The 142,018-nt window shown below is 41.9% G+C and overlaps 9 protein-coding genes and 1 long non-coding RNA gene across 13 annotated transcripts; 6 read left to right on the top strand and 4 right to left on the bottom strand.

Moving 5' to 3' along the window:
- Positions 1-11,056: 11,056 nt before the first annotated feature.
- On the bottom strand, positions 11,057-43,316 carry mmp15b (matrix metallopeptidase 15b). Its single transcript, XM_041958079.1, has 10 exons — positions 42,329-43,316; positions 32,154-32,302; positions 31,605-31,727; positions 30,940-31,247; positions 27,347-27,508; positions 26,305-26,501; positions 21,780-21,918; positions 16,540-16,690; positions 15,086-15,204; positions 11,057-14,660 (listed from the first exon to the last, which is right to left on the bottom strand). The coding sequence occupies exons 1-10, from the start codon at positions 42,446-42,448 to the stop codon at positions 14,146-14,148; spliced, it is 1,983 nt and encodes a 660-aa protein (XP_041814013.1). The 5' UTR covers positions 42,449-43,316; the 3' UTR covers positions 11,057-14,145.
- A 4,177-nt stretch (positions 43,317-47,493) lies between these two features.
- On the top strand, positions 47,494-58,205 carry LOC121609941 (adhesion G-protein coupled receptor G5-like). 2 transcript variants are annotated; one of them, XM_041941763.1, is made up of 16 exons: positions 47,494-47,575; positions 47,839-48,011; positions 48,120-48,293; positions 48,381-48,456; positions 48,690-48,831; positions 49,613-49,732; positions 50,657-50,782; positions 50,937-50,982; positions 51,112-51,206; positions 51,795-51,910; positions 52,261-52,529; positions 52,626-52,722; positions 53,099-53,228; positions 54,703-54,859; positions 55,499-57,175; positions 58,070-58,205. In XM_041941763.1, the coding sequence occupies exons 1-15, from the start codon at positions 47,568-47,570 to the stop codon at positions 55,591-55,593; spliced, it is 1,824 nt and encodes a 607-aa protein (XP_041797697.1). In that variant the 5' UTR covers positions 47,494-47,567; the 3' UTR covers positions 55,594-57,175; positions 58,070-58,205. The 2 variants fall into 2 exon arrangements, with proteins under 2 accessions (XP_041797697.1, XP_041797689.1); XM_041941755.1 differs by having other exon boundaries at positions 47,839-48,293.
- Positions 58,206-59,178: 973 nt separating this feature from the next.
- Positions 59,179-65,378, top strand: LOC121609952 (adhesion G-protein coupled receptor G2-like). Its single transcript, XM_041941777.1, has 9 exons — positions 59,179-59,197; positions 59,284-59,741; positions 61,468-61,507; positions 62,022-62,125; positions 62,266-62,381; positions 62,695-62,963; positions 63,499-63,604; positions 64,236-64,549; positions 64,681-65,378. Exons 2-9 carry the CDS (start codon positions 59,643-59,645, stop codon positions 64,836-64,838), a joined length of 1,206 nt encoding a protein of 401 aa, XP_041797711.1. The 5' UTR covers positions 59,179-59,197; positions 59,284-59,642; the 3' UTR covers positions 64,839-65,378.
- A 557-nt stretch (positions 65,379-65,935) lies between these two features.
- Positions 65,936-75,133, top strand: LOC121610405 (adhesion G-protein coupled receptor G1-like). Of its 3 annotated transcripts, none has more exons than XM_041942503.1 (12): positions 65,936-66,078; positions 66,411-66,465; positions 67,744-67,831; positions 68,581-68,709; positions 69,162-69,329; positions 69,454-69,478; positions 69,569-69,660; positions 70,619-70,737; positions 72,017-72,297; positions 73,614-73,716; positions 73,874-74,199; positions 74,291-75,133. In XM_041942503.1, the coding sequence occupies exons 1-12, from the start codon at positions 66,021-66,023 to the stop codon at positions 74,404-74,406; spliced, it is 1,560 nt and encodes a 519-aa protein (XP_041798437.1). In that variant the 5' UTR covers positions 65,936-66,020; the 3' UTR covers positions 74,407-75,133. The 3 variants fall into 3 exon arrangements, with proteins under 3 accessions (XP_041798437.1, XP_041798428.1, XP_041798445.1); XM_041942494.1 differs by having other exon boundaries at positions 69,424-69,478; positions 74,291-75,106; XM_041942511.1 differs by lacking the exon at positions 68,581-68,709 and having other exon boundaries at positions 69,424-69,478; positions 74,291-75,102.
- A 4,314-nt stretch (positions 75,134-79,447) lies between these two features.
- On the top strand, positions 79,448-82,296 carry LOC121609739. Its single transcript, XR_006007009.1, has 4 exons — positions 79,448-79,496; positions 80,187-80,276; positions 80,530-80,744; positions 80,960-82,296. It is a non-coding gene; the product is annotated as an uncharacterized LOC121609739 (long non-coding RNA).
- Positions 82,297-83,092: 796 nt separating this feature from the next.
- On the top strand, positions 83,093-88,680 carry slc7a6os (solute carrier family 7 member 6 opposite strand). The gene is made up of 5 exons (XM_041936053.1): positions 83,093-83,343; positions 84,110-84,439; positions 85,578-85,784; positions 86,369-86,501; positions 87,754-88,680. The coding sequence occupies exons 1-5, from the start codon at positions 83,155-83,157 to the stop codon at positions 87,885-87,887; spliced, it is 993 nt and encodes a 330-aa protein (XP_041791987.1). The 5' UTR covers positions 83,093-83,154; the 3' UTR covers positions 87,888-88,680.
- Positions 88,681-89,585: 905 nt separating this feature from the next.
- slc7a6 (solute carrier family 7 member 6) lies at positions 89,586-99,262 on the bottom strand. The gene is made up of 10 exons (XM_041944949.1): positions 99,181-99,262; positions 94,813-95,399; positions 94,600-94,725; positions 94,119-94,263; positions 93,904-94,027; positions 93,702-93,805; positions 93,498-93,594; positions 93,006-93,155; positions 90,901-91,084; positions 89,586-90,811 (listed from the first exon to the last, which is right to left on the bottom strand). Exons 2-10 carry the CDS (start codon positions 95,303-95,305, stop codon positions 90,744-90,746), a joined length of 1,491 nt encoding a protein of 496 aa, XP_041800883.1. The 5' UTR covers positions 95,306-95,399; positions 99,181-99,262; the 3' UTR covers positions 89,586-90,743.
- A 1,716-nt stretch (positions 99,263-100,978) lies between these two features.
- Positions 100,979-118,407, bottom strand: LOC121611064 (adhesion G-protein coupled receptor G5-like). Its single transcript, XM_041943448.1, has 15 exons — positions 118,016-118,407; positions 110,857-110,929; positions 109,692-109,957; positions 108,969-109,155; positions 108,579-108,624; positions 108,206-108,320; positions 106,824-106,946; positions 106,550-106,666; positions 105,956-105,998; positions 105,717-105,823; positions 105,315-105,430; positions 104,959-105,212; positions 104,762-104,861; positions 104,268-104,542; positions 100,979-102,551 (listed from the first exon to the last, which is right to left on the bottom strand). The coding sequence occupies exons 2-15, from the start codon at positions 110,903-110,905 to the stop codon at positions 102,424-102,426; spliced, it is 1,926 nt and encodes a 641-aa protein (XP_041799382.1). The 5' UTR covers positions 110,906-110,929; positions 118,016-118,407; the 3' UTR covers positions 100,979-102,423.
- Positions 118,408-125,521: 7,114 nt separating this feature from the next.
- On the bottom strand, positions 125,522-130,627 carry LOC121604669 (synapse-associated protein 1-like). The gene is made up of 9 exons (XM_041934250.1): positions 130,322-130,627; positions 129,804-129,922; positions 129,496-129,562; positions 127,875-127,948; positions 127,609-127,748; positions 127,281-127,435; positions 126,657-126,706; positions 126,408-126,564; positions 125,522-126,293 (listed from the first exon to the last, which is right to left on the bottom strand). Exons 1-9 carry the CDS (start codon positions 130,524-130,526, stop codon positions 126,163-126,165), a joined length of 1,098 nt encoding a protein of 365 aa, XP_041790184.1. The 5' UTR covers positions 130,527-130,627; the 3' UTR covers positions 125,522-126,162.
- A 428-nt stretch (positions 130,628-131,055) lies between these two features.
- Positions 131,056-135,877, top strand: phospho2 (phosphatase, orphan 2). The gene is made up of 4 exons (XM_041937693.1): positions 131,056-131,113; positions 131,701-131,778; positions 132,026-132,120; positions 132,254-135,877. Exons 2-4 carry the CDS (start codon positions 131,708-131,710, stop codon positions 132,817-132,819), a joined length of 732 nt encoding a protein of 243 aa, XP_041793627.1. The 5' UTR covers positions 131,056-131,113; positions 131,701-131,707; the 3' UTR covers positions 132,820-135,877.
- Positions 135,878-142,018: the final 6,141 nt, after the last annotated feature.

The following is a 142,018-nucleotide window of genomic DNA, read 5'->3' on the forward strand; positions in this document are numbered from 1 at the left end:
GAATATTATGACATTAACCACCTCAGGTCTTGGTTATTTCCATTTTTTCCTTTTTGATGAAGGCTGAACTCTGGATTGGACTCAGAGGAGCTGGGCAGATGTAAAACCTCAGAGGCTGTGCACAGCTGAGATGGGGCTGGTGACACCCAGCAAGCAGAAATCTGAACTCCACGTAACACCCACTCTTAGCTGGCTATCAACCCCGTCAGCCTGTCATCCAGGCAGACTGCAGATAGACAAGAGCCCACCTACTCAGCCCACTCAGCCAGTCAGGAGAGCATCAAGACAGAAGCCATTGCCCTGGGCTGAGATGAGACGGAGGCTGGAATGCATGTCAGGCCAGCCCGCTCTCGCTCTGCACAAGAATCCTTTATTCAGGCAGACATGAGAGAGAGGCACAGTAGTTATTAGGGGGGAGTGGGGGGAGAAGAGACTGATAACCAGGCAGAAAATGAGTGAAGTTGCAAACATCAGAAAAAGCGAGGGACATCTGTGGAGCGGGGTTTGACTGTGTGCCATTCAATTAAAATTCAGGACATGGAAATTCAAAAAGTGGACCACATTTACAGACTTCTTCTTTGCTTTCCAATCTATAAATACATGACAAAAAGAGAGAAGCCATTTCCATTTCCTTGTAATTTGCAGTTTTAAATCTTAGAATTTAAATCAAGCAAATCGAAAGTGAACTGCCAACAGGGACCTGACACTTCAAGTCTCAGCGCGTCAGACGTTCACTCTCCCAAGCCGACTTACAGCCTTTCCTCCTCTCTCTTTCATGTGTGCCAGTGTGCAGGCATATCTGAACTTTGATGACGCTATCACAGGACTCCTTCTGGCCCCAGGCGGGATCTGAGCTGAAACCTAGACAGAACAGACTCGTCCCGACAGCGCGATGAATGAGCCGCAGCGATGGCGGGAGATGAAGTGAGAGGAGAAGCGGCTCCGCCATGAAAAAGATGAAAATGGGTGAGAATGGGAGCTGAGACGCAGAGGACCGAGCCGAACAGATCTCTTGTCTCCGTCAGCGTGATGGTGAGAGCCGTCAGACGAGTGCACAGACCGAAGGAGAATTCTTCTTGAAGCTCTGATGTTTCATTTGATCAGCATTAAACTTTCCTAACTAATTTTAGGAAAGTGTCATCACCATAAACAAATGAGATAGTTGTCCAAATAATTCCTCTGTCATGGCAGCCAAGTGTTGCTCATGCTAAAGTTTCTCCAAATAAAACCATATTCTCTGAAACCCATTAAGCAGGGCGTCTGTTCTCTGATCTATTTCTGCAGAAAGTGCAGTACGTCTTCATCGCTCGTGCCTTGGAGCTTCCTCGTTCTGCGCCACACAGACACAGTGATCCATAATGTGAAACGACTAGAATGGCATTCTGAGATTCGGTGCACGGATAACTCTCAAAGAAGTCATGAGCCTGTCGCTTCTGTAGTGTGACACTTTTTCCAAGAGATTTGGGGTTTAGTTTTTTAAGAGAGATTTAAATTTGGTTGAATTATTCAAAGTGATGTTTTGGAGCTGTTGGCCTGCAGATCTACAGTTCGTTATAGAGCATGGGGGGAGAAATCAATACGTTTATAGCATAATCACACTTATTCTGAAATGCTTCAGCCAGTTGACATCCAAACACCTCCTGCAGCCTACAAGCTGCGGGCAAAGACTGATCGGTGACTGAAACAGAAGGATTTTTCTATACTCAGAAATGATGATTGTTTTTACATATTTTTGGCATATAACAAGAGAACTGAAGAATTACCACAGGGAGACAATGAATTTCTAATTCTGCTGTGTCTTTATCTGGAATTACATACTTTAAATGTTTCCAGGCGAACAACACCCAGGTCGTCCTGGTTAGCTGCTTCTGGTCTCTATGCCAAGGTTGACTCCCTCCTGGCTTCCTCGTGGATGCTCTTATCTAACTCATAGCAAAAACATCAATAAATGTATTTCTTTTCTTTGTATATAAGGAGCTGTTGTGTGAAGGGAGCGTTTCTCGTTTTAAGCGTTTTTTAACCCAGCTTACTCTGTTGAAGTGCCCTTGATGAAGGTTCCTCACCCTGAATGTCATCAGTAATCACTGCTGTCCCAAGGGCAGAGTTTGGGTGGTGGGAATCCACCTGGTGCATTAAAGTTTCCTCATTTCCTCACACACAGACAAACACATGCACTTGTGTGTCTTTCATTCCACTCTCCATTTGGCATCTGTTTGTTTTTTGCTAGTTAGGCAGTAGCCCGCCTCACCATTCCTGCTCCAGCTGCCTGGAAAACATGACGGCATTCCCAGACCCTCTCCTCGACCAGGGGCTCCCCTCCCGCTGTGTGGCCCACTGAGGCTGCCTGTCGCTGGACTCCGCCAGCTCCAGATGTCCCTGCCTTGATGGAGGCAGAGTTTCTCCAGATGAAGGTATTGTGTAGGTGTGTGTGTGTGTGTGTGTGTGTGTGTGTGTGTGTGTGTGTGTGTGTGTGTGTGTGTGTGTGCAACCATAACAGCTGTCAGACTGCCAGAATTCATGGGTAGAGATTGTTGTTTGACTAATCTTGTATCCAGATGCTCGGTGTATCTGTGTGTGTCTTCTGCAACATCAGCTGAATAACCTGCAATCAACACACTCATCACACATACCCTCACAACAAATGCATGCATGCAAAGTAACAATATAATAATAAAGGAAGAAAATAAAGGAAAATAAGTGTAAAAGAGCATCTCATGTGGATGTAATCTTTTTCGTACCTTGTCCTTTCTCATGTTGGCCATTTGCTTGATGAGGACCCAGCAGGGTTGAAACCTCCTTTTTTAGTCCAATAAAGTTTTAATAAGTTTCAACCCAGTGTGCAGATATTCCCCATTTGGTCTGCAAGACAGTAAACAACCCAACCTACCAAACTGCTGAATTAACAAAGCAGCACTAAGCATCGACACTGCACTCCATTACTCCTCTGTTGCATGTCTCTGACACGAGCAGAGCACATCTTTCTCTGACTGCAGTCACACACACATACGCGGCTACAGATGCACGCGCCATGTGTCCCTTGTGATGTTTTGCTCATTAACTTTATTACATCCCATAATTTTATGAGCTTTCTCGCCAGTTGTTATAATAATAGGTTTAACATCAGCGTGAAGCCAGACTCCACATTCTAATGCATGCGCACAAGAGTGTAAACACATACTCGCACAGACACAGGTTTTATTGTACAGATGGGAGAAGCACATATCTTAATAAAACACTCGGACACAGCGGGTTCATATTAAATCTGGGTTCTCTTTGTAATGCACATCAATGCGCAGTGCCTCACATCAACCGCTGCAAAGAGTTGATGTAGGACGTAATAAAAGTTTAGGGACAGCAACATAAAGAGAGAAGAGCGCTCCGTGGATTTTGATGTGTGAGCTGAATGTAGAGTTTGAGTCCTCGTCTTTGTAGGCTGCAGATGTTGCCCACCGGCTGAGGGGTGTTCTGAATATTTTGATTCATCTAGGATCCAGTGATGTAAGGGTGTAAAATAGTAACGACCTGGGAGAGAGGAAGTAGATTTTCCCCTCACAGTTTCACCAGAACACAACTAATCTGTTTTATGAAAAGAGTCCTTTAAAAAGGCAGAGTTACTGAACTGTAAATTGAGCAACATCTCTTAGTTTTCCTAATGCTGAGCTCAGGAGCTTCACAGTTATGAGAGGGGATTCATCTTGAGAATACGTCACCGTCTATTGTGTCTTCATCATCTGATCTGGATCCGTGGAGGTCAATGCTTCGTGTTGCATGGGGTTGTGGGAAGTGAGGGGTTTGCTTGTCTTTTGGATTCAGCTGCCGTGGTGACGAGGTCAGAACTTTCTCTGAGGGAAAGGAGGACGATTTGTGGAGATGCTTCCTGAGCAACTGGACCAGTCAGCCACACAAATCCGCACAAACACATAAACATGTACATGTGCAGTATCTGTAATGCTCCTTGTTTGCACTTTTTGCAGATTTGTACCTGCATTTTGTGCCTCCTCACATCCTCTGGCTGTTATTTTTGCTGCTGCAAGACGACACTAATCATCATAATTTAGACTAAACATTGTCCTTGTGCAATGTTGGCAGCTCATAAAATGCTTCTGATACTAGAAAGCAAAGCAAATGAGCAGTTAATTATGCAGCAGACCCCATTTAAGTAAGTAAAAATAAATATAACAGATGTTAAAGCAATTTTTGCTGCAGATATTACACCAACGTTGCTCAGATCTTTGCACTTTTATACTTTGGGTTTGTTAATAACGAAAATAAACAAGTATGAGCCTTAAGGGTCTGTTGTCATTCATCACATGATGTGTTCTATCAACACCCACTTGTGCATGTGTGTTGTGTGCATATCTAAGGTAATCGTGCACCTGCATGTGCGCATTTTAACTCAAGCATTCTTTGCATGTTTGTGTGTCCAGATGCAATTTGTGAGCACGTCCAGGTGTTGTTTGTGCTTCCATGGAGTCCAGATGGGCCTCCTTAGCTAGACATCTCCACACAAGGTCAGGCAGGGATTTGATCTATAGTTTTACACAGATACTGCATGCTGAGGAGTGGTCTCAGTTTAGACTTACAAGTTACCTTTTTTCTAAATTATTGTAATTACATTAATGAGTGCCGGTGGGCCTCCTCATCAGGAGAATAACATAGAAACGTGACATTAAGGTGATCACTGTGGTCACTGTCTGACTGATTCCTTAACACATTAATGATCCATCTTGATGCAGGCATATTTATGAGTGTTACGGCCATGAAACTGCAAACAGGGCGTCTGACCTGACCTATACAATAAATTCATCCTAGCGCCTGTAGTTTCATAGCAGCCAACACCCACACTTAATCCCAAAGTTATCCTTCGTAAATTACTTGCTTAATTACACTGTTACCTGTCTTTGTTATGCCCGACCCAACCGGGCATAACAAGTATCACTGTGTCGTAGGCTATGGCCTACACATCTGCCCCGCCAGCATTTAACAAGCACCGGGAGCATCACAGCGCTGACCAAAACACTGGCAATCACACTAGTAAACCTGTGCTGCCCTGCAGCAGCATGTCCACACCCTCGGCTGTGCTGATGTGTGCCAAAGCTAGCACCAAAACACACTGAACCGAGCTCTATTACAGCTCCAGATGTTACCTCAGCATTACCTCACTGTGAAACAATAAAAGTGAAGGAGGGAGGGGGGATGTGACGGAGAACAGAAGAGGAAAAATAGGAAGTGTGTTGTTATGGTGAGGAATTTATACAACATACACACATGCTGATTACAATACCTGTCCAAGGATCTTCAGCACACGGCAAGAGGGATACCACGCTTTTTTTTAATCAAAATTATATTCAGTACATTTCTATTGCCTTCATTAAGTTTCACATGACAGATATTGTCATGTTCCTGCATGTTTATCTTAATTTCTATTCTTCTTTCTACATCCCAGACTATTTTGTTCAATATGGATGTTGCTGGATGCTGAAATGCTTTGACTCAATTGATGGATGCTCGTCTGCTCTATTCTTATCGGTCTTTGCTGTATCCTGTTCGGCTGATCGGCTGCCTCAGACCCCCAGCACTCATTAAAGTTTCATCTAATCGAGTCAGCTCATCCAAATCAGTTATGTCACACCTTTACAGAAAAGCTAAATAAAAGAACATTGGAGTCCTTTGTGTTCATTGCACATTTCCTCGTGTCTACATCTATTTCACATTTCTCCAAAGTGTTTTACAATGCACGCTGTGTGTTATTGCATTTTGCCTTTTTTTACTTTTCAACTTAAATTTTTTCACAAATCAGAAAAATCGGGCTAGGTTTTGCCACATCCACCTGTGAGCACACAAGGTGGGTGGAGAGGAATTTCATTTGTGTGGCTCAAACTGTTTGAACAAGACTAGGAGCCTGCAGTGGTGTTTTGAGCTAAATGCTCAAGTCACCATGACGACATGCTCACAGTGAAAATGCTAAGATGCTGATGTTAGGCAGGTATAATGGACCGGACACAGGATGCCCAACAGGTGCATTAGCCCACTGTGAAAGAATCCTTTAATGGGTGGTTTGACTTCACCACATTAAGACATTTGCAGCTGAGTCATTAATAGCAGCTAGTGATTAACTTCCTGTTTGTGTGTGTGTGTGTTGTGGGGATAAAAGTGAGTTAATTTTCTACCCCGCAGACAGATGACTGCAAGCCGTTATGGAGCTCCACGGGGTGTACCTGCTGATAACTGTAGCAGATAGATGAACAAGCAACGATCCTGGCCAGACCCCGGCTTCACATAAACACACATACACAGCAGGAAAGCATTAAAGGCATGTAAACACAGTGCAAAGCGGGTCAACGCGCTCAAATAATGTGTACGCACAACATGTACCATTTAAGTTGTTTGTTTACAAAGTGCACAGAGGTATGTCCCAGTTGTAACGGTCAAAAGTGCATCTAAAAGTAGGTCATTATGGAAGAAAGCTTACACTGGTTGTGCATCCATCCTCCATCACTATCATAACAGGCCTGACCCCAATAATCTGACACGGGATCAGCATGACACAATTTACAAATCAGTAGTTATGAATTATTGTAAGACTTTACAGAGCAAATAGTACATTTCTCACATAAGCTAAAGTCCGTAGCAGCATGAGAGGACAGATGATGGTCATTAAAGCTGTTCTAAGCAATGTTTCTTAATAACAGTGGTTGAAATGGCATAATATGAAAAAAAGTAAAAAACCCCAGATAACTATCACCTGACTTTTCACGCTGGCAGGTGATGATGGTGAAAAAGCTCAGTACAGTGGAACCGGTCACTTAGTGCACCAGTTAGCAAATGGAGCAGGTGCAGAAGGAGAGGTGGAGCATTTAGCAGCTAAAAAGCTGTGTACAGCTTTGCTAGTCAAAAAAAAAATTCATCAGAGTGGAAGAATAAGGCAAGTGCAATTCAACAGTTTTTTATCCAACGAATCCCATTAAAAGACCAAAACCAGAGCGCCAGGTCTCAACTATCGCTGGTTTGATTCCTCTGCTGCATGTTATACCCCCTGTCTGCCCCTTCACATGTCACTATCAAATAAAAAGGCAAAAAAACACCAAAAAAAAAAGATAAAAAAAAAAGAGATCAAAACCAGCAATTCACTGATTCATGCATTGTCCGTGTCAGCCTGAAGTCATTCCTCTGGGCCATATTGTCCAAAAACTGTTAAAAACACATCAGTGAGCGATACTGCTGCACTGGATGTTCCGTCTCAACTCTAAACATCTTATTTTGAGTCCACATAGCGACGTGTGTTTGACCTGTTTTTTAATACGTCTGTCTTCAGTAGGAACAAATTGGCCCCCAGTCCGACACTACTGGGTAGAGGGCTGTAAAAGTACTGAGAGATGGACTGATGTATGGTTGGTTTTGGTACCTTTGGATCTCTTTAGGATCTCTTTGCATTATGTGTGTCTTATATGGTAGGAGTCATATTCTGTGGACCATTGTCATCTGTACTTTCAACTATCCCTCGAATAGTTGGTGAGGTATTTCACTCTGGACTGATGTGTCAGACAGACACTGTCACCCCTCTGGGATGTCTCTGGCATGTCTTCTTTCTTTCTTCTCATCCCAGTGCTAAATAGTTGGTATTTTTATTTAAAGCCTGCAGCCCTCAGCTAGGCTCCTCCATTAATTGATCACGAGGACTCAGATGAAGACAAAATAACTATCATTTGGTGTCAATTTTGGCCAATTACGCCCACGACAGGGATGTGAGTTGGTGTCACTTCGTTTTCGGACTTGGAAACAACTTAGTTCGAGTCACAAAAACATCTCGTTAAAGCCTGCCATCAATCTCTGCTCTGTAATTTTGGTGTTTGTATAAAATCCATCACAAAAAAAAGCATTGTGGCGCTGTGAACAATGAACTTCCTCTCAGCGTGATGACACCATTGGCTGGTTACACGCTCAACAAGCTGCTTGCTAACTTCCTCCCTGCTCATGTGGCTTCCTGGCAAACAGCCAGACCCCTCTTTCCCCGCCTCCCGTGGCCCATAAAGCCGCTGTGCTGCCTGTCCCGTGTGAGACAGGAAGCAAGGCCCTATGGACAGTGACCTCACCAGGAAGAGAGTCCAGGGTGTGTGTACTGTATGTGTGCATGGGTGTGCAGGATTTCTGTATTCTCTTTAGAAAGCTCAGAAAGCATTGAGCTTCACCAGTCACTGTGGAAAAAAGCTTCAACACACCACTAAGTATTTTCAGAGCAAATTTTAATGTGTACATGTCCAGCATGGCTTGTTAACACACTCAACTAGAGGTGAACACACAACAACACAAATGTATAAAATCTTACATTTTCTACAGAGAAAAACAAAACACTAACAACCAATCAAAAAAACTAATTGGAATGTTATTAACAAAACAGTCATATCAAGTTTGGAGAGAAAAAAAAATGCACATAATCAAAATAAGACAAAATCATCAAGACAAACAACAACCTCATCTGTTCTGATCAACTGCTGCTTTGTTCTTTTTTTTTTTTTTTCCCATCTCATCCCAGCCAGGGATGATGGGAGCGTTTTTTCACAAAGTAACTGAACCATTACTCAAGTAGTGTCGAAGAGAGAAGTTCAAGTGTGAGATGCCAAGTTCCACTATTGATGGTCAGTGACGAACTGACTGAATCCAACAAAATCTACTCTCTACTGCAGCTGCAGTTAGTGGGTGAAAGCAGTTTTCCTCAGGAGGCTCAACAGTCGACGCCTGTCAACGAGAGCTGATCCGCTGCGCTCATCAGAGCCACGACGCAGATGCTGAAAGTCATTTGTCAGCCATCCTTTCTGTTCCATCCCCGCGGTGAGTAGCTGAGTTAGTCGAGTGCTGATTTGAAGTGAGTGGTTTCGGAGTGGATGGGCTCAGCGGGCAAGGTGAGATGCACTCTGGGAAAAGAGCAACTGCACGAACCACAGTCGTCTGCATTCGAGCCACCGCGAGCCACAGAGTTGAGCCAAGTGAAACTCAAGCAGAACACAGTCACGTTGGACAGATTCTTTTGTTTCTCCTTTGATCTGTTCAGTCTGTTTTTTATTGATCTGCTTTTTTCCCGGGACAGTTCGGGCTTTGCACACGGCTGACGCAATGACTTCTTGAAGCAAGCGGCTTTTGAGAAGTGCAGCGATACGCAGAGGCCGCAGGAGGCCGCAGGAGGCCGAAACACAAACAAGTGCACAGAGTGGAGAAGAAAGACACAGCTAGAAGAGTACCTGCCTTCTGAGTGATAATGGAGATTTTAACAGAGATGTTCATTGAACTAAAAGAGCAGAAACAGAGAGGTCTAAAGCCCACGCTCAGAGCCACACCAGCAGGGCTGCACGAGGAACGCTGAACATGCAGTGTTTACAGAAACACATCCTGAGAGAGATGAAAGCTCAGACAAGCTCAGCGATGTCCTAACCTTACGTAAACTATGCTTCAAAACCAACACGGCATTTACATAAAAGACCTTCAGCCTTTGCAACTCGAAATCAGAATGTGACATCCTGTTGCCAAGTCTGCATTCACCGAACTCAGGAGCTGACAGGTACAGAGCTTTTAAAGTGAGTTCTTCGCCGGTGTTAAATGTTGCTGAACAAGGAGGTGGATCTAAAAACAGGCTCTGCTGCGTGAGGCTGGACCTTGGCCTGGACTAGTTTCCTAAGGGGGGAGGGAGAGGCGGGGAAGGAGGGGAGGAAGGTGAGGTTGGGGAAGACAATAATGTGTTTGTGTGTGTGTATTAGGGAGAGAGAAAACAGGGGGAGGAGAAAGAGAGCGAGAGAGAGAAGGCCATTGTTGTTATTATGATCCCCTTGGGCTTCGAGGGCTGGGCTGAGCATGTGGGGGGGAGGGGAGGGGGGAGAGAGAGAGTGTGGGAGATTTACAGTCAGAAAACGGGCCTCGCTTATGGAGAGCAGAGCTGATTAACTGAACACCTCGACACACACGCACAAACACAAAAACATGCATCAATCAGCCTCGACAGATCCCTTTCTGTACTTCTGGTCTGCTCGGCGTCCTGAGACAATTTAATCCCCCCCAGTGTCACCTTCCACACAATCTCTCAAACTGCTGAGTCACCAAGACTGCGAAGCACGCTCAGGTACGCTCGGCTTTTTCAGCTTCTAAGTGGTTACTTTAGCTTTGAAGTGGTTGACTCCCTATGGACTCTCTGTGGAGGCTACGGGGGAGAGAAGAGGAGGGTTGAGGCTGAAGAACTCCAGACACAATGTTGGGTCTGGTGCAATGATTCGGCATTTTCTGAGCCTGTCCAGACGCTGCGCTGTCTAAGCGCTCATTGATGTGCCCGTAGGACCGATGGACGGGCAGGACAGGAGAGGAGAGAGGAGAGGGGGTTGGGATGCTTTTAACGCTGATTAGCCTCGCCCGCCCCACCCCCAACCCTGATGATGAGGAGGTGAGCGATGGACACGGGACACTGTTTCCTGGCAACCGCTATCGACCGGCCACAGATCAATCTCCAGACTTCTGGTGACGACTGACTGTGCTCTTCCTGTTCTTCCTTTCAGTACAGGTGTCCCGTTAACTTCACGTCTGTCTGCGTAGGTGTCTCACCCCACCCTGTCCTCACCTAGCTGGAGGCCTCCCAGAGCAGCGGTGTTATGTGTCTGTGCTGTCTGTCAACATACAGTCTGACTGGCACAAAAGACAGACAGACGAGGAAAACCTTCTACTGCTTGTGGAATTGATATGCTTGCTTTAAAACAAGTCATGAGGTGCTTACACAATTACAAGCAAAGCACTTATAGCAAGCGCGCCTTAAAAAGGCCGTCACCCACTGTAAGTTAAGGTTTCCTCTTTGGCGAGAGCTGCTTTTGAGCAAGCAGGAGAATTTGGGTCAAATGAGCTGTTGCCAGTGGAATAGAGCCATCAAAGTCCTCTCTCTCTCTCTCTCTATTCCCACCCCTCCTTATTCCTGAGATCCAAACTTTGCAAGCTCAGGGAGACAAGGTCAGCCTCCCTCCCCCTCCCCCTCTTTCCTTGTCTCAGCTGCAGGAAATCTCTCCTCACCCTCCCCGTCCACATCTGTGTAACGTGAGCCGGGTGAACCGAGCCCCCTCTGGTCAGACAGGCAGCTTACTTCTTAATGCTACCTCAGATAAGCCCCCCCTCCCATTCAATTTTCAAGTCGCTCTCTGAGGTCGTCCACTCCTACACTCTGTAATTTTAGCCTGGCTCATAGACTCAAAATCTTATTTCTGTGATAAAACTAGTGATGACGAGATCATTTCACGTTCCACTGCTGCTACTCTTCCTGGAGATCTTAAATAGCTCATTCCACAAGTATAATAAGAAATTGTTGAAAATGTATTAAAATGGGTCAAGTGAAAATATCTTTCATGTCTTTGATCATATTGTTACTCTCCTTTAAAGAAAAAAAGGTTATTTTAAAAGACATTGCCACTGGTTTTGCACAATTTAGCGCCTTTACCACTCCAACACTGTAGCAACCACTTTACAAAGCGTGCTGTTATTTTTCAGCTATGTCCATGTTTCCATGACAGCCATTGATTTCCATTCATTTCTGTACAATATCAAAATCAGTAAGCAGACTCAAACAACCTTGCTTGAGCTGTATAATCAATCCAAGTGAACATCAAGCCTGCACGTTTGGTCAAAGTGATGTGAATTCTTGCCTTCACATAGTCTGCTAGGTGATTTTCATATATTCAGAAATGGAAACCCACTAGCGGAACAGTTTGAAAAACACACGCAAAAATGTAAAACTGCATGGCATGCATTTGTAAATGGTTGACAATGATAAAATGGTCAAAAACACTGGTCTGGTTCTCCAATACAGATATACTGAGGATTTAAGATGGAAATGATCTGACATCTCTGTTCTTGCAGGCTGAAAAGGGAATTGTGTGTTTTGGTTCTGAGAGTTCAAAGTTTACTTTAGGGTCACATGGGGTTAGCAGCATCTGCACACACCTGCTGTTTTTTAATGAACAGGATTAGTCTGTGTTCACATGAGCCCGCATGGCCTGAGCCCACCCTGGCGCTTACAGCTCCGCTATATTTACAACAGATAGACCACAGGTCGTTTCTAAGACTGTCCTTTCAAAAAACACCAGCAGTAAAAAGTCCATCATAACCTGCACGGTACATTAGCTGCACCCTGCCACTGCTGTGTTGTATTTGTGGTGTTACATCCTGTTCTGAAGTTAAAGGCTGTGGCTTTGCTTTGTCTCTCCCTTGTTTTATGGCTCACACAGACACACACACACACACACACACACACAAACGCAATGAATGCTTCCTCTCTGCTGTTATTTCACAGTGAGCTGACTCTTTAACTTAACCATTAGTCTGTCTCCTCTGTAGCACAAAGAAAAGGTCTCATTGTTGACAGAAAGGAGGCTCTCTGAGAATGAAAGCTGAGGGAAGAGTTCCCCTTTAAAGTCTGTTTACCCTTTGAGCCAAAGAGGTCTTTAAATGGTTTCCAAATAAGGAAAAGCAAGAAGGCAGAACAACGCGAGCTCAAGATAAAGAAGGAAAACAGAGCAGGAGTAGCTCGGATTTAATTGTAAATTAATAGGGATAATTACTATTTATCACAACTTTGGTCTTATTTTCACAGCCACTACATCTATCTGTTGATGACATTGTACGCATTAAAAGTAATTGCTGATATCGCGTAACATGGCAAAATGGCTCCAGCAAAGCCTGAGAATCAGCCACGTTTTAAAGGAATCATCAACACCATCCTCACGTCCGTACATTTAATAGATTTAGCCAGCATCTGGTTAGCTACCCTGGTTAAACATGCTTAAACAAGTAACGTATTACGTGTCAGTTGATGAAATTCAGTGGTGCTGGTAGAGCCAGGCTAACTGAGCCCCTCTTCTTTCAGTCTTGATGCTAAGATAAGATAATTGCCTGCTGGCTGTAGCTTCATATTTAGTGTTCGGACATGAGATCTTGTCATGTAACTGTTCAAAAAAAGAGTATTTCTCATAATGTCAAATCATTCCTTTAAACAAACCCTCATGTTAAACAGATGTAGCAGAGCTGAAAGCTGTGTGTGCACAGCCTGTATGAGGCAAGTACCGCTGGTCAAAGTCAAACCAGGAATCTGGTTTACAAACTTATTTATGCTTGGCTAATCATTTTTCCAAAGAATTTCGGCCAGTCTGGAGGTTTGATTCAAGCCTGTGTGATCCACATCTTTTTAGCAACACGCCACACTACCAGACCTCAGGAATTATCTTGATGAGTATGGTGCTTTTACTATTACCCTTTAAAACCAAAGCAGAGTCTGTATTACTAATAAACTCAACTCCTATCCAACCTTCAGAGTCACAACCACAGACTCATCACCTTCAGAGGGAGTCAAAGGGAGGATAATACCTGGAATAAACGCAGGCCTCTAAATACCTCTTAATGTAAACTACAGTGAAATGTTTCTCTCCAACTCACCTCCACCCCACGACATACTGCACTGCAGAGAGAAGGGAAGAGATGGAGCAGCATGAAGAAGATGATGATGAGGGGAGGAAGTACTAAACCCTACTTGAAGCATAATGGCCTGTCGACAAATCGCTCTTTCTTTCCTAACCCTTTGCATCTCGTTCTTTCGTGGCAACCGCGATAGCATAAGCAGATGTCGAGTTATCAGCGAGGAAAAAGGCCCTACTGAGATCAGGGGAAGGAGAAGGGCGGTGCAGAGATGGGAGAGAGAATAGAAGGGCCTTCCTGGTTTAGTAACAATAATGACGACAAAAAGTCACACAAAATGAACCAAAACAAAAATAACAAGAAAAAAAAACAATGTGCAAACTTCTCTCATATAAATAGACTACAGTCACTGCATTGTAGAGCACCATGGGAGACAGGAGGAGGTTAGGGTGTGTGTGTGTGTGTGTGTGTGTGTGTGTGTGTGTTGGAGGGTGTGTAAATGTAAGACATAATTTATGTTTGCTTCTAGTGTGTGTGTATGTGTGTGTGTGTATCAGTACAGTATTGAATCTACTACCACATGTACTACGAGTTGTAGGAGTCACTGAGCGCAGAGACTTGAGACCAATGGATCACTGGGAGGAGGGTTGGATAAGAGGAGGGTGGTGTCTAAGGTCCAATTTAAGTTCAGAGTTCAGTGTCCCCTAATGTCAAGGGTCAGACCCAGTCCTGCAGTGAGCGCTTGCAGTGCACCAGCAGCCGCGGCGCACCTTTGCTCTGCAGTGTGTTGATGATGGCATAGATCAGTCCCAGGATGCACAGCACCAGGACCAGTGGGATGGTTACCATCAGGATGTTCATGGTCCGTTCCTCGCTGTCATCCACCTTCAGCACCACGTCCACCTCGTTGGTGTCTTCCTCACGACCCTCGCGGTACTCTTCGTCTTTGTCGTTGTCCGACCCTCTGCCCGCGTCTTTGTCCGTTCCAGTGCGATCCGTTCCATCCCGGTCTTTGCCCTTGTCGCCGTCACGTCCTGCGTCCGGGTTGAACGGTGGGCGGTTCACGTCGGGGTACTTGCGTCCTGTGTCTGTGTCCGTGTCTCTGTCTGGGTCCAGGTCTACGCTGCAGCCCATGAAGTCTCTCAGAATGGACTTGGGGTAGCCGGGTTCGCTCTTCATGCGGTGATTGTCAAACTTCCAGTACTTGGATCCTTTGTAGAAGAAGGTGTATGCTGAAGAAGGAAAAGAGAGCGGAAGATGTCAGAACACAACAATGTCAAGACATACTCAAAAAAACCCTCAAAATAATAATTATTATTAACTTATATTAGAAAAACGTCTCTGTCACTCTTGTATCTCACTCCTTTCTATTTAGACTCGTAGAGACAAAGCAAAGCAAGACGCACTTCATATGTAGGCCCAAATTCACTTTCCAACACACACACACAAACACACACACACACACACACACACACACACACACTGCATCCCCTCTCTTTCCCGATGCTTTCTTGACCACACCCTGACTCTTTGTTTCATACATGAATCTGTCTCAGCCCCTCCTTGCCCCTTTTTCACACATGCATGCTGGCGTGTGCACACACACACACACACACACACACACACACACGCACACTAAAAACCACTCTCAGCTCACCCCCATCATCGCTGAGGAAGGCCCCCTTGGGAGTAGAAGGCACTGACGAACCCCAGACGCTGATTGGTTTCGGGTAGCCTCTGTCAGCCAAGCGTGACTGCTCGTTGAAGCGCCAGTACCTGCAGACGGCAACGGAGAAGATGGTTCTTGCTGTTTATCGAGTGTCCAAACAAGGAAAGAACAGAGTTCTCACAGAGCACAGTACATGGTGGGCCTTCATGGTGTGTATAAAACAGTACGGTTTCCACAGAACATCCAAATCTGCTCTAAATGTAAATTCACTGGTAAACCTGAGGTCAGTTAATCATACTGTGCACACTAAGCAAGGGAGGGCTTATTGGATTTGCAGACCTGTAGTGTAATTATTTTTCTATGAGTATTTTCCTAAGTGTGTTACCCTGGCATACGTTTGTATTATTTCTGTTCTACAGCAGCGTTCAGTATTTTTTATTGTTGGCAGAACTTTCTAACTTTGTTATCAAGGAGCTGTGCGAATACAGCTGCTGTTACAGTATGCTCTCAAATAACTTAACACTTACAGGCCAGTGCTGGACTTTTCTAACATGAATCATTCATGTGAGCTCAGTCTTTTCAGTCCATGTATCAGAAACAAAACCAAAAACTTCCAGGTGGACAGACATATAACCCACATACTGTGTTGACTTCACCATGTCAACTTATTTTCTGCCTCTATTTAATAAAAGACACATTAGAAAAACACAAATGAACATTCTTTGAAGGTAAAATCAGAAATCAATTACTAAATCAATCCAATATGTTAATACTGGAGGAGTTTGAGCAGTGTTTGCACTGAATACAGTTGCACCTTTGGTTGCCATCCCATAAACCATACCAAGAAAGAGGCTGTATTTGAAACTGTGATGCTCACAGACCCTGCTTACCTCACAGTCACACAGACCACTAGAGCCAACACAGCAGACTGCAGCAACAATGGCAGGCCCACAACTTAAACAGATTTGTAACCTTTGTAACGCTGTTATCCTGCCATTACATTACATTTTTGATGTATCACGCGGCTATTGCCAGGAGGGAAACGTTTACGATATGACTAAACCAGCATGAGCATTAACACGAACAATAATACCAGCAATCAACGAGTTTTATGAAAAGGCTCCCAGTTTGATTGAGGCAGGATAACAAGGATAACGTTGCCTTTTCAAAGCAACAGAAACACCAGGAGGACGAGCTCCAACATGTGTTACATTTGCGGTGAAGTAATGAGATAAAACGCTGGTGAATCTGGTTCCTACTAATCAGATTTTGCTGGTATTATTAAAAAAAGAGCATGTATCTCAGCATGTATCATTTCTTTTCATGGAATGATAACGACTGATTGAGAACTTTCATAACGAATTAAAATTTTGACACAGTAATATACAATATACTAATATAATGGGAATACTGGGATGCTGACAGGTTATAGGATACGTTACCAGTCTCCTTGAAAGATGTAAGTGTAGCCGGATGGCTCCCACCAGATAGCCGTGTCTATTCTGTCATAAGGAATATCTCGACCATAATCAACCAGCTCCAGTGGATAGCCTGGTTCCAGGTTTGCCTCCCTGAAAAGCCAAAATCTGTTTCCTGAGGAGAGGAGGGGAGAGGAGAGGAGAGGAGAGGAGAGGATAAGAGAGGAGAGGAGAGGAGAGGAGGGGAGGGGAGATGAGAGGAGGGGAGGGGAGAGCAGAGGAGATGAGATGAGAGTAAAGGAGAGGAGAGGAGAGAGAAAACTTGCTTAATGATCCTCTCTGGTGCATACATCTGTACATTCCCTATTCACTCCCACTCGTAACCCTTATGAATTCTGGAAAATGTTAACAACTCACACGCAATCATACACACTTGGTTACACACATGTCCACATACAAGAACAGATGTACCCATACACACTCTGCTCTGCTCTGCTTTAATTTGCTGGCACAGAAAACGCTGAATAACTGAAACTGAATGAGGTATAAAAAGAGAATAATCAGAGAAAACAAACCAGCATTTACACACACTTGTAAATTATGTGAATGTAATAATGATTTGTTGGCAAGCCATCAAAAAACAGAGTACAGCACCAGCGACTAAGGAGTTTGGGTTTTGCTTGTAATTATCCATTAGGAGCAGCTTGTCTTGTGTCAGGCTGAACTAGATTTCACTGAAGGGAAGGTTTTATTATTTTGACTGTGGAAGACAGGGGGACTCCGTTCCTCCTGGCGCTGTTACATATCTCCTCTTGGCTTCAATCTGCTTTTCCCTGCCTCTTTCACCCAGTCCCACCCATCCACCCACCCACCTCCGGCCCCTTGCTCCTCATTTAAAATGAAAGTTCTACACTCAGCATCTGGAGAGAACAAGTGGTTGACGCAATGCTTCCCAGGGTGCCTGCGGTGCACAGCTCTGATGCAAAATCCCATGACTTATTCCATGACTTTCCACTACTGCAGAAGAGCGCTTCAGTGACCTAGAGATTTGATTCCTTCCTGCTGCGTAACTGTTGGTTTTCTAAAGGGATAAATGCTGTGGTTTTTACAGTTCGGCTTGTTTGGGCTAAAAACAGCTGTTAAACCTCTGGGTAATACAACAGCTGTGGAAGAGAAGTGGATGAACACATTTTTGCTTGTTACTGTACTGAGAATTTGTTAAAGTCTCTGATGTTCCCATACTTTCCAAGTCTGGATTACACCATTCAAAATCCAAATATTCCAGATATCTAATGTCCAATACGTTGAAAATCCATCCATCCATTTATCCTCATTAAATATTTTTTCCTTACTCCTCTCTCAGCACAAAGTCAGTTCTAACCCACTTACTTGGTGGTTGGTAAGTTGAACTCAGGAGTCCCAAGAGTGCAACAACACAGTACACTCAATTTACAAGAGGAACAAGAGTTTTCTTGTCGACTTCACCAGCTCAGTTAGAACTCAGCTCACGACAACCGTGCCTGTTATCCTCACTCTTATATACTGTATATTCACAACAAAATGAAATCTGCTCTCATAACGCTGTGCTGCCTCTGTTTTCATTTATATACAGTTCTTGTTGAAAATGTTATTGCTTTTGTTTGAACAGTGCAATCATGGTAGTCAAGAAGACAGACTCCCATCATCCTTTGTGTGCAAGCCAAGCACTGCTAATGAGATATAAACCCAACGAGAAATTTGCGAATGAAGGATAACGAGATGCTCCGTCGACTTTTAGAGCTGATATGTGGCAACTCTTCGGTTTTTCTGTTTGAAGAAGTGACAATGGCGAAAAGGAAACTGACAAAGGCAGAACAACTCGCAAATACTGCTGAACAACAATCAATTATGCTACAGGAAACACATCAAACACGAGAAGCCATTTGGCACATCGCCACCCAGAAATGCTCAAATCACAACAACAACAGAGCCAAGAGGAGGCTGAAACAAGCATCTGGAGCCCCGCTTCCCTGTAACAGTCCCAGATCTGAGGAAATAACAAGATGCATCTGTGGTCGACAGCGATGGATTTCAGAGGTTAGTAAACACGCTGGAGCCAAAGTGTACAATTCCACCAAGGCCACACTTTAGCCACACAGTGACAGCATCTCTGTACCAAGAGACAAAAGCTACAGTGACACAGAGCCTCAAAGAGCTGACGTTATAATGCAGTCACAGCTCATGTTATGACCAACCAATGGGAAAGGAAAAGATTTTCCAATCACACACTGGACTCAACATGGCTGAGGTTGTTGAAATGTGCTGTGTGTGAGCTCAACATGAAGAATAACAACAATCATCACGTCTTTACATACAATGCACGATATGTGGATGTAGCTGTGAGGAAGGCCGGACTGTCCCCACACATAAAGTGTTTTGCACACACTTTAAACCTCGCATCACAAGCGGGTTTGAACGTAAGCTGCACCGGCCGTCTGCTTGGTCGAGTGAGGTGTGAGGCAGCGATTTTTGACCGTAGTTCAATTATCACAGCTGAGCTGAGCACCAAACACAGGCTGTTAAACCTGCCAGGACATGAACCGATCACATGGATGTGGTCACCCGATCACAGTCCATAAGAACACAAGTGCACACAAAATCAGATTCAGGAAGGACTGCCATCTTCAGGCTGAAAGGAGGTCAGATTGATGTTGTTGTTGACTGATCTGATTGGTCTATTGGACATTCAGACACTCAGGGTTGCCAGTCTTTCCTAACCTGACATGCAGATGGTTTGTTACACAGAACCATCTGTGAAAGTGTTCTTGGAAACCTTTTGGAAAAGGGCGGGCACTTTCAAAAAATACCTGGCAGGTGACTGGATGAACCATCTGTCTGATCTATCACAGGCTAACTTCAACCAATCAGATCGACAAGCCAAATGATGTTGTAGTTGGACTCCTGCCAAAACCAAACAAGAGAAGCGCAAAAACATCTTTTCTACAGAGAAAATCCTTCAGTTATGTTCTTTGCTTTTCAATGAAGAAACACTCTCGAGATCTGATATTACTGATACTACAGCAGCATCGACGCCAGGGGTGGGGAGCCTCCACAAGACCGTTTGATCCAGCCCACAAGGCAATTATAAATACAAAAAAGCAAAATAACACAAAACAGTAGACTAATACCTTCTTCCAAGTAGTCCCTGAATTCAACATAGACAGAGCGACTGATCTTCATGGTGGACCAAGAACCTCTCAGAGCTGAACCTCAGGCTCCAGCCAGCTTCTCAGCTCTCTGCTTCAACTCATTTGAAGCCAGATTGAACTGAATCCATTCAAGGATCTTATAAAAAGTGAAATCACCCTCAATATGAAAACGGCTCCCCACACCTGATCTATGTTAACTCTTCAGGAGGCGCAACTGTTCACTACTCTCACTGTCTTCAAACCACTCCTGTAGCTGCCAGTGGTTCCTCATAGGACGCTGATTGTTCCAACACCACTGTGTGTTTGAGATGGACTCACGGCTTGCATCTGGTGTGATCTCGCAAATCAAGCTGCCTCGCAAAGTTAAGTCTTTCCTTCCTTCCTTTTTTTCTTTCCCTTCTCTTTTTGTGTCTTTGCTAATGGCTTGCACCCAAATGTCACACTGAGAGGCTTGCTGATGACATCATCCTCCTCATCATCATCACCAACAGCTGCCCCAAAGCCCGTAAGTCCCAGCGTCAAGCTTCTTTTTCATTCAGCAACTTTAAAGCTCCCCTCAGTGACTCACAGTATAAATAATGACCTGTGCTAACAGAGATTTATACCCTGCATGTAGAATACATTATGTACCGCTGCTTTCTTAAAGAGGTTGGAGTATGTACAGTATATCTTCAACATTATCTGCAGAAGATGAAAAAAGCTCCAGAATCAGTTTTACTGTTAAAATATGTAGGCATTAAGACATGAAGCACTTTAACTGTATTCAGGCTGTAAAGAAGAAACCAGATGGTGGACGGTTTTCTATGCAGGAGTTACAGGATAGAGTTGAGTTCCATATGCTCCTGCAAATTGCACTTATATCCATCTTTGGATATCTTTATCTGCAAAGAACAAAATAATATTTTTACCTTAAAGAGCAGACACGTTGCCACATATGAAACCTGGACCGTGTGTTGTACCACAGCATCCAGTGAATCCAGCTATGATTGTATACTGGCCTGGCAGAGCGAACAGCACTGCTTCACTGGAAACTGAATCCAAACACTAGCATTGTTTATCATTGTTGCCACTGAAATACAGCAGTGTTGTGACACAAAGTTTGTATGTTTCCTCCATGCTGTAAGGCAGTGTGTACCCCAATTTCAAAACTGAGTATATCCCCAAAGGCTTTTTTTTTTGCTACTGGAAGTCTGTCATGCTCTGAGTGACAGCTAATAATACCAGAAGAAGCTTATTTAGAACAGGGTCAGGCCTGTTTTTACAGCAACAACAGCCAGAAATGCAGATGGTATGCTAATTCCACAAAGGAGAGCGACAACAGAAAAGGAGTTTGAATGAAGAAGTGAATGTGTGTCAATGTGTGTCTGATGATCTGAAAAGTCTCCTCCTGTTCACCCTTCATATTGCCTAAAATACTGCAAAAAAACCCCCAAAACTGTGAGCTTGTGTAACTTACGAGCTCAGAGTTGAGAAATGCAAGATTTTGGTTCAATATGTGTTTTATATCACTCACAAATATGATAATTGCAGGTATCTTTTCATGTTAAAAGCAGTACTTCTTGTCTAACCTAGAGGAAGAAAGGTAACAAGTACATGTACTGACCACTTATTCTCTGCTCTAGGTCTTTACAGTAATCAGTAATAAATGATACACAAGCAATCAAAGCATTTCACCACCAGCTTTGGGCTGCAATGTATAAGGTAGTTGGTACAGATAATGGACTTTTATCCAAGTCACCAGGAGTTGTTTCACGTTGTTGTCACAATTACCTAATCTAGCCGACTTGGAGAGCAGACAGACAGCATGTACACTGGAAGCGTGTGTCCCAAACATAAAACTGGCCACTTCAGAACAATGCAGAGCTTCTCCCAATATCAGTGATTTCTAACTTTGAGCATGTACACAGTGAGGTGTAGACCAGTGTGAGCTTTAATGCAAGCAAATCCAAACCGAAGCACACCACTCTTTATTCAGCTACCTTCTCTTGGTCGGAGTAGTAGCCAAAAACATTTAGGGAATAAAACATGGTATACTGGAGAAGAGTTGAGAGTGTGTTGTGTGTGTTTGCAGCTTACCTTTAAAGAAGACGAACCTGCCGTCGTGTCTCTCGTAGGCAGCATCTATGTCTCCAGGCAGACCCCTCCAGAAGTGACTGATGGGCATGGGGTAATTATCCAGAACCCTGTTCTTACGCACCCGCCAGAACCAACGGCCCTGAGGGGGACAAAATTAAGAAGTGTGTGTTCTTATTGTCAGTTAAACACAGCTTCAAAAACTCAATACTTTCTCTATTCCTCTGTCTTTCAAAATTCCTGGCTGAGACTAAAAGCCTACAAATCCAAAGTAAAGCAATGCCCAAATAAGTTCAAAACATATGTCTTCATGTCTCATTTTAACTCTATCCCTTTGCCTTTTCAAAACATTCCTGTGCACGATAAGTGCACATACAGGATAGGAAGGATGTACAGCTTCTGCAAGAACAAAATTCACTTTTCATTAGTCAACTGAGTTTCACTATTTGCCCCATTGAGGTCAGACAGCACTGTCATAATGCTTGATGGTCATTATGTCAAGCAAACTGAGCTCTGCCGGATAACTAGACCAGAACGTACAATAAACTAACAACAGCGGAACACTAGCAGGCTAATAATAGCCAGTCTCCGCTCCGGTGGCTTTATCACGTTCCCTTACTGCACTCTCCTTGTCGACCACAGCCTGCTGCAAGATAACTTTTGTAAAGAACTGTTTGATCTCACTGTCAAGTCAGCAGGACAAAACAATGGAATTCACTAGTAACACATTTAAATCCAAGTTCAGAAAGACACATAGTTTGTGAACATTTGTTTCTACTGTATATGCTGTGCACACAACACAGCAGGCAGATTTACACCGGGAGCCCTGAGACTCATTCATAAGAGGTGAGTCAGTGCCCTGCTTGTCCTGGATAATGTAACGGTAAAATGCTCAGTGCTGCTTCTTTCTGGCAAGCACACCTCGCTTCGTCCTTCACACGGGACACACTGGTAGACAGGGTGGCGCGGCACGGTCCGGAATGGAACGGAATGGAGACGGGTCGGCCTGAGCTGAGAGAAAGGGAACAGGGCCAGACTGCACGCTCTTCGATTTGTGTGGTCTGACAGCTCCTTGCATTGACCAGATTAAGACTGAGCAGACCATATTAGTCCTCAGAAGAACAGACAAGATCTCAGTGTGGGAGTTTTAATATTGAAATGTGCTCTGCTGGTTGTCTTTTTGCCCAGCCCTCTGCTGTGAGGAAATACTACAACTAAATCAAAGAAAGGAGACATTTCCTTCCAGAATGACAGCCACTTTCTACTTTTAATGGACAAGGCTCTGAGTGGTACTGATGTGTTGCAGATTACTCCCACTCATTAACTACATAAACTCGGTAGCTCTGCCTATGCAGAGTAACAGCAGGGGAGAATAATGTCTACCATTAATAACTACAATTTCTCAAGAGTGGAGGCGTCGCATGAGGACAATTTGAATATGATCAGCATATTTAGTTTGAAATCAATTCCAAGCCAAGTACTAAATGAGAATTAACAGTCAGTACTAGCTGAAAACATTTTGAGACAGTAATATCTGGACGGATGTCATGTCACTTGTTAATCTTTGTCCTTTTTGACACACTTTGTCCATGCGACCATCAAGAAATGCAGTATTTCCAGCCCTTGTCTTGTTTTTCTCCTGTATCCATGGTGCCCACGATTAGAAGTTTACATGTGCTGATACAAAGCAAGCAGTCTACAGCCACACTAGCACCTCTGTGAGCTGTGCTCATGCAACTGGTACAACCATCTTGGTTTAGCGTGTTAGCATGCTTACGCTTGCTACTTAGCACTAAGCACAAAGTAAAGCTGAGGCTGATGGGAATGTCTTTAGTTTTGCAGATATTTGGTCACAAACAAAGGTATTGGAGAAATGTGACCCAATAATGGCTGATGAAATGCCACCAAAGTCATTACAATTCATCCCGAGGGCGGCACAAGTGTCTGAAGAAAATCTTATGGAAATCCATCTCATGAGATATTTTAGTGGCGGTCTGAAGGACAGACCAACATTGCCATCCATAGAGCCATACCACTAGCATGGCTAAAAATGAAGAAATAAAGCAGAGAATGTTTAAACACTGTGGAAGTAAGTTCTGGGGTCAGCTGCAAGGGGCAGGTCATAAAACATGTAAAAAAAAAGGTAACTACAAACCTTTGATTTAACCATGAATGATGGTAGGTGGTTGTTTCAGTTTTTCACACAGTAAATTATAGTGGAATTATATTCACAAAATTAAATTTGTTCACTAAAAGCTCACTAATCACTTCAGGTCAATCATATTACTTTAAGAAGCACCGGTAGGCCAGGAAAATGCTAATTTTGGACACTGGTTAACACTTGCTATCCAGAAATGAAACCCAAGAACATAGACATTACTGACTGAGATGAAACCCAAGAACACAGATATAACTGTTTGACCATGTGCAGCAGATGTCCAGGCAGCTGCAAACCAAGCTTTGAAACTACTGGTCAGTGTCAGACATTTACTGTCCTACATAGGACATATTCATGGACTGAGCTTTATGTCTTTGGAGAAGGGCTGTCGACAAATATTCTAAATTTGAATATATAATAAAACTGTAAAAAAAATCCAGACATTCAATTATGAAAATGAATATTCTATGCTGGAAAAACAGCAGCACCGCCATACTGGCTTCACTGAATGCACTGCATTACAGGCAGAAACCAGAGTCTCCTTTATCTGGTCTGAGCATGGTTTTTACCTGAAAAGTCTGTTGAAGTCTGACATATCTGAAAACCGTGAAAGATGAACTAAGACGGTTGTGGTGAGTTTTATGATGAGAAAATTACTGTTTCTGTGAGTGGAGTCTGGCAGCTTTGGGGACAGAGCTATCGCAGCTCTTTAACAAAAGGTCTATCTCCGCAGGGATCATAATGTTGTGAGACAGAATAACAACGTGAGTCTGTCAGTGGCAAAAACAAACACTTCTAGTGGACGTACATTGATGGCCTACAAACATCTGGAGAGATTACACTGCAGCATGTGCTACGACTGCCGGCAATACTGAACCAATTTCAAAAGTTATTGTCTCCATTAGTCACTTAGACACAAAACCATGTTGGAAATACGGGAAAATAGGGTCCATGATCGCAGATGATATTTGACTGGAATTCCTCCGCAACACAAAGTCACTTTGATTGAGTGAAAATGTAATGTAGGTTTGGCTGAAACGAGTTAATGATGGACGTTAATTCACCTGTTTATTTTGTAATGTGTAGGTATAATATACAACTATACTACTAATAATATACAACTACTATAATATAGTCGTATGTCTCTCATTGTACTGATTTGCCCTCTTGAACAAAAATTGATGTTCCAATGGCTTAGAGGGAATAATGAAACTTCATCTTTGGCCAATTTTGACATGATAGTAATATAATAATAAGCAAGCAAACTTAAAGTCCACAGTCACAACATTTGTCATAATAAACATCAGTGACAGTTCCATGTTTCAGCTCAAAATAGTTTTATATTTCACCCTTGATGCAGTCTAAAGGTTTACTGGGATCCAGTTAAAGATGTGCTTGATACTGTTGGATATCTTCAGCTGTTTGAATCCCTACTGCTGCAGTTGACTGTTTCAATTTCAGACAGCATGACGACATCTCTGTAAGCGAAGCTGAGGCTCCTTTACAGTAATTCCTGGGTGTCCTCTGTCCGGCTCCGTCTAATATCTGCAAACCTCTTCAGTGTACGACGTTGCCAACACTGGACACCTCCTCTGACCTCTCCCACTCAAACACATCATTACTTATCTTTGTAGAGCTGCACTATGCATAGAGTGTCAGGGAGAAATGGATGGAATTTCAGTTAATTCCACTTTGAGAATGACAACATCAGTTTCTTTCATCATCGACGCTGACAAGGAACCATCACCTCCACGATCGGTGAAAAGACTACCCAGACGTATAACAACAAATGACCACAGGGCTGAGTTGCATAATATCAATATCAAGACCTTAAACATTAAATGAATAATAAAACCCAGCTGACAGCAACTACAGCCAACAGCAAAATGACCAGTACTGGCAGACAGTTTTCTTCAACAGATCTCTTAAAAATAAAATCCCAGCTAATAGTTCACTGCTGCTTCAGCCCTTGTGAATGTTTTCTGTGGGTCCAGAGGCTCTTTAAGGCAAACACCTGACCACAACACACCCTTTTAACAGTGGTCCGTCTCATAAAAAACACTAGCCCTGTTGGTTTACAATTCACAAGGACCTGAGTGAAAACAGACCCCTTGTTGGCCGTGCGCACGCCATTTGTCTCAAACTGAGCCTCCAGAAAGGAATAACTAATTTATTGACAGAGTTAACTTGTCAGGACAGTTCCTCCGCTGGAAGCTGAACTTCCAAGCAAGGACATATAATAAAACACTGTGAAGGGAAGCAAGGGCGGAACAATCTCTTCTTATGTTTTATGCTCATAACCTAAATCAAGCTAGCAGGCTGTGGCTCAAGTTAAAAATGGCCCTATTCCCTGATCGTCAGACCATTTACCTTGAAAACAAACATCTCTCCTCGGAGCATAGCAACCGTGTCAAAGTTCCCTTCACAGATATTGGGTCCATAGTGATCTGGTCTCTCCGTGGTCCTGGGGCGGTCTGGATGCCGTGGAGGTGTTTGAGGTGGCCTGGGCTCGGGGCGACGGGGAGTCACGGTGGGCAGGGCCTGGGTGGGGCTGCTGTCTGGTTGACCTTCAGACAGAAAGAAACGGGGTGGTTAAATCTGTTCTACCACATTATGCATGATGACAAGATATATAACCCCAACTCCAAAAAAGTTGGGACACTGTGTAAAACGTAAAGAAAAAAAGAATGCATTTGCAAACGAGCTGTGTTTACTGACAACAGCTTTACTGTGTGCCTGAGCACATGTAGTAACATCTTTTAGACAATCATGTGTTCAAAGTGTGACGACTGAGCCTTTCCAGGATGCTCCTTTTATACCCAATCATGATGCTATCACCTGTTACCAATTAACCTGTTTACCTGTGGAATGATCCAAACAGGTGTTTTTGGAGCGTTTCACAACTTTCCCAGTCTTTAGTTGCTCCTGTCTCAACTTGTTTGAAACATGTTGCTGCATCAAATTCAGAATAAGCAGATATTTACAAAAATCAATGAAGTTGATGAGGTCAAACTTTAAATATATTGTCTTTGTAGCGTTTCGAATTGAGTATATGTCAAAAAGGATTAGCAAGTTATCATGTTCATGTTTCATTTCATGTTTTATTTATGTTTTGCACACCATCAAAACTTCTCTAGAATTGGGGCTGTAGGACAGCTGACTGGAGAAAGATAGAAGACCACAGTAAAGTGTAAAGTGTGAAACTGCCTAATTCAAATGTAGTAAAGCAACCTATTGGAATAGAGTTTTCAGAAAAAAATGAAAAGAAGTTTGTCTTCTCTGGTTATCTGTTGTTTTGTTATTTGTAACAGTTTTCAAGTTTACACAAAGTGCAAATCACCATGTCCTCATAATTTAACCCAGTATAAGGATTATGCACATCAGACACCACGAGCGCCAAAAAACATCCTACCATAGATCTGTTGAATGCCCCGCCGGTCATCCTCTGGCAACTGGAACTCGTCAGTCTCCATCCATTGGTAAAAGGGAGCCATGATGGCCAGGGGGTTGTTGGAGTGCTCTAAACCCAGGGCGTGGCCCAGCTCATGGACTGCCACCAGGAAGAGGTCATTACCTGAATGGATACGATGAAGCAAAGAGGCAACGTAGGAGAGGGAGGAAGGTTAGACAATATCCACTTCATTGTTTACACATAATCTCTAGAAAGGGATTGTTTGAGTTTGTACAGGAGGAAAAACAGATAATAGATGTGTCCCGCTGCATTCATACATGTGTGCCTTATGACAAACACACAAGGACTGCATAAGCTGCAAGCCACAGAGACCAGAGAGTCCAAATACATCCATGCAGTCAGTGTGTAAGAATGGCTGCTCATTGTTCTCTCAGGGTTGATGTCAGTAAGAATCTCCATAGATGTGACAGATAAATCACACACTGGCAGGCTAATGACTGCTGATATGAATCGCCATACATTTCTAACTAATCAAGGGATGCTGTTGTCCACTGCCACTGCGACAGTTACATACTGACAAGGTCACAACGAGGCTGTGACACACTGACCGCTGCATCAACTTCCTCTCCACACAAAAGACTTCTTACACATTTTTTCAGGGAAGTAAAACCAAAGAAAATCTGGTTTAGAATTGACCAACTTATCTCTATAAATTCATCTCTGAAGTGAAGCCAGGACACATTTGGGCACTTCCCCTATGTCAATACCTCTTTGTTGGCTGGCCATGCTCTCAGTGCACTTTGAACTCATTTGGTCTGGGCCCATGGCCCATGCTGACTGATCAGATTTGAGCCAGTGACATCATGCTGTTGGGGGACTGAGACTTGGTGATGTCACTGCTGTGCATGAGAAGGGGAACTGCGGTGGATTCTTGTCCATGTGCATCTCCTCACTGCCTCTTTGCAAATCACACACACACACACACACTCACAATCTAGAATTTCAGAGTCACATGAATGTCCTCATGGCGAATTAAGCTGCAGCTGACACTCAAGGAGAGAAAACAGCAGAGGGCAAGACGAGTGTGGAAAAGATAGCTGAGGATGAAAAGAGAGAGAGAGAGCACTGAGAGCAGATAAAGAGGCTTTTGTGAGGTAACTGTGACAACCATTCAGCTCAACAGAGAAAAGAAAGAGTAAACTTCACAAAGTCAGAAGTTCAGCCAATGCATCTATTGCTAATTCTGACTAACCGCTACACACACACACACACACATCTTGTCATTCAAGTCCGATTTCATCTCTCTGTAGCTGTGTTCACTTGTTTACCGCGTCTCACACCTCGTTCATCAGCTGCGAGGGGGGACTCCCAGTGAAAAGAAGGCAAACTAAAGCAGCACCCCGGCAACCAAAATGCACTCTCAAAGTTTGCTCTGCCTGTTGCCAGTGCCTTACTCACATTAGTCTCATCTGACCACAAAGAACCACAAAAGCTTCTGACCTTTTCCTGCAACCGGCCTGCGTGTTTGAGTGTTTAAGTGATTTGGATGTTGCGTCAAATCTGTTTTTGTTAGAGCATCTGCGCCAGAAAGGCTGATTAATCACATTGTGCGTCACAAGGTTTACACCAAAATGTTTAGCTCCGCAGGACTGCTACTTACTGACACATGAAACCGAGGTCACGGCAGGTGAGAGAAAACATCATAACCACAAAGAATGGAAGAAATAGATTTGTGCTTTTACTGTCGTTGGCCATGATATTAATTTTTGATGTATAACCACTGATTCCTTAACGTAAGTGTGTTTTTGTTTGACCCCATCCAAAAGGAGGTCAGAGGTCAGAGCTGATTCTGTCTCAGGACACGTCAGCAGGGCAGATGTTACCTGAGGCTTCAACATGGCTCTTTAAATCTCACTTCTTCCTTTGTACAATTCTGCTGCTTCGTGTGAGACTAAGGTACAGTCTCCTTTACTTTTGTAGCACGAGAACAGTGGCAGCTCTGCAGGAATATCCCCATTCTTCATCAGTCCCCAAAAAACACATTATTTAAAGGTCAGCAACTAAAGCATTGGTTAAACCACTTATTTTTCAGATTCATTGATCAGTTGTACAGCCTATATAATGTCAGAGAACACTAAAAAAAGTATTTTGTAGAGCTCCACATGATATTTTCAAATAGTTTGTTTTGTTATAAGACATTTAACATATTTAATTTCCAATTGAACAAGAAAGTGAAAAGCAGCAGATCTTTCTATTTGAGAGGCTAGAGCCAAAGGATGTTTGCTTGATAACTGACTTAAATCGACTTAATTAACTGAATTAAGCTAAATTGTTGTTGTGTCAGCTGTCACTCCAACAGCAAATTGATGGATCAACCTGCATGAGTTTTGCCACCTCGAAGAATTAGAAAATTAAAATTTCACAATGGGCAGGGGCTACGTTTCAGCACTGGTGCAATAGGAAGGCCGTTAAAATGCCAGAGTTAAATGAAGACTACATCTGTGAAAAGTTCAACTACAACTGTAATTGGACATGCATCCAGCTAAAGTCAGACAGGATTGTAATTTGTTTGTACTTTGCTTTTAAGCTGTGCAAGTAGCGTGGTGCAACAAAGGGCCCAGTCTACAGATCTCCCCGAGTGGAACACACTCCCACTTACTGTGGCATTCCACCATCCCTGTGATCTGTCCTGCAACACATCCCACACACAGCTGATCACACAGATAGAGACGCACACGCACACGGTCAGACATGCACACACACAAAGTGTAGCTGTCTGTGCCTGCTGTGTTTTTGTAGATAACAGGGCAGGGAAGTCCATTGTCGCAAAAAAAATCCCTCTCTAGTCAGCAGGGTTAATGGGTGCGCAGCAATGAGAAGAGCTCTGAAGACTTCTTAAAGAGTCTTGAAAATGAAGATATTTTCATGGATCACAGAGTTCATGGATTAGCGTATGTCAGGACAAGTTCTTTGCAATATAATTGGGGTTAAACTCAAGAATTATAAGTTTGCACAGTTATGGCAAAGACCGCGTGTCACCTTTGAACTTTTACGGCAGTAAATGGAGCAGTGGAGCCTGACAAATCAGAGATGGTGTAAATGGCTGAGCCATGCCGACTCTTGTTAGGTGTGGAGGAAAGTGATGGGGACAGCTGTTTGCAATCTATTATAACTGTAGATCCATTACGACCTATATAACGTGACATGACTACAGCGCTGCAAACTGCTCACCAGCTGAACACTCACAGAAATGATCGACAGCCTGATAGCCCCTCAATCTTCCATTTCCACCTGAAAGTTGAGCAATCACTCCCTTGCATCATCCAAGCCTTCAAAAAAAGGGGGCACAACACAGCAGGCTGCGACATACTACACACCAACTCAACTCAGCATCCTCCCTCCTGAAGCTGCACAAGACTGTGTTTCTTTTTCAAGTTCAAAAACCTTTCCTAGATTGTTGTTCATTGGAGTTTAGTATGCTTGGTACATTATTTTCCTCTATAGCGTTAAGTTGTTGCTAAGGAGAATTGCCACTTTTCCTAAAATCCACAATAGAACAGGCATTGCAAATAATACTGACAGTAAGCACTTACCTTGTACATTCTGGTTTCCTATGGTCCATGGTTCATCAGAGTCAAAGTGTGTGTCCCCACCCATTCCAGGTCCAGGGAAGTAGGCATGAGCTAAGAAGCCTCCCTCCCCATCAAAAGGCGAGCTGTCTCCATGAAAGCCCGAAGCAAAGAAGATCATGATGTCGGGCTCCTTGCGGCGTCCATATTTGATCTCCTGGTAGGGGATTTCATCAAAGGTCAACGGGGTCACTCCCTCCCAGACTTTAAAGGCCCGCCGGATGGCTTCATATGAGTTATACTCTCCAATCTTGGGAGTGTAGTTCTGGATACTATGGGAACAACAAAGGGAAGAGGAAGAAATTCTTACAAAGGCCTCTGTCTCATATGAGTTTCAAGTCAATCTTATCCCTTTGTTGATTCATGAGCAATAAAAGAAATGAAAAACATAAAAGCTGAACTAATTCAAATCCCAACCTGAGTACATAATGTTTTACAGCAGCCAACTGTTGGACCAAGTTAAAAAAAATTACCTCAATCAGTTATCGCAAATGAATGTTTTTTCACATCATTTCAAAGAAACAGTTTTAATCAATCTTTATTAGAAAACACTTGATTCATATGCGTGTTCACAGCAAAGCACGACTTTGTGCATGCACTGTGCATTTGTGGCACATCTTTTTTGTTACCTGTAAGTGAGGTGGTTCTTGTTCCATTTATGTCCGGTGAGGGCATAGCGTTTTCGCCGCACGTTGGTTTTGATCTGGCCTCCAAACTTGTCAGGAACACCACAGCGGGGTCTCTTCATGGCACTGAAGGAGTTGAAAGAAGTCAGGAGCAGGCAAGAGGTATGTGTGTGTGTGTGTTGAAAAGAAGGAGCACCCAAGAGAAGAGATGAAGGGGAGAATGACGTTAAAACCCCTACGTACATTCTCCTCTGGATGTCTGTGTACTTTTTTGTTGTTTAATTTAAAGTATACCTGCGAGCTGCCGACTGCACCCAGGCAACTGAGCAGTTCTCAACTCAAGCAACTGAGGAGAAGGTGCTCAACAGCAAATACTGAGAAAAGTAAACCATGCTCCATTTTTAGGGAGCATAGGACCAGCAAATCCTGTCTGCATTTCCAAATTCTGTATCAAACCATCCTTCCAATCATTTGGAACCCCAAATGGCTTTAGGAACAGTGTTTTGTGTGCTGGTGTAAGTGCACAAAAAACATGAAAAACTCTGTGCTGACCTGATGGTTTGAGGGTCCATCTGTCCAGTGACCTCTAGGCCGTAGAATCGCTGCATGTCGCTGACGGCGTTGGACAGGATTTGAGCTGATCTCATGGTTGACATCTGTCTGCTGGCCTGGGGCAGGTAACCGTACATCCTCAGCCATGACTGGAGACGCACACAGAAAGAAGTAGCATATATTCATATAATGCTGTGCTGACTCACTTGCAACTGACAGCAACAACAAAATAAAGATTTACCCTAAAACACATAAAACATTTATCCCAAAACACACACTAATGTTCACATTTAGCCTTGAATCCTCGACACTTTACTCGACACAGACATGATCAAATCTCAGCCAAAGCAAGACATTCAAAAGATGAATTATGACAAGAGAAAGGAAATGTAAATAATGGAAACAGCAGCAGCTGCTTCATGAGCATATGGACGACTGTCTCTTCAGCTTCAGACATGACAGTTTGCACTGGTACCCAGGCGTTGTGAGAAAAATTACTCATATTTGTTATTTGATCTTGAACAAAAAGATATTACAATGCAAAATTGTTGTTTTGACGTGCATTCAACTGTGCACTGGGCTGCATTTAATGCTTTGCATTTGAAAGGGAGAAGGCAGGGCAGGCCTGAATGAGAACACTGTGAGGCCGTCTGTATCTGACTGTATTGTAGGAGTATGTAGCTGGGAGGGCTGGGGGGTGGGGGTTAATGACAGACTTGAGGGAGAAAACGTGATACTTGACCCAATCACGGATGACGCAAAGTCTGTCCCACCTGTTATGTAGAAACCTAATATCACACGCACGCACACACTCACACACTCACATACAAGCAAGCAGCGGCATATTGGGTTGTCTGAGATATAGATTCAGTTGCACATGGACGCACTCACCATGGTGGGGTGGGGAATGTGGAAGGGTGTGTGTCTGATCGCGTAGCTGTGTGAGCATGTGTGTGTGTGTGTGAGATTGCAGGTCTTAAGTTTCTGCTCATCTTTCACAATGTTTTAATATGACTTGGTAATCTGTATTTACTTACCCACTCCTTTACAGCCATAAAAACAAACGTCCCCTTATCAGCCTGTCTCCACACCACACACACAAATACAGCACACACAGAAATGCTGCATATAATAAGTGCTCTGGTCACATGCATGTACTTTCCATCAGATGGTTAGTGAAGGTGGTAAACACCCACCCAGAAAAGGGTTTATTATTACTGTACATGCGTCCTTTGCAAACAAAATGTCCCCTCAGTCTAACAAAAACTAATTAAAAATTTTCTCCCAGACCTTTACTGAGTTACTCTGTTAACCCTCTGCCTCAGTGCCCTGCACCATCCGCACAGCTGCAATTTGACTGGATGTAACTGAAAGGTGTGTGTACCCGTGCTCCTCTTTGGAATCACCCTCTGATGAGAGGAACTGTTATTATCAAAGCAGACGTACTGATGTTAAAAATACCAGCCCAGCTGGTGATATCAAACTTCAACATAAAAAACAACAAGAAGAATGATACTGTTCCATCCTCTACCATTAAACCAATCCTTACAATGCTAATGTGATAATTACCAGCAAGTGAATGCATGTTGCTTGATGCGTCCGTCACTGTCAACTGAGCTGAGGCTGACAGATCCTGAGGGCATTTCATCCTTTGTGATCAGTTAAGGTAGTAGATCACTACAGTTGCCATTAAAGAAAAATAAACAATTATCAACTGTTAAATATAAAAGCAAATGATCCGTATAAGTGAATTCATCTATATGAGTGAACTGGTTGTCTCAGTGAAAGATGCAATCGGTTTACTGCCCTCCAGCTGAACAAGCCACTGGTCTTGTTTGGCTTGTTCTGGCTCTCTTCTCTTCAAAAACATATTCATAAAAAATATATCTTGAAACATTTCTTCAAATTCAAACATCTACAGTGAGTCACTCAGAGTAACTCAAAAATACAGTGACTGCAGTGAGATAAAATTCTTCGTAACTCTGCTCCTGAGACCTCACGTCTTTACAGTCCATCCACTGGACATCGCGAGGTCACAGGCGAACGCAGCGAGCATTTGAGCCCTCAGGCTCTGGAGCGCCTGGCCTGAGGAGCTCAGACCTTCAAAACCATCTTTCATCTGTATTTCACGTCCCCAAACACATCTGTGGTCAGTTTTCACCATTTTCACTCACTGTGGGTTTTAACCGATGCCTGTTCAATGTTTATGATCTAATCACTTGTATCTCTGAACTGATGAGGGTTGGACTGAGGCATCATACGTTATGCATACAGTCATTTGGGGACTTCAGACGATTCAATCATGTCTCCTTTTAACTATCCTGACATACCTCAATCATAATATTTACTGTGCTACAAGAGAGAATAAAATCCTACACCTCTTCTATGGAAACATGACAGAGGCAAACAGCTCCTCTGTCCGTCCCCCATTAGGTGGATCAGACCACAACCTGCATTAATAGTAGCTGTTGTGAAGCAACAGATGGCCACAACATGAACTGTAAAGGTTTGTTATATCGTGCTGTATTATAGCACTCCATTTTGTCACCTGCATGTTGGGGGTCAGTCTTGCACACAAACCTCATTATTGCACATTAAGAATACTTATGTGCACTACTATACTGTATATAGATTTTTATTTCAGTTGTTGTACAGCTTGCTCTCAACTAACTGCATTTTATCTCCGCAAGTCAGGCATAAGCCTGGAGGAGATCATGCGTTTGGTTGTGTGTGTGTGTGTGTGTGTGTGTGTGTGTGTGTGTGTGTGTTAAGGTGCCTATGTGTGTGTGCATGCGTGTGTGTGTATATCTGTCTGCAGCTAATCTCATACTATTGGACTCTTCAGCCTAATATTTTTTCTGCAAATTTATGACTGTATGCTCCTGGGGGTTTGGTGATGGCTACTTTACTGACCTCTCTTTTTTTTAACGTTCCAGCAGTATTTGCTGTTTTCTGATGTGTTAAGACATAGCGCAAGGCATTCCCTGCAATCAGCTAGGCTAAAACCTAGACGCACCCTGTCTGTTGCAGGTTACATTTTGGCCTTTGATGCGGGTCCAAAACTGACATCCGTGGAAAAGTCTGCCTCATGCTGACCTAAAGCATCTGCAGAATACTTCCACACCTGCATGTTATGACCGACTAGTTAGGCACAATACGAGATGAATAAATCCATTTTTGTTATATTTGCCGTCAACTTGGAGGGATAACTGTGTTAGATTCAACTCTTCTTTCTTTAAGAATGTACTCTTCTAGTTCGTATCTGTATAGATATTTAATTTAATTTCCATTTATAGGTAGTTTTCATCATTTTTATTATTCTTAATTACGATGCTTTCTCTACCCCTTTGTACCAAATGCATGTGGCCTCTTTCTTCTTGGGATGCTTTAACACCTAATTTCTCCCCCAGGGATCAATAAAGTGTTGAGACCTTAATTGCCTGTTATTTTCACCTCTATTATTTTCTTTTGTAGGTGTACGGCCGTAAAAAGAACTCAGAGTACGATTTTACCGTTACTCCCTCTCTGTTTCTCATCTTTATCCGCTTATTTCGGGCAGTGGATGTACTGTCAGTATCAGCTCTGTGAGTGTGTGTGCGTGTGTGTGCGTGCGTGTGTGTGTGCGTGTGTGTGTGGGACCAGGAAGAGATGTGGACGGGGCAGAACTGAATGTGACCCTGACCCACCTCTGCCTTTAGATAAGAAAGCTTCAAACACACACACACACTTCCTGAAACACTGTGTAAATACTCTCTCTCCCTCTCTGTCTCACTCCCTCTCAAACAGTCACGGCGAGGAAAACAGGTGGCAGAGTTCACAGTACGCTCATTTCATCTCAAATAACTTCAGCATACATGTTTCCACTGTTACACGATAACTAAAACACCACAAACAACATCAGTATATCAGGTGAACAATAACTCAACACAAGCCACTGATCTCAAAGTAAGTAAAAAGACAGCACCTGCCAAACTCTGCAGATGCAGAGTATTTCTCTTCAATGCTCAGCCACACATATGCCTATTTGACATGCAGAAGGAATCCAAAGCTTGACAGGCCTGCCAATTGCTAAGATATGATTGGACAATCCCTGTTTGGGGAAAGGTTTTAGTAAATGGCCAACTGGTCAGTATCAGATACTAAGAGAGCACCTTGGCGAAGAGTTTGATTTCATCACAACAGCTGTATGTGTAATCAGATGTCAAACAAAAAGTTTTTTAAGCAAATGCCATTTCCACTCACTTAGATTCTACTAGATGGATTGAAGAAAATAAATGAATCTCATAAATGACAAAAAACATGGCCACAAAAGACAGAAAGTCTTTCAAGAGCTGATTAGAAACGAGCAGTATTGATTGTCGTTTCATGTATGCTGTTCATAAAACAACCCACTTGCTGTAATGTACCCACTAACGGGTGTCTAACCACAACAGGCACTGTGGGAGAAACAGTGGAGTAAAAGTGCAACTCCCATCAGAAATCCAATAAAAGTAAGGCAAAGAAAAACCCAAGTCTTGTATACTTCCTCCCTGCTCCTCTTTGATCAGCATCTCCACATGGTTGTCATTGCTGCGGTGATAGCACCTGAGCGAAAAGGACAATGCCTTCATGTCTGTTGACGTCTGTATCTTTGTGGTGTGTGTTAGGATTTAATCCTGTGAAACAGGATTCCCTGCTGAAAGCTTACTGTAATTGATAAACATACTCAACAGTATGGTGAAATGTGTCTATATCACTGCCACATGTCAAATATCACTGATCTTGGCATTTCAGACTACTGTTCCAGTTCAAGGTGCATGCAAAGCTTATATTGTGTTGATTCTAATGTTGATTAGCATGAATGGTGTATTTTTGCTTCAATAATTGTTAATATCACTAAATGAAGTGTTCAGGTTGGCAACCCATAGGTTTATACACACCTGTCCTTGTTGCATTTAATGTTGCTTGAAATATGACCACTGAAAAATATGAATCTCTAGTGTGTGTCTTTGTGGTGCATGTCTGTGTATATCCAGGCATGTGATGTCATCTCTACACGCTCTTTCTCTATCCCTTCCTGTAGGGGGGTGCAAGGGCAGAGACGCAGTGCTGTTGGGAAGATGTATGGAGGCATATGAACCCCTGCCACCCCTCACCCACATCGTCTAAAACAGTAAAGTACTTCAGTCTGGCCACTCACCGTCCCTCATCGGCTGCGCTGAATACAAAACAAGCCTTAGACAACAGAAGGAATAAGGGAGTGCTTGTGTATGTGTGTGTATGTGTGTGTGGGTGGGTGCGTGCGCATGTACTCTAGGCCTCGTCAATTAAATGGTCTTTCAAAGAGTCCTTGAGCTTACCTGCCAAAACCAGACCCAGCAATATACAAGGAGTTGTAAAACCTGCCAGGAGTGTGTGTGTGTGTGTGTGTGTGTGTGTGTGTGTGTGTGTGTGTGTGTGTGTCCCACAATGTCAGCCAAGATACTAACAGAGCTTTTATTCTGAGGCTTGGTCTGCTGCCATCTCTTACCCCCCAAAGTCCTACCAAGAGGATGGATAAGTAAATGGAGTGGTGAGAAAGACAGAGACACGGACAGATAGGAGCAAGAGAATTTAAAGAGGCCATGTGATGCTTTTTGTGTTTTTCTCTGTCCTTTGGTGTGTTATGTACCTTTGTTGTGCGTGTAAAATATCTGCAAAGTTACAAAACCCCAGTCAACACCAAAAGGAGCCATTCTCCCCCACAGAAAACACTGCTTCTGAACTGCCTGGAACTGCCTTGTCTGCAGTCCAGCCTTTTCTGTCATTACTTGTCTACATCACTCTGTAACACGGCACCACCTGCAGCTCAGACCATCCTCCTAGGTGACCGCCCCACCCACCTTGCTTTTTGCCATTGCTATACAAAGATGTTGAAGGTTAATGTTATGAACAAAGCAGCCAATTTCTGTGTTGCTGGCTGCAAGAACCAGCACGTCTTCATTAGATTACCTTTATTTTTTATTCAAATTTTTGGGGAGAATAAAACATTTTTGCAAGTGCACGGACTATTTCCTGTAGGTAGCACCAGTGCTAGTAGTGGAAAAAGTTAGTCTGGAGCTGGTTGTTGCAGTGATAGTCACAGCAGAAGTGCAGCTAGTTGGAAGCTAAAAGCATCCAACTAGCATAAAGCATGCAAACCAATTCTAGTAGACACCTAAAATAAAAGTTTGAACCTAAAATTTAGCACAGTATGGCCTCTTTAATGTGCTCAGTTTCAATGAAGCACATGTGGAGTTAGAGAGGCAAACAGCCATTTCCTGTCCTGCAAATTAATAACGCACACATACGGACAGATGCATGCAAGGACACAAACGCAAGATTTCACGAAATACAGAGCATACCCAAAAACATATGAATGCACGTGAAGAGATAGTTCCCATCTAATGGCATTCCCCTGCCTCTTAAACAATGTGATTCTTGGTGGACATGGTGATAGCCAATCACAGTGGAGAGGGGGGGAAGTGGCTGGAATGTGAAGAGATGGCATGCTGCAGATTAAATAGATACAAGGAGGATGTGGATTGAGGAAGTTGTTTAGTTATGTGCTGAAATTAGTCACTTATTTCGCCTCTCCCTGCTACCGTCACTCTGTCTTGGGTAGAACTTGCTGTTGCACACTTTTTGCATTCTCTCTGTACAGCCTGTCTTGTTGTGCTCATGATTCCTTCGCTGCTCTCTCATCCTCTTTCTCTCCTATTCACACGTTTTCTCTCACAGCTCTCTCTCTTCAGACAAGGGGGTCCATTGTATTTCCTAAGATGCCTTGGAGTCCCGGCCCCAGCATGCCTGTGCACAGTGTGTGTGTGTGTGTGTGTGTGTGTGTCCCAGTTAGAAAACAGCTGTCACATTCAGCCATCACATGCTGCACAGCTGAGACTGACCGCTACCATCCCATCAGCTTTCTCCATCTTTGTCCCCCTTACATGAATAACTCCACACCAGGTTTCTCTTGGCCGTTGCTGCGACATTTACCATTTTCAATCAATATTTCTCAGATTCTTGTCACACTCCTAATCCCTTTCTATTCATTCTTCTCCCCTCCCACTTCATCCTTTTTGTCCAGACAGAGTAGGAGTTGAGGTCTCAGACCAACTGCTTAACACATGGACTGAACCACATCTGAAGAGAAGGGATCAGGATCTATTTTTCTATGCATTTTGGCCTTTTGTCTACACACAAAAACAGTTTTAGATCACTGAAACGGACCTTTTGGAAAACTCCTTCCAGGGTGAAAATATTCAGAGACTACATTTGCAATGTTGACATGAAAAACAGAGTTTCTGGCTTGTGACGACAGAGTGTGCCACGTTATCTCCTTTGATAAGGTAATTTTGGCAGAAGCGCTGGTGCCAGGGTAGGAATTTTACCACAGCAAAATGGTCAGTGCTGTAGATGCCCTGGGGTGTGGCCACAATGCCTCTTCTACCACATGGCCCTGTCTTCAACTGGCCGTTGTGCCTTTAAAATAAAGTTGCAGATTTCCTAATTTAAAACTACATGCGATACAGCAAATGAACAAACTCAAGCATTGCTGCACAGCATTAGCTGCCTGTGAACATACATAGAGTTTATTAAGTCACTGTGCAATCTGCCTTGCCACTTATCTGTATACGGCATTCAGTAATATTCAGTGAACCATGTGTCTTGCGTTAAAATCTTAAAGGATGGCGTAAACTGCTCTGGTAGGTGTTCTGTAAAAGTTTGTATGGAAGTAATGTTTATCTTTCTGGATTCTACAGATGCTTTTTATCTTGTGTTTCTAAAGAAATGTGTGCTTTTTGTTAATATATCATATTTCTTAAAGTGAGTTTGGCGTGATATTTTCCCTGTAGTGCAGGGAGCCTTAATTTTATTTAAGTACTGTATGTGTATTTTTTTTGTATGTTTTTTTATGTGAAACACTAGGTGACAGCTAATTATTGGTTTGGTTAATGGTGTGCAATCTAATAATGCATGTTGGTATTGATTACTGATGATGGCTGATTATCAGCTAATTGCACTCAGTTTCTCATGGCGGTATGCGGCACGTGGTTGTCCCTTGTGTACATACGTGTACATACATTTGTGTAGCTACTTCCCTAAACATTATGTGCTTGATGGTGCTACTAATGACTCTCGATGAAACTGGAAAGCTCAGCATTCCTGTTGTGTTTTAGCTTCCTTTTTATAAATAGCATTAACTAATTTATTCATGCAGAAACAGATAATATTTCTCTGAATAATACGACCTCCTCTTCCTGTCAGCTGCTGTGTGTCTGCAGTGTCTGTAGTGTCAGGAGGGGACGAGAAGTCTCGTCTTGAGAAGTTTCTCATCAGTGTGTTTAATGTTAATGCGTAAAACAAGTGTCACTGCTACATATTCCAGCACTCCCACCCCACCGCCAGTGCCACCGGTTTTGGGCGACACCTGGTCAGACCTCTAGTTGCAGGTGGCCTACAGGCTATAGCTTTTTTTAGACCTCTGATTGGCCAATGTGGCATTAGGGCTAAGGTTATATTGTCGCCTGTTGGTTTGGCATTTTGTAAATGACTTGTGTGGACAAGATTTTCAGACAGAACAGAGGATTTTAAAAATTCCCATGTACATGTGGACTAGGCCATAGTCTGGTTTATTTTACAGCTATTAGCTGCTTTGAAACAAACAAAACAAGGTATTGGTTACTGAACTGTATCTATATATATATATTGATTATGTTGAGCCTCTCTTATCTATCCTTTATTTGAAACAGTGGACTACACTATATGTGTTTTGCCACCTCCTCACCACTGAAATTTCTATAACCCGTGTTATAGCTGTTGCTGAATGAAAACAGATGTTCTTCTCAGACACAGCATTCATCAGCCACAAAGACATGGTATGGCCATCAGTGACTTCATAAAAGCCGGTCAAGGTAGTTCATGGAGATTAGAATTAACAAACAAACAGCATGACTTCTTAAAGTCCTCAAGTAACACTTAAATCTAACAGATGCAAGCCTCCACTTTTTGCCATATTTGCAAGAGAGCACTGCTGTTTTTCAGTGCGCTGGACATTTAGCATATCCCCATATAGTAAATGTTATGAAAATGGCCCAAAGTAAAAATAAAGTCCTGAAACTCTCGCGCTGTTTTATAATTTAACCTTAAATGCAAACAGCAGTGTGCCTGCTTAGGATAATAAAACACTCACTAGCTTTAAATATGCAGGTTTTCAAGAGACCTATGCTTGTATGGATCATTCCAATTTTTAAACAGAAAACATGGGTAACGCAATTGCAACTATTTCAGCTGACACACACACAAACACACACACATTTAGCAACAAGTGCTTAGAAATTTCTCATCTGTTCACACAGTTTGTAAAGCATCTGTCTCTTGTCTCGTTAAGATACATTAGTACAGACTCTCAGACACACACACACACACACAGAGCACAGCTATGTTAATACCCCTCAGAATATGTTGTAACCTGACTAACAACCTGAACCTCTGGTCACTGAGTGTGGTAATGCAAGCTCACCTCTAATGACCGGGTGGTCTGTCTGTCTGTCTGTCTGTCTGTCTGTCAGTCTCTGTCAATCAACACATGAACAGTCTTCCTAAATTCTTAGTTTAATTTTTGTACACCTGCACCTCAAAATACCTTTCTAATGGAAATAACCACATGGATTAGGAGTGTGTTTAGGGTATTATACTGAGGTGATACACTAATAATGTAATTGATATGAGTAGGCCTAACATATACCAGATGTTGTGCTGATAGTCCTGTGTGAAGCTATCACACCAGTGAATATCATGCACTAATGTCAGCTGATTAAAATGAGGTACACAAAAATAATCACTCATCTATTAACTATATATAAACAACCCATGAACTTTTTACAAAGAAATGTTACTGTATATTGCTTAGCAGAGGAATAACACTTCAATAGCAGCATTGATGTGTTTATTTTGATTTTATCTGACTTGAGCAAAGAATATGTGAAATTGTACTCTTTCTGATGCAATAGTAAATCCCTGCTTTTTTGTTTTGTTTTGTTTTGTTTTTTGTGGAGGCAAAAAAATGTGCAGTGCGAAATTTATTTATCATTTAGCGTCGTCTCTAACCCCTGCTGCCTCTGGTTTCGAATATGATTTAGTCGGCCTTGTCAGTGCTAATGCTGCTGTGTGTTTACCTCTGCGTTGAAGGCGCCGTCATCCTCCGCTCCACCAGCCCCAAGCGCACACATGGACAGCGCGAGGAGGGTCCGTCTCCAGAGCAACCAGAAGCAGCTGTTCCGCGAGCTGGAGGCCATGGTTCGGGCGCGAGGCGACTCAGTCTGCGTTCGTCGTGGTGCAGTCTCGACGGTCTAATAACGACGTGTACGAGTTTTTAGTCGGTTTGCTGTTAGTTTAGGCGGTTAAAGCCCTAATAAAAAACACTGTAGTGAACTATTCCCTAGCAAGACAGTCTTCAACAGTGCGCTTGCATCCTGGAAAAGATCTCCATTCCAGATTTACATTCAGAGCCGTATTACAAGTGGACCCCCCATAAACGCCGGTGAGTTGTTCACTCATATGTGAGCTTGTGAGTCCATTCAGCTTTCTTCTTCAAGTTTTGCTCCACAGGCAGGCCGCCGCACCTTTCCTTACGCACTGTGCTCTGTTGTCTGTAGCAGGAGCTGCCCACGAGAGTGCACGTCGCATTTAATCACCATCAAAGTGGCCTAATTAGTAACCTTGGAAGCGCACTTCACAGAAGAGCCACAACGTCTCCAGCCGTGCCCACTATCAGCAAAGTGGGTCTGCCGCAGAAATGCCTCAGTAAATCAAACACTGCTAACATGTTCAACTTCGGTAGGTCAGCAACGTCCTCTCGTGACAATGCCTACTGAAGCGCCGTTAATTTGACCCCGAGAAACTTTTCAACTGTGAAACAACAACCAAACGATGAGCCCAAAGTTCAACGCACTTGACTCCTCCAGCATAACGTTAGCATCAAATCGCAGCTGTGCGCGAACATGGATGTTTTAGATCGTTACCTCTCTTGTAAAAAATATATTTATATATCTGACGGTTTCTTTGCCCTCGGCAGTTTTTCCCTTCCCCCAGAGGAAGTAATTTCGGACGCCGGTACTTAGCTAGTTGATGTTAGTCGTGTCCCGGGTCAGCGGCTGTGTTGTCTCCCTACCGGCGCAGGACGGACAGTGGTTCGCTGCTCGTGGTGTTTCGGTACCTAACGTGGAGATGCCATCGTCAAGTTTGACAGCACGACAACGAGGTGTTCCTGTCATGACTTTCAAAATAAAAAGTAACTAGTCTGACTTGGTCTGATGTTAATGCAAATGAAGTCAAGACATAAGGCGGAATTTATGCTAAACTAATACATTAAGTTTATTTTCTCCCATGAAAGCCCTATGGCAGTTTTTCTTCTCAAACATTGTCCTATTAACAGTTAAAAACTCGTAACAGTTAAATGCTCACGTGAGCTCATGGAACAAATATATTAACGTATTTGATCAATGTGATATCATTTGGCAGAGGCAGCAAGAGATTATGTCACTGCGAACTACATGCCTTTAATAAAAATAGTAAGATGTTTCTTCCCGTGCGATTACTTTGTCTTTTATTTTGAAGCCATTCTATTTCCGGTGTTGTCTTGTCTTTCTGTGGCTGACTTGATAGTGCTGACCACTACAATGCTCTTATCAACCGGACGGATGGAGGTGGGAGTGGGGAGGGAGCAGAGAAAGAGCCTCGGACGCCAGCAAACGTGACCCTCCCCCCTGTGTTTTATAGCTCCACCACAGCAAGGTGATCGACCATATCACGCGCACGCGCTTACACACACACACACACACAAACACGCACAATCAGAATATAACAGGAAAGTGCCGATAAGATATGAGACTTAAAACCACCCGTCATTTGTGATAAACAAAGCTACAAACTCAGTTCAGTAGCTAGTATGGGAATGCTGTTTATTTCCTTCAGGCACACACACAAGCACACGTGCACAAGCACATAACAGCACAAACAATCGTCACACTGTAAGTCTGCAAAGGCATCCATTCAATGTCTGTTCCATTCTTTACCATGTCTGTAAGCAGTATTAAACAACTGCACCATTTACATATATGAAAATCTATCACTTTGAAATTCCCATTAGAAATAAGGTAGTCATGCTTTGGAAAATAAAAATAAATAAATACATCTGTAGTAGTCAGGATGTGCCCAGGTGAGAAGGAAGCACCTGTCATCACTGCAGATGGGTTAATAGGACAGCAGAGAATGATCTTAGTTCCTCAGGCAGTCCCTGTCATACACTCCCTCTCTTTGTGATGGAAACTGTGGAGAGACATGTCTATGTAACGAAACCCCTACGAATGGATCCCATCGAAGGGAAAGACGGTAGCTACTTCCATATATAATAATAATATCCTAATAATAAGTCATGTTTTGGCATTTCTCATTCATTGAGGAGTCACAAAAAGAGTACGCTCTTAAAGAGGGTGAGAGAGAGGGCCATGGTGTGATAAAGGTTTCATGCATTCAACCCAAAACATGACGCATGCAGTCTGAAGCAATCGAGACCAGAAGATATACTCTGAAGACATTTTTTGGCATTTCACCCACTGTTGCTTGGTATTGCAGGGCAGTGTGTCCAAAACGTTCACTAATCTCTGTGGCCTGAGGTCATTACAGGGGACGAGGTGCCATAATCACTGAACACACACAGCGGTCACTAGTAAAGCTTCATCAAAGTTCTGGTCTATATATGAGCCTCAGTTGTTTCTCTGCTAGTTTTAGATGTACTTTGATATAAGATTGTACATATGAAAACAAAGAAGCTTGAAATTCTCAAGCAGTTCAACCTGGGATGGAGGCAAACAGCAGCAGTTTTTAGCACCTTGGAAATCCCCATCCCTATTGTATATATTCAATATGTGTGTGTGTTTTATCAGCCAGTTAGTCATACTGAGGATCATCACCGGCTCTTTCTGTGAGCCTTTCTGCTTCACTGGTCTCTTTTCATCCAGGTGAGCAATCTCTGATGGTTTGTCACAGGTAGGATCAAACCCCAGAGGCTAACGTCAGTCAACACCTGCCAGCATATCAGTGATCTCAACTGTCTTGGCATAAACCAACCAAGCACAGGGAAATCCCCCACTAACAGACCCCATCCTGAGTGATTTTTGAAACAGTTTTACCACCTCCCAACAGGAAAACTTTACTTACTCACAACACAATGACCTATATGTGCAGTATGTGTAGTACATGTACAAAAGTAATATCTATTACTATTGTCTTTGGAATAGCTTTGATTTTTTATTTTCTTTCTTCCATTATCATCAAAGAATGGTAGAATCGTACCTCTTTACTTCATTGATTGTGCGACCTTACATTATATGTTACAGATAGGAATGAGAGATTTTCTTCTTTTATGTTCTATACTGCTCTGTTATATTCTATTCTGATCAAGCATAGTCTAATCTTTTTTGTTGTCTTTATAATGTGCTGGCCACCTGGCAGAAAGGCCACCTGTGTGCCCAGCCAGTAAACTTATTGATGGATAAAACACAATGTGTAACACACACACACAAAGCCATGGAATGTATGTACTGTGTCACAAGCTGCAGGTGTGTCCATAAACACATAAGAGTTTGTGTTTGAATTAAACAGGTGGCTTAAATTCAGGTTCTTATGATGACAATAGCAGCTCCAATCACCATCACCATCATTTCAAAAACTGGTTTCCATATCCAGACTGTTATCATACATGTATTACCTTGCAATATTACTTTTTTCCACTCTCATTGAGTACTCTACCTATCAGTACATACTGGTATTCTACTGTGACATATATATATTTATTACTGTGCAATAGCATGAATGACAGCATTTACTCACATTCAGTCACTTTATCCACCATGTGCAATTTGTGTAAAAAATGTTTTTGGGCAGTATATTTTTATGGAAATGTTTCTATATTTTTCTTTTATAAAGTCTCTTGTATAAAATGTACATATATACAGTCAGCTTTTATTTTGCATTTTGAATTTCTCTATCTCTGTTGCTATTTTTTTCCCAACTGCTATCACCTGCTGCCTGTAATACCCAAATTTCCCCGGCTGGGGATTAATAAAGTTATCTTATCTTATCTTACCTTATCTTATCGTATCCCTCGTATCTTATTTCGTCAGTGTCAGTGAGCCTGACAGCTATGAGCCTCCAAATTGTTCAATATTAAATAAGTAGATAATTGTGACATCAAATCATATGAATAAATTGTGAAAAATATATAAATGTGAAAAAATTATATTTATATTTCAAAATGTCTTTTTGTAAAAAGTCTGCTTCTGCCTAACAGCACTTTTCCCAGTAACACATACATAAACAGTGACACTTTTATTTCATAATGTCACTGTCATTTCATGTCACTGCTTTCTCACCTTTCATCCAATCATGTATCTTTTGCCTCTCTAACACAGATTCTTCACCTAGATGCTGAGAAATTAGATCTCAAGCTGGCCGAGCGAGCTATGTAGCATGAGCAGCCTTGTTATGCTAAGGCTTTAAAGCTACAGAAGTTTAGTGACTGTGTCGGTGTACTGTGCTTACTTACAGCACACTCTGATTGATTCAGAATAACATTGGCATTATCGTTCCTCTAGCTAACAGGAGCTAACTGGCTACATTTGATATAAATTGTGTGTGAAAAGATAAAATCAGTTACTGCATATGGTTGTCTGTTTTGGTATTTTATTTGATCCATTGAATGGTACAACGTAGAAAGAGAAAGTATAAGTAAGAATTGCATGACTTGCAATACAGATTCAGCTTTTCATGTGGAATGCAAATGTGTTGATGAAGCGACCAATAGAGAAACAGCTGCATTTTTAGTGATACATTTGTCCAACTAGTGCTTTCTCCAGGCTTTGGTTTCAAGTTTAATTCACAACATATATAGAGTGGAGGATTGAATGCTTGCAATAAACTCTCAGCACCTTGTTTCATTTGATTTTTTGATGTGTTGCTTCCCTCTGCTGGCGGGATTAGTGACATGCAGCCATAAACCAAGTGATGCCCGTACTGAGCAGTGCTGTACTGCTGTGTAGTTCCAGATAAATTACCTTCTAGATAGAGTGTGTAGTGCCAAATGTTGAACATATTCTGTTTCAATTATTTAATACGAGCCCACATTCACTGTTGATTCAGTGTCTTCAGAAGGAAGAGATACAGACGACATTTTTAGCTCTCAGTCTGCAACTGCTTCCTCTTTTTATCTCAGTGTCATTTACACGTTTTTTTTGTCTTGTTTTTTTCAACTTCCCATGACGCTCTTCAGCAGGTTTCCACACTTGCTTTTGTCCTGCTGTCACATCAGCTGCACTCTGTTGTGCTCTCATCAACTGAAATCATTTTTACAGGAACATGAAAAGGTAGGCTATGTTTTGATTCTTTAGGTCAGAGCCACTTAATTCTATCTATATTGATGTTGCTATTAGGTCTGAGGAATCTCTATTGGTCATGTAATGCAGAGTAAGGGTATGGATTGTGTAAAGAAACTTGTTGTAGTCCCAGTTAAGAGCAATAAATGTGGTTGGATGATTATGTTTGTACTTCCATCAGTTTGTATGTGTCTATGGCTGCTCATAAAGCACAGACAGGTTTCTGTTCTAAATGAATCCTGTTCACTTAACAGGTTGAAGTGGTGGCTCCTCTGTTGGCTGGTCCTGTCTTTGGTGTCTCATAAAAGCACCCACAAAAGTCCTGGTGGAAATGAAGGTTCAGATCAGGGTGAAGATCGAGGTCTAGGTCAGGGTCAGAATCAAGGTCCAGATCAGGGTGAGAATCAAGGCCCAGGTCAGGGTCCAGGTCAGGATCAGAATCAAGGTCCAGGTCAGGGTGAGAATCAAGGCCCAGGTCAGGGTCAGAATAGAGGTCCAGGTCAGGGTCCAGGTCTGGGTCAGAATCAAGGCCCAGGTCAGGGTGAGAATCAAGGTCAGGGTCCAGGTGAGAATCAAGGTTCAGGTCCAGGTCAGAATCAAGGTCCAAATCAGTGTCAGAATCAAGGTCAAGGTCAGGGTCAGAATCAAGGTCAAGGTCAAGGTCCAGGTCCTGGTCCGAATTGTTGCAAATTATTTAGAAATAAAACAGGTGAGAAGCTTTACTCTTCATATGTTTTCTTTTGAAATACAGCTGTTTCCATATTGAATCTCAATAAAGCCTTGATTTACCCTTCAGTGGTTTCAGATGCCAGATGCTGTATGGCCGATGTTGACAGCATTTTGACAAATGGGAACAGAATCGACAGTGTCAAGTAAACATTTTAATTCTGCGTGCAATTTGATATTTGGGATTTTATGTTTGTGTGAGTATCTGTGTTTGTGTGTTTGCTGAGAAGTGAAAACAATAGTCTGTCACCAAATAAGTGCATGAGAGTAAAAACCAGAATTTCAGATCAGATTTAAGCAATTAATGACACGAAACAGTTTTAAATGAAATGTTGTAGATTTATATATATATATATATATATTTGTCCTTTTCACTAAGAGCCATAGAGAGCCTAGAACAAATTCTCGAGGAAACAGAGATCATTGAGACTACGTCCATAGTGGTCAGCCGGTTCGTGGCCGTCCTGCACAGACCCAAAGGCCCCTTCACAGGCCTTGAATTTTATGTTGGTGAGCATGAGGTAAGTATAGACTTAATCTGAATTAGAGACCAAGTCAGTGACAAAATCACAGTGACCTTTTTAGCTTGCTTGCTGATTTTAAGCCGTACTAGCACTATGGCTCAAGGGATGGCAATGTTGGCACTTTGGTCAGACATTCATGTGTCTAATATTACCACAAATGTGTTTACACTGGAGTTAGCTGAAAACCTGGTGCATCTCATACAGACGCACAAGGTATCCAGAGAGGGGCTTGACAAAGCTTCAGTAGCTGATAGTCTGGGAATGAGACCAGGCTCAAATATCTGCAAACCACAACTCTATCAGCCTCAGCTGCACTTTCTGTCTGTGCTTATTATCAAATGTTAGCACGCTAACATATTAAACCAAGATGGTGAACATGGTAAACATTATACCTGCTTAACATCAGCATTTTAGTATTGTCATTGTGAGCATGTTTACGTGCTGACATTTAACTCACCAGTGTGCCTCGGTCCAGTCTCAGTGACCCGGTGGCATAGTTTTAAAGTCTTTAGCAACAAATACTGAACATGCATTTCTATGTTGGCCTATCCTGCATACTTACGAGCAGTGTGTAGTAAAATGCACGCTGGCAGGGCAAATAAATCTTCAGCTTCTCATTTTTTTACGGTGTTGGGTGTGTCTGAATTTTGCATCGACAGGATGACATTATGCTATGTAGTGTGCTTGGATGTGAATAACTGTGAGTCGTATTGTTCTGTTGCAGGTATTTACATAGCATGTTCATCTTCCTGTTTTTGGCTTTGTGTGTCTGATATAGGCAATGTCAGACAAGGCTGTCACCAACAGCAAAGTGATCGCTCGGCTGCCGAGAGAGTTGGATCTTGAACCAGACAACACTGTTGTGTTCTGCATGCTTACGTGGCCAGAATCAAACAGGGTCAGAAAATGCATTTGTTTTTATATAAAACCTATAGCCCAATAGTGTGTGTGTGTGTGTGTGTGTGTGTGCGTGTGTGTGTGTGTGTGTGTGTGTGTGTGTGTGTATTTAATATGTTTATTAGTATTTCCACTCATTTTTGAAACTAAATGGTGTACGCAATATATGTTGAAGCTCATAGATCTTGGAACAACCACAATGTTTCTTCTCCAGCAGACCACCAGCTACTCATTGTAGCCACAGCAGGACAGACAGTGTCAAGTTAAGTTAGATAAATAGGGCCTAGGTTCATTCATTTCAAAATGCTCACACATGTATTTCATTAAGCTAGTAGAGCTGCTTGTTTTGTCTTGTCTTGTCCCAAATCTGGTCAAATTTCAAATGTGGCATACACAGATAATTCATAGAGCTGCTATTGAATTTAATGGGAAAAATACTGCAGCTATTTGACACAATACACTGTAGGTGCTTTTGGAGCCAAAAAGTAAAAATCTCTAAGGGCAAAATTTTATACAACGCAGGCAGAAATATTTTACAAAAACAGGAAGAGATGTTTAATTCTGACAAAATATAATATCCTCAAATGCAATGGTGCAGAAAGACGTGTTGCTCTAACTTAATTCTGAGCTGGAAGTGTTGTTCTTTTGCTCTTCTCCATTGCTGCCATACATGCAAAACATAACTGCATGAAACTTTAAAAGTTCCTATGAAGAGCAGTGGGTACACCAATAAAGGTCACAACACTTCTATGAAATGGCAATGACTGATAATGTCAGTGTGAGTCAGTGTGAACAGTGAAGGGGGATCACTGGGTGGCTTTTTCCTTTTGTAAATGTACTTCAGAATAGTGATAAAATTTTCCACAATAAGCATCTTAATAAAATAAACTGCCCAACTGTAATTGATCGTTGTTATGCTGTGTAGACCACATGGGGAGCCTCAGATGTATTATATGAGAGCAGACTGGTTGGCCTGAGTGTGCGAGGCAAGAATGTTTCAGGACTCCAGGAGCGAGTCAACATCACAATGAATTTCACTATAAGTGTAAATGTAAGTACACCTTCACTCCACAGACCATTCACCATAACCTCAACATGTGTCACCTTGAAAAACTGAATCTCTTTCCAGACAAAAGCCTGTTTAAATCATGAATGCATATAAACAACACAAACCCAATGTAAACCTGGTGTATTGTTGCTTCCAGGAAACCCAAAAACCCAGATGTGTGTTCTTTAATTTTTCAACACAGGGTGAGTAACTCATGAGATAAGTTGGATTCATTGCTGTTTCATGCATGAGAAACAAGTGAGCTGATGTGACAGAATCATTAGTAAAATGCTAATAATTGATCATGTCTGTGTGTTTGTTTGACTTGCCAGCATATAGCCATAATGGCTGCCTAACCGTGTGGGAACCTGGTCAAAATAACGTCACCTGCTCCTGTGACCACCTCACATACTTCGGTGTGCTCATGGTAGGTGAGGCCTTTTCATAAGAAGGAGAACTACAGAGAGACCATCGCAACGAAGTGATCAGTTTATCAAAGCCACATTTCCGAGACGAAGATCTGAAATTAGCTTTCTTTCACATATGAGTGATGCTTCGTTTATAGTAGCAATCTGTAAAAGAAGAAAAAAAGACTTTTACAGCTGTTTGACTTGTCACAGTAGAAAAAACACATGTGGTACTGATAGCATAACAATGGAAGATATACAAGTATCAGCATTAATATTAGTATTATTAGTAAAATATCCTGCTATATTGAAGGATATGTATCAAAAATAGAAGAAGTCATGATGCACAAAGGTTTTATAATTCAGTTTATTATTATACTATTTTTACTGATTCATCAGCATAAGGTATTTAATACTAAGCCTGGTGAGAGTGGAGCTTTAAACTACATTATATGCACTTTGGTTGTTTAATTTCTAACTATGAATCATAAGTTTGTCATACTTTTATGCATTGTATGTAAATCCTATTCTGCTTCACCAGTAACTATATCTTTATCAAATAAATGTAATAAAATGAAGTTTCCTGTATCTTTGTACTGTCCCCACAGGTGTCTGCTTCCCTACCACCTTTAGACCTAGAGATTCTGACATACATCACTCTGATTGGCTGTAGTCTTTCTCTTTTTGCCCTGGTCATCACTGTTCTCCTCTTCATCACAAAAAGGTAATTTATTCTTCCCTTTTGGATGACTCTCATCTCTTTTCGTCTTTCGTCTTTCCTCATTACCTTCAATCTGTCTTCCCCTCTCACGTACTTTCAGGTACAGCAGCATTCTGTCCTTGCTGCCATCACTTTTTCAGCTAATCCGACATTGACATGAACCTTGACATGAAATGTACTCTTCCTTCTTTCTCATCACATTTTGTCATCCATCCTTCCTTCCTTCTCTATTTTCTTTCCTTTCTTCCTCCACTTTATGTTACCTAATTTAATTGCCACCATGGCATGACCATGATCTCTGCACAATGTATAACTGAATACTTACCACAGATCAATTCTCCTCTGTCTGACAGAAAAGTCAGGGCAGACGTCTCCATGAAGGTCCACATCAACCTCGCCATTGCCCTGATCCTCCTCAACCTGCACTTCCTCCCCAGTCACACGGTGGCAGCAATGTCCTCCACCGGGCTTTGTCTTTACATGGCCATTTCGCTCCACTATTCCCTGCTGGCCACTTTCAGCTGGATGGCCCTGGAGGGATTCCACCTCTATCTTCTCCTAGTCAGAGTCTTCAACATCTATATCCGGAGATACTTGCTGAAACTCAGCGTGGTGGGATGGGGTGAGTAGAGTTGCCAGGGACCATGGTCAGCAAACTCTGGAGTGATCGAACCCTTAAGTGAAAGGATCAATCCCTTGCTTCAACCCTATGTTTCAGGTATCCCTGCAGTCATTGTATCCCTGGTGGTCATCATAGACAGGGACACATACGGTCCTGTCCCTTTGGACTCGTCTAACTCCAACAGCACTACGATGTAAGGGAGACGCAGAGGCCAATTTGCAAGCATGTACAGTCTAGGCTAATAACTAATATTTTGTTTGTGTTTTGCATGTGCATTAGGGCTGAATTGGTGCACCAACCCCATTCACAGTCACAAAAGTTTTTATAAATGATAGGAAGAAATAGCTGGGATGTAGTGACAAATTCTATTTCGTGGACAGAAAACCGTAGCCCCACACCAAGCATCTGATTGGCTAAAGTTGAGACAATGACTCTCTCAAGCTCCAAGCATTAGTTTACTGCATATAGCAGAATATTGAGTCACTTGAACTGACATTTCCATCACAGAATTGATATTTTTATTTTGCAGTGTTAGATTAAATCCTTATCTCTACTCCTTCTCTTTGCAGATGCTACATAGGAAACAACACAGTGAAGATGGTGACTACAGTGGGAGTGTTTGGCCTGGTGTTTGTCTTTAACGTGGCCATGCTAGGGGTGACAGTCAGACGCATTGTGAATCTCCACCAGAGCAAAGAGGTGAATCAACACTCTATGCTGTCTGCTCGTCTTGTCTTCACAAAGGATCTTTAAAGGAGAAGTCTGGTGATATTCAATATATTTCTAGATGTCAGCATATCCCATGAAACACCAAACCCAACGATGAAAAAGTATTATCTGTGTATTCAAAGTCCAATATAATCTATTCCTCTGTGCCATAGAGCTCCATTGTTGTCCGAAACAGTTTAAAAACACATCAGTGAGGCCTACAGTTACACTGGCTGACATTTTTTCCTTTTTTACTATGAAGGCATGCACTGTAGTTTATTTTGAGTCGATTCCACTTAAACCACCCCACTGTGTTAAATATTCACAAGAGCACCAAATGTGTTTTAATCCCTGGCTGAAAATACTGCCTGAGAAAACAAATATGTACTCCTGTTTGAGTAACGTCTCCAGCTAAGTCTTAGTTTTAAAATTAAACTCCTACAACCCTAAATACCAAAATGTTGGGACGCTGTGTAAAACATAACTAAATGAGAATATAATAACTTGCTAATCTTTTTTGACATAAACTCAATTCAAAACTGTATAAAGACAATAAATTTAAAGTTTGACCTCACCAGCTTCATTGATTTTTGTAAAAATTCTGAATTTATTCTGAATATTATGCATCAATGCATTTTAAACCAGTTGGGACAGGAGCAACAAAAGACTGGGAAAGATGTGGAACGCTCCAAAAACACCTGTTTGGATCATTCCACAGGTAAACAGGTTGATTGGTAACAGGTGATAGCATCATGATTAGGTATGAAAGGAGCATCCTGGAAAGACTCAGTGGTTAACAATCGAGGATGGAGCAAGGTTCACCACTTTGTGAACACATGATTGCATAAAGGAGATTACTGCATGGACTCAGGAACAGTTTTGAATACTGTTGTTGGTAAACACAGCTCGTTTGCTAATGATTGCATTCTGCTTGATATAGATTTGACTCAGTGTCACAATTTTTTGGCGTCAGAATTTTATTTGTGACACATTTGTCAATATTTGTATCTTCAGTGGACCGAGTGGGCTTGGGGCTGAGTGCCTCAGACATGGTAGGGATGTTGGACACTATTATAGACTAAACAATACCTTCTTTTGGTCTTTTCGTGGGATTCATTGACAAAAAGGAAAACAGATTATCACCAGTCTTTTCCTTTTTTTTTAATTTCTTTATTTCTACCGCTGTCTGATAATTAAAAGATTCATGTCTGGTCAATATGTTTAATAAGCATTCAGTTAAATCATACAGTAGTTGCCTCCCTTCCACATACAGTCTGTGTAAAAACAGTGTGTCAAAGAAGGCACTCAAAATGGTGATGACATAAGATTTACAGTATGACTCCTGAGAGCAAATTCAAGAAGATTAATCCTAACTCAGCAGGTGTAGTGTCCTGGTCTTCATGCCTGGCCTCTGATTGTCCATGTCCTGCTAATGTGTCATTTACATGTATATTTTGCAAATCAGTCCGGGCAGAGGGACCGTGACAGAGCCAAGCGAGACACATGCACCCTGCTGGGGATCACCACTCTGCTTGGCATAACGTGGGGCCTGGTTTTCTTCTCATTTGGCTACCTGACCACTCCTGGCCTCTACGCCTTCTGCATCCTGAGCTCACTGCAAGGTACAAGCTGCGTCCACATACTCACGTCTGTCCTGTGGTGATGTTACCAGAAATATGACAGAAAGGGTCATAGGAGGCAAATGTATGAAATACTGCTGTTTGTAAATGCAAAGCCAATCCTTCTGTTTGACACTAATAATGGTGAGAAATTTTTCAGGGCACAACAGTGTGTATTACTGAAAGCTGAACCGAGCATAGTCCTTGTTTATGCTCAGTGTAACTTGGTTACACAAACTGTAGTGCTTTGTCCATGCCAGACCATACAGGCAAATCTCCCACTGTGAAGGTGTAATGCAAACACACATTTAGATTAGCTTTCTATATCAAAATAAATGTTCAAAGTCTCTGGATTTCTAACTATGACACAGGCTGAGGATTTTTATCTCTATTGCACATACTGGAAATATTACTCAAATATCAGAACAAAAGAATTTTAGAGAGTCAGAGACATACTTACAAGAATAAAAGGTGCATAATATTAAAAAAGATGCTTCTATGTGCAGTGGACATTGACCTGACTATTTGTATACTGATAAACAGTGATGTCACATAGCCAAATTGTTTATCGGTGGCATTTGCATGACTGGCATGATGCTCTCCTCCCATACTCTCTCTAACTCCTTTTCTCTTTTGACTCAGGTTTCTTCATCTTCCTGTGGTTTGTGATGTCTTTGAGAAAGATAGGAAACTCAGCTACCAAGATGAGTAGCGAAACACGTACCGTCACCAGCTAACTTTAAACACAACTTCTCTTTTCTCGCATGCTGCCAGGATTTATGCAGAAATACTGTTAAGTTTGCCATGATTATCTCTGCTTTAGATCATTATGTTATCGTGTGCAACAATGTCGCTGAGAGGCAAACATGGTAGCTAGAGCTAACTCATGCAAACCCATGTAGATGATTTGAATATTAAAATACAAAATGCTGTAAGAACTCACGGTTTTAGTGCTATTTTTAAAGCTTTTTTGTTTATCTCATGGTGTCTTATAAAAAAACTGTGGTGAAGGGTTTATCTATCCTCTATATCTACAGGAGGGTCTATATCCAATTATTTCTTAAAATAATGACCTAATTTAAGCAGCTGGAAACTTCCCTCTGTCCTCTGTAGTTTTGCAAACTGTGAGGTTAGTGTACATGATATTGCACCTCTGTTGCCACACGTGGTTTACTGTAGTAGTGGACTTTAGACTATGACGTCGGTTTCTCGCATATAACGAGAAACAGACTCATTTTGTTGCCATGATATAAAAAAAATATTTGCATAAAACCTCCTACCTCCAACAGAGCAACCATAAGTGCTATTTTTTTTTTTTTACTTTAAGCTCTCATTAATAAGTTAACCAAAACCAGCACAGCTCACTACTGTGGCTCATCCTATTCTCTTCAGAGGTAAGAAGAGAACTTTTCTGTGTTCACTGAGTATTAATGTATTAATTAATGTTTATTGGGATGTCATTTGTACTTAATACTATGATCACGTTGGTACATTTCACTGGGTATATTTTATTCTGTTTGTATATTTTGTTCTGTTGGCACATTCCACTGGTATATTTTATTAGATTTATTGCCTTTGTAGTTATCTTGATTTTATTCTTTCTAATCTTTCTTATCTTTCTTATTATCTTGTTTCTAACATGGGGGTTGCAATGCAAATTTCATTGACATGTCATGCTAAATGACAATAAAGATTCTTGAATCTTGAATCTTGAATCTTGAATCGTGAATTTTGGAATAAGATGACAAAGAGTAAGTTTTATGAATTTGATTTCTTCCTCTATTTGGCCAACAATATGCGCAAAAGCCATAGCAAGTATGCTTTATTTGTACTTTTTGATTTCTGAATGTGTTGGACTTTAGCTTGCATTTCCACGAGGAGAATTGACTGCTGTGTCCAATAAGAGACAGATGAGTTCAAATTAACATCTAAGGTGACGGTTCATTTGAAGGGACTCGATCCCTGGCTCCTCCAGGCTGCATGTTGAAGATACTGAACCACAAATTGTGTGTGTGCATGGGTTAATGTTGCATGTGTTGTAAAGTGCTTTGAGTGCTTGGTAGAGTAGAAAAGCTCTTTATAAATGCAGTCCACTTGCCACGCGATGTCGATTAATTTTGACATTTTGATTTCAGCAATTGCGTAGTGTGGCCATGGTCCCCTCGGCCACCCCTTAGCTGTACCATTACAGCTGAGAAATACACCAGAATGTAGTTTTATTTCTAATTTTTATTTATTCCATCAGTCACATGTTCAGAGGAAGTACAATGGTTCCCTTCCTGCTGTTGCTGCTGCTCCTAGAATCGCTGGCTGAGGAAGGTACGAATATCAATTTTATCAGTTTAGGTTTTGTTCACCAAAGAAAGAGTAACTCATTTATTCAAAATGGACAGAAAAAAAAACATTATTTATTGATTTCTAGCTATTTCTTACTCTTTCTTTTTACTTCTCACACACTTAAAGGCACAGTGTACCTGAAAATGAAAATTTACGTTTTATCTAACCAGTCTATGTCAAAGTAAAAAAGCACACAGTGGCAGAACACGACAGAACAGGCTGCTGGCTGGTTAGATGGAGTTCAGACAGGAAAAAATGCTGAGCTAGCAACTACCTCAGCATCTCTTACATTTCCCCTAATCAAGGCCGTCACCCAGCCACCTCAAAAGTTTTGGCGTTTTGCTTTCTCGTGCTTCATAAACCGAGAGACATCAGTAAAATCCTGCATTCACTTACTTTTATGTCAGAAAGAACAAAAATCTACTTTGAGTTGTTTTTTTAGCACTAGGTTTGTAAAGTTTTGTCAGTATGATCTTTATGTTGTAATGAACAGGCTTAGAAGGGTTTTGACGACAACTATGTGGAACAGAAGTAGTATATTCTGTAAGAATGCAAGTGTAGTGAAGCGTAGAGAAACTACTTGTCAGGTACTATTTAAACCATCCATCTGTGTCACATTAATGTTGTTATAACAGCCTGATAAGTTAAAAGTAAATCAGGTGCTCTCTTGAAGAATGTTTTACCCTGCATGTACTCCAGACCATGTAATCGTGGTCTGAAGTCAATAAAAATCTGAAAAAAAAAACTTCAACATGATTTCCTTCTTGGAATCAGTTATTTTCCATACAATAAACATCTACTGAACGTGTGTTGTTATTGTGACTGAAGACATATTGTGAGTTGTATTTGTTTCTTGTCTTCTGTTTCGGTCTTCAGTTTGTTTCAACATTTCAAGTGGTGACACTAAAACTAACGTGTCGGATGCTTACATTGTTGATGACCGATCTAGTAATGTGAAATGTGAGATGGATGGATCTGAATGCTCCTTTAAATGCCCCTACAACATGACGACGTTCAACGGATCGCCTGTTTGCTTCAACAAGACTGTGCTGAGACGTCCTGCCGAGGTCCTCAACGGCGTGCCTCAATGTAAGTACAATTTCTCTCAAATAGACTCCCGGCTCTGTACATACAGGTCTCTAAATCTGGGCAGCACAGTCCACTACAGAGTGAGAAATTTGTATGGAGATACTGTGGTTGATGAAACAGGGTGATGACATCTCTGCATCTTAAGTCTGTTTCCTCTCACTTCTCAGTTACAGATTGCACACTATTCTTATGTGATGCCAGGGACATCTTGGAAGTGATTCGTTCACTGGATAATGACAACTCTTACCTGGAAGAAATGTTGCAATTCTTCTACATAAGGGATTCATGTGTAGGGCTCTTCAGTAATGACGATAAAATCAAGAAATCCTCTATAAGGTAAGTGTCAGACCTGCTGCAGGTGCTCCTCTTTCTGCTGCCCTGTACATAAATTCAGTTCATTCATACTGTTTTGTGGAAAACGGCTGTTAGTCATGCAAGCAGCATATCTCTAGGGATGGCAGTGCCAGTCTGCTGATTGGTCAGCCACTTCTGCCCAGACTCAAATATCTCAACAACTATTGGTTGGCTCAGATATTCATGGAACTTCACACTCCTGTCAGAAATCAGCAGACAACAACATCAGCAGCATCAGCACCGATATTAGAGGACCACTTTGCCATTTAAAGCATTTTCTAAACAATTAAAAAATATTAGTACAGTTGCTAATGTTGTATCATCATAGCAGTGCTATACTGGCTACTTTCCATTTGGTTAACATGGCTTTTCATTTCCCTCACTCACATGTCTTTCTGCAGCATGGAAAGACGTATAATCCAAAACATCATGAGAACATCCCAGCTCAAGGCTGGAGCCTCCATGACCTACGACATGAAGGTCTTGTCGCTGAATGTGGTCAATGTCAGAGAGGCTAATCTGACAGGAAATAACTCCAGAATACAAATAGAAGCTCCACAGGTACACAAGCCGTGATGAAGATGCTGATGAATTTAGAGGGAATAGTGATGATCGAGTTAAGATGATCTTCTTTTATCCACTGTTAGCTGCTGCCTCAGAACGCGACCTCTGTCCCTCACATTTGGTTGCCGGTGCATGCCCTGCGTACCATCCCACAAGAGCAGAGGATTATTGGTTTGGTCAGCTACATGTCGCACAGCCAGTTCCAAGTATATCCTTTGCCCTTTTCATTCTCGCATCATCCATTCAATCCAGTCCTGACACTCTCATGTTTCAGTGTGTAATTTAGATTGAAAATTAAATCATGGGAGTGAATATTTGATTCTTTAATCATTGTGGGCTTTACATAAATACTGTATATACACTATGTTATAGTGCTCCGTGTTTCCTCGTGGCTGCACTGAAACTGTCTCCTCATTAGTTTGAACAGGAAGATATCTCATCAATGCTTATCAGGATACAACTACTGGGGAGCCGAAGTCTTCGTGATCTCCAGACATCTATCAAGATGATTTTCAAAACTGATCCGCACGCTCATATCGATGTAAGTCTGTTTGTGCATGCATTTAATATTTTCAACATTGATCTGTTTTTAATTGTCAAAGCTAGAGGGTGCTGTACACTGTACAAATTGGCCTTGTCCAATCATCAGGTTAGTGTTTGTAACCAGGCGCTGTCAGGCCTGTCAGGCTTCTACATGTTGATGTGGTGTCTGAGGGTCTAAGAAGAGCGACGCTAGCCTGGCCTGGCCTCTTTTTTTTAACACGGTAAAGCAAAGCAAAGCAACAGAAACACCAGGACTAGCTCCAACCCGTGTTACACATGCACTGAAGTACTGCAACCAAACGCCGGTGAATATGGTTCCCTTCTGCTTTCCAAAACCGAGAAGTGGCTAAGCCTGGCCTAGCATACTGCAAAATAAATCACTGCACTACGGTGGCCGACAAAGACAAACGTGCTGCAATGGACCAAAACATTTACATTAGTTGTTGCATTTGTTTTGGATTTTTGTGTGTTTTTTTTAAATTGGCTTTGTTTCTGAAGCTGCAGCATGTTGCTCCTGATGGAAATGCTTTGGTCCTTGCAGCATGTTTGTCTTTACTGGCCACTGTATCATACTGCATACCACTATAAAGAAACATCTGAAACTGCTGCGGATTCTCAGTAGTATGTAGTCAGCTACTCCCTTTATGCCCAACGGCAATGGACATGTCATTAGCTTTCTGCTTTATTGATATTATTGGGGTTAGAGGTGACATTAAAAAATAGCTGTTCAGGAGCAACACATCCACTGTTTGTGAATATGTCAATCTGTGAGTCAAGAAGAAAATAGATCAGAATTTAGAGTAAAAATTAATAATGGCAGCTCAGTTCTGCTCTGTTTGTTTTGGGGAGGTTAACACTCCAGCAACTCCAGCCAAACTTGTGTCAGATGCCAATTTCCAAACTCATAACTCAAAATCATTTGTCTTGTAGAAGTGAAGCACACTGTTTGAAAATACAACAATAAAACAAAGCCTAAATCACTGCATTGTGTTTTTCTATGGTAGGCAGCCACACAATTCAAAAACTTTTGAATTAGCCAACATTTTATATTTTTTTATTTTAACACCATGCTATGAAATACACAAACAGTGCTGCTCCCTTGTATTCGCTGCATTAATCAACAACTGGTGAGGATGCTGATGTTATGCCTGGAAGTGTAGCTTTAGCCTTTAGCCTTTTAGCATTCTATCAGCAATCAAGTACATATTTAAGACCCTTTTACAGGGTTTTCAAGGTTTAAAATGCGTCACATGGAAAGGTCAGCTGGAGACGGACTTCTCAGCTGACTCACTGAGTTTAAGCATTAGCCTTAGCTTACATATGCTAGCTACAAAATCTGCTAGTGAGAGTCATCATTTTAAGTACAAAATCCATGGTCGGCAGCTGGAAATGAGAGGCCTGCCTCTGTTTACTTCTGTGAAGAATAGAAAACCTTGTGTGCTTCAAAAATTACTGCAAACTTCTATAATAAGTGGTGTGGTACGCCATCACTATCACTGTAAACTCCATATGTCCAGGCGCCAGAATGGAAAGCTTGACAGGCGTAGCAACAGAGACGAGGGGGAGGGGTTTAATGAAGCACCTAAATTTGTCAAATTTTGGGCCAGCACTTTTTACTTTTTATTATGTTAAACCTTCTCAGATGGAGTAAGCTTCTTTAACCAGGCAAGACATACCACTGTTTCATTGTGTCAACGGAGCTCTATGTTTTTGTGTTTCTACAGAATCACTCATGGCTACAGTGTCACTACTTGGATGAACATGGTAAGTGTATATCAGCACGAAAGAAAAAAAGAAAAAGAAAAAGAAAGCATGTCTCCAGTATGTTTTACATTTGCAACAAAAAGCTGCAAGGTTGTAAACATCTGAACGTGTGTGCAAGATTAGCAAATCATCTGGATGTGCAATTAATTGATTTAAGACTGCTTAAAATCGTATAGTGTCTCAAGTCATGCGTATTCTTTTATCAGTGTCTGTCAGCCATAAATGATCTATATTGACCTATAATCACTTTACAGCTAAAAGTTCTAACTTGATGTACTTTGGTTCTCATGTAGTTTTGGTTTTGGTGATGCAGAGGTTTTAATGACATTAGGTGGAATTTTTATTTTCATGTGTTCACATTACACATTTTTTTGCATGAGAAGATTGATGTGCAAATTCATAGAGAGTAATGTTATACTGTATGTTGATCTTGCCATTTCGAGAGTTGGGAACTGTGGAATAAGCAGAATTAGGCCTGGTTAAGTTAACTAAGTCTGAATGTCCACATCCCCAGACTGGCTGTGGAAAACTGACGGATGTGAGACTCAAACAAAACAAAACAACAAAACGGACATTATTTGCGACTGTGACCATGCAACACCATTTGCCGTCCTACTGGTAAGGAGACACACTTGACCGATGATATATTAGCCGATTAGACAAGCCTTTATTCATTTGGCACCTTTGACACAGCAAACAAAGAATACAGCAGATAGTCAAAACAATACTGTTACTGATCATCATGATCTTTTGTGCAGATGAGAGAACCAATTGCACAAGTCCACTGGGAAATACTGTCATACATCAGTTACATAGGCTGTGGCCTGTCTGCCTTCTTCACTTCTTTGTCCATTGTGATCTACGTCTTCAGTCGGTAGGCGTGCATGTATTCTACACGTTCTATGCAGCTGGCTGCAAACTCAGTGAAACGACTGCTGCTGCTGGCAGTCTCTGTGTTTATTTCACATGAGGGATTTCTGCATGCGTTTTTGCCCTGTGCTCTTTTAGAAGATAATGAGGATTCAGCTTTCTTTGTATTTGCCGTTCTCAGATCACAATGCTCCAGTTACACAGTAAGAAATGGCACAGCCAAAGACGAGCTGTCTGATTATTCAGCATCACTTTTCTTGTCTGTGCCTGGGTTCTCGTTATATGCCCTATGCCCTGTTCTCCTTTCTGTTCCTCAGAAACCACAGAATGGATTACTCCATCTCTATCCATGTGTCTCTGAGCGGGGCCCTGTTCCTGCTCAATTCAGCCTTCCTGCTGACTGAGTGGGGCGCCACGGTGAAGCCAGACTGGGTGTGCGTGTTTGTCGCAGCTCTCATGCATTACTCCTTGCTCTGCTGTTTCACCTGGATGGCCATAGAGGCGCTTCACCTCTATCTACTCCTGATAAAAGTGTTCAACACCTACTACAAGCACTACCTGGCCAAACTGTCTCTTGCTGGATGGGGTGAGTGCTGCAAGAGCTTCTGCCGTATTTGCTACATGCTGTTGTGGTGTGTGATAACTCACTCGATGACACCAGTCTAACTTAGAACAAGAACAGGAAACTCCAGGAACGTCTTCTGTTTTTTTAAGAAGCACTAATGAAAGAAACCTTTTATGAGGAAATGCACAGAGCCTCTGCTGAACAGAAAGCTGCTGAACCGGAGGCTAGCCAGACCGTGACTGGGACATCAGCATGTGATGCTCTTCTTGTATGTATGATTGTTGAATTTTGGTGAAACCGTTTCATTCTGGTAATTGACACCACAACCTGATGACTGCCACCAATGCTTCAGATGAATGTTGTCCGTCGTCATAATCCATTGAAGCATCAGCAGAAACATCTTGATGTGATGCCACACTGCGTATGCTCGATATGAACATCAGGCATCTAAAAACATCTTCCATCTAAATAATAATTAACATGATGTCAAACTCTGTGTGTGTGTGTGTGTGTGTGTGTGTGTGTGTGTGTGTGTGTGTGCATGTGTGATTCTCAGGGATCCCTTTTGTAATCGTGGCAGTCTCTTTGGGATTGACAGACTTGAAACAGTTTTATGGAGTTACACAAATAACCATGACCAATACTAACCAAACTAATGCCATGTGAGTAAATCCTAACTCATTGCGTATACTTTCCACATGATCACCCTTTGTTTATTTGTCTAAAAGGTCAAATTTATACAGCTTTAGTTTAATTTTTCTTTCAATTTACATACATGATATATACACAAGACTATTCTGCCTATGACAAACATCTCATACAGACATGGACACACATAATGTACATAATAAAAACCTGTCTGATTTAGATGGCGTACTGTATATCATACACTAAACTTACATGGAAGTATAATCTTGTCTAAAATTTGTATGAAAAAGATGATAAAATTCTAGTCACCTGGTGACACCTGCTGGTGCTGGTGGTAACAGTAAGTGCAGTTTACTGCAATGAAAAACAGTAATGAGCAAATGGAATCGTGCAAGGAAGCCACTAACCATGAAGACTAATACATAGAGAGGTGAATACAGAACATAAATACATTGAATGTAAATACCAACCATAAAATGAATCAAAAACAGGGTTTTTTGAAACAATTGTACCTTTAAATATTTAAGATAATGCTTCAATTCTTTTGAAATGCCGGCCTGTATGTACCCTGGAGATCACATGTCTTTTCTGCTTCGTGTGAAACTACATGCTGACAGTCCTTTTGGTGTCCTGTCCGTCCCACAGCTGCTGGATCACAGATGACTCCTTCTACTTTTTGAACTTGGTGTATTTCACCCTTATATTCATCTTCAATTCTGGCATATTGGTAGCAGTGACCTCCAGCATCTGTAGGATGAAGCAAGCGCTCAGGAACAACTCAAAGCTTGGAGCAGAGTTTGAGGGAAAGACTTGGAGGGTCAGTGAGTCCTGCAGGAGTGGCCTCACTGTTTTAGGTCTTACCTGCCTGATGGGGACCACCTGGGGCCTGGTCTTCCTGGGCACAGGATATGTCAACTACCCCATCCTCTACCTTTTCTGCATCCTCAACTCCACACAAGGTCTGCCGACAGTTCTGAGTGGCGTCTGTCTGTCTTGATATGACCTGGTTATATAGACAGATTTGTCTTTTGAACTACCTTTGTTCTGATGTTTTTCACCAGCTTGTGACTCGTGCTGTCTCCTTGTCAAGGTTTCTTTATCTTCCTGTGGATTTGTCTGTCAGCCAAGAAGCAGAGGAAGAGAAATATGGACGACAGAATGACTTCAACTCCTGTGAAGACTTCAGGGATCAGCTCTCATGACACCTCCTTTCCTGCCATGAGTCTGGACGATAAAGCCCAGAAGTGATCCCCCTTCATGTAACCATAGCAACAGTAACTTCCACATGTAACCCTCCTGACGTGCTAAAAATTCCTTCAACTATAAACTTTTGATGTAAACGTTGTTCTCAGTAAAACTGTCCTCACATCTTTAGATTTATATAGTTTGAAGTATATTCTGTCATTAAAGTGCAACTGTTTCCTGTGTGTGCGTGCGTGTGTGTGTGTGTGTGTTGGGAGGCAATCTGTTTTGTTCTGTCGAATCTGCTTTTATGTCTTTATTTATCTCTCCTATATATTGTACCTCTGCCTTGCTCTACGATTTTATCAGTAATTTTTCTTTTATGTATTATTCCATCAAGCTGTCCAGGGACTACACATGGAAATTAGCAAGTTGCTATAACCTGGCACAATGCATATTCTCTTGTTGTACAGGATTAATGTTTTATTGTGCGCTGTCCCTGTTGAAATAAATAAATTACATTTCATCACATTACCTACTGTAGAATACTGTACACATGTTTCTCAATAAAGTCACGTCCTTTGATTAATTCAGACGCATATTAAAGAATGCACAAATAATGTGTGAGTTACATTTTCATTTCATTACATGTGCTGCCAACTTTAGAAAACAGTTCATCGTGCAGGTCTGAGTTTCGCTTCCAGTTGTGTCAGTTGACTTGTTGACGATTGCGACTTGACGTTTTTTCTTGCGTCTGTTGGGAAACTGCAGCGTTTGGAAACTTCCCCTTTTCTTAAAGGTCTCGTCTTATGTTGGAGATTCAGTCATAGTAAAATATTCATTTCTTTCTATGAACAACCAGAGTCACGTAGAAAGTGGTGGAGATTGTTTCCTCCAGTTATATCTGGTTATATAATAAATTAATGATGAGAGCGTGGCTTCAGAGGCCCACTGTAACCTATAAATCTACAATGTGACATCTTCATCTCTCATTGGCTCTCATCAGGTATGTCAAGGAAGTTTCCATGAAAACTGACCTCAGCAGATCAAAAGAACTGCAGCATTAAAATACCCTTTGAAACACGTCAGACATGAATCACTTCCTGTCTGTGTGAGCCATCTACCCCCGCTCCACCACTACCATGTAATATGTAGATGTGAAACTCCCTGCTCACCTCAGTCCTCCATTCAGCAGAGCAATGCTCGGACTGTAACATCTTCTAGGTGTGTGACGAGCAGTGAGGCACCATGTGGATAACTCTTTTTCTCCTCACACTCGTCTTGTTATCTACGACTCAAGCTGCTGGTGAGTTTGTGTGTGTTCATTGTGTGTCTATGGTTGTGTGCTTGTGAGGTGAAAACCATTTTAACTGGTGAATACAAGGTCGAGGATCATCAAACCAAGAGAAAAACAAAGTCACTCGTGGTCCTCTGCTACCTGACGATAGAGATTCATAGCAGTTGTGCAACACTAAAACCCACAGTTTCCCAGAGCAAGCGGTGATCAGAAAGCTACAACAGAAAATCCTGCCCCTCCTGAGATCAGTCATTTATGGCTTTGTCTTGTTCAGCTGTCACACTTCTATCCAGCGTGTCCGTCCATAAGCTCAATTGCTTTCTTTTTCTGTCACTGAACAGACTTCTGTGAAGATGTGATCCACGAGTGCCAACACGGCAATGTGCCCTGGACCAGGTAAGTCATACAGTGGATGCTCAGCTGATGCTGTAGATCTCATTATCCTCTTTTTGATGCTAATAATATAGCTTTCTCCTACACTGCTGAAGAACTATGGTTGTTGCCTGCTGTCTAATGAATGCTGGGATAGCTATGACCTGATCAAATCAATTCTTACCATACTGTTACAGGGAATGTTTCACCATATTGTTTTACCATATTGTTAGAGGGAATTTTTCACGTTCCAACTCCAGATAGTCAGCCTTTTAGCCCTGACATAGTGTTCATAGTCTAGACCTTCACAGTCTGATCCGGGTCAGGTTTGACCCAGCCCAACGATCGCTTGTTTTCACAAAAGACATGAAAAAACAGCCATAATGATTTGACTATATTTGATGAAAACTGAAAACAGGAAGAACATTTTGGGAACTGTGAGGTTTATTATATAACCATTTATAACACATAACAAACATTACAACTGTCCTCACTGCTGCATCATATTATCTAATTACAACTATTAATTCAACATTGACTAACGTTTCACATTTCACAAACAAAACAAAAAGTATTATAACTGAAAATTAGTGTTTGTCTTCAAAGCAGTGGTAGGAAAATGTGTACATGTGGTGGGAGGGCAGGCGGTTCTGGTAACATTGTCACGGACCCCCGCCAACTCACTGCTGTCACTACAGACCCATAAAGAACACACACAGACGTGGCATGAACAGTTTCACAGCTTCAACATCCCCTAAAACCACCATTTTACTTGCTGTTGGATATAAAATCTATTTCTGCAGACATGGTCAAGTTTGACCCAGAACAGCTTCAACGTACAAAAAATATGCAAGTATCTGGTATAATATTTTCAAATATGTTGATTTTTGAGAATTTGGGGTCAAATTCGGAAACGTCTTGACATCTCAGGCTAAAATTGTGACATTTAGGGTGTTTTTACTGCTGTCACATGTCAAAAGGGGTCAAACCCAAACAGTATGTAAGGGTTAGGAAATAACTGCACATGACTGTGCATTTCTCTTTATCTCTCTTTATGCCACAGTGTTTTGAAATGGCTCCACTAGCCGAATGGGTGTACAGCTTTCTCAATACATGACTGTGCACAATAATCATTAAAATGTCAGGGGTTTTACTCAGCAGTGCTATTGCAAATAACCTAAAGACAGCTTAGTTTGTTGTTTGTTCAGCTAAGATCACTACTTTAAGTGATTGCAGGATACTGTTTGACTCTTCTAACTTGGATTGCTGAATTCTTGAAAAATATGAAATATGTGTTGGTAGGTGTTATGAGGACAGGATTGCAACCTGTGGAGTAAGAGGCCGTTTTGCACCAAACTTCATTCGTCTGATGGTGGCCTCGTCCCAAGAGGTGAGGCCATATTTTGGGTACTTGAGCAAAACAGGAGACAGGTTGTTTTTGTTGTCTCCATCTTACGCATACATGTACACTTGAGTTCAGGATGCTTCCACTGACTGTGAAGATTCTCAGTCATCCAGGTCATGGTCATCCAAAGAGGGTTGAATCAAGGGCAACTGGCCGTAGACACTTTGGCCTCTAATCCTTCTTCAGTTCTAACGGACTACTACGAGTCTAAGCGCTCCTCGCTGGTTTGAACGGCACTGATTTTGAGCCACGTGGTTGTCCACATATCTAAACCTGCGGCTCGGTGTTCCTCCTCAGGACTCTGCCTTCTGCTTCCTCCATGCAGAGGCTGGCCACAACGGGAGATGCGGCCGAGCTGTGACGTCGCTTTGGCTTGTGAGAGCTGTCCAGCAGTCAGTGGTCAGAGCTAGCTTGTCTGCCACGGCTGGCTTGACTTTTCAGCTCATCTTTCTTCCCCTCAGTGTTGCGTAGTCACAGTAGCTCTCAATGGAACGACGTACTCAGACTCGAGGTACTGAACTAGCTCGTTGAATCCCTCGCCCTCCATGGCAGCGTCTCAGTTATATGGCACACCAGCTGGGTGATGGCCTCGGACTGAAGCACATGCAAATTACTAATCGACGTGGAAATGCACAAAAATATTCTCAGTAATTAATTAATTAACACTTAAACACTGATATCCCTAAAGTTGAGTAAATGTTTTGCATGAGTTTGTGTGTACTTGTGGTTTTCAGGCTGAGGTGAATCCCACCCCTCATCACAGGGTTCACATCCCATCCTCAGCTCTCCAAAGAAGCAGAGGACCTGTGTCTGGCGAGGAGGTGCTGCTGGTGGCCACTGTGATCAACAGCACGTTCTTCAAGGTCAGTAGTTCCAGTGGTACAATATCTGAGACCTCTCAGGTGAGACTATTTAATCCCTCCTCAACTGCCCTTATTCATTCAATACTAATCACAAAGCACATGTAGATGAAGGGAAGTAGCTGCATGTTTACCTTTTGGAAAATGTAGATTATGCAGAAGTGGCTGGAATTCAAACCTTAATATTTTTGTACATGCTGGCTTCTACTTTAAATTCACTACCTCTGTGTAATAATACAAGGTAGCACTCTCCCCTCATGCTGTTTTGCATTGATTTCCGTGAGCTCTGCACGCTCACAGTCAGACCTTGTACACTATGAAAATCAAGGAAAGCTTGATGCTGTAGCTAATGTTGCAGTTCTTCTACACATTTTGGAAGCTGTTTTCCCTCTAATTCACCTCACCCCAGCATTAATGGCACGTGTCCCCTCTGAAACCTCTGTCTATCATTGCAGCTGAGTCCCCCTCCGGGAAGAGGAAGGGGAAGAGCACTCATACCAGTCCAGCCTCTCCACAGGCAAGGCACAGTTCTGGATGAGATTGTCCTGGCAGTGAGGGCAGGGAACATCCCTGTTAGAAACCTCTCAAAACCAATCAAACTAAACTTCAAACACAACACACAGGTAAGACGACAAACACAGCTATGCTCACATTACACTTGGAAAATGTAACAATCTGCTTTCCTCTCATTTTGAACGTCCTTTGGATATGTTTCAGGTGGGAAATGGGACTTGTGTGTTTTGGCAGGAGTCAGAACAGGAGGATGGAACAGGTGGGCTACATAAAGTTTGCCAGCCTGCAGGATTTTTGCTCTGAAACAAACAGATGAACTCAGATTTGTCCATTTTACATGTGTCTTTAGGTCACTGGAGCACAGACGGCTGTGATACCAGAGACACTGGAACTGAATTTATCTGCAGCTGCAACCACCTTAGCTTCTTTGCCGTGCTTGTGGTAAAAAGAGTTTGTTTATTCTATTCTTTCAACAGGCACATGCTAAATAATAAGAAATAATCAAATAACTTGTGGATTAAACACAGTGTTTACCTCCTGTAATGTAGGCTGCAAATGTTAGCATGCATGTCTAATCAGTTCACTGCCTAAAACAGTAACCAAGTATTACTTCCAAAGCCAAGCAGCGTATGATTTGCGAGCTGAGTTTGCAGGGTTACAGGGTCCATTTTTAAAAAGCAAGACCGGCACAATCACTGTGTGGTATTTCCCCGCTGTGTGGAAGCCTCTTTGTTGTAATTTGGGAAGTTTGCACTCAAGCGATCACATCAGCTAGTCCTCATCCTAAAAGCTGTGTCTTTATTTTTCTTTCCTCTGCATGGATAACCAGGCGGGATGCTGACTGGCTACGATATGTAGTTTTAGCCTTATCTTCCAGCACAATATCATGTATGGAGCCATCAAGTGCAAGCTTAAGACCCTACTACAGGATTCCCATTCTAAAGCAGGTCAGCTGAAGTGTAAAGACAGCTGGAGACAACATTTTAACGCAACTCATAAAGCTAATGTGAACTCTGCCAGTGGAAGTTAGCATTGCTTTTTACAAACACAAAACTTACTGAGTGGTAAATCTGCCACCACTATCATCATAACCTATACAAATGCTGTGCAAGAACAGTGCGCTCGACAGGCAGGGCAGCATGACTCAGCGGAGAGAAGAGGCCTGATTAACTGAGATACCACACAGACTGCAGCGGAACAGTTCGAGGCTATCGTTGTTTACACTGAAGACAGATTACACAATTGTTGGTCAGGTTTCTCCAGAAAATCTGAAAAAAGAAAAAGTGAATTAACGCACTGCACTTAAAACAAATGGAAAGCAACTGGAGTCTGCTGATGCTGTTTCCATTAGTCCTCTGAACTTTCAATACATTTAAACATTTATCTTTTCCTGTTGCAGAACCCTGTGTTATCAGTTGATAGAAGTAACGCTGTGACCCTCACCTACATCACCTACGTTGGCTCAGCTCTCTCCGTCCTCTTCACGGTCATCAGCTTGATCATCTATATATGTCTACAGTGAGTTTTCTGTTTTACTTGAAATAATAATTTCCACTAGCTTAGGGTAAATTATTTTAAAATATCATAGAATATCTTTAATGTTATTTTGAACAGGCTCTGCCAGGATGACGATGACCGGAGCCATTGCCACTCAGTTTCATAATGGCTCTTCAGAAAGCTATGGGTGGCATCCGTCTTTTATACAGTGTATGAGGCTGCAGCAATAACAGGATGTTAAGTGTGTGCTATTATTGGGTTTATTTCACGGAAATCATCATTTCTGCCTACCCGCATTTCTCAAACCACAGGGCAACCCACCATGAGCAGGGGTGCAGCTATAGACACCTTCTCACTTCAGTGCTTCTAGACTCAGCTTTGTTGTTGAAGAGCTTCTATGTCTTTCTCACGCTGATGACAAACTTTGACCAGTTTAGCCGCACTGTTTCTCTTTATACATCTGAGACATCTTACTTGTTCAAGTGTGGCAACCCACAGTCATGAGGGTCAAAGGATCTTCCATTAATGAAAGTTAAAAAAATAATCACACTTCCAACACCCTTCTCTCCAAACAAGCTCAGCGGTTGAGCTAACTTCCTGACGGGCTGTAGGTTCAAAACAGCAAAGAAAAAAATGATATTCATGTCCCTACAATTACACAGTAAATGTACCTGAATGGAATCTATTCATGTTCTCTTACAGGCAGCACAGAGGAAGAATGGCAGTCTGATACTAAGCAAGCTTAGTTTTTTGCTCAGCAACTGTGTGAGAGTTTTGGCAGAGTCTCATGACTCAAAGCAAAACACTCTGCACCAGTGGTTTCTGAGGTTATGCTGAAGTACCGGACATCTTCAGATTTAAAACAGCAATATCAAATCAATGTAGCACCGTGACTTATGGCGTCTCTATGCTCAAGCCAAGGCTCTTGTCAGACATCTTAAACCCTCCAATGGATTTCTGGTGTCTCTAATGAATTTGGGGATATGCAACAAATTTTGAATCTTTCTGAAACCAACAATCTGATTATTTTCCCTCTCTCTCAAGCGCTCTTCATTCATTGGTAACTCAACTGTCATTTTTTGTGAGAACAGACTGCAACCAGGAAAAAACGTGTGCAGCCATGAACAGTTTTGTCTTGTGACAAGGTTGGAAGACTTGACCCACAAACAAGTTTTTCTTGAGCATAAAAAACAGCGAAAAAATAGTTGAGAAGAAAATAAGTGTCAGGTCAGGAAAAGCCAAACGACAAACAGGCGATACAAAAGTCATCGTGATAAACCGTACACTGCCTCTCTTTCAGACGGCGGCGGCCAGAGAAGGCCATTGGTGTGCACATGCAGCTAACAGGGGCGCTGCTCTGCCTCCACCTCAGCTTCCTGCTGTGCGGCCTCTTGGTTGGGCGGCTGAATGAGAATGAGGAAGGCTGGGTTTGTCGGGGCCTGGGTCTCTTTTTACACTGGTCCCTGCTGGCCACCTTCACCTGGACGGCTCTGGAAGGATTTCACCTCTACCTGCTCCTAGTCAGAGTCTTCAACATCTACGTCAGGAGGTACCTGCTCAAACTCAGCTTGGTGGGATGGGGTGAGTGGACTCTGGTTGAGACAGTGTTTCTGTCAAATGTTGAAGTTGTATGATTTTGCTCTCACAATATTCTGTTAATAAGTCAGAAAAACTGTAAAATCAAAGGACTAAGACCAGGAATTAAATTATTTTTGAAATGTGGGAACACTAGTGGCCAACAGTGACATAAACTAAATAGTTTACTCAGTATTCATGTTTTCACATCATAATACTCCTCTTCTCGCATTTCGTGGTTCCAGTATTAGTATCTCAAGTTGAAGCTTGCTCACAGGTACAGAGGTATCATGATGAAGTCAGGATTAACAGCTGGGCAAACTCACCCTGAAGGCCCCACATTCACTGTGTGTCAGCTGGTTTGTGGATGCAGGTCAACTGAACTCTTCAGGGCTTTAAACCTGCAATACATCTTTTGGCCACTTGGAGGCAGCAGAAACAAACTAAACTGGCATCTTTTCACCTTTTAAGTTGATATGGCAAACCTTACAGCAAACAGGCTGCTAATTTACACATCCAGCAGAGAGGGAGGAACATTCTCGCTCATCTGGAGTCATATTTTTGTCCTGATAAATGTTGGGCCACACTCTAGAGCTGAGAGGAACTGCAGCATTGGTGATGATCCCTGTGGGTTAATCACCGTGAGTGACAGTTTTCACATACAAGTGGTCCTTTGATCCGTTGTAAATATTAAAACTTCTGCGGGTGGCCGCTCTATGGTGGCTCCTGCATCATCACCTATGGTATCTATGACCCAGTGGCAAAAAGTGCACTGCACATCCCTTTAAAAATGCACCTTTAAAGGATAAGGCTGCCCATATTCTGTATCATGTTTCTTATTGTCAACAGTGTCAAATCAGCAATGCATTAGTGACTAATGTCTCTGAATACTTTCTTACTGCCCTACGCTGCGTCTCTCAGACCCATTGGTCCCTAATGAAGATGGAAATCATTTCCCGAAACAGCTGGGTGCTGTAGTTTTTAGCACACGTTACTCAAACAGGAGATAGTAGCACGCTGGTGTATGTGGGCTCAGCTCCAGATAAACTACACAGGCTCTGTCACACAGTCAAACACAGTATATCAGGCTTTGGCTGCACAGTTGGTAACAGTTGGTAGGATCAATTTATTGCTGGTTTTGGTCCTAATGGGATTTGTTGACAAAATGAAAACTATAGAATTTCACCAGACTTACCTTTTAAACCAAGACACCACCGATAGGTGCCAGCAGGTTATTTTTTACCGCTGTGTAACAAAGTGCTCCTGCAGGCGGATCTGGCCATAGTCAGGAAGTAAATTCCCTCTTTCTTGTCTTTCTGCAGGTCTTCCTACATTGACAGTGATGGTTTGTGGGATTGCAGGTGTTTATGGTAAATACATTTTGGAGTTGAGGGATGACAACAACCACAATTCAACAGTGCAGATGTAAGAAACCAAAACTCATTGTTAGGATTTTAAATATTCAGCCACACAGACTGTGATACTTACTGTCATGCTTACGGTCATGTGCAATTCACAGTTAACTTGAATCTCTAAATCAAATTTGACTTATATTTTTGCTTTGTTTTTCTATGAACTGCAGATGCTGGATGAGCAGCCAGTTCCCACAAAGGCTTTCAGTCAGCTACATCACTACCGTGGCCATCCCGTGCCTGGTGATACTGTGTAATTCCTGCATGCTGGGGCTGGTGGTGTTCAAGCTCTGGGAGCTAAGGAGAGGCAGCGGAGGCGTTGAGAGCACAGGTGGCTGGAAGACGATAAACAAAGAGAAAGGGAGCAGGTTGTGGAAGAACAGCGCCACAGTGCTGGGCCTCAGCTGTGTGCTGGGCTTACCTTGGGGGTTAGCGAGCGCCACCTACATCTCCCTCCCTGGGATCTATGTGTTCACTGTACTAAACTCCCTGCAGGGTCAGTATGTGCATGATCCTCATATAAAAGTGTATAAAGTATGCACTGTGCATTTGCTGGAAGAATTCACAGCCTTTCATTTTCATCTCAGGTGTATTCATGTTCCTGTGGTCCATGGCTTTGACCTGCAAGTCTCGATCTGACAACAACTCCTCCGTCAGAGACCCTTCCTCTCAGAAAATGATGATGACCAGTTTCAATAATTGATATTGACAGCTAAAACAATGTATTATCCATTGCCTATATTAGGTGTTTACTGGACTCTGGTCATATGCAGTTAAATGATAAGTTAATTTTCTGATATCATGCACCTTCTTTAAATAAAGATTGTTAAGAAAATCAAGCATCATAAACAGTAAGCCCTTCGAAGAACTTATTGTTTCTGCAGAACAATGAACGTGCTGCTGGTGCACATGCAACCTGGATGGAACAGTGGCAGATGAGTGCCGTCTGCTGGCTACCCAAGGTCCAAGGTTCAGTTTCTTCATCCATGGAAACATGGAAATGACAGTGTTCTCTTCCTAATAAACCGATGCTGATCGCAAAACAGTAAAAACACAGTAAAACAACATGTCATAATGAAACTGCTAAAAAGAACAATCCAAAGAACAGCAACATAAAAACAAACAACTAAAGATAGAAATAAAGTCACATCCTTGCAGATTTCTGATTGTATGAGTTAGCACGCAGTGTACATCACAGTCTGTCTACCTCATGTCAATCAACGCTTTGCATAAAAAGAAAAACAACACACTTACACTACTACACAGATTTTCAAGTTAAAGTTTTCTTCTACGAAATGACAAAAAACCAAAAAGAATTTTGAACCCTTGTTTTCTGTTGTATTTTTGTGTAAAATGTGATAGTTACATGGATTAATAAACATAAATGAGATTAGCTTTGAATGAGGGCACAGCCGTCCTGTATATTTAACCATACACTGGATGAATGAGTCAAAATGGATAAAGAGTTGAAATAAACTTGAATAAATCAGTGTAGGAAAAGTGATGTGCTACAGTAGTAACAAATAGCAACGGAAATATCACTGAAAATGAAAACAAGAGCTGCTCTATAACCAAATGAGTCATTTCACACAAATTTACTAACCCATCATCAGCAGAATGAGTTTAGGATGTGCTGCATCAGGCCATACTGCTGCACCCTCATCAGCTCAGCTTCAAGCATCTTCTCCATCCTCTTGCTGAGCGTGTCCTCCAGTCGAGCCACAGCTCTTGCCACCGTTCCGTCATATGATGGCTGGCGGAGGCTGACTTTTGTCATTTCTTTTAATCAGCTCAAAGATCTCTTGATCTTTGATGAAGTCTCCAGCTTGTTTTGCTGTGGTTTTATGCTTCTTGATCTGTTCATTGAGCTCAGCCAGGTCCGTCTGAACAAACTGTGTCAGAACAGCGATGACCTCCACGCTATCCACTATCTGCTGCCTCTTTGTCTGCAGCTTCCTTGCTGAACTTTGCTCACTGTCTGAGCTCCTGTATCTTCAGCTGTCTCTCCTGGATCATCTGCTACTTTTCTTCTTCCAGAGGAACAATGTCATGTGACAAAGCTGACATACACACATGTGGTTTATCTTGCAGAACAGCTCCAAGAGTTCATCATGCTTTGTACACAGCCTCCTCAGGCTCAATGAGCATGTGCCTTTTTACACAGTCTAATGTCGCTCCAGGTGAGTCTCACAGTTGAGGCCAGACAGACCAGGCAGGACTTCAGAGCCTTCAGTTTGATCCTGGTGCAGACAACACAGGGAACCTCTCCTGGTTTGGCCGCCTCTGAGGCTTTCAGCTGACTGTCTGAACTGAACATCCTTTTCAGATATGAAAGCACTAGCATGCAGCCTGGGTCTTGTGTCAAAAAGCTTTTTACAACAGGGCTCTTGCATCTTCTATTGATTTTCCAGATTTCAGAGATGCAGTTTTTGCAGGTCTGTCACACAGTCTGGTGACAGGAGTGTTGAACACATCAGGGCAGGAATACGTTTGAAAAATATGAATGTTGAATTATTAGAATATTAGCTAAACACATTTGCAATCATTCTCCAGAAATGTCCATTTGTCAATGGAAATGCTCCATCTAAATATGATGAAGCTGGTTGTTTATCCAGAGTAAAACATGTACTCTACTGTGTGGGTATAAAGCTGTTATCCACGATTCCTGAGAAATGCAGATATACATACCTGTGTTGACTGCAGCTGACTGTCACATTAAGAAACTGCTAATTACACGTAGGGAATGTGACTCCTCTCATCAGTGTGGCTCCACTCGTTCATACAGTTAAATTGGTGACAGATGACAGCGTCCTGAGAGAAAGCAGCCAGTTGTTTTTTTCTTTGTAGCTTATAGGTTCTGTAAGTTTCATACTATAAATGTAAAACTGCCCCTCCTGTTGCATCCAGCTGTTATGTGGTTGCTTTTTTCATTAAAGTTGTATGACATGAAGTCCTATAAAATTATTAAATTATTTACATTTATTATTTACATCATTATTTTTTTATGCTCTGTTATCATTATTTTTATCATGTCTTTATTTTTCTGTAATTTTTAATATTTTTAATATTAAGCTAATTATAACTATTCCATATAATGGCTGTTTAATCGATAACAATGCATTATATTTCATAGTAAAATCTGTACATGAATTGTATATAAATTCTTAATGTGAAATGTAGTAAGCTAACTAAAGCTATCAGATATAGAAATACAGGCCTATAGAATGAAGGCTCTGCAGCATAAAAAGTTTGATTCTTGAAAAAATGAATACAGCTGCCTGAAAGAAGTGAATGACCAGCCCTTAACAATGTTTAAACTGTAAAACCATTTTAAAAAGAACTGCAAATACACCTTTTTTACCTTTTATCCAACACTGTCACTGTCATGCTGTGTTTAATGTTGGAAATATAGAATTCAATACAGAGAAACTGAGAAATATCTAAATGAATTCAGATTTACAGACAATCATTTATTTTTATTTTTTGTTGTTATTTTTATTATGTTTTTGTAATTTTTGTATTTTTTTAGTTTTTGTAAATTGGGGGGAATTTTTTGGGGGGTTGGGAATGTTTTTTTTTTAGGTGGAAACAGGGGTGGGTGCAAATGGTCCCCCAGTTCATTTGAAGAACCGGAGGAATCTTTTTCTCAGAGAGAGCTTTTTGGGCTTTTTGTCCGCCGTTTTCATTTGCTCCTCTAGGTTGCCGATCCTGCTCATCACAGCATCCAATGCTGCCTCTCGGGCGGTCACCTCCTCCTCTGTGGTGTGTTCGATGTCACTCATGGCCTCCAGGAAACGGGACATCTTCTGACACTGCAGCTGTTGGCTCTCCAGCTCACTCTGTGTCTGGGTCATTTTAGCCATCAGCCTGTTGTTCTCCTCTATCAGCTGGGCCAGACGCATGTCTTGTTCTTTCTGGCTCTCTTTTTGCCTCTGAAGAGCTTCCTCCAGCTGCTGTACTTTGGAGACAGCCTCAGCTTCAGTGGCTTTCTTCTCCTCCAGCTGAAGCTCCAGGTCCTTGATCTTCTTGACCATGTTCCGCTCAGCCTCATCCTGGAGAGCTTTGTCTGTTTGGAGCATCTTCTTTAACTGCTCCACCTCAGCTGCCAAAGCCTCATTCTGCCTCTTGAGCTCAGTGGTCTGCTCCGTCTCTCTGATGGCAAGCTGCTGGTGCTGGGGCTCATGGACAGGAATCGTGGCCTGCTGGGAGGAATCCTCACAGGCCTTGGCCTGCGTTCCCTGCAACTGCTGCTCCAGAGCTGCGACATCCTCTTCCTCCTTCTTGGTGTTGATCTCCTCCATGACTATGGTACTGGGCTGCTGTTGCTGGGGCTCAGGGACGGGAATAGTGGCCTGCTGGGAGGAATCCTCAGCCACATCACAGGCCTTGTCCTGCATTCCCTGCAACTGCTGCTCCAGAGCTGCGACATCCTCTTCCTCCTTCTTGGTGTTGATCTCCTCCATGACTATGGTACTGGGCTGCTGTTGCTGGGGCTCAGGGACAGGAATCGTGGCCTGCTGGGAGGAATCCTCAGCCACATCACAGGCCTTGTCCTGCGTTCCCTGCAACTGCTGCTCCAGCGCTGCGACATCCTCTCCCTTCTTCAGGATGTAAATCTTCTTCATGACTCCGGTACTGAGCTGCTGGTGCTGTGGCTCAGGGAAATGAATGTCCCTGCTGGCCTGCTTGGGGGAATCCTGAACCCCATCACAGCTCTTGACCATGTCAACATGCTGTGGTTTGGCAGGTGCACACTGGGGGGGGTGTTGGCCTGGTGCTGTCCAAACCTTCTTGTGCTGGACAGGGCCGCTTTTAAAATGAGAAGCATGATTCCACGCAGGTGTGTCATACTGTGGTCGTGGTGTCCAAAGCGTTTTCCTCTGGACTGGGCCCCGTGTGAATTCAGTGGCCTCACGAGGCCGCTGTGTGGCACCTGAACGTGTGCCCTTTTGCTGTGGTACACGATCAGGTCTAGCAGCCTGTTGTGTAGCCCTTGAGGGTGTAGCTCTCATCTTTGGAGCACCTGAGGGTGTAGCACACCTCTGTGGAACATCCTCAGGTTGCTTTTGATGATTGCCATACCTGGGCCCTGTGCCAGACTGCTCCCTGTTAAGGTCCCCCCCTCCTGCCTGGCCTGTTTTGGTGAGGTGGGCTTTATCCCCCTTCTCTGCCTCACCGGTCGTGTTCTTGACAGACTGCTGATGTTTCACAGTCTGTTGATGATTTTGCCAAGATATAGCAGCGCTGTTCTGTCTGCGGATCTCGGCAACCCTTTCATTCCAGGCATCTGAATTGAAGGGTATAAAGTTGATCTTCTCCATGTTCTTGCCTTTCATTTGCTTTCTCTCACTGGTTTGCTCCATTGGGAATATTTGTCGTTCGCTGTTCACTCTGTAAAAACCTGTTTTGCAATTGTGACTGCTCTGACTGAGAGTGAGAGGGTAGTCATACTCTATAGATAAGGTAAACTCCTGGAAATGTGACGTCAGGAACCAGATGTGCCTTGATGTGTGACGATGGTCGTTACTATGGAAACCACAGAAGCGATTTTGGAGGGTGGTAAATATAATCTATGCAAAACGTATAAAATTAACTTTATTGTAGTCAGCCAAGGAATTATAAAGTAATTGGTAAATTTTACACATACTACCTATTCGTTAACATGAACAACGATCACACGGAAAGCCGTGAGTCCTGTGCTCCAAACTGCGCATGCGTCAGACGGCGTGTTTGCGCGAGCGGGACAGGAAGTCTTCCTCTCACTTGGGCTGCTGTCGAACCGCAGAAGTGAAGGTGAGCTATTTACATGGGGCTATTGCTGTGTATAGTGCGAATGCAAATGGTAATTAATGAAAGGATGAAATATTCCACTTCGCCTGTATTCGGCGTGAGTCTGTGTTACGTGCCATTACTTGAAACGAAAGTTTGAATGTGTCCCTGGCGGCACCATGACTGCTTTAAAACCGGGAGCTGAAGGAGGAACAGAGCCGAGGAGCCACGCCAGTGTTGCTGTTACTTTTGTTGTTGACCGGTCAGCTGTTTGTTTGCTAGCTACGTCAACTTGTATGTTTGTTTGTTTTTTACCTTTTATCCAACACTGTCACTGTCATGCTGTGTTTAATGTTGGAAATATGGAATTCAATCAGCACAGCACCTATGCTGCTGTATTGTCATATTCATTAGTCCCTGTAGTTTGTGCTTTTTGCCTTGTTTTTTCTGATGCTTTCAGTTACTGCGGACACAGTCGTGTTATATCCCACTAAATAAAACAGTAGACACAAGACATTTGGCCACAATACAGAGCATGGCTGTGCTGTCAAATATGGCAATAAGAAAGTCACCTTCAGGGCACAAGGCAGTAACAGTAATGAGCAGTAAGCTTGTTAGCGTAAGCCCATCCTCGTCCTCTAGTTCTGAACAGCAAATGTTACAAGTTACTAATGTGTGTTTTATATTCTCCATGATAATGTTGTGTTTCATCAGAATGGCCCACCGACCCCCACACCCAGCAGGTGTGAAGAAGCACCACCTGACTGCCATGTTCAGCATCATCGCTTCATTTTCACTCGACCAGTGAGTATTTTAAAGATTGTTCTAGCTGGCTGACTGCATTGATTTACACAACTCATAATTCTCAAGCAGACATTAAGATCATGTCCACTAGCTAACAGCAATGTGATGTAAGTTTGAGGTAACTAAACCACTGTAGGCTAAATCTTTAAATTATACATTTCTTGTATGTATAATTTGATGAATAGAAGGGAACTGCTGAAGTGTCTACGCTGTCAAAGTCAACAAAGCTTATGACTACATCCCCTCTCTCCAGGCCCACATGGTCTCCTAGAGGCTGGCTGCAGATTCAGAGCTGCCTCTCCAAAGCCTCTGTGACCAGATGACACGAGCAGATCGGTCCTTGTCCCATTGTGTCAGCACCAACGGAGGAGCTTCTACAGATGAAGTCAGGAGAGGTCTGGGTCGGTACATATAGTATACAGATAGTCAGGTGTGGCATCACAGAGTGAAGATGGGAAGACCACACAGGTTAGTTTTAGTTCAACTTATTCTGTTTCATTCACAACATTAAATCAAGGAGAAACTGATTCATTTCAACATGATGTATTTTTTCTATTTGGTATGGATTTATTGGCATGGTCAAGAAATGAGATAGTCAAACCACTTGCTGTAGAATATGAGGTCCTTTATGCATAAAAAAAACTGTTCTGATCCCCCTCTCTGTCTCCCTATTGCTCTACCAGATCCGTCCCCAGGTGACTTCAGCCATGCCCAGTTCAGCTGGACGTCATCATACTTCTGCCACCTCTCATACTGTCCTCTCCAGGTCTTCCCTCGTCTTCGTCCTGGCTGTGGCTGCAGCTTGGTGGCCGATGGTCGTCTCTGTGCTGCTGTGGCCCCAAGGTGCCATATTTTATCCTTCACTACAACACATCAAGTTGTACTTTATGGAACATGTATTATTGAGTCCAGAATTTTAAATCATTGAAAATTTTATATTGTTTCATATAATTTGATCTAAAAATTAACTTCAAGCAAATCCTTGGCTTATGTTGATCTTTGTGGTAAAAATGAGGTTCACTGAAGTTTTCAATATTGAGCAAAATATTGTCTGCACTGAAAAGTTTATGATATTTGTCAAAAAAAGGTTCTGGTTTGACTAGGAATGTACCTAATATAGTTTGTGGAATCTATACAGAGTAAAACACTGCCTGGTGAACACAGAAAACTCAGGGTGATCTCCTCACAACTCCTTTTTCTTATCGAGCAATCTGGATGTCCGAAAACAGGAAGATATGTTTTATTGTCCAGAAATAACATTTGAAGCTGTTAGTTTAGTGAGTTATAAAACAGGTTCATTACTTGAAATGTGTGTAACGCTGTTGTATTGCACTTTACTCTGTATTTTTATGATGATATTATGGATTAAACACATTGAGATAATAACCATCTGAAAGTCTTTTTTGGGGGGTAAATCTGAATAAGTAATGGTTACCTACTAGCAATTAAGAGATAATTTCACCCAATTTTATTGAGTAAGTACCTGTTGAATATATACATGAATGTGAGGTAAATTTAACCCAATTTAAGTATTTCATCGCTTTTTATTTCAGATAATTTATACTTAATATCTGGAAGAAAATCTACCCAAAAAAGTGGATGCAAATTGTTGCCTCAATTTTATTGGGTAAATTCTGTAGGTTACTTTTATCAGTGCACGTGTGATTCGAGGTGGCTGCTTGAGAGGAGAATTTACACATCCAATAAAGCTTTATGAAGCACTTCATTATCAAAAAAACTATTATCAGCAATAGCAGTACTTAAGTGTCCAGAGTGAAAGTACACACAGAGGGGCAGAGCTCCACAATCACACACGAATCCACATAGTGTACAACAAAAAGCAGCTTCGATGATTTTCTTCACCGTCAACATAAGGTCAAATGGTTCTCTACATATGTTCTTCTGGATGTATGATTATTTTGTTGTTTTTAGGGCATTTTGTGACAGATTTGATGACGTTTTGCAAGTGTATATGTAAGAAGTTGTTATCCATGTGAGATCAATAAATGTTTTATTGATACTCTGTGAATTGTCTCATTTTTTTAGGGTAAAAATTCTGTCATGAATTTGTGATTATATATAATCACTAATTCATGGTTTAAATTACGTTTACTTTAATTTAGACAACAAAGGGACGTCTTTATGGAGACGTCTTTTCAACGACCTGAAAATAATGGCTTTTCTTCTTTCACTTTTCAACCAAATCCAAACGTTGTTTCAACGTATGAAAATGATGTCTTCTCAACGTCTTTTCCACCAAGTTTTGCTGGTGGCTGTTGTGGCTGTCAACCGGGATAAAGAGTCAGACTCAGAGTATTTCCATAGCAGCCAACATCTGCAGTAATGTAGCCAGTTTAGTGCCAAGAGTTTACCATCAATGTTGAACAATGAACAACACTAAATTTATGATGCTCTTAAAACATTGTTTTAAAAAGATCTCCAAAAGTAATAGTGCACTTGATTATATTGTCATCAATTTGTAAGTCATTTCATTCGTTTAGAACTAAAAGTCCTAACTTGATTTGTAATTTACTTTCCAAATTTCTTTCTTTGTTTATTTCTTTTTACTGTGTTATCATTACAACAATAATTGGTTAGAATGAGCCAGTAAAAGCGTATAATCAAGGTGGCACAATGCAGACTCTGAGCACACATTAAATCAATGGAACCGATTAAGCCATTTGAGGACAATAATAAAAGCGCATTTAGTAAATAGGTATTACTCATTTCATGTGAGTACAGTGTTGATTGACATTTCCCCCCGCTCCGCCATGCTGTGACGTTTGTGGTACCCGGAAATAAGGGCGGAGTGAGCCATCGACCGCTCTCCAGGTTTCCTCCTTTCTGTCTGCCAGACAAACTCAGACACGGTGACAACATGGATCCTAACACGACGATTCTGCGAGTCAAGAGGAAAAGGGGGACCGACCCCGCAGATGCGTTGTTGCTGGCGTGCAAACGTATTCGTCCAGAGTCGTCCCAGAGCTCAGGCGAAACGGTGCCGGAGCCCAATGAAGCCGAGGTGGAAAACTCTGTGTTCAAACTCGTGGCGACAGTAGCGACACAGGTGAGAGGCCCGCTGGCACAGGCTGGGTGTTAGCTAACCAAGCGCTGCGGGCTAACATCAACGCAGCTGGCGGTGGGAAAGGCAAATACACGTTAGCTAGCGTCTCGGTACAAACGTTTCTGTTGAGCTAGTGAAGTTGACTGGCTGGTCGTACTAATTACAATAATGGCAGTCGTTAGAAAACTACGCGCCCTCTGAGCTAGTTGTTGTTAGCATAGCACTCAGGCTAGTCGACACTGTTAGCGGTTAACATTAGCCGTAAGTTAACATCAGCCTGTGTTGTCGTTAGCTCATTTTGTTCATGTTGAACGTAGTTGTGACGTGTTTATAGGCCTCCAAAGTGATTTGACATGGACCAAAATAAAGGCCGTAGTAGCTATAGCATGCATTGAAGTACACACCGAGCATCGATCATGCAAGCCAGCTAATCATCTCATCTGGGAAACATTCTGGTATAGCGTGACACTAATTTACAAGGTCTTACTTTTGTGGTTCATTGTTATTAAAAGCGAATTTTACTGTTTCGGACTTTTATATGAGCCTTCATATGCAGTTAATGTGTCTCCGCTCATTGGTGCGTTTGGGGACAGTGTGTGTTTTCCAGTGACACTGTGAGTCGGGTCCAAAAGCAAAATATGTGCGATAAGAGGCGTTGAAGCATTGTCTGGTGCATGTTTGATCATCCTCAACTTGTAGACGCCAGGAGTCAAATGCCTTGTCCTTGTGTGAGCCGTGTACATTCTCACCTTTGTCTTCTCATCACCAGGATGCTCCGGTTCAGACGCAGGTTCGACAGGCTTTGGCTCGGCCTCGCACGGCCCACTCACTGCGCCCCTCCGCTGCCAGCTCACAGCGGATTATTGGGGACCTACGGAGCACAAAGTGGAGCACCCGTAGGGAGGAACGCTACAGAATACTCTCTAGCCACCGCACAGGGCTGTCAAACCCAGCCGAGCAGCAAAACCCCCAAAGAGATGCTTCTGAGGATGTAAAGGAAACTGGGAAAGAGGGGGACAAATGTTTGAGTCTTGGTGAAATCCAGGTGGTTGATCTCCTTCATGAGAATGTAGAGGACCAGGACAAGTCTTCTGGCAAGGTGAGTTGAGCATAATAGCTGGATAAAGGATTTTATCTGTAATGGTATTGATTACTATACTGCTTATTGAAATGGATACTGACAGTCTAATTGATTATTAGAAGAAAAAAAAATCAACAACTTGGAAATACTGGACATGTGCCTTCCAGGATCAACTGTCAGTAGTACAAACCAGTGTAAAACAAATAGACATAGCAGAGAGGATGAAACAACCTGAAGTGGGGTTTCAACAGTGAAAACTAACCGAATCAGTTTCGCTTGCTTTGGCTGACTTCTCCTGTATCAGTGGTACCTGATAAACAGTAAATCCTTTTACATTCATATTAATTCTTTTCCGAATTTCTTCTTTTTCTGGCACAGAAATGGAAAGGAACCAGTAAGCAGTACTGATAAAAGAAGTTTTATTTGTAAAATATACGGTTTCCATCCCTACAAGGATTAAATGTCTGTCTGAAGTTTTTGTAAAAATTGGTTATTTGTAAGACAAAAATGTTTTTTTATAGCAGTGCAAAGCAGAAAAGTGTTTTTGGAAAAAGTATTGAAAGGGACTCCCACAATCCAAGTAGCTGTGCTGTTACTGTTATCTAATTGTGGGGATAAAAACCCTTGAGTGAGTGGCAGTGGCATTACGGTGGGGGTCAGGGGAGGGGTTGGGCTGTGCTGAAGTTGGTGCAGCAGCAGCAGCAGCTTTCATCATGCTGTGCATGTATGACATACTGTCCTTTTTAGGTTGCTGGTGTTACTCCCATTACAGGTAGCTGTTGTGCAGACATGGTGAGCGTTAATGGTATTTCCATTCACTTTGCCAAAAGGAGCCTCCAACACTGAGCTGGAACCTGTCTCCTATAACAGCGCGCTTGGCTCCCTCATCAAAGTCTAAATTCCCTGTATGGAATGAAAGTTTTGAATTAAGATCAGAGAATAATGCATTTCTCCTAAATTGGAGGTAATCACAGTACACTTGCAGGACAACATTTTCTTTCCTTTTGTCACCACAAACCGAATCAACAGTAAATATTTATTATCTTAATAATTAACTGTTGAAAAATGGTTATTCATCTGTTAGAGGCATTAGTCAACATGGATATGGATGGTCTCAGTAGTAATTGATATATTCTCTGGCTCTGTTTTTGTAAAGATGCTGTCCTCAGACCCAGAAGTCATCCTGTGTAACAGCACCAAGATGCTGCGGGAGCATCTGAGCATATCTGGAGAGAGACTGGGGGAAGAGCACCGGGAGCAGGACGGTGACTACGTCTACGATCTGTACTACCAGGAAACGGTCACACCAGGGTGGATCCAGGACATCCTGTCTGTCAGGGCCTACGCCGATGAGGGAGAACTGGTGTGTGTGGATGGATGGACGGACAGATGAATGAGTGCTGAAATCGGAGTGAGTGAATGAAGACATGGGAAAAACGAGGGTGCTTAACTGCCTGTGAAATATATTTAGATAAATTGGTAGTCAGCTGACATGCAGCTGGTCTTTGCCTACCTGTAAATTCAGTTCCTAACTCAAAGCAGTGGCCCTGGATTAAACACGGCTTCAGGCCAATCAGTACGATATACACTTGTTTCTCCACATGTTGCTGTTCTGAGGTGGCAGATGAGACCACCATATGGATCATTTGAATTTACCTCAATAATATTGCCTTAGTCTGTATTCAGAACTGGGAGGAACATTTTATGCATTCTTAAAATTTAAGCCAAAACCATTCCCAACAGGATCATTTGTCTTCCATGTTTTAAAGTGGAACAAACCAATTTTCCTTAAGTGTTAATCCAGATTTGTGACTTAAATGATGAGGCTGACTTTATTATATATTTATAATTACTATCAACAGCATTTCAGAGGAAACTAAAACCAATAAAGAATCAACAATCAACAAAACTGAGGCTTTCAGATAAATGGATGTTTGTTTGTCCCAGGTGCCTGACCATGTGGTTCATGAAGAGGAGGTGTATGAAGATGAGGATGACGAAAACGAGGAAGCCAACTGGAGGAATGACTACCCCGATGAGGAGAGTGATGAAGACAGTGACAGAGAGGAACGCTATGGTGGTACGCATTTATATGTACATATTAAGGTGTTACTCAAGTCTGTGTAGGTTTTGTTATCGGCTCCGAGTTTGTCTTTGTTTCTTTTAACCCAGTATTACCAAAGCCTGTGTAGGCGGAAGCTACACAAGCTCGGGTGGTGCTGTAATTGTAGTGTTTGGCAGTAGTGATCAAAACAGTTGTCCAAAATCCAGGTCATTTTCAGTCACTCTTATTCATAAGTCACTGCTTCAGGCTGCTTTTGTTGGACTTGGGCTGGTGTGTGTCATTTTAGGTTGGTTTTAAGAAGTTATTTGACACAATAAAAAGGGGGTGTAACATCGTGACTGACAGCTAACACTTACCGACAGTTGAGTGGGGTGGATGTGAGCTACAGCGCACTTTGCCCTTCTGCATGCATCTGCATCTGCACTGGCAGCAGGCCTGGCTGGAGGCATTATGTTTTCAGGCTGTCGTTCCGTTCTCGTGAACGCCTTGAGGGGATTTTTTCAAATCAGCCACAAATGCTCACCACACAAAAACATTTTGAGCCATGGCAGTTATGACAAAATTTCTCATAGGATGTCTCATAAGATGATGATCAAGTGATGACATTTTATATCCCAAAGGTCAGCTTCACTCTGATCATACTGTTCTGGTCATTATTCAGCACCATAACTCAGGAGCAGAAGGCAGATTGTGAGCAGATTTCACATTTGGTGACACTAATCTTGGGCGTCCACCTTGAAACTGTGCTGATTGTAGATGTTCTGTGCTGCACGGTTGAACGTGTGTGTGTGTGTGTGTGTGTGTGTGTGTGTGTGTGTGTGTGTGTGTGTGTGTGTGTGTGTGTGTGTGTGTGTGTGTGTGTGTGTGTGTGTGTGTGTGTGTGTGTGTGTGTGTGTGTGTGTGTGTGTGTGAGAGAAGCGTCCATGTTCTACAGTTTGTAGCTTCTTTGCAGCAACATCCATATTGGAAGCACTGTAGTCCACCAGAAGCTCATTGGCTCTGCTGATATTGATCTTCAGTGACTGTTGTTGCACCATACGATGAAGCGCTCTCAGTCCTCTGTGCCCTTCAATACGCTTTAATACCTTTTATTAAATTCCTTCAAAGTCTTCACTATATATATTACATGAGTCTGGACAGACATGGATGCAAACTGGGATGCAACCGTGAGGTGTTAATTCCAGTTTGGCTTTTCAGAACAGTGTGGCTATGGCTTATCACAGTCCTTCCTGTCCTTCATTAGCTGCTTTGTGTCCTGTGTATGCAGGTTACTGGGAGGAGGAGCACTCGTACAGCCGGAGGAGCTGGCAGCACTACCAGAGGGAAGTCCTACATGAGCTGGGCTGCCGTGGTGAAGATGACGAGGATGATGATGACGGAGACAAATATGATTCCGATTGATCTGTCCTTAACCCACACCTGTCAGTGGATATTCCAATACCCCTCTTCACAAATAACCCCATACTCCATAGACCTCTGTGGGTGAGAGTGGAGGAAGAACTGTGAGAACGACACATAACAGAAACATGTCTGAAAAAAGGAATTATAGAATTCAAAGTGTAGCAATTTATGTGTAGCAGTCATCAGATTTTTACGACAGTTCAAGTGAAATTACCTTGAGAAACCTCTTGTTCTTAAGTTAACACAGTATTCTACATCTTCAAATGTTGGGCTTTGTTTGTCAACCACTAATGGTTCAGAAAATTGAGATGGTTTTGGGATGAAATCCATCCTGCTCTCTCTTACACAGGTGATGGAGTAGGCGTTATTGCCAGAAGGATCCAGTGTCTTTTTTCTTTTAAATCTGTGGTGGAGTGAACTTGTGTGTGTGTGTGTGGCTGTTTGTTCAAAGTGGATGTGTGTGTGGTAGAAATGTCGCATATTAGTGTTACATGCCTGGTATGCTTTGTGCTGTTAACACTTCTGTTAGTGAGACGTCTTGGGCCGTGTGCGGTTGCAGTTTAGGGTGTTTGCATTTTGTGCATGGTAGTGTGTGTAGGTATAATTGTGCGTGTTAAGATTTTTTGCATATGTGAAAGCGTGGCGCATTATTTTTGTTGTGGGTGTGTGAGTTTGGTTCGGAAATTCCCCTTTGAAGTTAAGACCATTTCTCTCGGATGCTTGTTTAATTAAAGTTTTTGTAAATATGTAGATGTGTATAAAAAGCCTTTCAAAATAAACTTCAAACATCTCACTGTCAATTTGTCCTGCTTCATAAATACACCAACTTGTAAACAGAATGAATTGGAAAATCCTACTCAAAAGATCAATTTCAACATTGAACTGAAAGTCTCATAAAGAAAGTATGTAGTCCAGTGAACTTGAGCTAAAGACGAGTTAACGATCAGCACAGTTAAGTTTTCTCTCATCTGGATGAAAGAAAAGTTAGACGAGCAGGAAAAATAGACTCAACCTGCCTGTTGTTGGTGTTGAGCTGATTGACTCAGCTACTTACCGTGATGATGCAGTGATGTTTTTATGAGACAGGCTGGTGAAGAAAGTCAGTCCCAAGTGGTCTGAAATCCTCACAGTGATGCATAGTGCTGTCTGCTTATGGGTAAAAGGCTACTGCACAACCTAACCTGTTGGGGGTTCCTAATAGAAAGAGAGGGTTGGAACTTGAATGTGATTGGACGCTCCACTTACAAAAAAAAAAAAGAAAAACAAGCCATTCTTAACATAACAATGATTTGGGATGTAACGTTCAGTTGTGTTGGTGCACAGCAAAGCTTCAGTTCTCTGAATAATTAATAGTTCCCTCATGTAAAAAGCACATTTTAGTAAAGAATGCACCTTGTGGCCATTTGGCATTGTGTGTATAACACTGCTGGACCAGGAGTGAGCCAGGCCAACGAATGCTCTAACCAAAAGCACGAGATGAAGCACTAGCCTGAAACCAAGAGGTGCCATTTAGGGATGAAATCTGATATTTCTTAATTTTACCAGTTATGTGAATATGATCTTCAGCCGTGTGCAGATTGACTTTTTAAATCAAATGACACATTGCATTTAGTTTTTCTACATCAAATTGTATTTAAATCAGCCAGACTGTTTTTGAATTCATGGATTTAGACACAAACAGCATTTCGTGCTCCGGTGACAACCTCTTGCTAAGTGTGTGTATGTGGCTCAATGAACAACCTTCAAAACCTCTTGAATTAGACGGTCTTTCCAGTTAAAGCCAGTGATTTTGAGATACTTAACAAATAGATTCTGAGATGCAGTATTTTTTAAGCAGTTTACTTGAGACCATTTAGAGGAGAGTGTGCAAATATTACACAACTTGATATAAAGACGGAGCACTACAGTGGATCCCTAAATTATTTTTGACCTAAGTGAACATCTGTTGACCTCTTGAATATAGCATGTTGAACACTGTAAAGGATTATAGTAAACTGATTTAGTGCTACACAGTGTAAAGCAAACATAAAGAAGAGAAATGGTACAGATTCCCTCAATGCAAGACAGTCCAAGCCAAAATGCTTGAAACGTTTAACATCATTAAAAACACGCCATGCAAAAAAGCCAATGTTCTGTTTCAACATATAGCAACAGCAAGTTAAAATGCAAAAGAAATAAAACCCAAAACAATTGCACCAGAAGTATGTAAAGGCACTGCCATTAGGATGGTATCTCCATATCTTCACATAGCAGCAGACAAAAAAAATCTTCCCTTTTTACATTCGGGGGTTGAACATGACAGACAATTTATGCTACTTTAATTCTCAGGCGGGATTAAGTACACTCACACATACTGCACAAGATATCTTTCAGTTCAAATGGGTTAAATCCATATAAAAACATTTTACCCGCTCATCATCATCATCAGTCCCTGTGGTCATGTGCAGCACCTGTAAAATCTCACAGGCACATACTAAAGGCATCTATAACAATTACCTATAGAACTAACAAGTTTAACAGCTTTATAATAGAGGTCATTAAATGGTGTGATGAAGAAAACTGTAACAATATCCACACTATGGAGTGTATAACAGTACTCTCTGTCCTTACGGGTTGAAGTCCTTGAATGTCCTTGAATTCCAGGATAATCAAACAAGTGAACTTGTGCATCATGTGGCAGCATTTTCAGTGTCGTAAACAAGTCAGTGAAGTCTGAGCGCTCCAGCATAGTGTACGGTATAATAAAAGAGTCAGAAATGTTTTTTTCCACAGAAGAATCCCTTGCCTTGTCCCCTGGTGGCTCTCAGCTGTGAGGATGCAGAATCTGCTGGGGAAGGTTTTGAAGTGCATTGAATGCTATTCACTTTTGTCCATCTCTGTCAGTACACAGTAGCAGGTGTACTGGGTGAAGTGAGTCAGAGAACCTGCAGCAAGAGACAACAGCACATTAGCCAGGTTGTTGAGAGAGGGTGACGAGCGTGTGCCTGCCGTGCTGGATGTGTGGTACACTCACGCAGCAGCTTTGTGATCACTGGCGGTCGTTTGGACTCTGGCAGATAGACACCCAGGAAGTAGACGGGAACCCCTGACAGGGCAATGGCAATGCCAATCAGAGAGTTGACGGTGTCACTGTAGAGAGGAACTGCCACCAGGAAAACAGCACACAGACAGAACACCACCGGGTACAACAACGTAAACTGTAGAGAGAGACGTCAGGAGGGAGACTGTGAGCTACAAACACAACAATAAACTTTGTATGATTACACTCAATTTGAAGGTCTTTGCTTTAAAGATATAACTGTGATACCATTATTCTTAATGTCATTTCCCCCCGACTCAAGAACCTGCGGTGGCACATCAGTGCGATGGGTTCAGTGATGTGTCGTTGCAAGTCTGCTCTCATTTTAAAGTAACAATCTTGAAGATGTTCACTGGAATAAATGTCTGTTCAGTCACTATCTGTCGCTGAATGAGGTAACACAATGGTGACTGATAGTGTTGCAATACTTATTACAAACTGGGTGACATTTCCAGAAAAACTGCTGTATTTAGTTTCCACTAAGGCAAACCAAACATTTCCTGCTGCTGCAGCTTCACATTAAAAGAAATTAAAAACACGGCAAAACACGAGCTGACTTTTATTGTGAAGTTGTCACAGTTTTTAAATCAGTGAGGTCTGCACTTACCGCTATTGTTCATCAAAAGTGCATCTTCAAAATGAGACAACAGTCATTTTTGGCCTTTTTTGACAGTGGATCAGTTTGAAATATTACAGGGAGTGATTCAACAATAAGGAGAAGCCACAGCGAGCTGTTGGATGAGGCGCTGCAGAAGACAGGCTGCACACCTCCAACTTCACAGCCACGTAACAAACTCCTCCACTGTGCCCTGCTGTTCACACACTCATGCTGTGTGCGGCATGAAATCAGATCGCGGTTGCTCACAGAATGGTGTAAAAAGGCCCCGACTTCTTCATGAAAATGACAATAGTTTGTTAGGCTGCCCCCAGAATGATGTAACCTGTTACCACCAGTAACTACAGCCAAATCAACCAGGTCTGAGATCTTATGGATTAGACGTGCCAGACATCAATTATCATCATCCAATTACTGCAACTTGACTCTAGCAGCCAAGTTGTTAATTGGCATCACATCACACACACACACAGAAATGATTGTGCAGAAGTTGGTGTTTGCTGACTCTTCGCAAGTTCTCGCAGGTACAAGAGCACACAGCAATTTTTTTCTTGCCTTTATGCTGTAGTTTTTACCAGCAGTTCATACCAGTGGAACAACAAGTGGATGATCTCAAAAGAAATAATTACTCTAATAATAAATAAACAGAATAAAGTACAACAAGCGTCTACAGCAGGGGTCACCAACAGGTCGCCCGCAGCATCCACATCAGTCGCCCGTAAGCCAGTTCTAAAAATAGCACTAATCACAAATTAGCTCTGTCTAAAATTTTATTTAATTGTGTTGCTATTCCTTTTGAATTACATTTACAGTGATGTAAATTTAAAAACGAATACATAAAAATGTAAAAAAATGTATATCATAAAAAAAGTTTAATATACGAACTCTGACGTAGTATGGGTCGGAGGTCAGTCTAGTGCGCATGACAAACCAGCTTTGCTGAGATGAGCTCGTGAGCACTGCAAAGATGAGGAGACGAACGCGTTTTCTACCCACAAAAACATGGCAGAAAAAAGGAAGAAAACGTATCATTTTCACAGTGAATGGGAGGAAGAGTTCTTTTTTACTAACGTGAAAGAAAACTGTGTGTCTCATTTGCGGTGCGACTGTGGCGACAGCTAAGCGGCACAACGTGGAGAGACACTTCAGTACATTATTATTAAAGTGGTAGCCCTTTGCATTACTCAGTGCCCTTGAAGTAGCTCTTAGTTTCAAAAAGGTTGGTGACCCCTGGTCTAGAGAAAGGAACACATGATGTCACATTCACTCAGTATAGGAATACTATGTTAATTCCAAAGGTAATCTCTTTGGTAATATCTCTATCAGTCCTGACAGCAGGAAGTTCTAATACACTAATCACTGCACTTTGGTTAAAGGGGGGATGCAAGGATGGGCTTCCACAGGTGTGTTGAACTGGTCTCACCTTGAGAGGTCTGGGTCTGTCAGGCTCCTTCCAGCGGAGGTAGATCTGCCCGGCGATGGACAGACCCATGAAGAACCAGTAGCTAAAGCTGTAGTAGTTGATGAGCTGGAAGACGTCCTCCACTGTCAGGTAGATCAGTGACATGACACACTGCACAGAGGACGAGAGGGAGGACGACAGCAGTTGAAGATGTCAATGAATGTTACAGTATTCACTGCAGAGTGAAACTTCCATTACTTTAACATTATCAGGCGGATATGTGGTTTAAATAAAGGAGTGTCATATTTCTGAACAGGCGAGATCATCTATTTGTTTGCAATGGAAAACAGGTTTAGCATACAATGCAAAATATTAAAAAAGGTTTTAAGTAAGCTAAGCTAATACAATGAACGATACTAGTAAACAATAAGGCTCCACCTCAGTTACTGAATCTACCATTAAGTGCAAGTTTCCTTCCACTATAATTTCCATGTAAGTGATACATTTTCGTACATTGAAGATCAGGGCAGGGATCGGAGTGAATCTCTGTATGTGGATCATGGACAGAGCGTCTGGAAGGTGACCCTCACGAGAGCCCACAAAGAACAACCTGGACACGACAAACACGAATTAAGGCGGATAACAGTGACGCCTGAGTGGATGACAATCATTAAATAACCTCTGCAGCTGTTTGCTGTGCTGTGTGTGTGCTTCTACCTGGACGCAGCTATAATGGAGGCGTTGAGGCCTCCGTAGCAGGACAGAGCCACAGCAATGGGGATGGTCCAGCTCATCACACCAAGAGTGTGATCTGCAAATGTCTGAAGCAGAGAGCAGTTTCTGGTTTCAGCTCATGCATGTGCACCTTGTTCTCCAGCTCATCAGCTTTTTTTTTTGTTTGTTTAGTTAGTTTACTCACCACTGCCACTGCGTCACTGGCCAGTATAGCACTAACATCCAGAACAGTGTAGTAGGCCACATTGGTGAGGATGTAGATGATGGTGACGATGGGCATAGAGATGGCGATGGCCAGGGGCAGGTTCCTGGAACAACAGCACTGGATCATTACCACATTGACTCAACGATGTCTGCTCACACTTTCTACTGAAAAGAAAACACAAAAGGAAACATTACCTCTCGGGGTTTTTGATCTCCTCAGTAACAAAGTTGAGGGTGTCCCAGCCAGAATAGGAGAAGAGGGCAGAGTAGAGCGCCAGCGCAATATCACCAGGGTCTGTAGACGATCCCTGAAAGGATGATTCCAAGTTGGTTGTGTAACCTGACAGAGACAAAACAATTAAAGTGATCAGTGAAATGTTATTGTATGCGCAAAACTACGTGGCCAATCAATGTCCTCGTCATTCCACCGTCGATGGCTGGTAAGATTTTAAAGTTTCTATAACATCACTAGTATGTACAGCAACTGGTCTACCACAGTGCAGGCGGGTGACACTGGGACTAAGTGATGGAGGCGAGTTTGCTGGTATTATGGTGCGTACTGGACTATTCATGCCCTCGAATTTCATTTGTGCGAGCCAAGAAAAAGTTTGAGCCGATGGCACTTTCAGCAGTTACAACATACAGGAACAATGTGGAAAAGGTGAACACCACTCACCCTGGCACAGCTTGACGATGCCAGTGATGATGATGACGATGAGGGCTGCCACCTTGGCGTAGGTGAAGATGTCCTGCACCCGGGTGCCCCACTTCACGTAGGCAGAGTTGATGAAAGTCAGTAAGCCTGGGGAGAGAGGAAGGTTTCACACGTTCCTGGTACAGTGTCTACTCCTGTAGCTACAGAGGGACAGAGTGGATCAGAAGTACTTACATATGCACGCTGCAGCGATGAGCCTGGCTGCTGCATATGGTGGTTCACATGTTGGAAAGAGTGGCTGCACCAGGTAGTTTGCAAACGTAATGGCAATGACCGCCTGACTGGTGGGCTCAATGATCAGCAAAGATGTCCAAAGACGAATGAATGCAATGAAGCCACCGAATGACTCCAGGATGTATGCATAAGATGCCCCTGACTTGGTGATGGTGGTGCCCAGCTCAGCGTAGCAGAGGGCCCCCACCACAGAGAACAGGCCCCCGATGGCCCAGATGACTAGCGACAGCCCGTAAGAGGCGCTGTAGATTAGCACACCCTTGGGGGAGACGAAGATGCCGGAGCCGATCATGTTTCCTACGATCAGGCTGACTCCATTGAGCAGCGAGATCTCCTTCTTAAGCTGCATGCTCTCTTTGGGCGGCTCCAGAGGATGGGAGGAGTGACCGGCAGTACTGCCGTTCATCTTCTTGGATTCCTCATGGTCGGCCATGGTGCCGTCGTCTCGGGGCTGAACCAGCGGGAGCCGAGGACCAGCTGTGGACGCTACAGGCCCTTGTCCCTTTTCCGGCAACCTCTGAAACCACCTGTCCAACAGATTCAGATGTACCAAGTCATTTTAGGTGAAAAAAAGTGGAGCTCAATTCCAAATGGGGAGTCAGAGGAGTGTATTGAGATTAACTTTAATCTCTAACCTATTAACACTGGTGAAAGAAAGCTTATGACTTGAGTGCAGAGTAGGTGAGGGAACAGGAGAGAGGTTTGGGATGAACTGGGTACAGGAAGGGCAGGAAAGTGCAAAATTAACTGCAGAGGTACGGCGGATGAGACACATAACATAATGGCCTGAGTTAGACACTTTTCTTTAGAGTGATTTAATGGACCATGATGCTGAGGGTGACTCATTAGGGCCGAGGCTCATGCATCACCATCAGCTAAAGGGAAACAGAAACCAGCTCAAAATGTGAGCATGGCAGCCATGGTTAGTTAAAAAGCCATGAGCAAAACACCTGTGACAACAGCATTTCAGTAAAATCACTTTTGTTTCTATTGCACATTTAGAAACAACAGGAGTTGACCTAAAGTGCTTTCCAGTCGAGGCAGATGGGTTAGAATCTGCCTCAGTACGGGTTTACATGAGAAGAGCATATAAAAGCCAGTAAAACATCATGTAATGCAATGATACACATAATACAGAGAAGGCAAGACTAAAAATTAAAAAAATAAACCTACAACAACTAAGATGATAAAATCAGAAACATAGTAATAACTAGGAAGTTTGGATACAGAATAAAACCAATAACAGAATAAAATGCAATAAGAAAAATGAGTTAAGAGGAGACTTGAAAAAGCTACAGAACTAAAAGCAAGATTAAAAAAAAAAAAAGCTGAGTCAAGTATGAGAGGAGCTGTTGGGAGGGTGGCATCAGTGACTGGGGGAGTGCAGAAGTAGCACATCAGTAATGAATGATGGAGTTAATCCATTTAAACAATAGTAAGACTTTCAAATGAATTCTGTGTTTCACTGGTAACCAACGCCAGTGAGCCAGAACAGGAGCGATGTGCTGTCTTTTCTTTGTTCCAGTTGAAAGTCCAGCAGCTGCGTTTTGGACCATTTGGAGTAGAGGAAAGGTGGAATGGGTCAAAACCTGACGCAGGAAATTACAGTAATTAAGCAGAGAGGCGGTAAAAGCATGGATAACAGTTTCCAGCTCCTAATGAGGTAAGAACGGCTTTAATTTGGCAAAGACTCTGATAAAAGCTGCCCTTCACAACACAGCTGACTTGTTTGTTCAAATTCAATGACGTGTCTAAGAAAACCAGTGTTTTTAACTTCATTATGCAAATCTGCAGACAGGAGCCCAAGTGCTCTGCTTAGGGCCAGACATGATCATCTCGGCTTTGTTTTCATCAGCATTTCATGTCATGTCATGTCTTTTAGACAGTTAAAGAGATTCCTCAGTGAGCACAAGCTGTCAGCTATTTAAAGGTGTACAGGTGTACTGTAATCACATATTAACTTCTGCTAAAAGGGACAAAACATAGTGAAATTGGGCTGCGTCTTTTCAGAGAATGGTCCCCCGGCAGGTTGGAAAAGCAGAGGCGGTGTTCTTTGTTATTTAGGTGTGGAATGTACAATTTACAGGACAAAAACTGAACTATTTATCCGAGCGAAGGGCCAGGTATCACAATGGGCTGGTGCTTTGCCTGTTGCGTCTGTGTGCGTGCGAGGTGCGTGCTTCATTTAATCATTAGGCATGTGTTCCACACCGCTGCACCACCTGTTTTTCTGATGATAGCAGACCAATCAGTGACTCACACCACCACACTGCCGTTAACCTGAATGTCATCACTCAACAATGGACACTTCCGCACACACGGATGAAAAACAGCAGTGTCCTCCTGCGTGCTTTCCGCCAGAAGCCCCCAGTCAAAGCATGCCTCACGCTTCGTCCAGGCGAGGAGCTGAAGGGGTTTGTGTCGTCACTCTTTATGTGTGCGTACGTATGTGTGTGCATGTGTGTGGGCTGCGAAATGCATCAAGCATTAACATAGCTGTGATGTACAACAGTACAGTAAAACTTGTGATACTTCATCCAGTGTTGTCACTGGGAATATATCAAAGGCTGCATCGATATTCAGCACAGTTCTCATTTAATGACTCTGGTACAAGTCATCTGACATGCCACTTTGATGTGTCATTGAATCAGAGATTCCTCCGCTTTTCTGTGATGTCCCTCCTCAGTCTCTCTCAGGTTTTCTACATTTCTAATAAAGGCTTAAAGTTACTTTCAAAGACAAATGGGAAGCTGAGTATGATGCAGTGTCTGTCATTCTCTCATGCTGAGAGGGGACTGCTGTCCATGGAGTGCAATGTCTTCTCTCCACATAATTGAAGAATCATAACCATAATACGAACAATAAAAATAATAAATTAATTTACCTCTCAACCAGAGCTGAGAAAATTAATTAGAAGCTATTTTGATGATCAATTAATTGTTGAAGTCAGTTATGAAGTGCCAAATGTTCTGTGGTTGCAGACTGTCTCGTGAGGATTTGCTGCTGTTTACTGAACATCTTTGGGTTTTGGAGCATCTCTCAAAGCAAGCTGCTATTGGCTTTTGGAGATGGTGCCAGACCTTTTTCCACTCTTTTCATAAAATGTATAGACCAATTTATTAATCAAATACCAGAGAACATAACAATGAATATAAGGAAAATAACTGCCAGTTACTTAGTGTGTGTGTAAGTGAGCATGCACAGCCAACGAAGGCTGGATCATTATCATCTCTGGCTGCCTGCAGGTCCAGAGCTGTTTCCCTCACAGAGTAACCCGAGGGCGGCTCAGCGTAGGACGAGCCACAGCCACATGAACGTGATTAAGAGCTCCTCATAATGAAACCTGTTCAGCCACACCTTGACTTTACTTTTATTCAAACCTGTGACACAGACACCACAGGAGGCCATCACTCTAACCCTCTGATCATATAAACCAGGTTTAGGTTTGCTAATTTCACTTTCAAGGCCAGGTCAGAGGGGATCAGTCTATTCACTGACATGATACTGGATATATATTGGAGGAGCCAGGTGTGCCACATAACAATACTAGTAATATAATACACAACATCCAGTAACAGCGTTTTCCTGACTAAAATAGCCGGTGTCAAAATACTTCAACACAGGATTCCTAAAGATGACTTCCGCTATTGACTTTCAAAATAAAGCCAAGCTGATATCTGTCATAACTGTGGCGGAAGCATCTTTTTCTCTCTGTTTTCCATGTCAAGTCAAGTTTATTTCTGTCGACCAAAGGAGAAACGGGGGAATTCAAAGGTGGAGCCCAGTTCCACACAAAACAATGACAGAAAATGTAAATTTGATGTTATTAGATAGCTACAGATAAGTCTAATAACAGGTTTAATGAGCTCTTAATTATAATAGACCTATTGTTGTACCTGCTGTCAGAGCACGAACAGTAGCTAGCACACACTAGCGTTAAGGTAATTTGACTGGGTTAGGTTAGCTTGTTCTTTAACCTGACTCACTGCCTCATGCCTTTAATATCTACTGTGTCAACCCAAACGAAAACCTTGTTCTGACAAAACAACACAGCTCCTGTCTCAAGAAAAAATACACTATTAGGAATGATAAATTGCTAGTGTTGGCTTTCATTTTGAATGTGAACCGCCTCACCTCCGGTTGTATCTCGGCTATCTGCGGTTAGCTTGCCGCGAATTCACAAAGACTTCCCCTTTGTCCCGTTAATGTGTCTTAATCCAGGCATAGTTTGCTCTGGCTCTGGCCGGTCCGCGGACACGGTCTCCCCCCACACAAAAACTGTTCCATCAGAGCATTTTGCAGTCTTACCTGTGCTGCTTTGCCGCCTGTCCAGTGGTTTTGACAGCCAGCCAACACGGTGCCCTTTCACATAAGCATCAGCCGCCGTAAACAACAGGCTGCTGCTGCTGCTCACGGAAACGTCATGTGACGCTGCTCCGCGTACACTGTGCACCGTATATAAAGAGTCAGGAAAGTCATTTTATGAGACATGATGGTTATTTGTGTCATAGATTCCATAATAGCTGCATTAAGAAACGCCATAAGATAATATACTTTCACTATATGCACCGACCTTTACATTGAATTCTGATCATTTGTATGATCATACAGCTGTTACTGGTTGATGTTACATTAACATGCGGCTGCCGTCCATCCTGACGCTGCGGCTGTGTGAGGGGCACACATGTAATTAGAGCAGTGCTGCCAGGAGTACGGGGCACAGGCCCGGGTCTTTGAACGGTATGTGCCACCATCATGTGAGTGAAACAGATTTACGCACACACGCAAGCGACTACCTGGGAGTTTGCAGAGCGCTAAAACAATAATATCCTGGCATGGATTCACGAAGTGCAGTACAGAACCCGAGTTCTTCATTGGAAAAGCTAGAATAATAATAAAGAGGTCCCACAAGACAAAGAGGCAGGATCTTAATCTGCAAGGATGCAGGATTCCAGTTTGGCTGACATGCAGTAATTACCAACAAACACCAAACGAACCACCTCTGTGGGGGAGGGACGGGAATAGCTCGTCTGGCACCAGGACCCAGAGGGTCTCACCTGTGCCTGTCTGCCTGCACTGAGACACACCTGAGAGAGCAGCTCTGGCCAGCCTGTTTGGAGTTTAATTTGGTAGAATATGTCTAAAAGCATGATTTTGTGTGTTTAAAAAAATGTTATTTATGTTGTTGTTTGTTAGATTCTTCATGTTTGGTGAGGGACTGAAACTTGGAGGGATTTCTTAGGCACACCAGACAAGATAACTGAAGCCATATGGTGGGGTTTTTCAACTGGTTGTTAGCTCCTGTAATACAATACTAACATGGTTCATCAGAAATATGGATTTCACTCACTTACATGTCCCTGACTGGAGGAGGGGACTGTGCTCCAGTGTATCAAGGTATAGTGTTCACTTCACATTACTCTGGCCTGCATTTAGGCCTTTTACTAAAAATCCCACTCAGTTTAATGGAGTCAAGTCTTTTATTTCATGCATTGTCAATAAACTGTTTATTTTTGGTATTGCAGTGTGGCTCCAGTTTATTGATTACTCCCTGATCACATTTAGAGCAGAGTGACAGCCAGTATGGCTGAACAGACATAGAAAGAGTGCCACCTGCAGACACTGAAACACCACTGCAGTGAGCCCATATTTACACAGCACCGATGATGAAGACCAGAACAGCGAAACACAGTACCATGTAATGCTTTTACTAGTGTACAGTTGATTTTCTGGTCATGTTGGTGGAGGAGACGCCCCGTACTCTGCCTGATGTTTAACAGTGCACATCTGGGTCTGGTCTGAGACCTTGTTTATCATACTTTGACCTGCCATGTCTGTCTCGGGTGGCTGTGTAGATAAGTCATGTAAGACAGTAAAAAAGGCAGTTTCAAGATTTTCTGATGACTGTAATGCCAGTTTCTTCCAAAACTGTGGGCATACATGGTAGCGCAGACAGTGAGAATTTCAGTGGCAAAGAAGCAGCATGATTGTGAAGAGAACAACAAATCCAAAACCTCCAGGGAGGAAACACACACAAAGATAAGGAGGGACGACTGGGCAGGAAAACAGCAAGCCCACAGTGTGTTTACTTTACACTGGCACACAGTCACATTAAGACATACCCAGCCATTTGTTTATTAATGCATATTTACATCCACAAAAACTCACATGTACAGAATTCAAATAACATAAATTTCACTTTAGAAAATAAAGTGCAAGAACCACAGCATCTATAAACTCACTTGTGCTGTTGTGCTGGGGATGAAAGACATGTTTAAACTAAGTTTAGTTCAGTGTAAAATAACACACATTTTGGTCCATTTTGAAGGCAAAAACCTGAGAATTACTACAGTGTATATTTTGTTGATATTATACTTGACGGTCATGATGGTCAGGAAAAATAGGAGTCATCCCAGAGTCAATTATAAAACATTCAGCTATTTTATAATACAAAACATACTGGATATGAAATCTTTACTATGCCTATTAGAACAATACAAACAACAACTCTGTGAGGCTTAAGAAGAAAATTAAAATAAAGACAAAGTGCTACTTTAAAGAATTAACTTATATATGAAAGAAATGCTTACAGTACAAAATTACAAATAAAAAGCTTATCTACAGTTCAAAGAGAGCTTCAATTATACAGTTTTTTCTGTACAGACAATGCAATGGAAATCACAGAACAATTCTCTGCAATCGTTTAACTTCCATGTGTTTGCCTGAAAAAAGCCTCACTTTATCTGATTGAAAATCTAAAATTCTTTCCCTTCTATATTTAGACCCAGTCTAAGTATTCTGCAAATATAGGCTCCAGGCCTGTATTATGAGTTCCTGAGTGATGGTGTCATTTATTCTTCACTGTCCCAGAGAAGAAAAAGAAACCTGTTTGGACTGCACAGTGGATGGGATTGATTCAAATACTTTCAGCAAGGTGTTGATTATGTTAAGCATCAGCCCTATGCTTTATATTTGAGTGACATCGGTAGATACAAAAAAGCAAAACAAAAAATTGCAAAATGCATCTGAGAACTCACAAGAATTGCTGATCAAGCCCACTTAACTTGAAAAGCTGGTGCTAATAGCCTGTCTCAAGACAAGGTATCATTTTGTTACCTCGACACTGGTAGCAAATTACCACTTACAGCTGCAAAGCAGGCACTGGCCAAGAGGTAACCATTTGAAGATCAGTTTTGAAAAATTCAATAATGCTAATTTCACTCAGTGTGCTTGTGTTTACCAGCCCAGCTGATCTGCAGCATTAAATACCAAAGCACACCAGAAGAATGAGAGGTGTACAAGGTATGGAGAGTTCACTCACTGCTATTTGGAGTGACTCTTGTGGGTTGTCATTTGGCAGCAGTTACCACAACTGACAGCAGAATTTCATCTGACAAAACTGTGAATCCACAGTCGCAGTCAGGGCTTGAACATTCTTTTCCTTTTTGTCATTTACTTTGATAAGAAAGCTGTATTGTTACAAAAAAAGTTTGATCGCTACAGCTTTGACATTTCTACTGTATTATGTGCCATATATTCTTTTCAGTCCATCTAACTCTTCTCCTGGGCCTGCAGCATGTGTTGTCGGGTAGATCCGGTGCTGGTGCTGCCTAGAGCAGAGCCACCAGCCTGTTTCCGCACCCAGTCCAGCATGTAGAACCGCAGCATCAGGAGGAAGCCTGAGGGAACAGACCAGATTCAAGGTTCAATCACTCATTTGATTTCTCCATCTATATCACTTTTCAGGATCACTGGGCCAAAAGCCGAAGTGGACGGTACAGACACATTCAAGGAGAGTCCAGACAGGTCCCAAATACATACATACATTCAAGACAATGTTCCAGTGGGAACAACAACAATATTTAACTGAAGGATATTGTCACTCATTTTATAGGATTTTTAAAACAAATGAACCCGCGTTCTTAAGATGTGAAATCTTAATAATACATAAATTTACAAGACTTAATCTGAGACAAATTGATTATTGTCATAGTGTATTGTCTATGTCCATCTACAGTATATGCTTTATACAGTACACATACAATATCTGCTTTCTGTATTATACTTACTGATGTGTGCATGTACAGTGCAGAAAATGTTTTTGCTTTACCTCAGATTTAGTTTTAAAAAAGCCGCTGTTGTACTTTAAGAGATGTGATAATGCAGCTTCACTGCAATACATGGGAGAGAACTTCATGTGTAATAATTGTATCTGTGAAGATTTGGTTAAAAATGCTAAAATAATAAGAAATGTGCTTATACAGTTTCTTTAAGATGATACCACCCAACCTATCCATATCTGTCCACTAACTCTGTCAGCTGAAGCTACAGTCTGGCCAAGAAAGTCCAGCACATAATAGCCCATAAAAACACAACTTGTCATTTTCACACTTTGGGTTTTGTGTGGATTAAATGAACTAAATATAACATGATAATTAGTGATCTTTGCAGGTGCTGACAGGTGGATTTTGTTACCTTTGGACAGAGGCAGGAGAGCTGTTATTGCTATTTCTAGTTGAGCCGAGCTAAGCTAGCCCACTCCTGGCTGCAGCTTCATATGCAGTGTACAGACATAAGAGTGATGTCAATCTTCTTATCTAACTCTCAGCAAGAAAAATATGTATTTCCCAGATGTCCAACTATTTAGTGTAATGTTTTTGTCCATAACGTGAGCTCATAATACAACAGCCACCTAATTTAAAATTCCAATGGAAGAAATATATATTTAGGGCCATTGCATGCATTCTATTGATGAAGGCCTAAACAGTTGTATCATTAAACTGTCACATTAGCCACTTGCAGAACATTATCCCATTGACCTACCAATGGGCAGCAAAAATAGGGTTAATAAGTTGAGCTTTTGGACCTGAATCAAAAGCATATGAGAGGAAACAGGCTTTATTCTGATAGGCACCAGTAACAGAAGGCCTTGATTAACCATGGCCATTGTCTCATTCCCACACTGATACAATGGACCACTGGCTCCACATACACAGTCATCAATCTCTGAGGCAACAATGAAAACAGTCCTGTCCAAAGACTGACTACACTTAGTTAAACGTTGTGTGAAGGTGGGAATAATGCTGTAAAACTGCACAAACGTGAAGTGTGTTGTGGTTTACGTCAAATCTTTTCCTTTGGATCAGTATTTTTGCTTAGGTGACAGTCACGCCATATAAAGATAATGTATAATGCCTAAAAATGCAAGTCTCTGTCCTGTTGTGATAGCTCTGTGGTATGGTCTATTGTTTATGACAGAAGTTGGTAGAAGCTGATAGCCATGCTTTCCTACTCATGCTTGCCATTCTGAGTATAACAAAATAATATTAACCTGATTTGGACTGACTGAAGTCTGTAACTGTGTTAAACTGGCACAGTATACTGCAAGTACAAACCTTGAAAAGAGTTGAGGATGCAGGAGAGGAAGAGAACGAATACAGAGAGGGGTCCAAAGTCTAGGAAGGTCAGACCCCAAGTTATCCCGAAGAGGCAGCTGAGGCCCCAGATGCTGAGAAAAGCCACCCGGTTCTGGCTCCATTCATCCCTCCTGTGGATCTTCCTATAGACCAGGAAGAGCATCAGAATGCCCGAGGACACCAGGATGACCAGGACTGTCATCGTGGTGAAGTAGTGGGCCAGCAAGGCCTTCTGGGTGTCTTTCATCCAGCACCTGGAAACACCAAATCCATTCAGAGAAGGAAAAGCAAATAATCCCAAAATTGATAGGATCCCAAGTTTTTTGAACCTGACATTAGACCACTCCTCTAAGACTACTGTTAAAACAGTTGTATGACTTTGTGTTTTACTGTGCTGGCTTTGATTTGTACAGCATCCAGGGATAAGTTGCATGTTTATCCACAAATATCTTTGGCCAGATAGTGCTGCTTACATCAGATAAGGATCAGCTGTGTCGTCACATGACCGCACCGCTCTCATTCCATAAATGTCACCTACTGCAATCAGGATGATGACAGGAACAGCAGGGAGAACTGGAAAACAGTTTTAAAGGTCATTCGTTAATACCATCTTTACCTAAATGTGCCATGAAGTCATCTCCTTTGTGGAAATGTTACTTCACACACTCACCAAAGCCTATCCATACATAGGGTTTTGGGGAGGGTCTGAAAACCACGTAGACCAACCAGAAAGTGTGGAAAACTTCTATGCCCATCCAGGCAAAGGAGCTGAGCAGGGTGTAGTGGAGGATCGCCCCCACCCAGGCGCACACACTCTCCCCTCCCACATTGGCCAGGACTGCAGTTAAGAAGAAGACCAGGTTGAGGAGGGCCAAAGAGACAGCTAAGCCCAAGTGGATAGGTGTGGACTGCTCCTGAGGTCGCCTGCTCGAGGGAGAGCGGAATAGAAATCAGCGGGTTACTTATTTGTTATAAATGATTTATATTTTTTGATAAACTAGATCAGCCATGAAAAAGTCGTATTACCTCTTCTTGCAGAGAAAAATGATGAGAGCTATGCAGCTGATCACAGACATGGCACAGCCCAGAGATGTAATGGTGGTCAGTGCCAGCAGGTGGCACACTGGGCGAGGCTCCATTTGCTGTCAGGGGACAGAGAGCAGTCAGCAAAGTAACAGGGCCCTCAAACACAAAAAATATGAGAGTGTATGCATGTCTGTGTATTTTCTGTGTGTTTTCTGTGTGTCACACGAAATTGATATGTGTGATAGTATCTATAGGTGTGTAAAATCATGTACAGATGATGCTGGAGGAGATTAATAGTGTAGAGAACAAATGTTTTCCACACCAAATTACTTTCTTTCTGTTTTTATGTGTGCTTCTTGTTTAAAAACAAAAACAAAACAGTGTATCTGCTGCATGTCTCACCACTAGTACAGAGAAGAAAGTTAGATGGTTACAGAGGCACTCGGTGTGTTTTGCTCCATGTTGACGAGTCTCACATCCATCCACCAGCCAATTAACCTGCAATGGATCTTCACAAAGAGAGGACAAATTTGAACTTACTTACTACTTAATTATCATCTATGGGAGTTACAGCAAATGAACAGAGAAATACAGATATATGTTGAATGAATACTGGTTTTATGGTTCTAAAGGGTTCCAACCTTTTCTGGTATCCCATGAAACACATTTCCTTGAATGCATTTTCTGAAATGAAGAGGAGGGAGAGATGTGATCAGTAATCACTTTCCCATTTAGACCACATTTTATAACAAAGTTTCACTACACTAAATGGTGGGTTTGTGGGGATGTGCGCATTGCAAAAAGGAAGCAACAGACAGTAAGCGTACAAACAGTACCATGAAGATGTGAGGTAAGAAACCTTTAAGTGGTTTCTATGTATTCTCTATGTACAGGTAGGAAGGTTGAAGCAGATGTGATGAAACTGAAACAACAGCATCCACAGAGAGGCCACATTCGAGAAGTCTGTGTGTCAACTGACACGTATACTGCAAACATTACAGTGTTTCAGTTTTAGGACCATACTACTGTGGCTACCATTACACAGTCAAATGTACCACTAAAAATGTGCCCTTAACTAGTTAACCTAATCATTAAATCCTCTGTGTTGCATCAAACTACTTGTTGAAGTTTGGATAGGAGACTTTTTACAAGTGTAAATTACCTACAATTGATTTAACATTTGAAAGCATGGATTTAGACAACGTAAAGTGGATACAACAAACACATCAACTTACAGGTATGACATCATGGTGAAAGCCAATCCTGATTGGCTCAGACAGATCGGCGATGATCTCGTTCTCCACAGTGATTCCCACAACATCATCAAGAATCCCGGCATTCTTGAAACCGTCCTGGTAGACAAACACGCACACACATCTGTGCCTGGCCCCTCATAGCATACAGCCTTAATATTAAGTATTTCAGTCTTTTAGTATTTCTAGTATAGAAATTTTGTATTGAGTATCAAGAATGAGTCAAATTACTGCCTCACGGCCTCAGGGCAAATACCTGGAACAGAGAGTTGTTTTTGAAGAAAGTGAGGACTACTTTGCTGGTCTTTTTGGCAGCTTGTTTCAGAGCAGGGGGGATCTGGACAGTGACAGTGGACTCTGCAGATACACCTTGAGCAGCCTGGAAAACAGAATAAATGCAGAGCAAAGGACCACAACATTGCAGTGTTAAAGTTGCACTTCGCAGGGTTTGAGTCAATTCACTTTCAAGTCAATATGTGGAAAATGAACAAGGGAAACACTATCCATAAACCAGCTAATTATATCTATATCAATTCTTAATAACTGCATTAAATACAGGGTGTAGGAACAATGTTAGCAAAATAAAATGTTTTCACTTTTTCAGCAATAGGACTTGTACCTTGCTGCTTTGCTTGTGAGTGTGCATCGCGACTCCATGCTGTACACAGCTGTAATTAGTAGATGTGCATGTGGATTGCTGGGTGCTTACACAAATGGCCCTATTTTAAGATAGTTTGGAGGACAAATGTCAGCTTTCTACTCTACTTCTCAGTAAAATGCTGCTATCATTCACTTTCATGTGGCTAACCTGTCACCTATTTTCTCAACTAAATCACTACCACCCTAAACTTGAATGAAAATGTTATGGCAGTTATTCGCTGGGTTAAAAACCGGCTATGAAGTAAGCCCCTGATTAAAAATGGATGCACACAGTCACTGAAGTGAAGCAGCCTACTCAGTTCAGCTGTATTATACTGTCGAGAAGAGATAAGTCAGAGCCGTCTGTCCACTACTATGGCAAAAATTTGACTTTGAGTGAATAAATGAACTCATAAGTGAGTTAATCTACGAATAAACAGATTTCATTGCATGTGAACTGCAAGACTTTCAACCCATCGCTACCACTGAAGAAGCGGTATGTTAACACATCATTTTTTGCATGATTGAGTGATTGCCTGTGAAATAAAACTGTTTCATGCATGCTAAAAAATTCTTATTCCATGGTTCCAAACAGACATGCGAGACTAAAAAACATGTGTTTCTGTTTCTGTCGGTGTCAGAGAGGAAATGTATTTCATTTTTGAATATGCAGCTAAAATACAACCAAGACTGGACCAGTGTGGTTACAATCTTGCTGATGTGGCCTGTGTAGACTGCAGTGTAGGTTGACACATGACCTGAGACAATTCAGTGTCAATTCTGAAGGTCAAAGTTTATTCTTGACCAGAGAAAAATTCCATGACGAACTGTATCTGCTGACAAAGATCATGTCATATGTTCGGAAGATCCAGACCTGTTGCTAAATGGACCTTGTGGTGAGATTCTGTTCCTGATCTTTAAGTAAATATTGCTTCTAGTTCAGGTGCCCTTCTGACTGTGATAATAAGGCAAATTTGAACTCCTTTTGGTGTGTCTTACAGGTGAAGTAATGGTATAGCCTTCGAAATCCTCCTTCATCTCCACCTCAGACCTGTGAGCGCAGGGATGCTCAACAACACGTGTAGCGTGGGATCTCGTCAAAATGTCTTCAGTTCTGGACAAACACATTTACACACACCACCAAAATACTAAGTTAAAGGAAAAAATAATAGGGTTCGTTTTGTAACCTCCACCCTAATACAGTATAAAGCTTAGCTTCCTGTTTGTAGTCAATGTTCATGCACTTGATTATATAAAGCTTCATAACAGTGGCCTTAGCAATTAAGACACAGTTGTATGAGAAGGAGGATGTTGACAGAAACACCCTATACCACTTCGACAACAAATGTGAGAAAAAAAAACAGGAAATTACATGGTGACTCGGGTGGGTCCAGGGCTCACTTGATCACATAACGCTTCTGAGGGGGAAAAAAAAGAAGAATTTGACATACTACAGACAAACGATACATGAATACTTTAAACTGTGACATTTGAACAGAAATCTGATTCTCAAATCCATTGGTATCATCTTTAGATTGTGGGTTGAATTAAGTTTTGAGACTTCCTATTTTAAAGGTGATCCTTCCATACAAAAGTTTGACAGCACAAAAGGAAACTTTAACAATCAATGTTTAAAAACTGACTTAGTGGAGCAGACAGTAACACAGAAAACCTTCCATTTATCTTAAATCAGTAAAAAATTCTTCTTGCTAAATATATTCTATTAACAGATGTACTGCTGATAACATCCATTCTCCCTTACTGCAGTCAATGGACATTCCATGGAAATAGTAGGCTGTCTGAATTTTATCGGTGATTGGATCACTTTTGACCGTTCCATTGAAGATGCCGTAGGGTGCTGTGGGTGTGTTGGAGCCATGAGACAGATCTGTGCAGCAGGAATGCTGCAGGCTGGCAGGCCAGCACAGAGTAATGTTCTTTCCTTTGATCTGTACAACAAAATAAAAACAAAACAAAAAAACACAACCCTCATTAAGCTCTTCAACAAGGAAAACAATTAGGCTACTGGAGCATATACACTGCATCTCAGTCTTACACATTCCACCCACATGCTTTTTAGCAGAACACATTACAATTTCACTTTCAGAGCTGATACTGCAGTTTTAAGTAATGTTGGTTATGTTTTCACAACTTCTACTTTCTAAAGCCCTGGTTCCAAAAAAAGTAGAGAAGCTATGTAAAACATCAATAAATCAGAATGTGATCATTTACTAATCCTTTTTGACATATACTCAGTTGAGGGAAAGATCCTTTGTCCTTTGTCATCCTTTCACATTGAGCCAGCTTTGAGGGCGAGTCGAAAATAAACTCTTGGTACTTGCATGCTTTAGAGCGAGATAATGGGTGAAAAGTGACAAGTGAATTTCTAATAGCTTTTAGATGTGAGAGACGAGGACCCAGTGCATGGAAACATACACCTCAACAAATCATCATCTTGTCTATTTCTTCCTTTTTTCTGGTTTACCTGCAGCTTCAACTGGTCCAGCAATGGCTCCCAGTACAGACAAAAGTTACTATCCCCTGCTGAATCAAATCCAAACTGCTTGAGGGGAATAACATCAGACCGCCTGCACTGGGCTGTGATCTGCCCATCAATGGACAGAGAGCTCGTATTGGCCGAGATTGAGATCCCTTTACAGCCTGTGGAGAGGTTGACAGCGAGGCTCAGGGAGCCCTTGCCATGTCGCCAGATGCCACAAAAGTTCAAGTCCAAGTCATTTTCACTTGAAACTGAAGGAGACAAAAATAGACACACACAGAAAAAAAAGTTTAGTTGTCTATTAAGTGTTACAAAACTGTTGTGAATGCAATGCTGAAATGAACACTGGAGTTTTACACAGAGACCCACAGACAGACAGATGAGTGCCACATGTTCATCGCAAAAAAGTGAGTTCATCCAGTTTTGACTGTGTTATTTATCAGAAAATTTGCAAAATCAGCTTGTTTTTAAACCACATTCTTATGAACTCAAATGGTGGTCATTAAAGTTCTGTGTGAGAATGTAAAAAGGATTTCCTGTTGCAGAAATTTCATAATGTCTCACAATAATTAATGCTAAAATTATAGTAAGTCACGCTGCACAGACACTGACAGAAACAACTGCTTTGTTGAATTTACTTTGAGATCACATGTCAGGCGGTTGAATAACAGTACAATGAACAGAAGAGCAAAACATTAATGAATAGGTTTGTGTGAATTTAGAGATGAATCACCCACGTGCAAAATTAAACACACACAACTTAAATGTGTATGTACGTGTCTATGAGCATGTGTCACACTGATGTTACAGTGTGGGAAGTTTCATAGTTGGTTAACAAAGGGCAACCACAGATATGATTTTAAATAATTTTTTAACACCATTTCACAACCTCAAAGTCTTATTAATTTTTACTGGAGCCCATATGTCCTGCCTTGTTTCAAGACATTGACCCTGAGACGGCACTTCAAGTGAAACTGCATTGGTGGAAAGTAGAAATTTCCTTTAGCTGCCCAATGTCTACAATATTACACCCAACATAACACACTGTGACAATGTGGTCATTAATTGTACTCATTTCATGCATTCATGCTGGAGCTACAGTGTGTATGAGGCTAAAAGAGATGTTTTGTTTCCAGTGTGGTTGTCATACCTGTGGAGAGGAGGATGATCAAGATGAACACAACTCTCATATTATCCATCAGCTCAGGCTCCACTGGTAGCAACTGACATAGGGAAACAAAGGAAACGAAATGTAGTTGTAAAAGAGGAACAAATCCACAGTTTATTTCTGCATGATGGATAACAGTAAGTCAGCAAATTAAAAACCTCACCACTGAAACCTGTGTTTCATAAAGTTGAGGATTAAATGAAAATACACTGTTTGCATTTGCAGCCAGTTTAGAACTGTAAAAGGTCAAAAACACAACGTTTTCTCTCACTCAACACATTCTTTGTGCAAACACACATCCTACATAAAACAAAATGTTTCCATGTAGAGTTTTTTTAAAGATACTATTCTTATCCAGATGCCTGGTTTGTTATCTACACTCTCTTATCAATTAATACAAATGAGCTCAGGCTCAAAATACACACAGGGACATTTCTAGGCTGTTATCAATGGAAACAGTCTTTCCCTTTAAGTGGCATGTGTGCATGCACACACACACACACCCACCCACACACACACACACACACACACACACACCAAAAATTCAGACCTTTCTTATTCAAAAGTGAAATACTTGTGATATTAATATGCTGCAGACATTACAGGAGAATACAATATAAAGTTCTGTGAAAAAAACAATTGCATCATGTCAGACTTCCTGAGAACCATGTGAGTGCTGCCAGACACACATGTGTCAATCAACCACAGATACCACACATATGCACACACCATTCTGTCATTTTGGACTTCCACCAAAGACCAACTCCTCCCAGACAGTTTTTATCAAACGGACTTTCAAACAAGACTTTACTTGTTGCCCACATGACAATCCACCTGCCAGCTTTGTCACAGCACTGGCACGGTCACCCATGGTCACACTTGCAATCTAAAAAACAACAAATAAAGACTGCATCTCTGACTGTGTGGCATTACTGTACAGTGTGTGTGATAGAAGGAACTTGTGTTGAGTAGCTGCTGATGTTGGAGGGGAAACAGAGCAGTCATCGTTGTCCTAAACATCAAGAGACAGACAGGAACCTGTTCAACCACAGACAATTCAGAAAGGCAGCAACAGAAAGAAAAAAGTGACTAAAACAAAAATTTCAAACCCAGTGTGCTGAGAAAGGTCTGGCTATTGCTTTTAAAACAATCACCAAAATGGAGCTAAGCCAGCCTCTCCGTCAGATTTATCTGAAAAACGGGAAAGGTGAATCCTACGGTTCACTTGCTGCTGCCAAACTACATAAGAGAAGATTTGGGAGTAATATCCTTGTTTCTGGAACCACGCAATTAAAACGCCCCTGTACGAGCAAAGAGGATTACTAACATAATTGAACACTACTTCAGCAATTGCACATTTGAGACTGACATTCAGATAAATGTGAATAATACCCCAAATCTTAAAGCATGCTTTCCACTGTGTCTGTGTGTTGCTTGGCAACAATTCTGCTAAATGTCACTAAAAAACTATGTTGAATGATTATTAGTAATGCATTTTTGTTGCTGTTTTATGAAACCTCTCCAGGTATATGCAGTAACCATAATATAATTGCAATAAGCCACACAGCTCGCTGTTAGGCACAGTATATTGCATCTGGGGAAAGCTGGCTATTTATAACTCTGAAACACACACCTGATACTCGTAAAGAACATAAGCCTTGGTCAACCACACAGTGACACAGAGATGGACTGATAAACACACACAGGGAGGGATGTTTAAGCAATACAGAGCAACAAAATACAACAGGATTGTGTGCTATGAAACAATTCAATTCTTTAACATACGTAAGTAGCTTCCATATAATTTCAAAGTTTAATATTTCAATGTAACATGTTGCTTCAAAGTCAAAATCAACGAGTACAATAGTGTGTAAGGTTTCATAAAAGATGGACAAACTGAGCTCAAAATGATGACCGTATGTATTGTGGAGATGGTGAGTCTTAACTGGAGAACAGTTGACAAGCAGTTAGTATACTATTGAACCCTATAATATACTATTCATAAAAATGTTATTTAATAAAAAACAATATACTGTTAGAAATATGACACCTACTACTTTCCCAAGACAGAACTTGATTTCTTTGTGGTTTTGACACTTCCCTTTTTGATAATTCAAGAACAACATTAAAAGTTTTGGGGAAAAGGAGCAAAGGTGTGACTTCACAGTGGTTTTGTGATAAGGAACTAATACATTTTACTCACACCCTCTTGCAGAGAGGGGCAGAGCAGTGTAGTGGTTTATCAGGCTGCAGTGGTGTTAACCTGTGATGCTAGAACCGGATACATCAGCAGGGTAAATGAGGCTGCATAGCAATCCAATTTCCTTTGTTTCTGAAAAGGTGAAAGTTTGAACATACGTGTTTTTCAGATATGATCAGACATTTGACATAAAAAGCATGTAGAGCTACAGAACTTGGTTATGTGGTTATGAACACAGCAGTCATTAATATGCCTGAGCTGCTCAGAAAGACCAGTAAAAATCAACAGATCAACAGAGGTAACAGAGTACACAGTCAAGCAGCCCTAAAGGTGGTAATGAATGTACAAATCTGGTGGCAGTCTACCATTCGAGGGCATGCAGAAACTTGCTGTAGTTTCACCGTGGCCCACATAACCCACAATGACCTCTTCATGTACGATCTGTAATACTCAACCAATCTGGTGATACAGTAAAATTTTCTGGAAATGCAACTGACCACCTTTAGTGACTTGTGTGAGCGCATTTTTTCGAACTGTGTATGTATTGTTATGTATTCATTTGAATTTGTTCAAACTTGATTTTTTGAAAAAGTGGCAGAACTGATCTGTGTTTTGATTTTCAAGCCTTTATGAGAAATTCACCACATACACCAAAACACAACATAATCAATATTGCAATAAAAGCCACTAGTAATAAAACAAATTGTTACAACTTTGTGAGGGTCATAAAGCTGCATAGTGATTTCATTTCAGGTTTTTTAACAGATAAGTTGAATGTTGTCTCAGATCCTCCAACAGAAAAAAAGACAATGAAGTAAAAAATGTAAAAATGGGATGTTTTCACAAAGCAATCAGAAATTATAAAGGTTCGGTGATACCCAAACATAAAACAACATCCAAATTTAGACGAAATCAGGAGTGCACATTCATGCTTTCAGGTTAAATGATGACACACAGCTCAACAACAAGATTCTACAGTCAACAGTCATTCAGCATCACACTGGTGGCTGAATTCACACACAGCATTAATGTGTGACTCACGTCAGCCTCAACCAGATACTGCTCATTGCGGCTCTCTGACTACAGACATTTTATTGATAAAGACGGCATCTAGTTGTACTCTGGGAAACAGTAAACCAGTGTCATCCCTCCCAAAGACAGCTAGCTACAAGTGTAAACACACAGTGGAAGGCTCAGTTCTCTAGAAATGTTGTCCCCCACTGACACTACATGAATGTGCAATGTGTTCCCTAAATGAATGTCTGCAACAGTGTCACACTTTCAAAGTGTTAACACAACAGTACATAGACACATGTTTGCACAGGGTACAAGGTGTCCATGTATGAGTGCATTTAACATAGAAAGGGACATTTCCTTTGTATGGAGCTTGATGACAAAAAAAACTATTTACATTTTCTCAGCTCAAACCATCATACTCTGCCTCTCTTACACGTTTCAACTTGCTGAATTGGCATGACATGTAAACTAACTCTCCCTCGACCCCCACACCCTCTCTATTGTCCTCGCACAGCGCCCAGGCATCAATTCAGCACAAGAATTTCCCCTTTTCACTTCCCAGCTCTTGTGTGTGTGTGTGTGTGTGTGTGTGTGTGTAAGAGTGAGAGGCACTGACCAAAGACTGGCATAAATGGATGTGTGTGTGTGAGATGTAGACTGGAACACTGCTCACATACCGCAGACTTAGCATGTCTCATTTTTCAGTACCAAGCCCACATTAATCCTGAAACTTGTGGCTTCAGTGCACTCACCACTCCTACACACATGCAGGATGAGATGCATTTATGAGCGAAAGCATGCACAACCCACGCATGTCTGATGAGTCCCCTTAACCCACTGATCTTGTAGTCTGTGGCGTTGTGTTTTTCAGTATAATGTGTCTTCCCATATTTGCATCATATAGGGGTCTGACTCACACTGTCACACTCAGGGGAGCTAGCATACATGAATCATCTTCACAAGTCTAGCCATGCTAGCAGCAATGTCTGTCAGTCAGTCCACCACTTTGATTCAGAATATAATATAAATATAATGACAGCTATTTGATGCATTGCCACAAAATTTTGCACAAACACACACAGTCCTCATAGGATGAGACCAACTGACTTTGTTGATGCTCTGACTCTTCCATCAATGCCACCAATGTTTCTGGTTTCTGGCTATTGGCTGTAGCTCCATCACATTTGGTTTTTACCTGAAAAACTAAACTTTGTGTCCAATGCTAGTGTCAGCATGCTAGCAAGGTCTAAATGCAAAACTGAGAGAATGAACATGATAAACAGAATACCAGAACATCAGCATGTTAGAGTCACTATTGTGGGAATGTCAGCACACTGATATTAGCTTCTAGTTCAAAGCTCTGCTGTGCATAAGTAGAGCCTCAGCGAACTGCTAGCATGTCACACACCTCGTAGTATGGCTTACAATACTGACAGGTTGCAGTTGGCCAAACTGTCTATTTTAGCAAGAGATACTAATCAGGTTTGACAGTGAAGTCTATCAAAATGCTGACTTGGCTTTTAAGCTACAGCTGCACCACAGATCTTACTTTCAAATCCTATGATACACAGAGCCTGTTTTCAGTACAGTAAAGTACCTTACCACTTCCCCCCCTTCTAAGCGTCTCACATTTTCTGTGACTGCTTTTCATGTCTGTCCCTCTACATTACTGAATGCTCACCTTAATTAAATTAATTTCCTTGCCAATGTTTGTGTTTCAGCTTCTCTTCGTATAAGTCCTTGCTTACAAAGCACACTTTAAGTTCAGCTAACATCAAAGACGAAGACTACATAGACTACATTGCATCATTATGTTGGCGGCCAAATTGCAGTACAGACTTTGAGATTTGTGGTTTGAATTTTGTACTACAAGAGTTTCAATTTGAGTTTTTCCCACTCCTCTACAAGTGACAAAGTGAGGGAGCAAAGAATGTGCATGGAAGAGTAATTCAAGGAACAAAAGCTCCTCTTTGTTGTCAGGCCTTAGAGCCGAAGTGACAGCCAGCTTGAATAAGGGTCAAAGATCACTGGCTGGTTTGGAGGGTGTTTAAGCCAATGCTTAAAAGACATATGTAGATATTCACAACTTAAACAGCTTTCACTCTCTGCACAACACTGGGCCAAAATGAGAGGCAAGGTACAGAGACTAAAGACCACTTTGAACAATTATATAGTATAATTGTAAAATGATTGGGTTTATTTTCCAGCTCTTTATTTTCCAGCTCTTACAAGTTTCCCTTAAAAAGTAAGGATGAAAACAAATTCATGGTGTTAGGTAAAGTAAAACACAACATAGTTTCATTGAGCAAACAAGTCAGAAAAAAGTAATTACATCTTCTGAAGAAACAGACTGACCTTATTTGTCTTCTTCATTTGTGTTTTTGCAATAGCTGCCGCTGTGAGAAGAGTGCAGTGTGCTACCATGTTACGCACTGCTGACAACATGATAAGATTGTGGTTTCATTTCTTTAGTCATAATACAAGAAGCAACTACCATGCTATGGCTGCTGTTTTCAGTCATTCACTGAGCAGCTACTGAGGAAGCTTCTGAAAGTGAGAATCGTGATATCAAATTGAAAGTATTCATCAAAACTTGGAATTTTTCCTTCTCACCAGATGCAACACAAAAACAAAACCCAAACCTGTCAAAGCAGGAATGAGCATCAAAGTCGTCTGCACAGAAGGAAGGTTAGATAGAATATGGCTGATGTGGAATGTTCCCCAGGCTACATTTGTGTTAGGACCTTGCATTCTTTGTGGTATCATCACATTGACACAGTGTGCACATCTGCACGAGTGTTTATGTATCCCTTTATCTGTATCTTGACGTCCTCTGTGAGGAAATTGGAGGAGCAGGTGGAATGCTGCAGATATTTCCTTCGGGGCTACGAATGAATCAATAAAACAACACACACACACACACACACACATGCACACACACATGCACAGACAAAAGCCAGCATATTATTAAGCCTAAATCACCCCTAGAGTGGCCTTAGGTGCAGGTCACAATGTGCAGTATGCCATCAGGGGCTTTTTTCCCCCCCTCATTATGAAAAATGAAGTCAGCACAAAAGAGAAGGAGTTCCTGCAATGAGTCAAGCATCCACTGCACTATTTGCACTGCATTTTTCATTTGCAGTTTCGAGAAAAAAAAAAACAAAAAAACATCCTTGTTCACATAATTTCCAGTTTCAAACGTCAAGCTGATCTGCATGTGCTGGATAACAAATACTTAAACTGGGGCAATGCCCGTTTTCTTCAAGTTTTTTCACATGACAGGCTTTTTTTTTTTTTTTTTACTGAGTGAAGACTTTTGATTATGCACCTAGACACAAGCAGGAAAACCACAAAGGCTACATGTGGCAAGAGCAGGGTAGAGCATTGAAGTCCCTGCTGCTAGCCACTGATATCTGCCTTTCAACACCAGTTCGAACCATTATCTCTCAATAAGGGTCAGCTTTTGAGGAAAAAAAAAAGCACAAGGTTTGGCAGAACCCTGTTACTGTAAATAATCATAAGGACGTCTTCATGAACCCAGCCCCCCAACACACACACACACAGAAAAAATATTGCGTGTGAAATAACTGAATAAATAAGATATTAACTATGGGAGGGATGCACACCAGGTAATTTTATCATTAATCAACAGCTCATCAATTTACAACTGGAAAAATGGTATGTACGTGCCACTTTAAAGCATACCCATAGGTAGCATTAGGTTCACCTCATTATAATTGAACACAATTTACTTTAATTTACTTAGTAATAATGATACCGCCTGAACATTTTAAAAAGATCAACAGAGTCACTAATGGAGGTGCTAATGAATAGCAGATGCGCTAAATGAATTTACAGCGTTACAACGTCGTAGCTAGCTTGTTTCCATAGCAATGCAAGCTTGGTATTTTTCGTTCGTCTTACCCGGAGTGGTTTTCCCGTCAGCAGTCGGTTTTTCTGGTCTTCTCTTGAACACAGCAAGACTCTCCGACGCTAAAAGGCAGCAGCAACAACTTTCACCCGCTGCTCCACACACGGAGTGGAGAAAGAAATTGAAAAGTAGCCTGATGTTACACACAGCAGCGACTACCTGGGATGGACGCACGCTCAAATTCGGTAAATCACAAAAACCGACTCAGGCTGACCAGAGGAAGAAAAAAATTTGCTCATATACAGTCGGTGTTTCTCAGGTTATTCCTGAAGTCTGCTACACGCTTGAGACGACTGAAGATATTTCAAAAACAAAAAGTCCGAAGAACAAGACGCCGGTATAAGGTGTGGACGCACTCAGTCCTCTCGCGCACAGCGAGCGCGAGCGAGGTCGCCGCGGCTGTGAGAGGAGCGGTGCTTCCGGTCATGACTTTCACAGTAAATCAATGAACAACCAAAACACCATGTAATTAACTGTGTGATTAGAATTTATGGCGAAACCTTTGCTCAAAGAAACCTAAATGTTTTATTCCCTCTGGCAAGACACGTGTTTGTATTCGTTCCAGTGAATGTTAATGTCAATCTTCAGTGGTTACTTTTTAATACAACTTTTTAAATGATTTTATTTAAGGAAAAGGTCCTTGAAAGAAAGGCAATTTCCCGGTTTTATTCTACTAGTCTCATTGTCCAGCTGCTTAAAGGAAGGCCAGGCAAGATGACTGGATCTGGATCTGGGAGCACAAAGGAAGGTCTGCATGATTGAGAGTACAATCTGTCAGCTCCTTTTCCAAAGCCACTCACAATATAGGTAGTGGAAAATTCTCAGCCATTTAATATCATTGCTCTTATCCTATAGCACTTCATTACGCTACATTTTGCTATTATACCTTATAATCTGCCAAAAATGTAGACTATGATTTAAATTATTATTATTCACTGTGGAAGCATTACCACATAAATTATAATCTACATTTTTGTAAACTTTCGTTCCGTACAGGTCTTGGGTCAAGGCCGGGTTAGAGCTCAGTTCAGGATATTACAGAAGTTCCCACATCACATACTGTATCAAACATGGAGCCTTTGTGACGTCACCGATAGTTTTCTGAAGAACCACTGTGAAGCACAGCGACAGTGGCTCTAGCCATCGCCTGACTGCCTAACCTTGCCAAACTCCTGGCTAATCCAAACATGGTCAAAGAGGCGGAGCCTGCTTGCTGAAACCTAGCAGCTAGCTATCATGCAACACACCAATGGCCATAATTTTACATAACTTTAAGCCTTAATATAACTTAAGTGAGTGAGTTATATAAAAATTCACTCCCATACAAGTGTGCTGTAAAGTTTTGGGCATAATATGGGGTTTATGGGGATTGACTCACTTTTGGACCCGTCCCCAAGTGGTCATTCGAGGAACTGCACTTCCTCAAATGGCCACTGTTTTTGGCACTTGAGTGTTTGCTTCATTTTTCAGCTCTGGGGGTTGCCGCTTGGTAAGAATCAGCCACCTGTGAAAGGTTCCTTGAAACAAAAAGGGGCAGCATATCACTAAAGTAACCAATAACTGCTTCACCATATCCTTTGCTGTAGCTGTCTATGGCTATAGCTTCTATCTGCCATCAGCTAGTTAGTTCACTTAGCTGTGCAGCTAATGTCCCAATTAGCTGACCCTCTGCCTGGGAGCTCGGAGCACCTGCAGAGTGCTGTTGTTAACACCGTGGTTAATGGAGCTGGACTGAGCAGCCTCCACGTGAACAAGGCTGGATCAGGACTGAACACAGCCCCTGAGATGGCTGGAGGACAGTTTGACAACAGTGAAAATGGAGCTGAGGTGATTTACAGTGGTTTCAACAGCAACCTCTCTGTGTGATGTATTTCATTTTTAATGAATTCATTTAAAATTATGCTTTGATTTCTTTTCAATGTATTTATTGAAATGAATTTATTGAAAAGACATCGATATCAGCAGGCAAGATAGTGTTAGACCTGTGCTATGTTGATGCCACAGGCAGCTGGCACTCTTACAGGTTTCAGATGTTACCACAGACCACAGCTCCGTCTCCGACTTTGAACTTTGAAGAAAAACAACTGTCTTGATAACTGCTTTGGAAAAACAAATACTGCCGACATAAAAGGTAATGTATGAAATCCATATAGCCCAGTTAAGTAGACAGCTGTAAAGCTAAGCACAAAGGGACACATGACTTAACTCAAGTCTCAATGACGTATGTTTTAACTGAGCGGCTACAACAGAGAATTAAAACTGGCCTTAAACTTAAACTAAGATTATTGCTTCCCTTGCTTCCCATCCTTTCAGTGACGCTCTTCACTTCAAACAGATTAAATGACTGCAAAGCAATTGTTTCAGCCTTCTATTTGACAGCGCTCTCTGAATTAGCCACAAGTCAGACTAGAAAAAGTGGACTGAGCTTGTTCAGGCTACAAAGTCCTCCAGTAAATATTACAGTTGACTTTATGGCTCTGCTGTTTGTCTATAAAGCTCCTTGTGGCACCACAATAAACCTCTGCCTATGTTAGAAGATGTGACCAGACAAGGTGTTTCAGATCATCTGGTACTGGCCTGTTGAAGTGAACCAAACAGTGAAGACAGAGGGCGAGAACCTTTTTGCAAGACCTGTGCACATATATGTTTGTGCATGTGTAAAAGCCCTTTGTGGCCTGTGTATTGTGTTTTATGTTAAGCATGCGGCGTTACCTTGCTAGTGCAATTTGTCCTAAAGTTTGTATTAAGCTGTCTTTGAACTGTATTTGTGTTCTGCTTTGCACAAAAATCTCCATGACGCACCTGCAGCTGCAGGTGTTAAAGCAGGTTAATATTTAAACCCACAGCATTATCTAATATCATTGTTTGTGCTCACTCGACAATTGAAAGGACATTTTCTACTAAACACTTAACCTTAATCTCGTCATTTGAATCTTGTATGTGCTTCTTATGCTAAAGATAAAAAACAAGCAAGGAAGAAGAATTTGGGGAGGGGGCTAGATTGAGCACCTGGCTCCTCTTTCTGTTAGCTGTCTACGTGAGTGGTTGAGGGTGTGTGTGTGTGTGTATGTGTGTGTGTGTGTGTCTGGAGCAGGATTTGTCAGTTGAATTGTGTGGGTAATAAAGGGCCCTCTGTCTCAGTGATGACAGGTGTGCGCTGAATCACACACACACACACACACACACACACACACACACACAATGATGGAGCTCAGGGCCGAAGTGACAATGCGTTTGTGACCCAGAATATCTGCTGTGAGCTTTGTGTGGACAGAGAGAGTGAGAGTGAAAGACTGGCTGATGAAAGGCTGAGAGAACCAGAATAGAGAGACATAAAACAAAAGTAATAAACATGAGACACAGAGACTGGAAGTCGGCAGACACTCTCCAGCCAACACAAGTTAGTTATCTTATCATCCATCTCCATGCACAAACCATAGCAGACATTGTGGGCAACTGAGTTCCTTGCTTAATAGATGAGCTATTGGTGGTGCAGGGTAAGGCGCAGCAGAGCAGAAAATGTCTGTGCATGCTTGTCAGTAGCAAACAATGTCCTATATACTAGAATATTGCCCCCCGAGTATGTAACATCATCTCCTGGTCAGTATGAACTTGAAGACGAATGCTGTTGTGGTCTATCATGTCACATGGTGGTCAAGGTGCAGGACTGTGGGCTTGACAGCCAATAAGACAAAGCACTTTGTGACACATAGTGGTTGATATAACACTCTATAATTATGGTTTCCCACCAGCAACAATTAAAGGATAATATCTTAAAGCCATCACATGATATTTTGGGATAATTTCACAAGCTGTTAATACAGGGTTCTGTCTGTGAATGTGTGATTTCTGTGTAACTGTGCAAATAAGTGGCACAGTGAGAGGAAGCACACACTTTCGCATAGTGAGGCGTTTTAGATGCTAACAATGAGTTATTACTGCAGTGGTGACAACACACTACAGTACATGCAAGGTCTTGATGAGGGATCTAAACTCTCTGATTTTAACCAATACTCTCACCTTAACCTAACTGTGATATATTCTGTATTTTATTCACTTAAAGCCAAACTGAGGAGAGGAGAGGAGAGGAGAGGAGAGGCTCCTTTGGGTGAACTCACAGGAGCCTCTCCTCTCCTTGTTAAAGTCACCAACAATAGTCACAGAAACTTTTGGGGTGTCAGGGCTCCACCCTCTATAGTTTAAATGAGACAGGATGGTCATAAAGGCAAAAAGGCCGGCATTCCATCCGAAAACAACAGCTTTACTGAGGTTTAAACCAGCTCCACACCTATCACAAGTTCAGCCATCAATCATTAGAGTTTGACTTGTTAAACGTTAATGCTGTTTTCTGCCACATATTTATGATCACTTTCTTTGCAGTGGGTGTCTGTGGGACCTTATTTTAGTCCTTTCATTACAAGTGTCTGTGTAAAGGTCACTGTGGTATGTGCATACACGGACCTGGTTGTAGGTAGAAGGTGAGTCACAGCCCACACAAGCTCAAATGAATGCTAATGCTGCTGTGTTTGCTGGATGTGGCAACTGTTTGAAGACAAATTTAAAAGGTGGTCATGCGTCGCTGTTGTTGTAGTCGCTTATTTCCATCTCCAAAACGATGAAACCTTGAGGAAATTTCAGACTGGGGAATTCAGACCTCATAAATTCAGATACAGGATTTTCAAAGAAAAATATTTACATACATTACCATACATTTAAATGGAAACATTAAAAATTCCGCGTATAAAATTCAAATTGTTATGGCCTTTCTTGGTTTTCATGCCTATTATATAGTAAAGCTTAACTTTGGTACAAGTCTTTCTTTTCACCCTCCAGCAGAAATGCAAATATTACTGTGAACAGTAAGATCATTATTTATAGTCGTTTTGACTGGGGAGTGGGGCACCTCACATTTTGATATTTCTGACATCTGTTTTTACATAGAACTGTTCTGTGTTCTGTATTAAACCTCTAGTATTCCACCTGCTAAGGTGAAAATATACCAAAAGGTGTTTTCAGTGGCTACACAGTTTTTCGCCTTCCTCTCCTCCCTGATCCTCTCTCCCCTACACTTTCACCCTGATCCCTCACCTCTCACTACAAAACTATTATCCTGCATTCATTCCTTTTTTGTTTTTTGTTTTTTAACCCGCCTTCATTTTCAGAACATCCCCTTTGTGTCCTGGCAGTATACAGATAGCATTGTATTGATCCTTGCCGGGAAATATATGCATGTATATATAAAAACTGGTTGGGGAGGTTTGGAGGATACTACATGCCCCACATGAAACACACACACTCTGTGATGTGTGTCCCATGTGATTAAATCTTCTCTGTTTAATCTGTCTCTTTGTCTGGAATACAGACAAGGAAATCTGCAGGCTTTGTGGGCTAGATACACACAAAGAAGCACACACACACCACCCCGCCTTTATGCATTATTAAAAGATAGTTAAACCAAGCAATAAACACACGCACATGGGTCCTCATCTGACGGGCTTTGTCACCATGGTGACGACTGTGTGTCCTGCTACAGAGCAGCTGGTGGAACCCGGCTGTGATGGGAGTGATGTGTGTGAGACAAAACAAAGAGGGGACACAATGAGCAGCGTTGAGAGTCAGTCTATTCATTAAGGTGTCTGCTTTTCACATTATATGCCTGGACGCTCACCTGAAAACCAAGAAGAAGAGTGAAAGCACAGCAGACATTAGCATATTGATCCTTGTATTGATCGCCTGTTGCAAATGAGTATTTATTCTCCCATTCGTTCACTGCTATCTTTATTGTGGTGGGAGTGGGGTTGACACTCCAGACAGCGTACCATCTGGTTCCACCACTCTTCCACTGAAACGTAAGGAGCATGCAGAGACAAGTCCGGCTGTCTGGTTGGCACAAGCAGAGCTATGTGTTTGTCTCATTTAACATGATTACAGACTTTCTACTACCAAAACATCCAGGCATCATTCCACACTGACTTACTCACTCTCTCCACCGACTTTCTTCTCGTGCACCTCTGCACTCTGCCCTCGGTTCCAACTCGCATTCAGCCAGAATAGCATTGTTTGTTCATGCAAACCATATATTAAAAGTCAGACTCTCAGAGTACATCAGTCCAGCTCGGAGAGCTCATACAGAATGGGTCAGCTTGATCCCACACATGAGAGGGCTGCACACAGTGCTGCTTTCTGAAGATGAGGCAGGAAGTTAAAAAGACCACCATGAACCGAAGACATCTCTTCCCTTTCTCGTGAAGAGGTTCAAGAAGATTTAACAAGAAAGTTTCGACACAAATCAACCCAAAATCACCTCTTTTTTCAAGCATTTTAGCCTTTATTAGTACAGAGACAGGAAGTGAGGAGCAATACAGGGGATGGAGGGGTTGGTGGTAACATGTAGCAAAGGTCCTGAGCCAGGCTTGATCCAGGGATCCTGGTCATTGTCTTGGACCTCTAAACCAGCAGAATGCCCCAGAAATTCAAATTCATTGACAGTCATTCACACGAATCTGAGTTTGGCTGAATCAGAAGAAGAACACTAGTATTAAAGGCTCATTTAAATTCTAGTTTCACATCATCTTGGCTTTATTGCCAAGAATTATATGAGAAGATTGATAGGCTGCCATCAATGCATGTGTCTGTTAAATATACGACTAAAGCCAAAAGCCAGTTTGCTTAGCTTAATCTAAAGACTGGAACCAAAACAGGTTGAAAATAAACCACAACTCATTGTTTTTATGAAATGAAATGAAAGCCAATACAGCCAGTAAGCATATTTCACAAAATGTCTAACTATTCATTCAAGGTTGAAATGACTAACTACAAACGTTTGCCTTTTTCAACATGATCAGATGCCGTATCAATTTCCTAGTATGACTAAATGAATAAACAAGTAAGGAAATCATTGAGTCACACACCTGAACGTCTTTCACCTGCCTACTGCTCTGGGTACTGATCATCCGCTGGTGTTATCATCTTATCTAGTGTCCCTCTGTCACATTATAATACACAAAATTAATACACATGTACATCTGAAAACATAAATTACAAAAAGTGGCCTACAAAGGAATGATCTCTTTAAATCTTCTACATGAAGGGTGTAAATTTTGAACGTCTGTTTATCAGACCCTTCACTTAAGTAGTACATTACTGACTCCACTGTAAATAAAGAAACATATTTAGCAGCATCAAAAGTGACAGAAGGCTACTCATTAGACAGAAAAATGGCCCCTGTGTATTTTGCTACTGTCATGGAAATCCTCTTTTATATGTCATGTGTGTTCAAACTCGTCTTTATTCTACATCAATGAGTGGACTTCATGGAAAGTTGAATGTACATGGAGGTCTAACATGCCAAGCCTGTAATGTACCGGTATAAAAACGTGTTATAGCCTCACAAAAGGGCTTTGTAGCATTGATCAAAAATCCCAAACACATTTGCTATCATTTTAAAGCCCAGTTCCCTTTGGCTTTGTCTCCACCTCAAACATGATATATACTGTCCATACAGATAAATATTTATTAAGGATGACAGACAACAGAAATAACAGAACAGAAGATGTACAGTATTTCAGCTGCAGAGAAACAAAGTAAAGACAAGCACACTGGTAAAATACGATACAGAATGTAAAGAGCCAAGCAGATGTAAAGAGAGGGAAATGAAACTAGAATTACAGTGTTAGAATCCTCTTTATTTACATAAATGCAACTTTACATTTGATTTGACTGTACTGTAACTACACTAAGACTTTAGTGTACAACCCACCGGAGAGCAGCTGTGGAAACATAAAATTTCAGTTTTCATTTGAAACTTGCGCTAAAATTCTTGGAACTTGTGCTGCAGCGCCCTCTAGCAGCGTTTCCCATCAGAACAGACAGAGAGGGTAGGGGAAGCAAGGTGAGAAAAAACTCGTTCAGGAAGGATCAACAAAGTAAAACGCCCTGAACAGAACCGCTGTTGAGCAGAGATGACGCACTCTTGCTATTGGAGCTACACCTTCATCAGGAACAGGAGAATGTTTACAAGATAGCAATCACAGTCGGGTGGGGCAGAGGATGTGGAAGTTCATCCCCTTGTGCATCGCCGGTCACTATTCATCCATTCTGGGCCACATCGCTGTACAGGAGACACAGAAGCAGTAGCTGTCTAGCTGTCATCTGCCTGCAGCATCTTCTCGATCTCTTGATCCCATTGGTCGTCTTTGTTGTCTGACTCGGTCACCACCTCGTACTCCTGAAGCTCCTGCTGCAGCTCCTTCTCCCAGTCAGCTGACTCATCTGGACGCAAAAGGAAAGGGAGGATCACGAGCAAGATGATTATTTGCTCTGCAATTTAATAATAGAGACACAACAAGTGGCTGGATAATCAATAAAAACTCATCTAGAGCTAACCATCAGGAGAAGGGACGCTGTCTTTCTTATCCAGCACCAGCTGCTCCATCTCTTTCCTCAGGTCCTCCTGGTTGATGGCCGTCGAGTCGAAAGCATCGCTCACAAACTCGGACACGCCAGGACTTGCCGACATCTCCTCCTCTTCTTCTTGATGTGGCTGAGAGACAGGTAGACGGGACAGAAACTCACTACACTGCTCTACTCCGTCTTAACCTTTAGAATCACAAGTCTTCATTTTAGTACTCCTACCTTCTGTATGCTGTTGATGGAAACCGGTGGAGTTTTTGGTCTGACGTTGTCTACAACAAATAATACAGTGCTGTTAGTTTTCCATATGCAAATCGTGTCTGCTGAGCTCAATGAGCCATGAATTTCCTCTGAAACCACAGCCCCATCTGTGGTTTGGTGTAGAGTATGTATGAGCATCGTTTACAGCAATGACAAGCTGAATATACAATGAGGTGTATGGCAAGAACTGAAGACTCTCATTACTTGTTCATAACACATGAAACCCTTCCCAACATCACTTGGATGGCCCAGTCATGCCACAACGTCAGCCCTCTGAGTTACAGCAACGTTTGTGGAGCAATACATTCTTCACAAATCACACACAGACATGGTGACAAAGCAGAACATCAGTCTTTACGTTTTCCGTAAATAATGAGTGGAAAGGTTGTACACCAGAATAAACAGATACTTACAAAAATCAATGAAGTTTTCTAGTCGGGGTGTATTTCTGGAGTTTTATTCATTAGTCCACACAGTTTCATGCACAGTATGGTTATAAAATGGGCAAATGCAGCACTGGCAGTGGCCAGTGTTGATGCGGCGACAAGCCCCTGTGAAACACCTCTGCTGTAGTGAAAGTCTGACCTGTTAAGACGACGTCCTCAGGTGAAGCATTGGCCCCTCTGTCCTCACCGTCCATCTGCTGCTGCTGCTGGGCTGCCAGCGCTGTGAGCTGAGCTGACTGCTTGATCAGAGACACGCGGTAGAAATAGTTCCTCCAGAAAACCTCCTCCTTCACACTGTCAAACACAAACACATCACCGTCCATTTCACCGTGCTGATTCAACCGGCACTGGTAGTGTAATTGTGTCCGGTTAACACTCTCGCAGGAACAGGCGCATAATGTCAAATATGTAATGTTCACGCATGCATGCCACCACACACACACACACAGTGCTTTAGGACTACTGACTGTTTAGGAACCAAGTCAAAGCGCATGCGGTTGAGGAGCTGGTCTTCCTCCAGCATCACTGCAGCCAGAGGATACATCTGCTCCATGTCAAAGTGGAACTGAACACCAGCGGGAGGGTCTCGCAAGAAATTCCTCTTGTCCTGCAATCGGAGAGCTCAGTTTTAACAAAAAGGTTCAATCCCTGCAGAGATAATCAGAAATATAATATCGCGATAATGTCACGGACAGGTCGATACACTCGTACAGTGTGAGATGTCTTTGCTTACAGCTGACAGAGCAAGGATCTGTTGCTGGATCGTCTCCTCCTCATTGTAGCCGACCCAGGGAGGCACTGCTGCTTCTAGACGCACATCAGCACACACACACACACACGCACACACCTTCAGTCACATAGTGTGAAAAATTCACCTTGACACAAAGTACACAAGACGATCAGACAAAAGTTGTGTTCAGAAAGGTGTTGCATCATTTAGTTGCTGGTCTTATCTCTCAGACACACACAAACCTGGATCTGTGATACCAGAACGAGCTGCAAGTTCACTGCTTCTCACTGACAGAACGCACGCATGAACGATACCACATCTTCTATCAGTACGATCTCGCACGGTTACATTTATAAGGTTGAATTTATCAGTCTGTCAGTCCCCTGTTAAGCACTTTGCGTTGCTGCACAAATAAAGTTTGATTAACTCGTTGCTTATTATATATTATGTGTGCACCAACTGATTTTACCAAGTCCTTGGCCAGAAATTTAAGGGTTTTGAAAATCAGGTTTTCAACAAGAAGTGGGCAACGTTATTAGACACTAATGCTCATAAAGCACTGATGAAAACCAAGCTTTTTGTTATTCTTTGTATACTTCTGTCAGTTACAGTCAAGAATTCAGGAGTATATGCTGAATACAGTATGCACAATATTTATTACATATGTCTATAATCCTACTAGTTATCATCTGACATCTGACCTTCTTACTTTTCTTGTTATTTTTCCCCCATGTGACCGAGTGTCACGTGTCTGCCCACACAGTTTGACAGCTGACATGATGTGTTGTATGTCTAAGAATCGCCTTTGTTGTTTGCTTGATGTCCTGTCATACGGATGCTATATTGCCTTTTCACTTCCTTGTGTCTAAATGACATTTCGGTGAGTGACAAAAACTTTAAAACATCATAAAAAAGATGCTACAGAAGAAAATCTTTCACTTCCAAAAAAAATAAAAGGTGGTGGTAAGACGGAAAAAAAGTGCTGTGCTTTGTCTTTTAGAAGAGACGCTGACACCAGCCCGGATTAACAGCAATTACAATGGATTCTAATGTTGACAGACGTTGGGTGGAGTCTTACTTTATGTAGCTATGTAAACTAAAAAAACATTAAACATACTACAAGAGGTTATGAAACAGTCTCAATTTAATACTGATTCATGACCTACACGAGCGAACGAGACAATCAGACAGGAAGGGCCTTCGTTCCCAGACAAAGTTTAGCAGTGAGTCGTATGGTAGCCAATGTTTAAAATAAGCTGTGTCTTTCTTTTGCTCACTTCCAAAACAAAAGCGTGCGCGAGCCAGATCAACATCTTTATGAATCCAGGCAGTGGAAACACTATAACGTTTGTCCACAGGGCCGCAAAAACCAACACAAAATGATATTTCTTGTAATTGCTTTAACAGCTGTAGCTTCTCTCTACTGTGAAAAAGTGACTTCGCTGTTCACAATTTACATTACTGACATGTTGGCACTGTTTCAGCACTTTCATCATCGAGACCTGGAGTTCCGAGAAACAGTTTCTCCCACAATCTGCATTGGGAGCTAGTTTGCCCTGTAAAGCAAGTGTTCTTTACAGAGTAATTACTTCAAGAAGACCATCGCTTTCCCATCTGATTTTACCTGATTTTTTTGCCTTCTTCTCTTGTACAAACTTCTCTTGCTCCTTTTGGAAGTCTCCAAGAAAAGTCTGCAAATACACAAGTGTAACACACACACACAGAGAGACACATGCGTTAAATGGAGGAAAGGCCTTATCATTTGGGGAAAAAGCACATTTCAAAGGTAAGATTGTAATGCTAAAGTGATGCCATGTTCACTAGAGTGCTACACTTGACAACAACAAGTAAAAGCCCTCTAATTGCACACATTAACCCCGTGTTCTTCTTAACGCTGCTGAACCTGCCTATCAAGCCAGAGGAGCAACATGCCTTGTCTATGATGCCATCGATTTTCCCTTCTTCCACAGTCTTCTTGAGGGTCTGAGCTGTCTCCACCACCGACTCGGAGATCTTCTTCGTGGCACTGGATGCAAAACTGAAGATGTAATCTTCAGATGGAGGAGGAGGATGAGAGGATAGAGTGGTTGACAACAGCATCATACTGTCGGACGGTTACTTAGAACATTGCTACAACAACACAAGCAGATGAGACGACAGCTACCCCTGCAGTCACACATCCTCTTGTTAGCACTGGGTAAAGATCGACTTAGCTGAAGTTACATTTCATGAGAATACAGAATAGGATGGAGACATCTTTCACCGAGAACCACACTGTATTGATTTAAATGCTTTCTGATGAGTTAACATGGACAGACAGACCGACGTCACGCTGTATAAGACAACCAAATCCTCGAGCCACTGGGAAGCAAGTTAGCTAATTACTTAGCACGACGCTAAACGAATGTCGATCAGACAACAATAATGTAGGGGAAACAGTTCCTTCTCACCACCCAGTCCTTTGCCCTGCTCAGAGCTCTCCTGGTTCGCTTCTGGTTCTTCTCCATCGTTGTCAGCTGGTTGCTGTTTGTTTACCTCGTTTTGTGCCTCTACCACCTTCTCTTCCTGCTCTTCACTCAAGTTTTCTTTGTCTTCCGGTGTCTTCGTGTATGTCGGGTTCTCCAAACCCAACCACGTCCCGAAACCTTTAAACATATTGGTCGAAATTAAACACTGTTAGCTTAAAGATGACAAAAACAACAATCCGAACAGGAGGTTATTCTTGACTTTATGCAACCAGGAACTACACTGTCAAGATTTCTTCTTCTCTGTTTGCTGTTTTGTAATTCAGGTTGTGTGTTACTGCCACCCAGCGGTCAAAACGGTGGCATGACGCCTTCAGGTGTGCCCTGGATAAATGGGAGAACAGTAGGTAATAGATTTTCGGTTGTCATTACAGCACACTCGGTGCTTTGGTCGGAAATGTAAACAACTATATAATACAGCAAGTGCATTCACTATGGAAATATTATTACTTTTTAATTACAGCAACCCCCGAACACTGTTTCTAAAATTAAAAAAAAACATATTCAAGCTAGTATGATTCCTCAAAGTTTATGTTTATCTGGAAAACAATAGGAACGCCTGTTACTATTATAATAATCCTTTTAATACTTGCTTTTGGACTCCAAAAAGCGGCACTTCACCAACAGGGGGCGGTAATGAGCCCAGAATTGTTCCACATCTTGAAACATAAGACGAGGAGGAAGACAGACCGGTGGATTGACATCAGGCAGACGGAGGTCAGTTTGCGGTTGAAAATATGTTTTTTATGTTACTTATGTCTCTTAACCTAGGGTAAAGTCTAGTGTAGAAACCACTGTAATCCTGATCCCGATCTGAACTGTTGGAGCAGAATTTGAATGGGACGGTTAGCCGGGCTGCTAGGCTGTTCACTTTAAGGAGACGAGGGAACACCAAACTTCTTATAAAAAGAAGTCACTTAAAACATAGTGACTTTCAACATAATTGCTGTATTAAATAGAAAGTAAATGAAAAGATTTTAGGATTCATTTAGGTGTGGTGGTACAATCGGCATATAGAGAAGGGGGTGCTTATTGACAGTTAATATATATGGATGACACAGTTTATCGGCGTTCAACAGTCGCTGGTAAAAGATAAGCTGGTTGAGCGGAACAGGCAGAACCACTGATCACAACAGTAACATGATATATTAACCAAACCCCACTCTAGCTAATATGCGTAATACAACTTAGTCTACTGAAAAAAGGGTTAGTATTAGTATTATTTATTTTCGTTTAAGGTCCAGAAGATAATTGCTTCTTACTGTACATTGTTCTTTATTTGAAGCTGTTATGTGTTTCTCCAGGTGAAAAATGAAGACTCTGATGGTGTTTGATTTTGACCACACTGTGGTGGATGACAACAGTGACACTTGGGTGATTAGGTAAATAGTGTATTTGATATTAATATATATATTCATATATTGAATCAATTGATGATTCACTATAAAATGCTGCAGAATGTCTAAAAATCTATAGTAATACTACCACAGGAATATTTGACACGAAGAGATCTGACAGGAAAAATTTACAGTATAGAGAAACAGATGAAATAGAATTTCCTGAATTCTAATTATAAGCACCATCAGCACGTTATTCACAGTGAATCTTTTTTGTTTTCTCTCTGCTCAGGTGTCTTCCTGGTCAGACTCTTCCTGACTCTGTGAAGAATTCCTACAGAAAAGGCCACTGGACTGAGTTCATGGGCAGAGTGATGAACTACATTGGTGAGAATTTGTTACCCTGTTTGTAGTCCGCCCTGCTACAAACAGCTGCTAAAAACATGCTCATTAATATTTTATTACTACCTCCAGCCTGCTTATTCTCCAGTCCTCTGATCGTTCTTTCTATCTCGTCCAGGAGACCAGGAGGTCAGCCCCGACAGGGTCCGCAGTGTGATGGAGACCATCCCCTTCACAGCTGGAATGACTGATTTGCTGACATTCATATCACAGCATAAAAGCACAATTGACTGCATAGTCATCTCTGACTCCAACACCATGTTCATAGACTGGATCCTCCACGCATCTGGACTCCAGGCGGCTGTCGATAAGGTTTTCACCAACCCGGCTAAGTTCAATGAGCTGGGGTACATGGAAGTACAGTGCTACCACTCCCATGACTGCGATCGATGCCCCGTCAACCTCTGTAAGAAAAAAGTCCTGGAGCTGTATCTGTCGGAGCAGTCAGATAGAGGTGTGGAGTACAAGCAGATATTTTACGTGGGGGACGGTGGGAATGATCTCTGCCCTACTTCCTGTCTGAGAGGGCACGATGTTGCAATGCCCAGGAAGGGGTACACCCTGGAGAAACTGCTGGCCAAACTGAAAGGTCAGGAGGATAACACCTCGCTTAGAGCTAAAGTCATTGCCTGGAGCAGTGGCACTGACATTCTTGAGGAACTGAAAGCAAGTATGCAGTCGTAGCCAGCACCGTACTTGACTGACTTCTCAGTTGTAACTGAAATATTGCACTGATGGCAAGTATTGGGTCTGCATCAGGCACATGCTGCTTCCCGTAATTGTTTGAATTTTTAAAAAAACATAATCAAGACAGTATTTTTAATTGCATTTATTGAGCACAATTTTGATGTAAAATTACTTTCATGCACTTACAAACTCCTAAAAGTTGATTCATCTGCAGGAAATTGTAATATTTGGCAACATACACAACCCCCTCAAACAAGGCTGGAGTTGTCGTTATCTGAGCAAAGTTAACTGGATCTGTTGAACTGAAATTCAGTGACGTTTACCTTATTTGCTTTCTTGCTAGGATTGATATCACTCTCATGTCTGTACGCTAAATATAAAACTACAGCTCACAGCCGATTAACTTAGCTTAGCATTAGGCAGGGGGGAACCAGCTCGTCTTGTTCTGTTCAAAGGTAACTTTATTTTTTCTACCATTACCTGTATGCTTAATAGCATGTCTTTTTCTTGTCTGTTTTACCCAAATAATAACACATAATGTGCTAATTAGGAACATTTAAACAAAAAAAAAAAAAAAAGAAGAAGACATGTTCTGTAGCTTTTCAGGTGCTGGAAAGCAGAGGTTGTTACCTTTGGGCAGAGCCAGGCTAGCTGTTTCCCCCTGCTTTCAGCCATTGTGCTAACCTAAGCTAAGCTAATCGTCCCCTGTGGCCTGTTGCACCAGGCATACGTAAGTTTTCTCTTTGGTCAGGGTGCAAAGTCCAAACTAAATGATAAATGTGCCAGTTAGTTTTGTTACTAAAGCTACTACTCTGGTGTAAAGTCCAAATTAAGCAAAATATTATGGCAGAATAGGACATTATCACTTCTTGGGGCCAGTCAGTGAAAAGCATCGTTCTTAACGGGGTGTTTGTTACTGTGTTGTCACTCATGCGCCATCGTTTTTGACCTCTTTGCTACATAATAGCAAAGCAGCTAATGCTAAAAATAGCTAATGATAACAAGGTCGTCAGAAACTGATAATGATTGACTACACTGGCAAACTGTTATCAAATGGTAGTTGTAAATTCTAAAGTTATCTAACTTGTATATTTGCTTGCCCTACACTATAATGTTAGTGTTTAATGTCAGATTTAGTCGAGCTACCAGCTTTGCTAGCTACTGTGATGCTATGTTGACGTTGGTGTGTGTGCTGCACAGTGTGCAGTAACTGTACCGTGCTGCACGGCGTCCTGTAACGTTACACGAGTGGTTTGTGTACTGTCACAGAGAACGTGTTTGCCGACACAAAGCAGCTGGCGTAATTAGCTTCTCTTCATCGTCCCATGTTATCCCTCCTTTCAATACAATGCTACATGCCAACTGCTGTTTTACAGAGGACTTTACACCCACTAAGGGCTAGGTGTAACATTTAAGTTGTGATTGATGCCTACGCTGGGACTAACGACATTCAAACCAGGCTACGTTTGAATTTCCACATAGCTGGTGCGAACCACTGCTGGTTCTTCCTCCATATTTATCTGACAGACATGATAGTAGTATCTATCTCCTCTTTTAAATTCGGGCCGAGAGAGCGAATTAGCTTGTTTCCCAAAAACTATTCCTTTGGGTATTAAGTTCAGCCTATTTTCCAAGTATCAGCGCTCAACCACGAAGTGCAATAGATGCTGACGTCTTCCAGCTACGCTTTAACAGCATTGATCCATCCCATCAGTGCTTCATGACAGTTCATGTGTCAGTCATGCACCAGGCCACGGCAGAGCACTTCAGCTGACCTAACACTATAAAACATACAAATACACTTTATGACCTGGTTTATTGTGTTAGTGCTTTGTTGTAGCAGGACTTTTTTCTACTGCAGACATTTGGACTCGTCAGGGGGAAAAGCACAGGTGTTTCTAATGACATTAACAAAGCTTCTGTCCTGTAAAGTGGCCCAGTAAGTGAGTGTGACAGTGAGCCAGCATGCACAGTACCAGGAGCCTGAAACCGAAGCAGCTAAATGGAATCCAGCCATCATTCACGTTGTCATTTACACCCATGCTTTTCCTTCTGTGACATGACAAAACATTTTCAATGAAAAAGGTCTAGTTCAGCTAAAAAAAAGCATGATTTTTGCTCAGAGCTATGGCATCATTTATAATGCATAACACCTCTACATTAACTTACCTCAGTTGCCCTATAGGTTAAATGAGATTAAAGAAACTGAGCGGTATCTCCACTGAAACATTTTCCTAATTTCTACAGAATGCAAACTATCTTGCCAAATAAGTTATTAATGATATGTCAGAGTTGTATAATGTTTCTTAATATTTTAACTGAATGTGTAACATGACTTCTGATATGAGAAATAGGTTCCATTGCTTTAAACCCTTCATTTTAAGATCATACAGTAGGAGAGCACACATAACTAAGATAATTACTTAGCTGGATTTTGGATTTATCATGTTTTGGATTTATCATGTTTTGGTTCTTGATGCAGTTTATCTAATATGTGACGCTATGAACATCTCAGGTCTGTTTGTAGTCATAGTGAAGCTGCCTTGATTGTTTAAACCAGGTTTGGATTAACCTGATCATGGTAACTGGGTTTGCTCTATTAAATGGCATAAATCTCAAGTATTTGTTTTAGCGAAATGAACAAAAAGCTCAGGTTTTTCTCCAATAGCCCCAGATTTTCTGGGTTGTGTGGATAACTTTCCTGAGGTGTTGGTCCTGAGGTCATCCACACTTCATACTTCACACTTCCACACTGTTTGAGAGGCTCCAGGATTTATTCAGTAATGTAATCCACGTAACCAGGAAACTGTCTTAGATAGTATTGGAGTAATTCTTGGACTTGATCCAAGTTTCTCATTGCCAGTTTCTATTACCCGACAGAGTATTGTGTTTCCACCTTTAATGTTCATTGAAACACATGCATTGAGAGATGTTTTTTGATGTTCTCATGAGGCAACATGTTATGAAATATTGTTTGTTTATTTTTAGGGGTTAGCAGCCCGGAGCCCGATTGTGTTTGTTCTCATTCATCTTGTAATTCTGATGATAAAATTAAAACCAGAAATCTTGAATCTATTTTTACTTTATGTACCATTCACTGACTGACCAGAAAAAAGAACCCCCCCCACAACTCAATTGAGGGAAAGTTGTGGAACGCTCCAAAAACACCTGTTTGGAACATCCCACAGGTAAATAGGTTGATTAGTAACAGCATCCTCATAACTTCATAACTTTGTGAACACATAATTGGATATAGGATGTTATTACATGGACTCAGAAACACTTCAGAAAACTGTTGGTAAACACAGTTATATTGCAAATGATATGATTCTGCTTTTATTAATGTTTGACACAACTTTTCTGGAATCAGGGTTGCATACATGGAATGGACAAATCGCACCTGATGCCGTCCATTAGAGGTCTAAAAGGGCCATCTGAGCCATGCAGATACCTCCATAGATGTCTGAAACATGTTTGTCACCACTTTCAAACTGCACTTTGGAGACAGTCTATAGCAGGCATCTCAAACCGGTTCGATAAAGGGCCGCATGGCTGCAGGTTTTCATTCCAACCCAGGAGGAGCACATCAGGCCAACCAATCAACATCAAGGGATCACTTAGTTGTCAGCTGAAGACTGAGATCAGCTGATTAATTGATTCCAGCCTGGTGTGTTCCTCCTTGGTTGGAATGAAAACTTGCAGCCACGCGGCCCTTTATGGAACCGGTTTGAGATGCCTGGTCTATAGTATACTGGCCCTTCATTAATCATGGACTACAGTGTAGGTTTGACCTGCCAAGAAAATGCAAGCATCCAGTCAGTGAGAATGTTAGCACGCAAATATTTGCTGATAAGCACTAAACAAAGTTGCCTCGCCTGCACGTATTCAGTCATAAACCAACATATTGGACACATTAAAATGTCGACCTGATGATGCTGCTGGATTGAGACGTTTCACTGAAAACCACAAATGTCAACCTGAGAGAAAGAGTCACCAAAGTCATCGTGGTAGGGATCCATGAAAGTCTGAGCAAAATGTTGTGCTCTTCCATCTTTTAGACATTTAGATATTTCACAGGATGAATGACAGCAGGAAAGTTCACGGTATCATCACAGTCAGTCATCCCCTGGAAGTAATGAGAGATAAACTAAATGAAGCTTACTGATGCATCATAATTTTCTTCTGATATCATTATTGATATCATTATTATGTGCCGTTGCCATCAAAACTTCAAACAGGGGTTAACTAAATAGCTAATGTAGCCTCACTTTTCAGACAGGCAGATGTGCCTGGATGCAAAGATGCAAAAGATTCCTCCCCAAGACTGAGAGAAAAAACAACCCATCACTATTGGCACAAGCATAGAGGGATTTGAAGATGGATTTGAACAGGGATGCAGGCCAACATCTCACAGAGACAGCTCTTGCCTAAGATCTAACCTGGTGTTATGGTCCAAGACTCAGCAGGCTTTGTTTACTCCCTGAATTCCCTCTTCAGTGGGAAGAAGCTTTGGATGAGGCTTGCTGTATTAAAGGAAGATGCTTAGTTGCATAAGTAAGAGCCAGGCTCAACAGTGAGGCTGTCAAACAAGTTTTGGAAGTTTGGACTAGTTTACTCAGAAGGTTTGGTGTTCGGGCCAGAAAGAAGGCCCAGAAACAGCTTGTGTCTGTGCACGACCAGAGACGGAATCCATCACATCGTGAATTACTGCATTTATGTCAGGATGCCTTAACTATAATCGCTGTTTTTGATCATCTTTCAGTTTTGAATGATCCATTTTGAGTTCTATTGGCAAGGAGCTCCACATTCAGTTTGAGTACTTTTAGCATTAGATATTACTACGCCTTACGTCATGCTTATTCCTAAATCAGTGTGAGTGTTTGGATGCAGAGCTGCAACAGTTGGCTGATTCATCGTTTATTTGATCAGTTGGCAACGATTTCATAAATCCATTGTCTTGAGTCGTTATTTTGAAACAACAAATAGCAGCATTCACTGGTTCCAGCTTCTCAGATATGAATATCAGCCGGTGTCCATAGTCCTCTATGATTATAAACTTTATGAACCTTAATAGGCCTGCTGATTACACTCTTGAGTGAACCCTGCCCCCAACACCCCTCTCTTTACAGCCTCTATAATCTCATGTCCAGCTCTGCTGATGGTGACAGTGTGGAATATATGCAGTGGTCCTGGTTGATTTTCTTATCAATGCATGGGTGACTCATCAGCAACAGCTGCGCCAAAAGGTAGACGTACATAACTGGAATATATGCTATTTGGCCTCCAAAATAAATGCTTCAATTTATCAAAATTTCAAAGTTAAAGTACAGAACTGTTAAGAAAATGTGCTTAAAGTATCAACAGCTGGATGTAATTTGTCAAGACTAATTTGAACTACTTAAGATATTATTAGCTAGTTTAACCAATAACAATGCATCACATTTGATCATTTGACACACTGTATAGTATGTAAATAAATAATGGCATAGAGGGAATAGAATAGAGCTAGTATGTGAGAGAAAGAATAAAATAGAGCAATACAACTACAAAGAGACAGAAATACTTAAGTAAGAAGAATACAGTGCTTAAAAATGTACTTATATAGTTGCTTTGCACCACTGGTTTAGACCATCAGGTTATCATCCGGAGGTGACCAAAGCCTGGTTCATGCTCCATTAGGAAGAAGTGTGCTCAAACCTAAACAAGAGTTTATTTTGAAACCAGAACCACATGAATCGTCAAGGCCATGTCACTTAATAACAACAACACTGAGAAGCTGTCACAATAATTTTCGCTAACAAGAGAGATTAAATAACCGTCTTTGCAAAGTCCTTTGAAATTCAGAGGAGCCAACATCATATCTTGTGAACCGTGTTGATCAGGTATGTTATTGTGCCCACTGTCCAGTCAAAGTTATGGATCATGCTTCAAATGTGGTTTTCTTTTTTGGAAATTCAAACTTTTTCTTGTTTTATTCCAGAATGTGTTTTACCACATACTTCAGTTCATTAACAAGTGGAAGTATCCAAACCCAGCTAGAAATAATGATACAAGAGGCAGTAGTGTAAGTTTGTGTCACTGGCTCAGCTGTAGTATTATTCATGATTTTCTAAAGTGTTTTCCAGATGTGTCAGAATATTTGCAGGAGTTTGGGGGAAACCAGATCTGTAAGAGAATCTCAACACCATAATTTAACACCACAAATGAAGCATGTGTGCTATATCACCATAACACCATTTATTATGCATGAAGTGTTGATGAATATTTAAAGGAGCAATCCTTGATTTCAGCAGGCAAATGTCTCATTTGCACACCAAACTGAAGAATGGAGTAAGAGACCGCGGGGCACCACAGTAATTTACATCCCTCTTTTCTGATGCATTACACTTTTCACTCATCGTAGAAAACCCCAAAGACGTGGTTGTGACATTTTACACGCAGAACAAAGCCATTTTAAAATGCATTTGTCATAATCAAACTGATGATACGTATAGAAACCTATTATGTGACATGTTTGTTTAGTTTAGTTTCACTGTAATGCCACAGACAGACTACAAGAAAATCACCCAGAAGACCCCGAGATCTACATACATGTATGACTTCCAGGATGTGAGCCTCGCCGAGGAGCTCTGTGCCCCGAGAGGCTTTTACTCTGAAGGCCTGTTCACAGACATCGACCTCCTCTGGCCAGGTCCTGCACTGCCACAAGGTGGCACTCTGTGCACGCAGCTCATACTTCATGTCATGTTTACTGCTGACATGAGGGAGAGGACCAATAGCTTGTCAGGTATGTATGAGCGTGTGAGGGAAAGGGAGATGAAGGGGTCATCATGGTTCGATTATGCTTGTCTATCGAACTCATATTGGATGCCCCACTGCCATCTGCAGGCAATCAGCATTGACCCACCACGTGCACCTGCATCAAGTGTCTTTTGTGTCTTATGGTGTAAGCAATAGACACTGTTGTATGCAAATGTGTATGGATGAGTGACTAAAAAGCACTCAGGGCAATGTCAAATGGGTGAATAAAACGTATGAAATCATGACAAAATAATAGCAACATCATAGATATATAGTATACGGTGTACTTCATACTGTGGTTCACAGCGTTGTAAACACCTTGTTGGCATCTAGTCATCCAGTTCAGGACATACTGCAAATTTATTGATAGAGTGATTTAAAGGCTGTCATTCAAGTGGACAACCTGGGCTCATGTCCCGCTTTGCTCATGTTGGCAAACATCTGCTGAGCTGTACAGTCCTTTAGAGAGACAATGAATGCCCTACCAGCTCCAGCAGTGCAATTCTCCAGCTCTCCCTGACCTCTGACCTCCCTGTAAGAGAGGGGGGCAAGAAAAGAGAGAAAAGATTCTTCAAGAGGTAAATAAATTATCACAAAGACCATTGAAACTAGCATGGTGTAGCCAGGGTCTTGTTTTCTGCCAGACTGGATGGTAGTAGTTAACAGGGAAGCTGGGTCATGAAGAGAAAGGCCTGCAAGTGATCACAATACAAGAACTTCCCCTCCATATTGTCCCCCATGATGAAATTATTGGGAAGAATGTCGATGACCCAATCACCCCGGTCCATGCACTCATCTGAAGTCCCTATTTATCCCATTGAAAATTATACAGCCTGACAGTGAGGGAAGGATAGGCTCCTCCTTATCTTGGTAATCCTTACATCAGTTGTTTCCACACCGCATAACTCCTCCTCTCCTCTCCTCTCCTCTCCTCTCCTCTCCTCTCCTCTCCTCTCCTCTCCTCTCTGCTCCTCTTTTCTCCTCTCCCCTCCTCTGCTCTCCTCTCCTCTCCGCTCCTCTCCTCTCCTCTCCTCTCCTCTCCTCTCCTCTCCTCTCCGCTCCTCTTTTCTCCTCTCCCCTCCTCTGCTCTGCTCTCCTCTCTCTCCTCTCCTCTCCTCTCCTCTCCTCTCCTCTCCTCTCCTCTCCTCTCCTCTTTTCTCCTCTCCTCTCCTCTCCTCTCCTCTCCTCTCCTCTCCTCTCCTCTCCTCTCCTCTCAGGCTGCCGGTAATGGAGGTGGAGGTATTATCAGCATTGGTAGATTACATCTACTCCTCCAGACTGACCATAACCCAACTGAACGTGTAGAGCTTGCTGAAGGCCGCTGAGAAGAAGGCCTGCGAGGCTTTCCTGGTGCGTCTGCTGGATGTGGACAACTGCCTCAGCATGCTGGCCTCCTCCCAGCTCTAGGCACGCCTTACCCTGGAGAAAGAAGACTGCAGGCTGCTGGCAGGCAGGTCAGAGATCAGCTCTTTCTTTTTAGCGATTTTCTTTTTTTCTTTGCAGTGTCAAAATGGTAATTTTTAGAGAACAAATTGAAATCAGAACAGGACTTTTCTGAATTGGAGTATTTGCTTTGCATGCTACTTAATTAACGTGTGCTGTGCTGTGATCTTAAAAAGGTCATTACCGTGAGGCTCTTCAAAGAAATTCACACATGAACAAATGAATTCAGACAAAAATCTTGGTTTTTATTGAAGTGTTGTTTCCTTGGATATAACAAATCCCCTATTGCAATCCCTCCATCTATAAATATTTTTACTATAAGCTATGGTTGCCAAAGTGACTCTATTCTCTGTAAAAAAATCTCCAAGTCATTTAATTTCAGGTACTTTGCTGCAGGTTTCATGAGGTGATCAAAGAAGAGGAATTTGTAGAACTGGATCTCGACAGCTTGAGGACTGTTGTAGTGGAGGAGAATGAGGAAGTGGTGAGTCATTTGACAGCCACCTTTCTATGTTCACCCTCATGTCCAGCGAGCTATTTCTGGGCTGTACCATGTATGTGAGTGGGGAGTAAACAACCAACACTACTGAGGTGTTGGACACAGTCTGGGAGTACAACAGCCATTCTGACTATTGGAATAAGCTGCATTTACAGCTTATTGCACTGCCTGTAAGTGGCCCCAACTTTTATTAAAGGAAGTAAAAGTCTCAATATCACAATGGGAAATACTCCTTCAGGCTGTGTTTAGTCTGACATTAGCTCTGCATGAAAAACTGCATCTGTGGCCACTTCAAAATGACATGGCAAATTAGGTGAATCTGGCTCGACAGCAGGAGCAAAATGTAGCGCTATATCTGTGAATCCAGTACGTGCAAGCGCATATTCCTGATACATTACTTTGTGATGTGAACTCCATATTTACCTGGTAGTGCTAAAAACAGCTAAAATAAAA

The sequence above is a fragment of the Chelmon rostratus genome, chromosome 1 (genome assembly GCF_017976325.1).
Source record: "Chelmon rostratus isolate fCheRos1 chromosome 1, fCheRos1.pri, whole genome shotgun sequence".
Classification (NCBI taxonomy): domain Eukaryota; kingdom Metazoa; phylum Chordata; class Actinopteri; order Chaetodontiformes; family Chaetodontidae; genus Chelmon; species Chelmon rostratus.

Excerpts from the sequence above, each read along its gene's own strand:
- LOC121610405 (XM_041942494.1), top strand. The coding sequence starts at position 66,021 with ATGTGGATAACTCTTTTTCTCCTCACACTCGTCTTGTTATCTACGACT. Across the intron at positions 66,079-66,410 it reads ATCTACGACTCAAGCTGCTG|ACTTCTGTGAAGATGTGATC; the intron begins GTGAGTTTGTGT and ends GTCACTGAACAG. Across the intron at positions 72,298-73,613 it reads ACTCAGCTTGGTGGGATGGG|GTCTTCCTACATTGACAGTG; the intron begins GTGAGTGGACTC and ends GTCTTTCTGCAG.
- slc7a6os (XM_041936053.1), top strand. The coding sequence starts at position 83,155 with ATGGATCCTAACACGACGATTCTGCGAGTCAAGAGGAAAAGGGGGACC. Across the intron at positions 84,440-85,577 it reads AGGACAAGTCTTCTGGCAAG|ATGCTGTCCTCAGACCCAGA; the intron begins GTGAGTTGAGCA and ends GTTTTTGTAAAG. Across the intron at positions 85,785-86,368 it reads ACGCCGATGAGGGAGAACTG|GTGCCTGACCATGTGGTTCA; the intron begins GTGTGTGTGGAT and ends TGTTTGTCCCAG.
- LOC121609952 (XM_041941777.1), top strand. The coding sequence starts at position 59,643 with ATGCTTATCAGGATACAACTACTGGGGAGCCGAAGTCTTCGTGATCTC. Across the intron at positions 62,126-62,265 it reads CACCATTTGCCGTCCTACTG|ATGAGAGAACCAATTGCACA; the intron begins GTAAGGAGACAC and ends TCTTTTGTGCAG. Across the intron at positions 62,964-63,498 it reads ACTGTCTCTTGCTGGATGGG|GGATCCCTTTTGTAATCGTG; the intron begins GTGAGTGCTGCA and ends TGTGATTCTCAG.
- LOC121609941 (XM_041941755.1), top strand. Across the intron at positions 51,207-51,794 it reads CATACTTCGGTGTGCTCATG|GTGTCTGCTTCCCTACCACC; the intron begins GTAGGTGAGGCC and ends CTGTCCCCACAG. Across the intron at positions 51,911-52,260 it reads CTCCTCTTCATCACAAAAAG|AAAAGTCAGGGCAGACGTCT; the intron begins GTAATTTATTCT and ends TCTGTCTGACAG.
- mmp15b (XM_041958079.1), bottom strand. The coding sequence starts at position 42,448 with ATGGCCTCCAGCTCGCGGAACAGCTGCTTCTGGTTGCTCTGGAGACGG. Across the intron at positions 27,509-30,939 it reads AGGAAACCAGAATGTACAAG|GTAATGACCTCTTCCTGGTG; the intron begins GTAAGTGCTTAC and ends GTATCCATTCAG. Across the intron at positions 21,919-26,304 it reads GAGAGATGTTTGTTTTCAAG|GGCCGTTGGTTCTGGCGGGT; the intron begins GTAAATGGTCTG and ends TGTCCCCCTCAG.
- LOC121604669 (XM_041934250.1), bottom strand. The coding sequence starts at position 130,526 with ATGTTTAAAGGTTTCGGGACGTGGTTGGGTTTGGAGAACCCGACATAC. Across the intron at positions 126,565-126,656 it reads CCATCAACAGCATACAGAAG|CCACATCAAGAAGAAGAGGA; the intron begins GTAGGAGTACTA and ends CCTGTCTCTCAG. Across the intron at positions 126,294-126,407 it reads CAGCGTCCCTTCTCCTGATG|ATGAGTCAGCTGACTGGGAG; the intron begins GTTAGCTCTAGA and ends TTTTGCGTCCAG.
- LOC121611064 (XM_041943448.1), bottom strand. The coding sequence starts at position 110,905 with ATGGATAATATGAGAGTTGTGTTCATCTTGATCATCCTCCTCTCCACA. Across the intron at positions 106,667-106,823 it reads AAAACAACTCTCTGTTCCAG|GACGGTTTCAAGAATGCCGG; the intron begins GTATTTGCCCTG and ends TTTGTCTACCAG. Across the intron at positions 104,862-104,958 it reads CTATGTATGGATAGGCTTTG|TTCTCCCTGCTGTTCCTGTC; the intron begins GTGAGTGTGTGA and ends ACTGTTTTCCAG.
- phospho2 (XM_041937693.1), top strand. The coding sequence starts at position 131,708 with ATGAAGACTCTGATGGTGTTTGATTTTGACCACACTGTGGTGGATGAC. Across the intron at positions 131,779-132,025 it reads AGTGACACTTGGGTGATTAG|GTGTCTTCCTGGTCAGACTC; the intron begins GTAAATAGTGTA and ends CTCTCTGCTCAG. Across the intron at positions 132,121-132,253 it reads CAGAGTGATGAACTACATTG|GAGACCAGGAGGTCAGCCCC; the intron begins GTGAGAATTTGT and ends TATCTCGTCCAG.
- slc7a6 (XM_041944949.1), bottom strand. The coding sequence starts at position 95,305 with ATGGCCGACCATGAGGAATCCAAGAAGATGAACGGCAGTACTGCCGGT. Across the intron at positions 94,028-94,118 it reads GAGATCAAAAACCCCGAGAG|GAACCTGCCCCTGGCCATCG; the intron begins GTAATGTTTCCT and ends CTGTTGTTCCAG. Across the intron at positions 90,812-90,900 it reads AGTGATCACAAAGCTGCTGC|GTTCTCTGACTCACTTCACC; the intron begins GTGAGTGTACCA and ends CTCTTGCTGCAG.